This window comes from Uloborus diversus, chromosome 5 (assembly GCF_026930045.1).
Source record: "Uloborus diversus isolate 005 chromosome 5, Udiv.v.3.1, whole genome shotgun sequence".
Lineage (NCBI taxonomy): Eukaryota > Metazoa > Arthropoda > Arachnida > Araneae > Uloboridae > Uloborus > Uloborus diversus.
This window is the reverse complement of record NC_072735.1, coordinates 131,961,955-132,106,133: the sequence shown is the minus strand read 5'-3', so window position 1 is coordinate 132,106,133 and position 144,179 is coordinate 131,961,955. Positions and strand designations below refer to the sequence as shown.

At 33.5% G+C, this 144,179-nt stretch overlaps 1 protein-coding gene across 1 annotated transcript; it reads left to right on the top strand.

Moving 5' to 3' along the window:
• The first annotated feature begins 51,483 nt into the window (after positions 1-51,483).
• On the top strand, positions 51,484-133,278 carry LOC129223147 (potassium voltage-gated channel subfamily H member 6-like). The gene is made up of 14 exons (XM_054857715.1): positions 51,484-51,681; positions 70,970-71,392; positions 85,324-85,717; positions 89,957-90,156; positions 95,161-95,413; positions 96,913-97,106; positions 99,242-99,317; positions 103,302-103,583; positions 111,250-111,315; positions 115,217-115,390; positions 116,364-116,703; positions 119,480-119,779; positions 121,112-121,265; positions 130,989-133,278. The coding sequence occupies exons 1-14, from the start codon at positions 51,484-51,486 to the stop codon at positions 131,247-131,249; spliced, it is 3,315 nt and encodes a 1,104-aa protein (XP_054713690.1). The 3' UTR covers positions 131,250-133,278.
• The last annotated feature ends 10,901 nt before the right edge of the window (positions 133,279-144,179 follow it).

Sequence of the window (144,179 nt, the reverse complement as noted above, 5' to 3'; positions counted from 1 at the left end):
GACGAAATTCACGTTGGTTTAAAACACCAGATTTAAAATTTATTAAATGTGCAGTAACAATAAATCCATGTTTTTGAGGTGTGTAGTATATCACTCCATGACTTGTTGACAACTAATTCACTATACCTCCAGATCATAAGTGTCAAAACACAGTGACATGTGGCGCAATCTGCAAAAAATGGCGGTCGATTCAAATTATGGCATTACTTTTGCACCACCCTGTAAGGTTTGAAATTTTGAGAATCAGTAGCACTTGCAATTTGTGCAAGAAAATATACACAGTCAAATCCGTTGCAACAGATTGACCTACTTTTTAAAAATTACATTAATAAAAGCTTGATTTTCATCTATTAGGTCTTGATATTGTTCAACAACGTATCACTGATGCAATTAAAGTGAAACGTACCAGATTCTGATGTGTAGACAATATTCGATCATTTGATTCACTATAATGCAACAGGCAATTATATAAAGTCAAAAAAATGTTTGCCTAACTGTTGAATAGTTTCCAATATCTGCGATTTTATTTGCATGAAACTTCGAGCTAAAGTACCTTATAGCAGAAAAAACTAGTAATCGAAGCAGATCTGATTGATGCAGCTGTCCATTAGCGATCCCCCAGGGCTCTTAACTGTCTTTGAGGTCTGTTCAATGGCAAGAGTAATGCCTTTCCAGAACCGGGCGGGCAAACTTGTTTCTGAATCGCTTTTACGTACATGGAGAGTTGTCGTTACACAGGTAGCGGGGTCGATCAAATAACTGTAGATTAGAGTCGTGATAGTTCTCTAGGAAATGAAGGCAGTAGAGATCTCACTCACCTGCCAGAGGATGATAGCGGTAGAAGATTTTGGTGGTAGCTTCGGAAAGTGTTGTTCTTTTTTTTTTTTTTTTTTTTTAAAGAATGGTAATAATGTGGAGGATTTCTTTTTCTTTTTTCACCAAACTGCAAAAGGAAATAAAGCGTCGTTGTTATGGACTTTTTTTTTCTGCGTGTTTTTTTTTTTTTTTTTTCTTGTTTAGTTCATTTTTAAAATTTGTATGTCCAAAGCAACTTTGTTTTAAAAAATATCAAAAACGATTTACATTAAAATGCCATACCAACAATTTTATTTATTTATTTTTTCTTCATTTAAATGTATATTTAGCATTTTTTTACATTTTTTAAATTTAATTTTGTGTGTGTTTTTTAACTTTATTTATTTATTTTTGTGAAAACCATTTAGTTTCTGGTTCTCTATCTGCAGGATAGTTGGGATTCTAGCTAACTGTTTTCAATGCTCTGCATGCGAATACATTAAGCCGTAAAACATTGAGTAGACAACTTAACTTCTCGCGTATTAAAAGTTTTATTCAATGATTGAATGTATTGTAAATACTGTAGCTTTAACAAAAACTAACAGTTTCAATGTCATACTTATTGTTTGTTTTTGTTTTTCGATAAGAAGTACAAGCTCGATAATAACATTTAACGAAATATTGTAAATGCTTGGTTCGCATTTCTGCACGTTTTTTGACTTGTCAACTTCTATCTCCCGGCACTGACAGCCGAATTGAAAAAAAATGTAACAGATTAAGAAATAAAGCCACAGCAAAAATAAAGTGCACACCTTTAAAAATAACTTCTTTTTTGTACACTGCTTCGATTTAATCGCAATTAGAATTTTCAAAACGATTTACATCGTAAAAAATTCGAACATTACGTAACATTTTTCTGCTGTGTTACCTTTGTTTCAACTTTAAAATCTTTTGATTATCAACTTCTTGTCAACATTAATGCTAAAGAACAAAACGTTTAGGGCCTTGCAATTTTTTTAGTTAATTTAATTTTCCTTGAGCAATCCCAAATAGTCGCAAAGTAATCTGTTACGAGTTTTAATTAATGAATTTAAACATATCGATATGTAAAGACTTGCATCTCAAAATACATTCTAAGTGTCTATGTAGAAAAAACTTACAAAATTGTTAGTGGTAGAAGTTGTAGAAAGTCGTCAAGATCAATACATAGCAGTGCTACCATCGCCTTTTTGTAACATTTAAGGGTTAGATTTAGAGCTTGGTAGACGATTAATTTTGCCTTTTAAGAACTTAAAATGTATCACAACAAAAAACAATTTCGTTTTTAAACTTATATTCTTAATTATTTGTATATGATTACATAATAAATACTTGGTGTGGTCCTATTCACACCTATCAGTTTTTCTGTTACGTAATTTCTATTAGATATATATGGTATATTTGTAACTGTACCATAAACGTAATAACTGAGACACAGGTATAAAAGAATTGCTCTAACGGAATAGTTCTCCTGTTTTAAAAGAGCAATTGTATTGTCGTATAACTTTTTTCAAAAAAGGTATTTTAAAATCAAACTACTTTACTTAGAGTTTAAAAATAATATGTTTTGCTAGGGGATATGAGCTTCATTCTCGAAGTTTATTAAATGAGTTGACAAAAAATTTAACCATTCTGAGAAAAAAATTTCTATGGGAACAAAGTTAACTCCTCATTGTTGCCAGAATCTTTTGCATTCCAATCAGGGATCCAGGGACTAAAGAGGGTTTTTTAACACTCTTAATGTGACCGGACCTTAAATTATTAGCCTTAAATTGTGTTTCGTGGCTTCAATTGCTATAAATTGCGTCGGACCCAAAATTCTGTTCGTGTCTAAATATTGCACTTAACACTTCAATCTCTAACTAGCTTGATCATATGTTAGTAATGACCCTCTCCAAAATCAGAAACAGAATCCTCTATTGTACTCTTGGCATTGACAAACATTGAGTCATCGGAAAATAGCTTTTTCTATTAAGATATTTTATTAACTTAAGATGGGGATTAATTTAAAATTATATGATACATTGGTTACAAAATAGCAACATACAAATAGGCGTACTCTGCCAATTTCGATAACGCACCACCATCAAAAGCTGAGGAGCAGATTGCTCCAGGAACAATGCCCATGAAAAACTAACCCTAAGCATTCCATCCCCCAAAAAATATCAATTACGCAGTTTGCGCCATGTACCCTCCACGCTGTGCGCTCCTCTAATATTAATGATTAAAGCTAAAACCATTTCTTTTCATAATACCGACAATTTCTCAAAAAAAAAAAAAAAAGAAAGAAAGAAAAAGCATTGATAAATATTTCCTCCTTTCTCAAATACGGAAGGCCAATCCAAAATTAGTTTATTTTCTAATATTCTGCTTCACTTGCAATGATTATGCACCTGATTTGTATTTCAGTTTGTTTTCTCTTCGTACTTAGCACAAACGATGAACATATTCACTGTAAAATGTGAATATTATACAGAAACTCATTGATTTTCAGCGGAACTATACATGAGTTTCCTAAAACATAATTTTATTATTTTCAACTGTTCTTCTCGAAATCCTTAAAAATTGAAACAAAGAGGTCAAAGCACTTTAAGCCATATTTCAATTTCCATACGCTTTCGTACTTGAAATTGTTTCTCCAAGTAAAAGATCTTTAAATTCGCCAGAAAATCTTTTGAACTTGAAATATGTTTGATGCGAAATGCTTGAGTCTTTGAGTCTTCTAAGAGAAATGGCCAGTAGAGCTGAGGGCACTTTCCGAGATAGATTGGGTGTGGCCGAGGATGGATTATGGTTAAAAGAAATCTAAAATGGGGTTGCTCTATCTTGATTAAAGTCGTTAAACATGGATGCTGTCCGAAGGATTGGCTGAAATTTTTTATTGCCTTCTTGCCCGATAACTTCGGCACTTCAGCCTTACGAGATCGTTCCCTCTTTTGGAGAAAGGGTAAATTTAGGTTAAGGTTAAGATCAAATCTATAAGTGACGTTTGTGACAGTACGTTTTGTCTTATTGATTAATCCTAATAGCGTAAAAAGGAATGTTGTTTGTAATGCTGTAGTCAGACATATTTTTTAAGTCTCTACAGATGTATTTCGCGTATTAAAAAGCTCGAATACGCTTCAAAAATGTTGTCAAGATTATTTTTACTTTTTGTGTTTTCAATAAAAGCATTGAACTGAAGAAAATGGAAAAAAAAGTTTTTAATATTTTTTTATTTTTTAAATTCAAACTCTTAAAAATTCGAAACGTTGAAAAGAAAATAATGTGCATATCTTTTCCTGCCAGCTGTCATTTCACTCCTAGAAAATCCTTTTTTTAATGGAGTTTATGTGGTTCATGAAAGAATGAAAACAAACAGGACGATGTTTTAAGAAAAAGAATACATACATTATTCGTAATAATAAGTAGGATTTTAGGAACTTTCTTTCAAAAGACCACAATGTTTTTTTAGATTTCTTACATTTGCCAAATAGGTAGAATTTTATACAGTTCGCAATAATACAAGGCCTGTACAACGGCCTAAGTATTTTAAGCAAATAAAAAAAACTCCTGAATACTTTCGAAAGCTGAACTACTGAATAAATTTCCGATGTCCTTATCCGTCTTCCAAATTAATATTTCAACGAATCACAGTATTGTTCCAGATTTATGAATTCTACGTTCAGAAATGGATGATTTTTGTTATTGTAGTTCATTCTTTTTCATTAACATTCATCTAAATATACAGCGATTTCAACAAACATCAGCGACATCCGATTCCAAAATTTCAGTTTCGTTTTATTAAATATGTTTTTCAAGTAATATGATTTTCAGATTTCCCTCATTCCAAAACTTTTGGACTCTGCCCAAAAGAATATTTCGTAGTAATTTGTCTTTTCATGCTGTGTATCATTTATTCAAGAAACATGAAAATATTATGTCACATAGTAACCTCAATTACTAAGAAGAAAAATCACGAAGAATTCTACTCATTGTTTTATTATGCTTGGAAAACTTCCTTAATCTATATTGATAGTTGTAGTTTATGAGTACTTTTTGACTTAAATTGCATTTGTTGAAATAAAGCAATTTTTGACTAAAGCTCATAAAATTGTCCAAATAGTTCGAAATAAGATTTAATTTCCAAAATATTGTCGTGAATTATGCTTAATAACTTTTCACTCTTAGATAAGCCGTCCTTTTTCCGATTCTAATGAATGAGAACTTGGTAGGGAAGAATACTTTCTCCAATTAACGTATGTGGTAGGTCAGTAGTACCCAACCTATGGCCGATACTGATATGTGTGACCCGTTGTTTTGTTTAATGTTACAATCCGAAAATCACGATCAGTGAGAATGTCACAAATTTGGAACCAAATGTTTAGAAGTGGGGTTTCTGAAAACCAGTGATTTAATAAAACAAGCATCAAGTTAAGAAAACAAAATTGCTAGTTGGCAATTTTTATTTCCTTTTCCATATTTTATGGGTGTTCTGGCTCGCGAGAACACTTTAAATATGAGGTGTAGCCCTAGGGCCCTCCTACTAAGTAATTGCACCGTTATCTGCCCGTATAACTTGTATCAAATGTTCTCATGAACTTCGCGTCTGATAGTGCTCATATAAACTGGTAATGGTCAATTTGGATTATCTGACAATACCTAAGCGCCAACTGCACTTTTTCCATTTTAAAATGCTTATCACACAGCCTTTCGCATCCTTTAGTTCTCTTCACAGTTTGTGGGCAAATGATCCGCCTTCTTTCAGAGAAACAGCTATTATACCAGAATCGAAGTATCTCGTAGCCAAGTAGACGATAGCAACACACCTTTTACTTTACGACAAACAACAGTGCCACTGATAATGAAAAACATTTCAAACATATTGCCTTTTATAATTTACTAGTGGTACCCGCACGACTTTGCCCGTAATAGAAAAGTTAAAAGGTCTTTTGGTTCGCCTGTATATTTACAAATAATGTATGGTGAATTTTCTCGCCAATTGGCTTGTACCCACGTTACGGTACCCATGTTACGGTTCCACGTTATGATAATTTCGTAATTTACTCGTCCATCTTATGATAGTTTTGTTCTTAAAATTGGAATAGAAAAAGAACCACATCGAATTTTCGAAAAATCGCTTCGAGGTGCACACCCCCATGATACAAAATAACTTTGTGCCAAATTTCATGAAAATCGGCAGAACGGTCTAGGCGCTATATGCGTCAAAGAGATCCAGACATCCAGGCATCCTCCGGACATCCAGACAGAGAAACTTTCAGCTTTATTATTAGTAAAGATTCCCTTTTATGCTTGTAATAAGCTGAAGAAATAGTAAGGGTACACAAGCTTATCTACTGATAGTTCAAAACATTTCCTTCTTTTTCAATTAATGTAATCAAGATCGAATTCTTATAACTTGAATGTTATTTCCGCAATGTCCTTTCAGATATTTTTAGTTGTTTTCAATGACCATTTTAAGTTTATCCCATTTTCTGTAAGTGTTTGTATTCCATAAACTTCATACACTAGAAAACCGCATAAATGTTAATTTTGGTTTTACTCAAAAACCACTTGATCGTTAATACCAGGTGTCGATGTTCACCGGTTACCTTGGTGTCTCCCTGTTGATTTTATTAATCAAAACCTCCGGTATGACTGATTACATTAAGTGCGATGCTTTATTTTCATGACTTAACCTTAAAAGTAATGAATTGACCTGTAAAATATCAAAAAGAAAATAAGAAAAACTTCCGCAAAAAATTAAACATCTAAGTTTTTTAGAACTTTTGAGAGTCATTTTGTTTTTTAATGAGTTGATTGAAGCAAGAAATAACTTTTCTTAAACTTTTCTTTATGTTCCTAATAGTTTTCTTTTGATTTAAAATGGATATTTACAATTTTCATACCTTATTTATTTCTTAATATGAATTAATAATTGCCGTTGGGTAATGTGCTTCTGTGACTGAATTTATAGCTCATTTCTACTTAAAAGTTTTGCAAAAATTATATGCTGAGACTCTTAGTGTGATTAAACTTCAGTACGTTGGGTAAAGAATTTCAGTAAAAAAGGAAGAAGAAAACGAAACTGTGCAACATAAAGCGCTTAGCCTTAACTAACCTGAACCTTTTAGAGAAAGCAATTATTCACTTACATTGTTTCCAACTATTCTTACAAAATTAAAAGTAACTCTGGAATTTCATGGTTCATATCATACATTATAAATCTCTTTGACGTTTGGCCGTGATATATGATACGCACCGGTTCTTTGAAACGATGAAAGCATTATTTAAATCTTTTTCAGTTTTCAACTGTAAACATTTAATGAAAGTAATGAAATGAATGATAATTTTTTTTCTGTAAAAAGAATGAAAATGTTTTGCTTTTCAGTTTAGTAAATTAAAACTGGTTTCTCTCTTTTTTTCCCTTTTGGAGTAAAACTGGGTTATCATTGTAAAAACATTTACTACTTATAACAAGCAGCATTACTTTATTTTCAGTTACTGTTCGAAGCTTTACTCTTCATAAAGTTTGAATGGGATCACTTTAAAGATATTTTAACATTTGAAGTATTGTAAAACTTGAACTAATTTTTGATTATTTACATTAAATTGATCTTTGACTTTGTATTCACGCTGAACATTTATTTTTACCAAATATTTAGAAGCCCTAAAATTTTTTACGCATTTTACTTCGAGATAGGGAAACGTGAGCTACTCGTCCATAATTTAAAATTTGCCACAATGCGAAAATAATGCTAATGCGATAATTCAATAAATAGTCACTAAATACTCTTCCAAACTATGCAGTTTTTAATTTTTAAGTGGCTGTGCTCACTTTCATTAAACATTAGTTCTTCTAAAGCTCGTAGATTGAATCATTCTTCTCAAAAAATACTATAATATCCGTACCCACGTTTTTAAAGAAATATGTAAAATTCTTCAACTCTTGTTCTCTCTTTCTGCTATAAATACTTAACTTATATTTAATCGTTCAGTTCGCATGATTTTTATATTAGCCTTTTATATATCCTCCATAAGAATTATTTTCCAGGCATTCTTTTTCTCCTTTTTGAGCATCTGTTTGTAATCGCCACAACCTACTAGTTTTTTTTTTTCAACCTAGGAACCGAACATCTCCAGGTATAGATGCCTTCAGAGGTGTGAATTTAAAATGAGACTTGGGGGATTTGGTGACTAAGACACATTTTAACGTGCCCCAGTCCTCATTACCGAACACGTAGGATCCTCGACGGGCTGCCATTTAACTCAGGACCCTCCAGTCACGAGTCTAATGCCCTGCCAATCAGGCCACCACGTCGCTCTGGTCTGATAGCATTTGGTTCAGGATTCCCTTTTTCTAACGAGTTCAAAGTGAAGCTCTCACTATAAAGAAAGAATCCTGTAAATTGGAAAAACAAGACAGTGACATCCCCCTATCTACTTCTTTCTTGAAATGATCAATTCCTATCCGTAAATGCTACTATTTTATTATCGAGCAGAAAACGCATTAAAAAGTTTCGAATGTCAAGAAAAATTCGCTAATAAAGTACTTATAATTTGTTCCCACACGTGTCCTCATTTACTTAAACGTGAGGCTATAAATGTTACGTTGGAATAAATGTTTCATTTTGTATCTCTCTTTCGGAGCGAGCTGTATCAAAATGTTTACCCTCAAAAGAAATTTATCATCATAGCTTTCTCCCGTATAACTATGCATTTAGAGAACGTAAACAATGTTTCTTCTTTCCGCTATAATTACTAACATAAAAAATAAAAGGAAAACTAAAACAATTTATTTTTAGATTGCACTAGATAAGCCACTGCACATAGCTATTTCATATGCTTGGTTTTGTTTATGTTTTAACATTTTCCAGTAGTGTTTTAGTATATTTTAGTTATGATATCTGTGCTATTGATTTTACTCATGACGTGATAGGCTTTTTGCTGAAACGCAAAGTTCGCCAAAGGGTTAAAATATTGGTCACCGCAAATTCATATTGTGTTATAGTCTCTTTTCAAATGTTTGCTGAAACACTGAAGTTTTTGTTATTTGCCAAAAGGTTAAAATAATGGGCATCAAAGTTCATTTTGGGGCATTTTGGAGTAGGCTAGTTTTTTAACTTTCATATGTTTGTTGGTATGATTCCCTTTTTTTTAAGCTATTCTTTAATCTTTCGAGATCTGAATGAAAATATAAAAACTTTTCAAATAAAAATAAACTAGCTGACCCATTCGAAGCATTTGCTACACTTTGATGCAATGCATAATAAATAAAATAATAGTTTAAAAGACTAAAAAAACACGCTTTAGTAGCAAAATGAACTAAAAAGTTAAAAATAATCTTTGGTTGACAAATATAAAAAGTAATTGACCAAACACTTAATTTTACTATAATAGAAAAAAAGCGTAGGGGGGGGGGGGCGGGATTCTTATCAGTTGTCTCAAATTTCTTCCACTTGTTATCCATGCAAAAATGTAAATAGGCAGACCATCACACTGTTTTTTATTACAGTAAAATTAAATGTTTGGTCAATTACTTTATATACTTGTCATCCAAAGATTATTTTTAAAGTTTTTAGTTCATTTTGCTACTGAAGCTTGTTTTTTTTTTTTAGTTTTTTAAACTATTATTTTATTTTCAAATACGATTTAGATACTAAATATTGCTAACACTTGTAACTCTTAAATGAAACCTTTGTGCGTGTGTTCGAATTTTATAATGGAATGTGTCTTAGTATTCTATTGCATTATTTGCATCAAGACATTTTGAATGCTTTCTGGTAAATTCATGCGCGAACATTGTTACACTCCACAGCTCTGATTTGTACGTTGTAAGTAATTCTAATAAGCCACTGGCTATTTGTCCAAAGGAAAGTTGGACCCACAAACATACAAGTTAAGTCAATAAAACCGTGTTAATTAGAATAAACTAATAACTTGTCGTTAATAAATTAATTTGATTATAGAATATTGCATTGTCATCGGGTCTGAGGTTGCATTCCAAATTTTAAAAGATCCGTTTACAAAAAGTGGGAAAAAATTGAGTTGCAAAATTATAAAATTTAATTTCGGTGTAGACGGGATTAGAACACACGCTTAATGATTCCCGGGGGTGGACGTCAGTGAAGACCCGCTCCTTAGACCGCTCGGCCACGAACGCTCAAAGCGGTGGAATGTACTAACAGCAATAAGCCACTAGCTCTTAGTGCAAAGGAGAGTTACTCGCAAACATACAAATGAAGCTAATAAAAGCGTGTTAAAAACAGAATAAATTGTATGTTTTCGGAAAAAAACAACCTAATTGTGAGTTGTCTCTTTATTTTTCACCAAAAGCGGTGAAAAATATTTTTAAAATGATGCATTATTTTTAATGTTTGATAAAGTATCAAGCAAGTTATGGCACTCCCACAAAAGACATCTCTGAGAAATAATACAATAGTCGGAACTCGTACTCAATTTCGTATTTTGCATTTTATGTGTGCATCTATCTAAATACTGTGAGCAGGAAGAATGTTCTGAAGTCGATGTCAATATCAAAAAATAAATTTAAAAAATACAGTTAAACTAGAAAAGAAAAAAATATGAATTTCTAATTATCGATTATGCATTGCTGCATGGGTATATTATTACTACGGTGCTTTGGTTTACTAAAAATAGCTTTAAATACCTTACTTTTCCCTTTATTTTGCAGTATAAACTCATACAAATCACGTATAAGTGCTTGTAAATTTACTCTTAAAATACTCCTTATAAAACTTTTCTGGTACAGTAGAGATGATTGTACAAAACCGTACAAAATACAGGAAACTACTCTCGTTTAAGTGTTGAAATCAGTTAATTTTAATGATTATTTTCTTAAATGTAATGCATCTGAACTCAGTTTAAGGGATGAACACATTAATTTATGTTTTTAAATCTTTTTAGAGTTTCCATAAGTCGTTAGTCATGCAGTATTGCCAATTTTAAAATTTTTTAGAGTTCAAGTCATTAAAAAGTTCTTTGAAATGACGCTCACTTCTTTAATACATTTTTTATAAATTTTATAGTGTTGGTTTTTAGTTTCTTAAGTACGCTATAATATTAAAATCCTTTGTGAAATTCGACATTTTGCTTCATATATTGTGCAAAAAATAGATCAAGCTTTCATTCTTAAAACAAGATTCCTTTGTTAAAATGTCATGTCATACGGAAAAAAAAAACTAAAAATTTTGGGGCAACAGCAACTGTTATTGCATAAATTTATTCTATAGTGCTCGTAACGACGCCATTTCTATAAAAGTCCAGCGAATTTTAAACCTTGTCCCTTTAATGCAGAAACGTAATCCTTCAGAAGATTTATGACCTAAAGCGCTAATCTGTACTGTATCAATTGACTTTAACATGGACTAGCACTTCTACGCGAGGTTGATCAACTGTGATGCAACAATTTATCACGCAATTTATCGATTTGATCTTATTCATTAAATAGTTGCCTCAGCTGAGCAGAGCGTTTCATTAAATCTTAACAGCATTGTAGTAATAAAACAAAAGTTATTCATACCATTAGTTAAGAAATTGTAATACGTATTGTTTAGATGAATGCTTTTTATACAAAGTTGTACTTCATCTTCTATAAAACATTTTATATTTTTTTTTCTTTTAAGTCTTTCAATTTAACTTATTTAAGTTACCGTTAAGTATCCGATTCTTAACCGACGTCTTTGGTATATGGATGATGATTTTCACTGGAAAATGTTGAAATTTTCCGGATTTCGGACTTTTACAACAACATACACATACGTATACACACACTGTTAATATGGGATACCATTTTAATTCCTATAAATAACTAAGTTGGTTTCAGATACAAATCCCCTAATCACTCTGAGCCCATACTATAACTATAAAATCACTTCAGAACAACAGTAAGAACTTCAATCTCAGGAATATCAGTAAGATATTCTATAGTTGCTTTGAGGGGACGATATGAATCTATCCTTCTATCAATGTTGAGTGTTGTGAGCTTTGGCACGCACGAAATCCATTTCCATCGCTTTTACTGGATTTCGCTTTTTTGGAAGATCATAACATTATTCATTGATGAAGAGGTTGCTTTGTGACTACAAAACACATGTGTGCTGTATTTTTGTTAGTTTTATATAGTAACGCTTGACTTTACATTTAATGTTTCCGAACAAAGATGAACAGTTTACTTTTTGAACAAGCGAAATTGCTTATTAATTTCACTTTGTCGATTCTTTGCATTAGTTTTCTTCACTTTATTATTGGTAGATTGGGTCACGCAATCCGTTGTATGTTCGGCAGACCAAAGAATTTCATGAAAGTCAAATTAATGAGAGGAAAAATATCTCTAGTAAGAAATGTTGTCGTGAGCTGGTTTTCTGCATATAAAAATAGTTCATTTTAAGTACATGTTGGGAATAAGTGCTGATAACGCTTAAATACAGCAATCGTAAATCACTATTTTTTTTAAAATCTGACCTACAATTGGAATTTCTTGTGCCAAAAATAGTTAGATGAATTCATGAATCTATATTTCCTTTTGTCTATTTTAGATATATTTTTTTAACATTGCAATTTGTTAAACAGCATCTCTTATTGAATATCATGACTGCGCACATTTCTTACTGAATAGTAAATTTATTTTTGGTGGTAGTTTCATATTTATGTTATATCTTTAGAAATATCGTGATTTATTAGAGTTATTTTCCCACAATATTTGGTTTGAGTAAAAAATCTGGAAAATAAGGAACTGCAGTTCACGCAAAATTCTAATTTTTAGAAATAGGGAGAATTTAATTGCAGAAAAGGAAAAAAATAACGTTTGAAAAGAAAATGTTTAAACCCCAGGCCGTCTTCACTTTAATTTCTCAGGAACAAACTCAACCTAGTTCAACATTTTTTTCCCAGATTTTCTGTTTTATTATTTTTTTTTCAATAATCTTTCTCCCATACCAATCGTATTACCAATACTAAATTTTCTGGCAGATTAGAATTTTGAGCGGTGGTGCTCCATATTGCATCAAGGTCCAATATCTTGTGTTGAAACATTGTTTTTAAACATGCATGAAATATTACCGAGATTATATGAATTATACTTTACGGTCTATTAGCCTCTTAATGATTGTTCATTCATCTGTGAAGCTCTTATCTTTCGCGCACTTTTCGATTAGTTGTAAACTACTGCTCCCCTGAAAGATTTAATAGAAAGTTGTACATTAGTTAAAAGGTGTTTCTTCTTTCATAATCTGCGCACAAAAACCGGCTAAATGATAGGGAAGTGAAATTCATTTTTAGACTTAACTCAGTTCAAATTTGGTGTAACTTTTGGGCTCGTAACTTCGGGGTGCGGGATGAAAAGCACTGCTTACAAATATAAAACTTCTATTCTATGTTTAGATCCAAGCAGACGTTTTAAAAAAGTAATTTCTAGTTTTCTGTGCCTAATGAAAAACCTAAAATTACAAGATCATCAAGACAGATATTTTGGCAGTAAATCTGTTTCGACGCTTTCCAGAAGAATGACTCAACCGAGACCTGTTACACAATGTAAAACTTTTTCTTTCTCTACAAATTTAATGCAATTTTTTTTATTTAACTTCAAATACATTTCGATTTAAAATCACGTTTTGAAATTCATCAGTTTTTTCTGTATTAGTTGACGATAGTAGCAACAACAATTAGTTCTATGAATGAGTAACTTTATGCAAATTTCAAGACTCTACCAGTTGCAATTAAATATTTTGAAGTGCGAACACTTCCTTGAGTTTCAATGCGCTTTTTAATATTGCAAAACAACCCTTTTTTCAATTGAATTGAAAAAGTTATGCATGTTTCGTGACAAGCTCACATAAAAAGCACTTTCGTAACTTCTTAATTGAAAAGCGAGAGTTATAAAGTAGCTGCTGAAAACATAAATATTAAAACAATTTCGTTTTTTTAATAATGTCTTATCTTTGAGAGTACTTAACGTTCTTTGTTAATTAACAGCGCACTTCATTTCGCATTTCGTAATTTTTCTTATCTTTAAAAAATTATTAATATTTTCGTCACTATTTGATAAAATGACTTTGTCTGTCAACAAAATCTATTCGATGCTAATTATTTGATTAACTGCATTTTCAATGAGTTATGCATAAAACCTTTTAAAAATTTTTTTCGAGCTTCCTTACTCACGAACGAAAACGGTTGAAACAAATACCATAAGAACATAACAAATGAAAATAAGGCTAAAAGTAAAATTCATATTCAATTTTCGCATGATTATTGTTTCTAATTTTAAAAGTAATTCGATAGGTTCATCCTTAAATGCTTATGAACAATTATTTTTTAGAACTAATGCTTTAGAAACAGTGAATTTGAAAACTTTAGCACAATTATGAAGTGTAACCCATCAGTAGGTTTATCGACATTGTGCTAACAGTCCCGGCCAATTCATAGACTTTAAATTATTCAATTACATTCGGAATAATCTTTTTAACTTCCAAACCAATGCTTTTCTAAGTGGATTTTCGATTCGCTATACCAAATGCACTCTATTACAAAAATGACGACGCATCGAGAAGGAGTTGTCAAAATGACACCAAACTTTACATACGGGAGGGCAACATTGACATTCAAAAATGATTACAGAAGGAAAGGAAAATGGTCAGTTATTACTGGAAAATTAGTACCCTGTTGAGCCACCTCTAGCGCGAATGTACGAGGCGATACAATCTAGCATTGAGACATAGCAGTCTCGTCAGATGTCGTACTTGTGTAAAGTTGCACATAACTTGTGGAAGGTTACACCATGGTAGTGTAACTATAGCGTAACGTCTCACTAATTTCTGCGTAAGATTATACCAGAATTTTCTATATACTTACAGAGAAATTGCTTGAAAGGTTACACATTAGCAAAAATTTAGCTTTCATTAGACTTTCTTGAACGGGTACTCAAATTTAATGGTAAGTAGACTTATATTTCAAGTTAACTATTGAGTGGTTTATATATATATATATCTATATATATATATTAAATGATCAAGTAATAATTCCTTTCAAAATGTTTTAAATTGAAAGTACAAAAATGAATTAGTGGATTACAATACTTGAAATTGCGTTATAACAGTATTTCCTCCCTCTATCCCCCCAAAAAATCACCTTAGAATGGATTTCTCTTAGGACAACCCCCTTTATAGCTCTTGCTTTTTCTTTTCGTTTATTCAATATTTATCAAGTTCATGGCTTTACACAATCAATATACATCAAATATTTATTTAAGACACGAACAAGACATTTTTATTGCATGAGGGAAGTAACTTGAGTGGAGTCCGAAAACATGACGCCAGTCTTACAAACAAGTCACAAAGCAAGAGCTTTTGCCGCTCTGCCACAAAAGCCGGTTTTCGTTTCGCTAATAAGAGCTTACCTGCTCTGCGCCGACTCTGATCTTTACGCATGCGTTTTGAATTCTATTGAAACCACAGTGCAAGGTTCCTCCAACAATTTGAGTTTTTCAAACAATGATACTATACAATCGAGAATTCTTGTAACGTTACAGCTATTAATACTGGTTACCTTACACATTTTTTACAGTGCAGTAAACACGCCACTAATTTGATCAAACTCATTGACTGTCAAACTTACCGTCTGAAGTGATCCCAGATGTTCTCGATTTGGGACAAATCACTGTGTTGCGCGGGCCAGAAGACGTGATAATGTGAATGAAGAAGTCCCCTGACACAGTTTCCCAGTAATAAATGATAATTTTGCTGTCATTTTCTCACATCAATGCTGCCATCCCGTATGTAAAAGTTCATTTTATTATGGCAATTCTTTTTTTTCTTTTGTGAGTTAATTTTTTTTTGTTATAGAGTGTATTTATATACATTTATCTTAACTGCATCACTCCTTCTTAACTTAAAGAGATGCTCAATGCCAAAATGTTGCGAATTTAATTCAGGGATATAACTCAGTTTTGTACCTTTCACGTTATAGATCCAGGTTTTCTATTTCAGTACTTGTATTACAAGCTGTCATCGAACCGAAAAATCTGAACGTTGTATCTATATAGAGTACATTATTAGAATCAATATTGATTAAATTCGGCACGAAGCTTGTACAAAAAAGAGAGCATAATAGGAGTTAATAAAAAAGACATCTTAAAAGAATTTCGGATTTTCTAAAAAAAGCGGAAAAGGGGAATAAGAAGTAAAAGAAAATAAGACATGGGTACTGACATACTGATTCAGAGAAAAAATTGATACATTACCATTCAGAATCTTCAAATAGTTCTCGCCCACGCTTTGATCACCAGATTCTAGTACTATGCTACTCAATGAAAATGTAGATTACATGTCTTTTTCATAAAAGGACACTTAGAATTCCTTGCTTTAGGAACTCAAGATAATCACTGATTCTAAAGTTAAAATATAGATCGACTTAAGACCTTGGATTTTGCATAAGTTTTAAATGTACCTCATAACAAAAGCAAGGAATTAGTTTTTTTTTTAAATAAATCAGTAAATTATTCTTTAATACAGGATTTTACTAGGGCTAAGACCTTACAAGCAAAAATAAATTGTCAGAAGTAACATGTTATGTACCAGGAATATTACAGTTGATGCCGATTACATTCATTCCTTAAAGTCAAATCATTCGATTTTCTGGATAAGCAATATTTCCTCCCAGACGTCGATGAATTCCCTCCAAAAGCAAAAAAGAACTTTATCGGCGTTGTAAGCAAAAGTGCATTGTGTATCAGGAACATCACAGACGAAGTCAATTGCATTTGTTTATTGAAATTAAACTGTTTGTATGACTCTCTAGACAGTCAATTTTTCCTCCCAGTTGTCAATAAACTTCTTGCATCTAACTGTTTCCCGATATCATTCGCTTTCAATGGTCATTGTCAAAGAATACATTACTCAACTATCTGATCCCTTTCTTCCCCGTACTTGCTCGTCTTTTGCGTGAATGCCCCCGTGAACTTCAATCGTTCGGACAGGACAGATCGCTCGTGTGTATGTCACCTCTGGGAAACCCCCTTTTGCTTCGCTCCATTTCATCGATTTGGCTTGGGAAAGGTGGAGAAGGTTGAAAATGTTGAATTTCTTTGGAAGACATGTTTGTCTTTTCAAACAAAAACTACCGATCATCTTTACGTTTTCTTATGCCACTCTTGTAACGGCGGATGATTTAATTGCATACATTTGAAACATCACATTTTATTTCTAGATCGTTTGCTTCGCCACAAAGTTCTATCCCCATTGATTCGTTTCCCCATTGATTCGGAGATTCGATTCAACCGAACGAATGCCGGCAGGGTTTTGTGACAAAATTTTTATTTACGCAGTTTATTAAATATAAAGAAGAGGGAAGCAAAAATAAAAAATGTACTGACGTAAAACAAGTCCCCGTTCTTAAGCCTTCTGTAACAAGTTTATGCATGTGATGATATAATTTCGGGATAAATAGAAAGAAAAGTTAATGGGGCTAATACACTAAATGGCATGATGGGAAAGCTTTAAGTAAAAAGTAGATGTTTTATTATGTTTTCAAAATTGCTCTTATATTGCTATTTGTTTACAGAAGACAACGGCACAAATTTATTTATTTCTTTCTTAAACCGTATTAGTGATTGGATTTCAAAACTAAGAAGCAAAAGAAAGTATTTCTTTAAAACTTCTTGAAATTTGCAGTTAAGTGATGATAGGAAATTAATTTTACAAAACAATGTATTTTACTTTCCTAAACCTTTTGTATAAATCTTCAACATGAAAAATTAAGAGCGTACTTAAAAATCACTGGAAAAAAAACAGAAAGAGAGAGCAAAAAAAAAAAAAATCACGCCGTATAAAACTCAATTCAGTATGAATACATTCATTCTTGTATAAATTAACCAAAATCAAAATAACTGGACAGCGCAATCTTGAATTGCAAATGATTGCCATGTTTTGATTAAATAGTTAACTAGTAAGTTTGTGGCAGACTTGTGTATGATTCATACGTGTGTACAAAGTGGGAAAAAGGGGCCACATGTAAACAATTTTTTTTAATTTCTTTTTTTTTTTTTGAAAACAATTTTATCAATATTTCTGACAAAAATGTTCCCATGGGTGAATAATCTCTTTTTTTTTTTTTTTTTGAATTTCTTTATTTTAAGGGTTTTTTTTTTAATATGTCTGCAATTGTTCACACTTGCCCTTTTGAACGGGCATGTGAACAAGATTCCTATGAACAGGACTAATGAAACAAGGCAATGGACTGGAATAATACTTATAACACTACAAAGAGTGCAAAAAATTACTATGGTAACATTATACCTATTTTACATTGATTTTAAACTTCATACAGAGTATGTTAATGTATATAAAAGAATTTTGAGCTCGAGTTTTCAATTAAATTAAAATACCTTGTATATTTTTACTCCCCGTAGCTGTTCTATGCCTATAAACTGTTCACCAACTATTTTGTTACGTTAAATAAATAAGGTTTTAAAAATAAAAACATTAATAATAATTTTTTTTGTATTAAATTTGTAAATTGAATATAGTTGTTCCACCATGTTCACATGTGTCCCCTTTGTCCCCTACCTTTTATATTATCCAAACAATGTAGGCGCACCTTATAAATATTTCAGCGTAATTGAAATAACCATGTATGGTTCATTTTTAGCCTACTTTCTTGTAAAAGTCAAAGAAGGAAAGAAAAAATCATGGGAGAAGGTTTAATGCATTCCAAATAAATCGCCCAAAACAAAAAATAAATAAATGAAAAGTCAAAAATAAGTATAATATTCTAACAAATATTGAAAAATTAAAAATTAAAAGGTAGGGTTTGAGATGAGGAAAATGTGTGTCTGTTGGTCTGTCTGTCGTAGTCGGTCTGGCTGTTCCCCCCCCCCTAATTTCTTTTAAGTGAATAGTCCGATTCGAGCAAACTTTTTGAGTTCAAAAGAGCTCTACGAGGACATCTCATTTTCACTTTTCCATTTAAACAATTTTTCGCTCAATTTCAAACATTTCATTAAAAAAAACTTTAACTTTAGTGACTACGGGGAAATTTAATGTCAATATTAATCAAAAACAAAGACTCATTTACTTTCTACAGACTTTGTTGGAAAAAGCTCTTTATGAAGAACATGTATAGAAAAAGACTTTTCGATTTAGCTACGACTTTAAGTGTGTTTTTTGAGCAAGTATTAATCGACAACACGAAAAACGTATTTTTGGCACCGAAAAACTATGCAGATCTTGGTTATAATTTGAATTTTTGGTTTCAAGTAACAGAAATTTTTTTTTTTTAATAAAAGTCAAAATAACATATTTCGTAGACTTAACACCGACGTAAGTCGCTGATAAGCATGACTGAATCAAAATAAAATAAAGTCAATGCGCAAATGTTTTTACAAGGGTGGGAAATCACCCGATTCATCAGGCTCCTGTACAGCAAATTGAATCCGACTCTGCAGAAATGTAGACTCGGAGGGAAATTGACAAACTCCGACTCTTGAAATTTTTACGCCTTTGACTCCCGACTCCGACTCTTTTACCTTAAATCAGTTCAGCTCCGAACCCGCAGCCCTGGTTTTTACTATAAAACAATGATTGTTAAGATGATTTGTTTTTCTTTTCATTCCAAACTTTCAATTAATATATTTTATTTTTTGCAATTGTAAATTAAAAAAAAAATCAAAGTGCGTTTTTTAAGATAAAACGATAAATTTCCAATATTAAAAAAAATTATTTACTTTAGAAAAAAATTTTTCGCTAATTTTCTAAAGTACATTCATTTTTTTCAATTTATTTCAGTTTTTGGCAAAGGAGAAAAAATGTAATCCACTGAGGCGCTTTTTTTTTTGCTCGAAAGAGCTACCAATGTTTTTTTTTTTTTTTTAATGTACTTCGAAGTGCTTTTTTTAACACTAAAGAATCTTTGGTGGAAAAAATATATTAGCTGCATTGTTTAACAGGTGTTGCCACTTTAATTGTTCATTTATTTATTTTTTAAGCATATATGTTTTTAGATAAGATAGACTTATTTTGTTTTAGAAATCAACTTTAAATGCAAAAAAGTATGTTTTACATCATTTGTTGTCTTAACAAATTAAGAGAATATTGATCAGATGCTAGAAAGACTATGTATACGGGCAAGTAGGCTCGTTTTGTTCTGCTTGGTATTTTCTGCATCTTACACGATTATGTTTTTAATTCGCTATGTTTGATATGAAGTTAATACTTTCTTGAATGTATAACGCATAAGGAGATATTATTTTGATGCATTACATTTAACTTAATAGCTATTCATTAACACCATTACGCTGTATATATGTTTTCTTTGCATATGAACATTTTTTGCAAAGAAAACAACATTCTGTCTTTTCGAGCAGGTTTTGGAAAAAAAAATTGGATATGTTTAATAATTTATTTCTATTTTTGACAGGTAAAATTCAAAATTTAAATTTAGAACTGAAAAACGCTACAAAAAATATTAACTTGTTTCAGTAAAACCATTGAAACCTATTAACAGTAATATTTTCGTTCCATAGTTCGTTTGCTTCGAATAACTTACTTAGTTTTAATTTCGCTTAGCATTCATTAAAATGTATATCCGTTGCTATCTAGATAAAGTAAACTGTGAAATGATAAGTTCATACGTGCAATTAAAAATAATTAAAAGATTTCACTCCGAAGTAGTCCGTAACAAGTCAAAGCTTACTTATTGGAAAGAAAAAAATACTTGTTTGTTCTGACATTACTATATCATTATTTGGTGTGGTAAAAATTCAAAAAAATCCTTGTTATACATATACAATACCAATTATTAGACAGTAGGCCATGAAGGTATTGTTTCAGAGCAATTTTTGTATTCTGAAACAGCAAACATAATTTTCAATTAATATGGAAAACAATAAGTCATTTGAATAGCATGATGAACAAAAGATACGGTTAATCTGAAGTTTGCCTCTATAACTGGATTATCTATTATCAGACTAAAACGGGCCATTTACAGATAATCTTTTATAATCTTGAATTTGATCAGTCATCATTTCGAGAAGAATACTTAAATAAACGATGTTGAATGACTTGTTGTGTTAACTGACTTAAAGAAGAAATACATGTAGGTTTATCAATTCGTACTTTTTTTTATATTTAAATTCACTGTTTATACTGATTCTTCATTTTCAATGGTAGTTGATCCCAAATAGGTTCTGTATTTTTAATTAGCAATACTGATCATGCATTGGAATTAAACTTATGGGTGCAAAACTAGTTTTCATTTTGAAGTTTTGTATTTATTCCCTTTGCGATAAAACGGTCACTTGTACTAATTAAAGCTTTGCTTTAATCTCTATATGAGGGTGGAGCAATCGAATATGTCTGAGTAAACATGACTGGTGTGTTGAAAAAAGTAATGCAAGACTTGGAAAAAGCAGATGTAGTCAACACATCACTTCCTTATACGCCTATTAGTTTAAAATATGTTCTTAATACTTAAAGCGAAGTGGGTACGTGTACTCATGTACGACCGTTAGAAGTTATGCCTCTTAACTTTTAATTGTTTTATGAATTGGAAGGCACTTTCTGACACTTATAAAATATGGAAAAAATAGAGAATCTCACTGACAAAAAAAAAGGAGATTCGACGCTTTATTAGAGTCTGAAATCTTTAATTCCAATTCCAAAAACTAAACCTGTCGTGTAAGAGGGGAAAATATGCATTAGGGTTAGGAAAGTAAGCAAAACTGTAAAAATGCCTTAGAGTTACGAAAGAAGATTTTAAATATTTACTCCGCTAATTTGTTTTGAATCAGTTCAGGAAACAGTTTTACCAAGATTCATAATGTTTAACATTGGCCTTGAAGGAATTTTGATAAATGTCGCCAATATTGCTAAATTTATCGAAGAAATTGAACGTTAAAAAAAAACGAAAACATATTTTTATATTCAAATTATAAGCATTTTGTTTTTTTCCCTTGCTTTTGTCCTTTTTGTTTGTATGTGGGTGTGTGGCATAATTCTCATCCCTTTAAAACTTGAGTTATTGAATCACTTGAAGAACTTGTACTTCAAAATCAGCAACTGTACGCAAATGCGCATATTTTTAGACATTGCACTTGCGCTGTCAGGAATATGATCAGTATTATAAACATGTATCCTTCATTTATTTCATAGAAAACCAATTACAACAACAACGGCATTAAAACCGGTAAATAAAGGGTGAATATTCAATTAAACCTAACGACTCCAGTTTAAGCTATTTCAGCTCTTTTTTTCCCGAAGAAAAAATGACGAACTTACAATGCACCCAATTCTTCAGGTACAGGAACCTTTCACTTTTTTCAAACTTTCTACAAAATATATTAACATTGTTAGAAATTTTGTTACATAAATATTCTTAGATTTTTTTACCTAATTGAAAATTAATAGGGGAGGGTGGCCCAAAGCGGGTAGGCCTTCGTATGTCCCCCCGCCCTTGATGTGTAAGCAGCGATGCATACGTATGTCGTGTTTACATGAAAATCCCTGAATTTTTATCAGTCTCAGTGAAGCAGCAGTGAAGCAGCATGGCGCGACCAGGCTTAAAATAAAAATATGATACATTTCTATAAAAAAATGAAGTTTTGTAACTTGTGATTAGTCGAAGACCAGCTTATTCTTTTCATTGTCAATAATATTGCGTTATACTGACACCATCCACCTACAAACTACGATAGTCATTTCGTTTGCTTCTTTTTTAAATTTAAGGTTATAGTTATTGAAAAAAAGACGTGCCTTTGGCCAAAGCGGGTATAGGATTTAATCATATATTTATTTATAATTTCTTGACTCGTGTGCTGACTTTGATTTTCTAATTCAATAGGATAAGTATAACTTTAAAAAGTTTTTTTTAGGATGGCACAATTAATTAGTCTATTAATTAACTCAGTTATTTCTTTATGTTTTATAAACAAAGGTACTGCCTTTAAATTGGATAATTGCAAGTGTTTTATTTTTTTTTAATATACAGTGAAACCTGTGTAAGTTGACCACTTGTGGTGCACTACTTTAGTGATCAACTTAAACAGGTGGTCAACTTACAGAGGTTGAATTGTGTGATATAGATCTAATTCTGTGTCTAAAAATAGTGGTCAACTTAGACAGGTGGTCAACTTACAAGGGTGGTCAACTTGGACAGGTGGTCAACTTACAAGGGTGGTCAACTTTACAGGTTTTACTGTAATGGCAAGTAGCTAGTCAACTATTTTAACCATTTATAACTTCATATTTGATTGGAAAATGTACCAAACCACAATTAGTTAAGCTTACCTGCTTTGGGCTCAATATAGGGCAAAGCGGGTTTTTCACATGTTTGTTAAGTTTGATATTAAATAAATATTGGGTTTGAAACAGTGCAAAAATCACCTTTTTTTTTGAAGTTAAAGAACCTTGCTGGGAAATAAAACCGAAATTGTTGCGATTAAAATCCAAAAACTACAATTTTTGAGCGTTCTTCGGAAACCTACCCACTTTGGGCCACCCTCCCCTATTTGTTTAAGCATCTTTTACTTCTCCATTATATCGAACAAAGGAAACGGCCGCTTAGTTTACATTTAAGTACCATTCGTTTCCAAGCGAAGTTCAAAAAACACAAATCTTCACACCTTCCCTCTCTTTTACAGAAACTATCAAAGTCCATAATCATGAAAATCTGTGGGCAAATTATTGCTCATAGTATATTCCTTTTTTTTCACTTGATTGAAAAACAATATTTGTTTGAACATTTTTAGTTTACAATTATATTGAAAAAAAATTGCAGTTTTATTTAAATTTAAATACCATTCCTTTCCGAGCGAAGTTTAAGACAAAAATCTTCACTTTTCTATCTCTCTCTCCAAGAAACTATCCAAGCCCATTACCGTGAAAACTTATGGACACTTAAGTGCTCATAATATATATTCCTATATTTATTTTTTACTGAAGTAAAAAATAATTGCGTAAACATTTTATTGTTCTATTGTTTTGAAAAGAATATGACAGTTTAATTTACATTTAAATGCCGTTCGTTGACAAGCGAAGCTTAAAAAGCGAAAATATTCGCACCTTCCCTCTCTCTCTCTTCTAGAAAGTACCCAAATCCATAATTATGAAAACCTGTACACACTTTAGTGTCCATAATATGTAAACATGTGTGTCCAAATATGTCCGTCACGTGTATTTTCATAGTAGCGCCTTCAGATGTAGCCGATAAGTAGACGGGAGCGTCACGTGGTCTGAAAGAAAGGGGTAGCGCGCGTGGGGTGCATCGAGGGGATCGATTTGGTGGGGCCGCATTGCAGTCGCCCCATGGAGAACAGGCCTCGCTCTTGGCAGCGGGCCCAAGCCCCCCTCTAAAGCTGCCCCGCGACCATCCCAGTACATTTTGAATGAAATGACGACGTAGAGGCTTTTATTTCTCTTCAGCATTAGTCCGAATTCTGCAATTAATTGCTTTGAGTTATTAAAAGTACGCTATGAATCTTCTGGCGAAATTTATCGACTAGACTCTCTTTTTTTTATTGCGATGGAAAAACATAGATTTTTAAACTGAAGAATATAATGAGTTATTCCGTGTATCAAAGAATTCATTGGGGTGAAAATATGTTTTTTTCTTTCCTTAAAGATGTGCTTTTAAATATCTCGATATGGAACAGACAAAATTAATCAATTTCGTTTTTGTATGTTTCTACTTCTACATTTTACTTACTAATACGATTAAAGGGAATGGTATAAATAAGGGAAAAAAAAAGTCTTCCTTCCCTTTTTATTGTGAATTTATTTCCAGCTCATGCGCCTTTAGCAGTGCTTACGTTTTATGCTTAACATAAATTTTTAAGCTTGGGAATTCGAAATTCAAATATTCAACTTATTTCAAACATCTGAACATTCTGCATTTTTTTCATAGCAAAAATATTTTTACTTGACCCGAATTGGCATCAGCATTGTTTTAAATACATTTTATGCGTACAAATGTGCTAGATCAATTTCTTGTTGTTTAATTTTGTTTACTTCAAATTTTACTTCGTACTATTCCTTTAAAAAACTAAAATTATTAACACTAAATTATCTTACTATACCTACTAGAAACTTAACTGTTTCAGTTTCTAACTTTAAAAAAAAATATTACAGTCTACGTTTGAAGGACAAGTAGTATCAGTTATTTACTGTTCTAAAATATAGCATTTCAATGACGAATTATAGTAGTAATTCGAAAAGGAAATAATTGCAATTCCAAATTTATGCTTGACAATGAATGTCTACTATTTAAAAATTTATTTTATTATATGAAAATTACAACATTGAAGTGTTTAATTCGCTTATTACTCCTTTCCAAAAAAAAAAAAAAACCTACCGTAATCTATCAATACATATAAATGTGGTACTGCAGCCTGTAACATTAGTTTTCAATCTCAGGTTGTTGTGAAACTGATGTTAGTCAAGGCACATGATGTCTGAGATTTACGAATTTGTTTTAAGTCTTTTCAATCACAATTTCACTCATATATAAATACATCCTTGTTTTAAAAATCTCCCGAGAGTATTTCTTAAAGTAATTTTACTATTTAACTTAATATTAGTTACTGTTACTTGTATATGCTTTTGTAATTCGTTATAATATTCACCGTTAGTGATGACATTTTTCAACACATTTAAATATTAAAGGTGTAACAATATATATATTCACAAACAAAAAGTATTAAAAATGTTTCGGTGCTGAAGAAACATGCGAGCTCATTCCAGTTTCTGTGAATTAGCGCAATTTTTAAAGCACTTTATTTGCATCAATCATATTCCTTTTCACTACTTTCCGCGCAAAGTAACCAGGTTTTACTAAATATAGTTTCATTATGAAAAACGTATCACTGAAGCATAGACGATGTATTGTTTGATTCCGTTCATTATTTCTTCAGCAGTCACAATTGACGACAAAAAACGTTCTAAAGCTCAACCCCCGTTTGAGTTATTGACACCAAAATTAAATCAGCACCTGTTTCTGTTATGGGGGACATATGGACCAAATTTTGTTTGATTCCGCCTGCTACTTCTTGGGTAATAGCAGGCATGCATAACTCAAGAAACGTCTCATTGCTCCACCCTCCTTGGAGGAATTCACGCCAAAAACGGGCACAAGTTCACAGAGGGGCACATATGTGTACCAAATTTCGTTCGATTTCATGCGGTAGTTTTTGCTGTAGAGCGGCCACAGAAAACTGGTCACACACATACGTGACACACACACGCACACACACAGACAGACGTTTTCCAAAAATGATCGAAATGAACTCAGCACACCTCAAAGCGTTAAAATCCGTCAAAATTCAAAAATTAGCACGAATCCAATACTTCCTTCTACATATTAGATACAAAAGAAAGTAAAAAGAGAAGGCAAAATAAACTCTGATATAAAGCTACAATTTACCTTCCCATCTAGCTACTAGTGTGAAGATATACTCGAGGCTTATGTGAAGTTATTTGTCGGCAGTTATTTGAATTAAACATCACAGGCTGGAAGCCTAAATCTCACTCTGCATGCTTTCATTCGAATAATTTTTTGTTCAAATTTCAACATTTCAATCAGACTGAATACTAGTCTTAACGGAAAAAGTTTGATTCTTCTTTTTTCTGGGAAAAATTTCTGGTCTAACAATCGGATTTGCTTTGGAGGTTTTACCTTCACCCTTAAGCCTCCGCTCCCTTAACTTCACCTCTTCGTCCTGATAAAAATCATTTAATTTGCTGGAGTTCAATGAAAAATTACAACTAGCAGTTTGAGAAAATAAATACGATGTTATTTTTTCACATATAGGTTTTTTTACATTGAAGACAGGTATTTTTTTACGACGTAAAGTTTCAACTGTTAAAAAGGTTCAGTTGGGAATTATTCGGTGCCTTAGTCAATTTAAAGGTAGATATCATTGAAAATAAACAGGTTTACAGAAAATTAAGCTGGTTTAGTTCTCGTCGACCGTCTTTTCCAATCTCAATTTTGTGCAATAAAATTTATGGTTCCAAAAAGGAATCCTAAATTACGACCTTATACCTTTTTTTTATATTATATAACGAGTACTAAATGAGAAAGAGCTCAATCTTTGCATTACTTCATTACAATTGATTTTTCTAAGTTAATGTCCAGAAATAGTAACGTTCTAATTCAAAAACTTTTGAAAAATACTCGGTACATTTTCTAAAAAAACAATTTCTCCTCCACACCCTATGTGTTCAATCATAATAGACTCATCAAAAAGTCCAAAATCGATACCCTCAACAAAACTTTCCGTTCATATTAAGCTGAAAATCGATGAAGATTGAGGTCTTTCATCTCTCACACATTAAAGAGAGAAAAGATGGATCCAGTAGCAGAAAGAAAAGAAATCTATAAATCTTTAGCGACCGGTGGCAGACTGGTTTTCCTATTTCAGTCGTATTGTCTCCAAAAGCCAACTTCGAGTGTGTTTCTTTTTTCTTCCCCCATCTTTTTTCCATCCAAACAAACTTTACACCCATTGGTTTCATACAGTTCTTTAGAAATGAGCTGGTTTAAAAAGCCTGAATGAATTTATTAAAAGGGTTTATGAAAGATGCATGGTGTCACAAATTAAACGACACTTTTTAGGAGGAAGAATTCAGCAGAAAAAATATGTTCAGTAAAACTTCGGTAACTCGACACGCGGATAACTCGACTAACCTGGTAGCTCGACATTTATTTTTCTTGAGGTTGGCCCGATGCTAATTTCAGTGGGCGAAAATTTCTTAACTTGACGCACATTAGCATGACCCCTATAAGACGACATTTAATTGATATTCTTGTCCAATATTTGCTACCAATATTCTTTAAAGTTGATATTTTCTCAAAATTTTATACTACGGTTTCTCGGTCAGTCAATCCTTTTCTGGAAAGCTCTTTTAGATAAGTCCATCTTTTATCCAGGGGAGTCAGTCACCAGCAGCACACTCTGTGCTGTTAGCGCAATTCTAAAAGGCTATTAAAGGGTAGGTTAAATATACCCAAGAGAGTCCTCTAGACTCTAGAAAAAGAAGGTACCATGGCATGTTTGTAAACAAGTGGGATCAGGACTTTTAATTTTTAACAGAACTGACTGATAAGAAGCTTTTATCTCTTTTTAAAAATTATGGATTTTTTCCGCTCGCGGTATTCAAATAGCGTTAGTGATTTTGCTGTGTAAATTTCAAGCAAAAGAAAACGAAAAGAAAATTCATTCACTGGATTTAATTTTCATAATGTGAATGTGAAGCATTATTAAGTAAGTGAAACAGAAACCCTTCAGAAATTAAAATTATAGAGCCTCAGTAAGTTGATTTCGCTTAGGTCGATTTGTTTTCATGTTCTCTTGGGGCGTCGATTTATCGATATTTCACTGTACTATAAAACTGTAAAATTTGGGAAGTGCCCTAAAAGTGGAAGTTTTCTTTTCTTTCTTGAAAAACAATAAAATTACAAAAATTAGGGCCTTTAATTTCTTTATGTGACATATACGATGTTATACCTGAAAAAGAGGGGATAAAATATTCAATATAATGACCTCCAGTTTCTGTTACCATCTGGAGTTTTAACTTAGCATTTTTAGCGTTCGATTCATACATTAATTTCGAAATGTTACACATTTGGCATGCGTGCTGTTCTTTCGATCAAAAAGGTACTTCATAAGCTTATGGCATTTATGGCATGGCAATAGTGATCCATGTGCTTTAGTAGAGCTATAGATGTCTACTATCTGACCATCGATTACATGCAAAGACTTATAGGCTTTCCGGTTTATAGGCGGAAATGGACGTATCTATTAGTTTATAGGGATGTTAGTTGGTTTGTTACAGATGTGCACTTTAACCTCTATATCATTTAGCCTTAGTTTAGTAAAAATGAAAATTTGCTCTCAGCAACATTTTTTTAATCTAAAGTATATTCGATCTATATTCTCACGGCAAAAATTAATTGATTTATTTATTCACAACAAAGTTTTGAGCTTACCATTTCGCTTTTAGGTTTCTGAACGAAATGAAAATATTTTCTTTTCTTTTTGTTGTTTCCATGGTAACTATTTTTGTTTTCCCTTATTTTATTTTAGAGACTGCAATAAATGAATAAGGCACTAGTGGCATTATAAAACGCGTGCATCAAAATACCATCGTTATTTTCCCTTCTCCTCTGCTAGATTCATTCAGATGGAATACTCTTTACTTGGCAGATTGCCAAATGACATACAATCCGTGATCAAACAGTACAGATGTCAAACGTGGTCAAACATCACATATGCATATGCTTACGTGATTACATTCTTTGACTTTGAAAAATATGATACATACTATAAAGAAAAAATACGATTTCAAAGGCTATAGAAAAGACATCAAAGACTTTTATGGGAAAGTCAAAGCGAAAAAAAAAATTTTTAGTAATCTTTGAGGCAAAATCAAAGCAAAACATCGAATCCAAATCTTGGGTTCGAAAATTTCAGCTACATGTCTGGACTTTAGCTGAGCATCTTCTGACTGGTTTTCGAAAAAAGTAGTGCTTTTATTGATAAGATGAGCCCAATGCTTTCTTAAAACACTTTTTTAAAATTACGATTTTCTGATACAGTTTTTACTGCTGTGCTCTACGAAATATGTAATTTAATTTTGAAAACCTTTTATGGTAATATTTTTTATCTACTTAATGTTGAAACTTTTTAAATTTTTCATGGAAAATAGGCAATGTTTGTGCTGGTTCCCATATGCATTAATTAATTTAAATGGTTCTATTCATTACTGCATTAAAAGAAATTACGTAAAAACTCATGAAATTATTATCTTTAATTTTTTTTTGTTTGTTTGTTTTGTGCTGTTTTTTTAGCATATCCTTACGATACCACCTAAATTTCAAAAATACATAATGAGCATTCTTTACTGTAGTTTTTATTAAATCATGCCGGTTAATTGAGAAAACTTCTTAGCATTAAAAGTTTTAGTCTTAACATTAAAAGTATTTCAGTGTCATACAGCATACAATACTAAATGCAAATAACATAATCATTATTAATTTCGATATATATTACTTGTGGTTCCAATATCCTTATTTTTTACTAAAAAAAAGCGTCTGCATTCATCTTAAAGGTTTTCGGGGCGTTAAATGATAAACATTTGTCAAAATTGATTCAATACATTATTAGCAACTAAAAGACAAAAAAGAATACAAAAACACTATTACTTCGGTTCACAACAAGTTCCCCTGCATTTATATATCAGAAATTTCTTTCCCATTCCTAATCCTTTATAGTTTAGTCTGTTAGTAGAAGACCTCTTTGTTTATCAATTTTAACCAATTATAAACGCATTTCTAATTTTCCACCTGACAAAATTCGAATCACCAGCGTTTAAACTATCAAGAGCTCTAAATTTTAATAGTGTTTAACCACTTTACGGGGTTCATCAGAGTCATTGATCGAAACACATAAAGGCGGTACCTGTTAAATGTTCCGTCTATTAAACGGTAAGCTTCAGTGGGTAACACTTTTGTACATGGCTTTCGGTTTTACGGAATGCGGAATCATCTGCACAGAAGCTGAGAAATAATCGATCCGGGCTTTTTTTATACTTTGCTTTTTTTGTCGCTTGGATAATGCTTTAGGCATGAATGATAAAACTCCTGAACCATTCCTAATGTTTTTGAATTTTTTAATGTTCGATACTGCCGCATCGGAGTTGAAGGAATCTTTATCCTTACTACTAATAAAGCTCAAAGTCTCTCTGTCTGGATGTCTGTGACGCGCATAGCGCCTCCGATTTTCATGAAATTTGGCACAAAGTTAGCATGGGGGTGTGCACCTCGAAGCGATTTTTCGAAAATTCGATTTTGTTATTTTTCTGTTTCAATTTTAAGAACATTTTCCGGAGCAAAATTATCATAAGATGGACGAGTAAATTACGAAATTATCATGACGTGAAATGGGAGAGCAAATGAACAGAGTCAATTGGCAAGAAATTCATCATCCATTATTTGTAAATATACAGGCGAAACAAATGACCTTTTAATTTTCTATTACGGGCAAAACCGTGCGGGTACCACTAGTTTTTAAATAAGGACACAGACACTGAAAAGATAAAATCATTAACAAGCTTCATTTTTAATTATTGAATAATTTTAACGCAAGCTTTCGTTTGTTGTGGGAAGGGGTGTTATACATCTTGGGTAACTAAACACACATTATCCTGAAAACGACAAGTAAGGCTGTGATAAGCAAGTTAACGTTTTGAAGTTTTGAGTAAAGCACGCTTAAAGTTCTAATCCAATATAGACTTTCGTTATTTTTGTTTTATAAATCATGATTTATAGCAGCAACTACCAGGGTAACTAGTAATATCTCTCCCCTAAAAACACGTACGTATTCTTCTACCTTTTTTACTAGTAATCTCCAAATTTGTAGTTTTGGCATTTGCATCCCTTTCCTGCTCATTGCCTCAAACATTTTTGAATTTATTATTTAAAACCCAATTTATATAACAGTCCATCTTACCTAGTTCTCTAGAATTAGCCATCAAAAAAGACTTGATTTCTTAATTGATTTCCACCTTGTGGTATTGAAATGAATAAAAAACTTTATTTAATGCACCAAATAACGCCAAACTAACAACCGCTTATGTCAAACAGGCAAAATTTCTTCTGAATCGCCAGTTTTAATGTAAGGTGAAACCGAGGGATGTGTCACAACTTTTTATTTCCTGTAAAACTGATATTAAACACAATCTTTTTTTTTTTTTTTTGAGCAATCACGATTGCTTATTGCTTTCATTTGACTGTCCTTGGCGTTACGGTTCCTTTTTCAGCTTGGACCAGGGCTGCAGCACCACCGTCCACCGGCGGCGGCGCGGCTGGTCCTGAGCACTGTCCACCGGAATCCACTTTTGCTGGGCGGTGGCGTCCATGTCCTACACACGCATGGTCATATACACTCCCCTACGTGCGCACGCCTTTACACACATACACACGCCTACGTGCACACACGTAAGCCTACACACACAACTATACACACGTAACACCCAGGAGGAGGGACATGCTTGGGGGAGGGGGGAGCCGTTTCTAGAAACAATAACTCTAATCAGTAGGGTCTTGTCGCAACTCATGATTGCGAAAAACATAATTTGAATTCAAAGTTTCGGAATTCAAATTAGAATTAATTGGGGGAAGTAGGTCACAGATTTTTTTCTTTTGCATCTTTTTGAAAGTTTCGCTTATTATTGGCAGACATACAATATACCCCGATTTAACGATTGTCAAGGGACTGGAAAAAGTTATCGTTAAATCAAAGATATCGTTTAATCGAGGAGCATATACATTCAATGCAGTTAAATCCGGACCAATGAAATGTTACATTAAATTGAGGAATTGTCAAATCGGGTATCGTTAAATGGAAATTATACTGTAACTCTAAATATTAGAATAAATCCAGCATACTAAATAATGTAAATTAAAAACCACCCTTGATTAAAACACAAAGCTATATAGTGTATTTGATAGAGCTGAACTTACAACTACAGTGCTGGTCAAATTATTAGACTAAGACTGTTTTAAAAGCAAATTCTTTATTGATTGCACAACTATAGACACATTAACGAACAGTGAAAAAATTATCTAACATTTAGTATGCATGCCCTTGTTCTTGACGAGCATTTTAAGTCTTTTTGGCAGACTTTTCATTTTTCACAAGGTTTACACCATTTCTTAACTTTTTAAAAAAGGAGGTAAAAAATTGTTTACACTCACTATTATATATACTCACATACACATACTCACCAATTACCTAAAACTAACTTTAAATGTAACAGAACACACTAATAAAAAGAACTAGTGAACTGTTTAAGCTGATTGAGGTTATGTTCCTGGTAGGTAGATAAACAAAGAACATAAACAAAGCAGACAGTGCTGCCACCTGCAAACATTAAATGATGCTAAAACAACGCAATAATCAGTGTATGTACAGTTTGTACATACACTGATTATTGCGTGCGTACAGTATGTACGTTACTTTAACAGTAAAATAAGTTGTATTTTAGTTCAAATAATGTACAAAAAACAGAAAAAAAAACACTTTAGTGTAATAATTTGGTCAGCAATGTACGCTGTTATTAATTTGTCAAAAACTCCTTCGTCAATATCAATATGAGGGGAAACCCAAGGACGCTGCAACCCTTTAATGCCTAAACCCTACAGATGTTAAACAACCTATCATAAAGCTCTCATGCGGATGATTAATGCATTACTTCACTTCGCACTCGAAAGATATATTTCCCCAATTCTTGAAGCATAATTTTCCCAAAACTAGGATGATGGGTTACATTTACGTTGCAATTACTATAACAGCTTTTCTATTGAAGAGGGTGGAGACCATGAAGGATTATATTTTCAAATTCTCCGCTGATCAACCAATCTGCAAATTAACTGGGCGATACTGATCGAGTAAATTAGGTAGTGTACGTTCGGGCATCTGTGAGTTTATTTATTGTTTTTGTTTGTTCCACATTTCATCTGCTTAAAGGGAACAGGGTCTAGAAACACTGTTTAGCAGTTTAGCGGGATAATTTTTTAGTTGAGAAATAATTTCAGTTTCTTGCATTCAAAAACAATGATGATCTGTTCAACGTTAAACCCCCTTCTCGCTTCATATGAAATAAATATTTCGCTCACGTTCTGAAGCAAAAATTAATATGCTATAAACAAACCGGTCTCTTATAATGTCTCTGAAATTCTCTTACAAGCAAAACTTTCAGTGCCAAAATTACCTGCAGTCGCTAACAATCTAAAAAAGGTGCCTTTTATAGTGTCTGCGCAAAAATAAATTTATGTCTAGGTTTATAAAAAGCTTTCATTGCCTTTTCCGATATATCGTCGCCTCAGCGTATCAGTAGGATATCTTAGTGTTATTCCTGGAATTAGATGTTTTAGTGTTGATGTTTGGCAACGATATGATTGATTTGCTTAAAAAAGCTCAGCGACCGTAGGTTAAGCAAGGCTGATTTGCTCTCTGAAATTGTATCTACAACTTTGTATTTACATGATAGCTTAATTACGCAGTAAGCTACCGCCCTTAAGCCAGGGCTAAGGTAGAACTACATGCAATGTACCGACAGCCCAGTTATCCCATCCAGAGACAGCAGTTTTGTCTTTGTTAAGGACTCATCAGTCTGAGAGAATAACCGAGCTGGAAGCAGATGTTATCTCATTAAATTTGAGAGTGCCAACAAACTTGAAGATAAATTAAAAGTATCTCACCGGCGAGAGTTTGTTGTTATGGTGCTGTTCAATTAGAAAATGGAAGGCAAAGCCTGGGGTGCGAAATTTACTTTAGCTACCAGATTGTTGATACTCTCAGCTTCAATTGAGATAACATCTGCCTCCATATTAGTTATTCACTATTTCAGACTGATGGATCCACAACATGACGAAACTGCAGTCTCTGGATGTGGTAACTGGGCTTTCGGTATATTGCATACAGCTCAATTGCTTTGTGTCTTTGAATCATGTTGCGAAAAAACGGAGTTCAGGTTCGTGGAGTTTTGCAATCCAAAAGTTACTCGAATTTCGTCCGTTAACTAAACAGTATGACATTAATAATATATAAATATGTTCGCGTCCGTCTGTCTGTCTGAAGATCGATCTTCTCGAGAAACGCTGTGAATCAAGAGTCAAACGAGATACCAATCAATTTGAAATTTTCCAAAGAAAACAATAGGACCAATCTCGTAATTGTGCGACTTTAATTAGCGGAGATATTAATTAAGACGTTAATTAACATAATGTTATTCAGGAATTTTTATTTCTTTCCTGTTGCCATTTTGCATATGGGTGAGCAAGTAAAATTCTAATAATTGCTTGAAAAAAGATTTTTTTGGCTGCTGTCCAAATCTTAAAACTACGTTTCTATATAGAGTTTCATTTTAAATTAGTTTAAAATTGATTGCTTAATTCGGACATAGCCTTTATTTTATCGTCTGTCCTTTTTTTATTTTTTATATTGAACGTTCTTAACTCTTTTCAGCATATGAAAGATGTTTCTTTAGCTATGTTTATTGATTGTAGTATAACTTTATCATACACCGGCCTCATATTTTCGTACATTTAGGATGTGCGACTAATTATGTTTATTTTGTTGGACTTTTTCCCGTCACATGGGTGAGTTTTCGAATTGTAATAACTCTCTTTTTTCTTCCTGTTTCTATTTTTGAAATACAGTTTGTATCGTTTAAAGAACATGTGAAATTAAGATTGTTTGGAATTTCTTTAAGTGAAACAGAGTTGAACAAAAAAAGATAGTTTTTAAGAATTTTAACTAAAGCTAAATTGGAATCTGATGATTTGGTATTAAATTAATGCTTATTGGTATTCATTTAGTCTTGGTGCTTTAGTTTCACGTAAACAACCAAAAAGTGTGTGTCATTTTATGTAAAAAGGGAGACTGCAATTGTACATAAATATTTCAGATATAGTCTATCAGATGTTTAACGTGTCTATGACATTTTAATGTGAGCACAGATTATAGTTGATAATGCATATATTTTCATCTTTTGTGCTAATTGAAAATATTCATAACTTGTATAATTGATAACTATGATTAACGTTAAAGAGATTTTTGCCAAAAATATGCTCTACTGGTGTTTTGCAAACTTTGCATCACGCGTATTTATTTACCCCTTAGCGCTTCAGAAACTGATGTCAGAGTAATACAAAAACATCAATTGGATCTCTTTCATTTTTTAAGTAGCCCGTGCAACGCCGGGCACGCAGCTAGTGGATTATATTAATTTTTGCTTTCATCAGAACAAAAAATAAGTGCCTACGGATCATGTTTGTAGATAGGATGGTAATGAAAGGTTTGAATCTTGAAACGGATGCTTCTCAAAGCAGCAACACAATATCTTTTAAATTTAAGTGAAAAATTCGTGTGTCATTTCGACTGCAGTTTAGTGCAAAACTTGCATTGAATAATATAAGATATTGGTGGTAATATTGGAAAACTTGCATCTTCGTTTCAGTACATTTTGTCTATCAATTTTTTATGCTGATATATTTGTAGAAAAAATTCATCTGTATATGAGCTTTTTTTACTGATGAATTCTTTAAAAATCATCTTGAATTTAAATAGCAGATTTGAATTAAAGTCTCATGTTCTGCTGAATTCATTGAAATTATCATTATCCCTTTACTTTAAAACTGTCACCTAATTAATATTTTCAGTTGAAATGCCGTTCTTATCTTTTTCAAACTATTTGGATGGGAAAGTGGTTTAACTCAATTGCGTATGTCATTTAATGCTGATTTCCGGTCGATTACTTCAGCGACGAAACATTTGTTGCATACTTTATGGCCTCGTGACCGGTTCTACATAATTTATTTAACACGCCCACTTACTTACTCATTTGCTGTTATTTATTCCAGCATAAAAAATTGCTTTCACTCTAAAAAGGCTGATTTCTTTACAACACAAATTAAAACAGGAAAACTGTCGTTCTTAAAGTAAAGTCAAGGCATCGGTGGCTTTAAACTACAATTTCTCCGTTTTTGGTTCCTAGCTTACGTTTTAACTTTGTCACTGCAACTATTGGCACCAAAAGTAAGTAAAGATCCTAAGTTGTCGTAGTATCTAAAACTAAGAAATAATAGTTACAGAGCAATTTTACCCTTTTTTAAATTTATCCTGTGACTCAGGGTAGCTTTAAACTATCGGATAAATGTTTTATTGTTATTATTTTTTTATCAGTAGCTCTTAATTATAGAAAAAATTATTTCAATAATCAAATTCTTACAAAAATAACTTGATAAGAGATGATAAAGAAAAAAGTTTTTATAGAGTTCGCATAGATAGCGCATTCAGAAATCTGACACAAGATCAGAGGTGATTTTGTTGTAAAAAGAAAATGTAACAATGTAAAATATAAAAAGTAAAATGTAAAAATATATAGAGACAAAATGTAAAAAGGTAAAGTTGAAAAATCGTAAACATATAAAATCCAAAAAGCTAAAATGTAAAAGAAAGTAAGAAGCTAATAAGGGCACATATAACAGTAGTCTACAAGCTATAGAGGATTTAGTGTTAACCAGGGGACACCGCAATGATTAATGTAAAAAAAATAGCATCAAGGTGAACCAGAAAATCCATGTTTAGATACTTTTTTTACCCTCAGATCAAAATATTTCTTTGAATTATTATATTGCACAGAGCATTACAACTTTGTACGAGAGGTGGCAATAACTTCTAAACAGCGTTCAAGAGAGCTTCCAATTGGATGATTTAATTAGCTGTGTACAGTGTTGCTAACAATTTTGTAAAATATGAATTTGAAATTTTATATTACGACCTCACTAGCTGACTGCAGCGTTAATTATAATAAATAGTAGGTTGTTGTTGTTTTTTTTTAAGTTCCAATGTGCTAAAAAAGTGTTGCAAGGTTAACCCACATAATTCCAAACATGGCCCCACTTGATTCTTATAGGCCGTGATAATCGCTGAAACTCATGGCAACAAAGAGGGCGCTACAGGCAACTCTTGTTTGTTCTCCTTGTTTTCCATTCTTTCAATTAGAATGTCCATTGGTTGGTTGATATACAATATTGGGCTCTACTCCTCTTGCAGTCAAAATGGACGACACATGAATTTCGTATTTTTCGAGAATTTCGGAAGTTGCATTGTTTCAACTCAAAAAAAAAAAAGCAATAAATTGTCAAGGCCAGTAAGAATTAAGTGGGGCCATGTTCCAAGTTACCATGTATGATCCTAGTATCAACTCTTTCTCCAGATGTCGCTTTCTTCTGCATTACGGTTGGCGACTGGAGTGTACTTGCATTTTTTTTAATCTTAAACACTGAAGCCTAGTCTATTTTTGTTGTTTTCAATTCCATTTTAAATACATTTGTACCATTTTTTTGTTAATAAAAGTTGGTTATGTTTTATGAATATTTAAAATCGTTTTTCTCAACTCGGGGGAGCCCTGACAGAAATACTGCGGCATCCCAAAGCTCCCCCAACATAGTTTTAGACTTGCCTATAGCTACAGGGGCGACACAAAAACAACGTATTTTGTAGCCGGTGTAAAATATGCATCAGGTTACATACAACGGCTATAGAAACAGCTAATGACAGCAACGTGTTTTGTGGCAGTTGCTCCCGGTGTGAGACCAGTATTGCAGAATATTCACAGTTTTGTAGAAGTCACCTTTATTTTTACCTTTTATATTAGTACCGTTTCTTAAATTCAAAGTGATAAATAAATAAATACTGGTTGCAGTACAATTTCAGGTTGTCGCAAACAGTATATGCAGAATAAAATTAGAAAAAATGTTAACATACCGTTTGGCGCGCAGCTTAGCAATTATTTCCTCATACAAAAATGAAGGGATTTTTAAACATTTTTTCAAAAACTAAAAACATTGCAAACATACTGAATTCAGTTTCAAACAATTGAAACACATTGCAACATTATGATATAAATAAGTAATTCATTTTAAACTAGTAAATAAATTTAATTAAGAACGTTAATATTTTAATCGAACCCCGGAATGATTTGGAGAAAATTATATGAGTTATGATAAAATGTTTTAGTTTAGAGTGAAATATTTAAAATATTTCACTTCTAGTTGACTGCCTCGGAAAATCACGTATTTAAGTAATTTGAAAAATTATAATTCACAGAATGTATGAAACATTTCTTAATTGGGAATACCGGAGCTTTTCGTTATTTTTGTCATTTTTGATATTACCGTAAGATTTGAACTGATTTGAAACATTTAGTGCATCATATCACTAAGAGTAAATCTTGAGCAATATAGTAATAAAAAAATTATCAACACTTTAAACGTTTTTCATGATATGAAATGGAATTTGCATAGTCTCTAAGTTTCTCTCAACTTGTCTCGTAGCGGGGCTAGTTGTGACATGCTTGAAGCACATTGTGACACACAAAAAAAACGCGTACAAATACGCTGTAACATGTACAAGTTATGTAATAAATGTAATTAAATGGAATATTTTAAGTTAAGAATAAAATAATTATTCATTTAAAATGCTCTTAACTCAAAAAGAATACCTTTATGTTTGAAATAACACTTTAAATGAAATGAAAATAAAATAGTTAAATTATTTTCTCTTTAGGTGCGATTGCTAGAATGACAAGTTTTCAAACATTTACGAGTGGATTGCTTGCACTTTCTATTTCCAGCTTTGCGTAGCTGTATTTTTCCTATGAAACGTACCGCTGTTTCAATGCTAATGTCATAGACTCATTTAATTCAATGAGATTTCTCACTTCTGAAGACTGCTCTGCATTCTTACTATCATTGACTAAATTTATTGCTAAAGTGCTGGATTTAATAACAGGTTCATATACATTTTTTTCACTATCATTTTTGTGATCATCGCTCTCATCTCTGACGGATAATGGACCGGAGCAAGTAGTGACACTATCACAACGTACCTTCTTGACTTTGTCACAACTAACACCGTGTTAAGCCATTTTGAACTTTACTCAATCGTTGCCGAAATATCATCAGGATCAAAAAACAAAATATACATAGAATAACAACGCGAAATATAGGAATTTAAATAATGTTGGGAACGTTTTCACACCTCAGTATCCTTAGTGGCAATGACAATTCCAACGCAGGTCACAAAATTTACTTTTGCTGTAGAAAACATGATAAGTATTTTTATCTTGAAAGCAGTCAAACGCTGTACTTCCAATTTTACACAAGCCACTGAGACCATCAACCTGCTAACTAACATGACGCGACAGGTGTTGAAACTATTGGCTTAGTCAGGAGGCTGGATGGTACAATTTTCCCCTGGCACAACTAATCCCGGTCTCCCCTACCTATGCAGTACATAACTACTGTTATCAGTTGATATTCAACTAGTATTCCATTAAAATAAGGTGAAAATTATTTAAAATTATATGAAAATGAGAAACGCAAAGCACTTCATTAGCCATATAGAAATTAATGTCTTGATTGATATTTGTCAAGTGTTTTTCATACGAATCTCAAGTTTCTTTATTGATTTTAAAAAATATTTTAATTATGACAATTTACAATTTTTGTGCATCAAAACGTTGGTTTCTGCATTTAATTTTAAGCACAAAGGTATTTATTCGTTATTCGTTACAATGACTATCATATTACATTGTTTCTGATTTTTCATGGAAGATAATTGAAAAGCAAAAAACTGTCATACAAAATGATACACATTTTAATTCAAACTTTAGCAAAACAGTTTTTGCTTCCACCTCCAGAATAAGCACTATAATCGTATTTTTCTAGCTAAGTAATTCGTATAAAGAAAAGAAAAACTTTTCAACTGATTTTAAAACTTTTGCGAGTTTTTATGCAGAATTGAACACTATTATAACCAGTAAAACTTGTACTCAAATTTGACAAATAGGAGGTAATGGTACAAAAAAAAGGAATTAAAAATTCAAAAGTAAAGAAAAAAAGGGTGCCTGGATTTTTTTTTAAATTATTTCCAAAATCTTTAGCAGTGTGTAATACATATGTTTCATAATAAGTATTTTTAAGCAGTGTAAATTGAGTTAAATTACAACGAAATTTCAATGAGTTAACTTTAGACCCTTCCCTTCTCTCCTTTTGGATGAATTGAGAGATAATATTTTGTACATCGCATCGTTCGGCATCGATCCATCGATCCACATTTCAAAAGCAATTAGCTACGAAAACTAAAATTGTCTTGCCTATGAAATATATTCAACTCCCCAAAAGTTATAAAATATGAGAAAATCTTTTATAATAAAATACCAAAAACTGCATTTATTTGTCCCTTTATAAAACTTCCTCCCTTCTCTTTTGTTAGCCATGAAACTTTCAGACGAATATTGCTCTTTAAACTGCTCGAAACCTACAACCTCACTTATACAAATTAATGAGAGGAGTTGATTCCGGGGACATTTTAATGCAATTACTATTAAATTTATTTCGAAAAATAAAGCGATACTCATCTTACGAAATTACGCACAACGTGCAAAATGCTCAATTGAAAGTGTTGATGGTGTTGTTCTTAATCGCGACCGAAACTGAAACGAGGGGTCGTTAGCGGTTGCATAATTGATCTTTCGTGCGCAGAGCAAGGCTATAAATATTCATTTGTTTGGCAGAAAGAAACAAGTAAACAAAGCAAAGATCAAGTTTAGCATGAATAAAAATTCAGCAATTGCGGGGCAAATTTTGCGAGGCAATAGGCAACAAATCCATTATTCCTGACGCAAAAATAAAGATAATGAACTTATATTCATTATTTATATTGTTACAACGGTCAAAAATAGTGATGAATTTTGTTAGAATAGTGACTCAAAAAAAGCACTTTTGGTTTAAAAGATGTAAATATTACTAGCACAAAGATGAAGCTAAGAAAAGTAGAAAGATATCTTTAATGTGCTACTAAATATTTAGGAATCAGTAATGAAAAAGAAAATATCTGTGATACATTATTGTAGAAAATACCCAATAAAAACAGGTAACATCCATTATTCGTGATGCAAAAATAAAAATCATGGAGTTTTATTCATCATTTCTATTTTTACGACGGTGAGAATTGCGATTATTTATTTTTTTTTTAGAATAGTGACTCGAAACAAGCAATGTTGGTTTAACGGAGGTATATATTACAAGCCGAAAGATAAAGCAAGGAAAAGTAGCAAGATATCTTTCATCTAAATATTAAGAAATCAGTATTAAAAAAGAAAAGGTCTACAATGTATTGCTGTAAAAAATTACTAATAAAAGTAGGTAACAAATCCATTATTAATGATGCAAAAATGAAGATAATGAAGTTTTATTCATTATTGCTATTGTTACAACTGTCAAAAATAGTGTATATGATGAATTTTGTTGGAATAGTTACTCAAAAAAGCACTTTTAGTTTAACGGAGGTATATATTACAAACAAAAAAGATAAAGCTAAAAAAAAGTAGAAAGATATCTTTAATATGCTACTAAAAGTTAAGAAATCAGTAATGAAAAAGAAAAGGTCTGTGATGCATTGTTGTAAAAAATAGTTTCAGTCAATACATTACGAAAAGCGTTTAAATATTGTTTCATTTCAATGTGTGATTTTACAGTATTTACAAGTATTTAAAAAATTATTTTTTAAATGTATTTTAGAAAAATATTTTAGTATCGCTAAAAATTCCAAAGATTCAATAAAATGAAATTAAATATAATTTTACTGTTAAGAGATACCCGGGAGGAACGGAGCGGCTGCAGGAAGGTGACAGTTACATTTATGCTGAAATAAAATGTGAAAAATTATTCCTAGCTTGTCCAGTAAGAATGGCAGATTGGAAACAATTAAAAATCTAATGCTATTACATCTACTGAAAAGGCTAAAAAAAAAATCCAGATTTTATTTTTTTGCCTTTTTTATTTCTCTCGGTTCTTCCATAGTACATCTCAAAAAGAGTCTGTTGTTTCTAACAACAGTCGAGGATTGTTGAAATATATTAATGCTTAAAACATTGCCGTTGCAGTTGACAGAATTTCTTCTTCTGCTCCTTGTTTTACTCTTTTGTAAAAGACAAAATTACACACTGTACTTGCACACAATTTTCAGGAAGTATGTTTTTAAATTGTTGATTTTGGCTTTTTACAAAAATGCTTTTCCCGTTGGTACTTCATCAGGGGGAAGACCAGATCCGACTTAACAAGACTCTTTCTGTCCTGCATGTGGAAAGTGTGTTGCATGATTTTGCGATCTTAATAAAAATACATAATAGTGGTGAACCTAACAAATGTTGCTATTTAACGTGGATTAAGAAAAAAACATATACTACGGCACCGATATTTTTCGAATTTTGCACTCGTTTTACTCAAAATTTTTCTTTTCCCACTTACGTTAGTTTTTACGTTACCGCATCACATCGTTACGGGAAGTTATCTATTTACTGCATTCAAGTGAAACAAGAACAATGACAATGATCGATGGAAGTTGTCATTGGATTGTAGTTTCTAGTTGTAATTAATAGCGGGTTTAGTCCTCAAAAGAGTTGAAAGTCGAATTGAGTTCCTAAAAATAGAGGATGTAAGAGGTTGATTTTTTAAAAAGAATGTACTATAAATAATAACTTCAACTTTACCTTTGTAACGAGGAGATAACGATGCTTCAGTCATAAAAAGCTCGGTAGTAAGCAGCATGCTAAATTAAGAGAAAAAAATGGAGAGGGGAGTTAGGTTCCGTAGGAATTTTAAGAACTTGTTCAAATTTTAGATTTTAGTACTTGTAACTTTGAGGCTTCAGGAAAAGTAACGAAAATAGTAAAAACCAAATGTATATTGTAGTTTTACACGCAGTTTAAAATAAGCGCCAAGCATTTAAACAGATTTAAACACTTGGTTGTTTCAAAACAAATATGATACGAAAACAAAGGAAAAAACAAATTTTACTTTGAGGAAGCAACAAGCAGAAAGAAAGGGTTTAAAATACTTGTTTGCTTAAGACAAAGATAATGGCTAAAGCAAAGGAGAAGCCATTTTGACTTTTTTTAACTACTAAAGTAAAAATTATAAAGAATTCAAAATTAGAACAACCTTTTTATTTCCATTTTTGTTTGTTTTTTTATTTACGTATGAAAGGACTTTTCTATTAAGCTTATTTGGTACTGTTTTCCTTTTCGGTTTTATTCCTTAATTTTTTCCAAGAATTGAAAAGTTCGAAAGTGCATTCAGCAAATAAACAACCAGAAAACGAATTCCCACTGTTGATGAGTGTCGCCATAGTGACGATCCCGAGAAATACGAAGCAAAATATCAAGCACTGTTCACCGCCATCTTTGAACCAGCTTACGTTTTTATATTTTTGCGCCTATGTTATCTGCTCTTTATTTCATTTTGTGATCATGGAAAACAACAAATACTTGGCAACAGATTTTAATATCTACTTTATCATTGTTAACTTTACAGCACATTTAATTAAATATAGATTCTTTATGGCATGCTATGGCATGAAAGCACTAAACCAATTTATGCTAAAACTCCTCATTTTGAACAATCTATGAAATCTCCGATAGTCACCTTTACGACACCAATTTAATTAACTTATTGATTTATTACTTTTCCAAAAATCTAGTTTACTTATTCTCTACTGCTTCAGCTTCAAAGTTAAGCGTTTGAAGACTCGGCTGAAAAAAAAACTTAAGTCCATTTTTGGACGAAAGCTTTGTTTTATGTTTTCTTCATTCATCTTATAACATAAATGTTAGTTCAGTAAATTACCGCCACTAGCCAGGACTAAAGCAGAAATACATGAAATACACCGCCAACTCAGTCATTTCCAGCCGAGGACTGCAGTTTCGTGCTTATTAGCTCTCATCAGCCCGGCATAGGAAAGTGACTGAGCTGGAGATGGAAAAACCTCTTAAGGAAGTCAAGAGGGCCAAACAAACTGGTAGCTAATGTAGAATTAGCACAGACCAGCCGAGTGACCGAAGCAATGGTTCGGTCCTGGCCCTGGCTAATGGGCGGTAATTTACTGAATTACCATGCCTTGCCATCAATTTTCGAGTTGAACCGAACCATTGCTTCGGTCACTCGGCTGTTCTGTGCTAATTCTACATTAGCTACCAGTTTGTTTGGCCCTCTTGGCTTCCTTAAGAGGTTTTCCATCTCCAGCTCAGTCACTTTCCTATGCCGGGCTGATGAGTGCTAATAAGCACGAAACTGCAGTCCTCGGCTGGAAATGACTGAGTTGGCGGTGTATTTCATGTATAAATGTTAGTGTTACGTAACCTAATTCTGTAATTTAGCACTATTTTATCAAACATTCCTGTTAAGGGGACACTGGACGTTCAAAAAGAAGAATTTTTTGGGCATTTTTGAAATTTTTATTTTTTGAATTTATTTGAATATGAGGACAATTTTGTGAGTTTTGTTTTATTTATTATAGTATAGAGAATGACTTAAAATAAGTTTCAGTGTTGTAAAATCAAATTAATTACTCAAGGGACTTTTCAAAGTTTTGTTAATTATCGTTAAGGTTATTTACATTTATTTAAATAACTGGTCTTCCAATTAAAATTTTTTAATGAAATTTCATAATTAAGCTTATACCAGTGTTTAAAGTATATGGTTAAAATTTCATGCAAATCCATCAATAATTAAAAAAGTTTGTTTTCAAGGTCCAATGTCCCCTTAAAAGCTTATTTTCCTTTGATATATTATTTTCCTACATAAACTTCCATTTTGGATTGTTCTAAGAATGGACTTTGGCCAGTGTTCCTTTCTTACAGTGAAATATTTGAGTAACTGAGTCAATGACTCTGTGGTTATTTTCTATTGTCGGTATAAATTATCACTAGAGCTCCAAATTAAAAGACGTAATTCTTTTGGTGTTTTTCCTCTATTTTCATTTCGACTCACTTGGAAGGCATTGCTTTCTGACATAATTCGACTTGTTAAATTTAAATAGACTACGAGATAGTTAAGATGACTCTAATATCATAAGTACGCGATTTATTATACAAGAAAAAAATATTCTCACATTCTGATATATAACAAACGATAACGGTTACCTCAACAGCAACAATCTCTAACCAACGTCCTGCTTGCAGTAGTCCCGGAGATTTACCATAGAAATAAGATGAACCAAAACTTTGGACAAACACCTAGGAACAATAATAAATGGTAACTCGAAAATGTCATTTCAGCTAATCAACGGCATGGTTAGTAGAAGAAAATCACCGAAAGAAAGAAAATAGTTTTCTTCGTATTCCAACCGGATTACAAGACGGGAATTCAGGTTTTTATCCTTTTATCTTCTGCGACCAACGGAAGGGGATTATGGGATATCCAAAATGGTCATAATTTCCACAGTTCTCCTTTTCTGTCACTCTTCTAAAAACTGTATAAGGAGTATCCAATTCCGTGAAAGGATATTTCATGACATGGTGATGCCTTTATGAATATCTTTCACTGGTTTAAAATCGCACACCTCACCTTTCTGTGATCCGAAAAATGACAGTCACACACACTATTAAAAAGTGTCCTGAAATTTTACAGTAAAAGCTACTGGCATCCATGTTGACAATAACTTTTACCGTAAAATCCTATTCTATTGTACAATTTTACAGTAGAATAAACGAGAGTTAAAAAACGCAAAATGCGAGCAGCAGGTTCGACCTCGGGACCTTCGGATAACCAGGCGGCTTTGCTGTGCTTCATACGAGGTCAGACACGTCGAGTGAGGGGAAATACGATGTTAGGTGCTTCGGACTGTAAATCACGTGGTGTATCAATTGGCGCCGCAATGTTTATTTTCTTTGGTACAAATTGCTGTAATTTTTCTGTGCTGTAAACACTCCATTTTACGGTAATATTTACCATAAAAGTTTCCTGAATTTGTAACAGAGTATACACCACATCCACCACCACACGTACCACACCATACTGCAATCCGCAAAAAATAACAATTACATACCGCACCTTATTGTGATCCGAAAAAATAACTATATCACCTTCCGCAACTTATTGTGATCCGAAAAGGCGCAATCAAAATGATAGACACAAGGGAAATATTTTTGTCTGTGTAGTATGGGGAAAACCTACAGTGCTGGCCAAATTATTAGACTAAGACTGTTTTAAAAGCAAATTCTTTATTGATTACATAACTATAGACACATTAACGGACAGTGAAATGATTATCTAATATTTGGCATGCATTCCCTTGTTATTGATGAGCATTTTAAGTCTTTTTGGCATACTTTTCACAAGGTTTACACCATTTCTTAACTTTTTAAAAAAGGAGGTAAAAATTGTTTATACTCACTATTATATATACTCACATACACATACTCACTAATTACCTAAAACTAACTTTAAATATAACAGAACACACTAATAAAAAGAACTAGTGAACTGTTTAAGCTGATTGAGGTTATGTTCCTGGTAGGTAGCTAAACAAAAAACATAAACAAAGCAGACAGTGCTGCCACCTGCAAACATTAAATTTAGTATTTTAGTACAAATAGTGTACAAAAAACAAAACAAAAAACTCTTTAGTCTAATAATTTGACCAACACTGTAAACTGCCAGTGTCGTAATGCTATGATTAGGATCTGCGAAGCCTTCACAATACTGCCATGTTAGATTTGCTCCAACTAGAAAGTAAATTGAATAATTTAATAATGGTCAGAAATCCACCACTTTGCTTCTTCAGTTTCAAATTTGTTTCTTAAGCTTCGCACTGAAAATTGTTTTAAAAAGACATCATTTTTACCATTAATTGTTGTAATGTTTGTGATGGATGATAGAAAACGAGATTTAAGAGGAGAAATGGATCAAAATAAAATGCATTTTTTATTTCTTTATTTATTTATAGCTTTATCTATGTATTTATTTATTCATTTATCTATCGGTCTATTTATTTATTTATTTATTCATTTACTTACTTATGTTTACTGATCGATTTATTTATTTATTTACTTATCTATATACTGGTCTATCTATCTATCTATTTATCTATCTACTTATTTATATATCTATCTACCTGTTCAGCAATTTATTTATTTATGCACTGTTTGGAATAAGCACTGAATTAATCTCTTGGGAATAATATTTTATCTGTTGTGGTTCTGCTTCTTAAAGAAGGAAAAAAAAAATGATTTTACAAATATTTCATGTCATCTAAAGTTGATGATTTATTTTTCTCATATTGGGCTCAAAAGAAAATGGGTCTCTCTGCCTTTGTTTAGTAGCATTAATGAAGCTGCTCTTGTTATTCAAAAATACAAACTAATTGAAATTTTTTTCCCTTTATTTTTAGCGACTGCAATATTTTTTGCGATTTTGATGTTTTTTTAGAAGCTAAATGATTATTATAAGTTTCTTTGATATAGATAGGTATAGTGCGAAACTATTGCTATTTAACGCTGAAATAAGTTAATGGCAGTAAAATAATTATAATTTTTTTTTTTAGACTTCTAATTCTTCATAAGTCAATTTGATTAATCCTTTTTCTAAAAAAGCTTTATTCCAAATGAGAATTTTCAATTTTTTATAAAGCGTAAACTTATTAAGCTAATAAAAGAAAGGGAGGCGGGTAAACGAGGTTCTATTGTAGATGATTTGGAAGTGCGATGCTAAACCGAACAAGTTGGTTAAAAAGGGAAAATTTCTCGTTTTCAAATCTTATGTACAACTCGAGATCTTTGCTTATTGCATTAATATAATTTTTTTTAATTATTTCATGAACATTATTGTCCTACATGAATGTAGCGGATAAAGATAATAGTGGTTTACTTCACGTATTTTGGGGGAGTTCACTTAATTTCCAAAAAGTAAATTTCAATATAAACTCCTGCAAAAAAAAAAGAGAGAGAGAGAGAGAATTTTTTTATTTTGATTTTAGTTACAGTGGTAAAAACAAAGAATTTTAAAGCTTAATAGATCTTTTGGTACACATATTAGGCTACTGAGTTCTTTAAAAATATAATTTTGACATTCCTTTAAAATACGCTTCTTTTAGAGGCAGTCAGTCATAAACCTCACGCCTGTTTAACAATTTAAAAAATCAATAACATGAAACATGCAACTATATTTGTCCTTAGCTTTTGTTGTAAGTCGATTCTATTTTAAAATTTATAATGAATATACTGTTCTCAAAAAATATTAATTTAATTAATACTTCAGATATTAAAGCATTCAGTAGAAGTTTTATAGAGTAAAAAAAAAAGAAACAAAACAATGTATGCCTTTTGTTACATTCTCTGCACCTTTAAAAATTAGCTGTTATTTCACTTTCTTTTATCGTTGTATTAATAATTTCAAATGTTTAGTGCTATACTTTTAACTAACCAAAAGTTCATTAAGCAGTATACCGACAGACAGATTATACCATCCAGAGTTTGCAGTTTCTTCCTTGTTATGGATTCATCTATCTGGAATGGACTGAACTGGAGACAGATATCTCATTGAAGTTGTGAGCGCCTATAAACAGGTAGCTACAATAGCTACTGGTGTGCTAAATTGTCTTTAGCTAAAAGTTTGTTGGCGCTCTGAGCTTCAATGAGAGGACATCTGTCTCCAGCTCGGTTATTTTCTATTCTAGATTGATAAGTCCATAGCCAGGAAGAAACCGTAGTTTGTGGATAGTATAACCTGGTTGTTGGTCTCTTGCGTCTAATTTTGCCTTAGATAAGGCTTAAGAGCTAAGGCTTAAAAGCCTTAGGAAAACGGCACCAGTAACAGACTTGCTTAAGACATCGCTTTAAGGGAAATTCAATTTTCTGAGACTTTTAATGTTATTTAGACATTTTAAGCAATTTTTCTCTCTGGCAACTACATCTCATCTAACTCTGCTTCTGGATCGACTAAATTAGTTAATTATATTTTTATTTGCTCAATTTCAAGAAAAGGTCCGACCCCCAGTAACAGACATCGAAAACTCTGATGATACCCAGTAACAGATAAGAGAGGAGAGGGTGAGTAACGGCAAAAATTAACTTTTTCTCTTCAAAATGTGCACAAGTTCTTAATTGTTAGAACTAAAGCCTTAATAAAATCAAACGAACATGAAGCACCAGCTGAGCTCGTGGTTGTTGTTCATAACATTCCACCCCTGCCTTGCAAGCACAAACTGGCTCCTAAAATTCACTCTGATAACACTAGATGGTTGCACCATATTCATGGGACACAGTAAAATCAGTTTTACTCGCCTAAAATGCTAACTTTTTAAATCTAAACTTATGACTGTCTGTTACTGGACCCTTGTCTGTTACTGGTGCTGTTACTCTACTGCTCAAAATGTTCACGTCACTCTCGCACAAGATTTTGCAAAACTTTATCTCCATTACATTTTTCTTGCTTTTTGGATGAATAGGATGATCACACTCTCAGGAATGCATTGCTCACTATTGAGGATTCTTCAATCTTTAGACAAATTTCATAGTTTACGACGATTCGTTCCTCACTGAGTCAAAAACTTTTGCTCAAGTCTAAGGAAATGTTTGTCAATTCGACAAAAATTTTATTCGGTGCGTTTTATACGAAGCCGTTTAGTAAATTACAACGTAAATTTTGCAAATGCATTTCTGAAAGTGCATTTATATCTCCCTTTATTTCTAATCATTATGTAAGTTTACAGTTCTCTCTTACATTTTAACTGATTATGAGATCTTAATTTATATCTCTCTTTTTTTCTAATTAATATATTAGTTTGAAATTATCTTTTTCCTTTTAACTGATTACGTGACATTTTAAATTAAGTCTCTCACTTGCACAGCGTAATTTTTTACTACATATTATACTCATTTATCGTCTCGTAAGAGTAGAAAAAAACCTGAGACAATTTTTCCATTATTCCCTCTCCGTGCTCTTAAATTTGTATTGTTATCCTTGCATACCATTGTTTTTAAAGTTATATTCTTGAGTTATGTGAAATGGCATTAATTATATAGTAAATAATATGTCTCATTTCCTGATCTGAGAAGGAGAGAAATTTTAAAACATAATCTTTTTATCTTCTTTTCTTAGTGATAATCGGATGCCTCACTTGATGCCAAATTGAATAACTCCATAAATCAAATAGTAGAGAAAAGTTATGAAGAAGATGGTGTTATCCATAGCAGTAAATAGGATCTCGTGTTTCATTTTCTGCCATTACGTGGTCAGAAATGTAATAAACCAAAACTTTAATATAGTTTCAAGTGCTAAGCATTGATTAAGCACTATTAAAGCAGAAATGGTGATTTAAAAAAAATGGAGTTAATTGATTTGACAGCTGAGGCATCCTATTATTTCTAGAAGAAAGAAAGATTGGATAGCGAAAATCGTAAACAGAATATACAACAAAAGATCTTAACTTTAAAATATCTGCGATATTTCAGGAAGTTTTTTCTCCGAATTTATATTGGAAAAATAATTAAGAAGCATTAATGTATTAGAAATAGATTTGAAGAATAGTGAACTGTTTTTCTTTGTCACTTATTTAATATGTATTCAGCTTCTGCATGTGGCTTAAACTTGTAAGTTTCTAATATGTTTTATGTAACTGATTTCATTAGTCAGTTACTAATGCCATTTGCTTATGTTTTAAATTTATTTTGTCAATATAATTTGCGAAAAACGAAATTAAAAAAAAAAAAAAAACTCGTAGATGTCTAAAAAAAATTAGATCCCTTGTTCTAGCTGAAGATACTATTCAAAACAATTTTTGAAAAAAAAAATCAAAATGCTAATCCATAAGTACTGATAGACACCGATTTTAAATAGTACGAGTTTCTTTCTTTTCTCCTCCATTCAGAAATAAAAGAGAAAGACTTTGAAGACAATCAGTTGCATTGCGAATCGTCATTGCAATTTTTATCCCATCAGTCAACCTTCAAGTACGATAAAACGTACTAAAATGGACATTTAAACCACATCAGCATGGGCAGTTAAGCGAAATATGCGATCATTTCTTATCTCATGTAGAACTATTTTTCTCTCCGAAATGCGTGCTATTGATTACCAGACCAAACATGTCTGCCAGCTAGCTCCTCCTCATCCGCTTGGGAATCCCTGATCCCATCACCCTTTGCGCGCCTTCAGACTGCGGCGCCGCTTCAGTCTGGAGGAGTAAAAAGGGAGGAGCAAGGTTCGCGCGGGACAAGCTCTCTGACGTCACCCTGTTGCGGCACGGTAACAGCAATGTGCCAGGCCCACCAGCCGGATTACCGTCCGTCCGTCCCCATGTTCCGTGCCGTCCACCAACGCATCAAGGACTGGCACCTGAAGGTCCGGCGGGCGAGTAGTCGCTCGTCCAGTGCCATCAATGGGGGAACAGTGGAAGGATATTACTTACCGGGACCCACCACGACACTGCCTAACAATACGCCAGCGGGAACGGTACGCTCTTTCCCAAAAATTTGAGCTCAGTTTAGCTTTGCCGGAGCTTTGTCTGCTTTTCTTGCCCTTCTACAAACAATATTCTCTTATGAAGCATTGCTTTTCTCTTCTCTAGCTCATAACGAAGACGAATATTACCGTATTTTAAGAAAATTGGTGCATATACCTGCATATGCTGCATGCATTTTACCATTGTTTGAGTTGCATTTTATCATTTTACCATTGTTTACCATTGTTGCATTGAGCTCGTCATGCTCATTTAACAACTAGCTCAGTTTAGCTTTGCCTGAGCTTTGTTTGCTTTTTCTACCCTTTCACACACAATATCCTTTTATAAGTCGTTGCTTCTTTTTCTTCCTTTACTCATTACGAGGAGACTTCAGTATTTTAAGGAAATTTTTGCAACTTAGTTAGTGCATGCATTTTATCTTTGTTCAAAGATTTTCATGTTTACTTGGTTTTAAATAAGTTCATTTAGTAACTATTTAAAGTTCACGCAGGATCTTTCCCAAAAGTTCAAGCTAATTATTGCTTTGCCAGAGCTATTTGCTCTTCTTGTCCATTGCTTCCACACACGATAATCTATAACAGACCTTATTTCTTCGCCCTTCTCTAATTCATAACAAAAAAAGCAAATCATTTCGTATTTTAAGAAACGTGGTGCGTCCTTATTTGCAGGAAGCGTTTCGCCTTTGTTTATGGCATTTTAAGCTTATTTATTTATTGGTACACTCTATCAAAAAATTTCAAATTCAATTTAGCTTACCAAGAGCAATTTGCTTTTCTTTTCTTTTACTTTCACACACAGTATCCATAATATTTATAGCAGCCTCAATGCTTTCATCTTTATTTACTTATAGCGAAAAAACAAATACTTTACGTTTTAAGAAACTTAGTTTGTCTTACTTGTTGCAGCGTTTTGTGTAGATAATTACTATTTTCGCTTATTTATTCATTAAAGCAATTAATTTAGTACGTGCTTTCACTTAAAATAATAGGGTATTCGTTTTCTAAAAAGCAAAGCTCATTTTTGCTTTGCCAAAGTCGATTGAGTTTTTTTCTTTTTTCACGCACAGTATTTATTATTAGCCGCATTGTTTTTTTTACTCACAAGGAAGATGCTAATGCCTCCATATTTAAAAAAAAAGTTGCGCGTAGTATTTGTTGCATGCATGTTGCCCTTATTTATGGCTTTTTTTTTTTGCATATTTGTCTTTTAAATAAATTCATTCAGCAAATACTTTTAGTTCAGCAAAATAATAGCACGCTCTCTCCCCAAAAGTTCATGCTCATTTTAGCTTTGCAAGAGTCAATTGCTTTTTATTACATTTGCTTCCACATACAACGTGTATTACAAATTTTATTGCTTTCCTTGGCTTACACATTATTGCAAAGCAAATACTGTCATATTTCATGCAAATTTATACGTCTTTTGTTGTTTCATGCATTTAATTGTGCTTATTTATTTTTTAAACCAATTAAGCACGTGTTTTCTATTTCTTCCTTGTTCAAGCAATGACTGAAAGAAATATTAGTATTATGGACGTTAACTTTTTTTATCTTCGTAATTTCGTCAGTCTTTGATACAATTTATTTAGTCGAAACTTACTCTGCATCCCCTCATTTTGTCACATTTTGTCCTCAACAGAAATAGTTTCTGATAAAAGCAGATTAGATGGCAAAACGCTGAAACGGGAAGAGTTATTTATGAAGTAGCAGATTTTTTTAAATTTAATTATTAAGTTGCGGTTGGCATACTATAATGAACTTTCTAGTCAAGTTCTGCCCTTAATTGCTATTAAATATTTTTTTTTCTTTACTGACATTTCTTTACTAATAATAAAGTGGAAAATCTCTCTGTCTGGATGTCTGTAGGATGTCTGTGACGCGCATAGCGCCTAGACCGTTGTGCCGATTTTCATGAAATTTGGCACAAAGTTAGTTTGTAGCATGGGGGTGTACACCTCGAAGCGATTTTTCGGAAATTCTATTTTATTCTTTGTCTATTTCAATTTTAAGAACATTTTCCGGAGCAAAATTATCATAAGATGGACGCTTAAATTACGAAATTATCATGACATGGAATGGGAGAGCGAATGAACATAGCCAATTGGCGAGAAATTCGTCATCCATAATTTGTAAATATACAGGCGAACCGAATGACCTTTTAATTTCATTTGCGGGCAAAGCCGTGCGGATACCACTAGTAATTAATAAATCAAATTATAAAAGCCATTTGTGTTCAAAAAAACACTGACATTCATTTAACCCTTTCTAGCTAGAAAAAAATATAAATAAATGAATAATTTTGCTTTCGGAGCTCATATTTATTTTTGAACAGATCACTTGCTTCTAAGCTCATTATTTAAACAATTACCTTTAAAAAAATTTAAAAAAAACAAAACAAAATGACATGAATCTTTAAACTGATGGACAAAACATTGCCATCTAAAACACGATGACAGTAAAACAAACTATGGCTCCTTTGGAGATCATATTAATTAAAATCGATGTTCAAATCACATGTGTAAGATTAAACTGTTTGAAAATTTGTTTGCTGAAATTCTTGAAAACCATAAAACGCTGATTACCATTCCTATTGTTATGAGGTTCTTCATAATCTATACTGGCTTTAAAGTTCTTTGAAAAGCCAAATAAGATACACAATCTATAACTTTAAACGCTTGGTTAATTTTATAGAATTATTGTCCCTGTACAAATAATACCGGAAATTTGCTCAAAAGTATGGTTTTATTTCTTTCAAATTGTTATCTGTAAAACAAATTTTATGTTACATGTGAGCTTACTGCAAAAAAAAAAGTGCAATTTAGGAGTCGAAAATCTTTCCTTGCTCGCACTATTCGACTTACTGCATCCGGCACTATTATAAATTTCTTTCGATATGTTTCAACTGGTGCGCTTTAATGCCAGTCACAGGTAAATGGAGGAAATATATTTATAACAGTTAAATAGCATTTATTACTTCCTTTTACAAAAAAGGAAGTATTGTATTCGCGAAAAAAATTTCACTTATTCACATACCAAATTTAACTTTTCATATGGGCCCTAGGTCTCCTAAGTTATATCCAGGGAAATAATCTTCATTGAAAAATAATTCTAACACAAAAAGGTTGACATTACTACGACTAATATTCACCGATATATGAAACGCAACGTTTTGAGACTAACACCACTTTACACTCGCCGTTAATAACACCTTTTGGGGGAAATATAGCAGTTAACAAGGGTTTAAAATTATATGTCTGCATAGACTGCGGTTTTTTTCAAATTGATTGAGGTTTTGTAGTGTATCTTTGCGTATAATAGCATAAGGTTTGCATTTATTTTTGAATAGCAATGAAAAATATAAATACTTTGTTTGTTTACTTCAACAACCTATCATTCTTCTGAAAGGGCGATAAGTTCCAATTTCATCTTCTACATGGTTCCTTAAAACTTTGAACTCGAATATCTCCTTGAGTTTTGGTTGCAGAAATGTCAAATGTTTTGTGTTAGTAATATCTTTCAATGGAGATTATTTCCCTAAACATAAGTTAGGGGACCTAGGGTCCATATAAAGAAAGTTAAATTTTGTATTTTTTGACTCATTTTTATTTTTGCTTCACACTTGCAATGTCTTAACTCTGCATCTGATGCATCATTTTTGCAATTGAAAGTATGCATCTAGGACTAACGGTTGCGAAAATAGAGGTTTTTTTGCAGGTTAAAACGGAACATCCTGTAGATTGACAGGTTTTGTATAATTTATATTTCTTAAAATGTTAATATCCTTGAAGGGGAAAATATGTAAACTTTTCATTAACCGATAACAATAATCAACTTATTCAAAAAAATATAGATATGTTAAAAATATGGAGACAAGATATTATAATCTATGACGTAATAACTTTGAGCTTCTGGTTAATGTTACTGAAATTCCAAGAAACAGAAACTGGTTCAAAACAAATTCATTTTTTGTATTCCTGATTTATTCTGCAAAACGATTTTCACATCACATGTGGTCCTACTATAAGAAAAGCGCAATTAAGACGTTAGGTAGCTTTCCTATTTTGAGATACAACACATTCTTTGCTTTCTGCATTGTAATTCATTCATTCTGATATATTTTGATTGATTGCTTTACTGCTTGTCAGTCATCGTGTTGTAAATGGCATGAATATAACATTTACATTTCCCGAATGCTTCTTACTTTATGAATTGGCAGGTTTTGTGTAATTTATATTTTATAAAACGTCAAGATACTTGACAGGAAAAATAACTTAATTTATCACTTCCCGATAACAGCAATAGGCTTAGGTTAAATAAATACCTTTGTGCTAAAGAGTGGAATAAGAAATAACACCGTCAAAAAGCACAACTTGCAGATTACTGCATAAATACTGTAATCTGCAATTTAAGCTTTTTGACGATATTATTTCTTATTTTAACAATCCGCTTGTTTTCAAAAAAAAGAAAAGAACCGGAATCTTTCTATTTTACTCAGTTACGTTAAGACGAAAGATTATAATATGGTGTGGGAAATTTAAACTTTTGATCAGTTTTATAGAACTTTAAATCTCTGCCCGAACCAGAAACTGGTTTTAAAATGCGATTTTATTTCTTCTAATAGACCATCGTTTTACGCGGGTTTATTGTATGCGGTTTCGATTATACGCGGTTTGAGATTTGACACTTTTATTTTTTTTTTTACGCGGATGAGTTTCTGTTTTACACGGATGCGGCAATGCAAACAGATAGAATTTTCTTCTCTTTCAAAATCCTAACTCTTAAAGATTGCAAATTAAGCGTAATCAACTGCATTTTGACGTGCTAATAATCGAGCTTGGGCCACTGGAGACATTTTATGCGATTGGTTCCATAGCTCTTTCCAGAAGTAAAGTTATTAATTTCACACAGAACTCACTGGAAGAAGAGCTTTTAGGAGTGACAAAGGAGGTCAAAACCAAAGAGGATACCGACGTCGGCGACACACAACCAAAAACGTTGACATTGAAAATTTTGAGCCATTCCTAGACAATGAAAAATGATTTTTCTGATTTGTTAGTGAAGGAAGATTTCATGGAAATGATCCAAGTGATCATGGATACGTTAATGCACTACAAAGAATTACAGAGAAAAATTCATAATGACTGCCAAAAGACTATCATAGCCAGCTCCTCTTTATAAACAGGACACGAAATTAATTTATGTTTTCTTTATACATGTTGTGCATAAAAATTGGTATAAGTACAAATTAAACTTATTATCCAATTAGTCATCACTAGAATGAAGTATTTTGTTATCTACGGAACCAAACCCCTATTTTAACACTAGTAATAGGTCTTAATTTACGCGGCATTTCCGTGATACGTAACCCCCGCGTAAAACGAAGATCTACTGTATTGATTCCGTAAAACGACTTTCCCATTACATGTAGTTTTACTGCAGAAAAAGTAAGATTAAGGAGCAGGTAATCGTTTCTTGTTCTCATTATCTCATTTATTTGCATCCAACGTATTAATAAATTTATTTGGTTGCTTGCTTCACTTCTAGTCGAAGTTCACCTGGCGTAAATGACGAATACATAATTATAACTGTTTTTAAATTGTTCTTACTAATGATTCGGCTGGTTTTCAATAATTTATATTTCATTAAAAGTTTAGATACTGGACTAGGAAAAGAGGTTAATTATCGCATAAGCTGGCTACAGTCGGTTTATCCGATTTAAAAAAAAAGGAACATTCTATTTTGTTTTCCTTAATTATATGTAGAACGAATTGACAACTTTTGTACGCGGGACATTTTGATAGGTAACCCGTCAAAACCATGTTATTCTAAAGAGTGTCTTAAAATTAACACAAGATTTCGATTTGTCACAGTTTTGCATTAATATCACCTGCTTCAGTGACTTTTAAGTACGGCAGAAACACATCATGACCCCATTTCGCCCACTTGCATTTCTTGTATGTATGCCCTTCCATTTTTTAAAGCTTAAGAAAAGGCACATAGATATAAGTTTTAATATCATTTTTTTCAATCCGATCTCCTTTTGGGCCCGGGTTCCAATGCCGTGATATACCTTGCACCCCCCGTACCACAATCATGTATAATTACTTTTCACTCATCAATAACTCATCAATGCAATTATATTTTATAAACGGGATATGAACAGATTAGCGTGTAGGAAAACTGACCTCAAGTATACAAATACTGACATATTTTATAAAAATGCACAAATAAAAGAAAATTTTAATCACTTCGAGTTCTTCGCAACATATTTCTGCCAGCTAGAGAATTATTAACCGAACATGATCTACATCATAACGTTGCGTTTGAGTTTTTCAGTGAAATGAAAAAAAAAAGTCTTTTACTTCTGATCTAAATCAGTATAAATTATCATAACTGTAAGTTGTTATTTCAATTTATTTGATTTTTTCCTCTGAATCCTCTAAAGCTATAATGTACTCTCGATCTGTGATAAACGAGAGAAAATAAATCATTATCTGTATAATTTGTAGGTTATTTAGATATCTACAGAAGAGTTACGTATGAAATAATCTTATGAGTGATGGCTATTTGGCATGATTTATGATTACATCATTTTATTCAGAAATTGGAACATTTTACAGTCACTGCCACGAAGTTCAAATTATAGGACGATTAAATATACGTTAAAAGCTACAACCTCCTACTGCGGGTTAAGACATAATTTATTTTAGAGATCTCGTGGTTTTTTTTTTTATTATTATTATTTCTTTTTTGTTTGTTTTTTATTTCTGCTGCTCTTTAGATCTTCAAAATGTGTTATATCTTCCCAAAAGCTAAAACTTATGTTGAAAAATAATATTGTTTGAAACTATAAATAGCTGTTCAGGTGAAAATAGTCTTGAACTTTGAAACTATGAAATCATCTCATAGTAAACATACAATTGACAGAAATGGATTTCTTATGTTTTTAAAAATAAAAATGAAGGTAACAAATAGGAGTGAAAATATACAATAAAAAATAAGAGTAAGAAAATTTTGGAGAAAAAGTAAACTCGTGTCAAGCCCTTCATCCAAATCCTCTACGTTACAATATGGGTTTTTAACATTGTTATAATTTGAATGGGCACTTCAGTGGTTTTTGGGAGTACGTAAGAAAATGAGGCAATGAATTCCTGTAATAATTTTCTAAAACATTAAAAAAATACCGAAATTAAAAATTACAAAAATCATTTATTATTACTACTGTCTTTGAGTAAATTATTGATGTTTTATTTGGCATTCCATAGTTACCTTTTTCGATTCGTATGTTTCTTCTTTCTTATTCAGAAATTTTAAGGGTTTCGATTTTAACGAAAAACCTTAGGCTCAACTTAATTCAAGCCCCGAGCTAAAGAGCAAAATGTATTACTAGAGATCACGGATACGAAAGCGACTTTTCAAACGTACATAACTGCAAGTCTGCTATGCTCAGGAACCTCTTAGTACTTATCTCTCTGCAAGTTGGTGCAAATTATTTTGAAACCCGGGGAAGGGGTGGTTTTTGTTCCAAAAGGAGCTCATAATGCGTTTTCAATCTGTTTCTTTTTATTTGACAATTTAAATCTTTGCGATTCAAATAAGATTTTGAAGCCATTTTCGGGGGTTGGTGAGCGTTAGCGAGCAGCGAGCAGGGGGCAGAGCTCCCTAGTGAACTATATAAAGCTCACGTACTTAACTTTTGCAGAAAAATAATTTAAGGCTTGAGTTTGCGATTCGCATTGTTAGTTTAAAAGTTTCAGAAGCTGTTATTTCGACAGCTTCTTTTTCTGGCATAGATTGTAAGACAAAAATCCGTGGAATGAAAAAAATAATAATAAAATTATCCAATTATTTTCCCAAACTTCTATCTTTAAAATTTGTTTATCTCAAAGTTTTTACTTTGTTTTAAATTATTTGTATTCTATTGGCTGTAATAGAATACATTGTAATCTTTGGAGACATATATATTCTATGGTGCTTATAGAGTCAAAGAGGGGGAACATAACCGACATGATGCACCCTTCGTTACATGATAGGATTTAGAAAGATAAACATCAATAAAATTTCGAATTTTTTTTTCTATTAAATGAATCAATTAACCATCGTTTTGAAGCAGAAAAATTGCAAATAACTGCAGACACGTGTTTCGGTGTTACAAGGAAAATCTTTTTCAATGCAAAGAAGCGTGTGAAGATGAAGAGTCATTTGAGGAAAGACTTTTCATCCATAAGCTCACACTTCTTTGCATTGAAAAAGGTGTTCCTTGTAACACCAAAACACGTGTCTGCAGTAATTTGCAATTTTTCTGCTTCAAAACATTGGTTAATTGATTCCTATAACTTTTAGCCCAAAGTTATTTATTCGGTATCTCCTTTTTATGTAAAACTTTTGACGGACTGCTGTAGAAAAACGTACGTCTAGATTTCGTTGCAAATCCAATCTGTTCCTCATGTTTCAGTCCTCTATACCAAAAAAGCAAACTGCCAGCATACATCCTCATCCATTTCCATGTCGCTTATTGAATTAGAAATCCGGTACTTAGAGCATGCATACCTTTCACTTCTTGCATGACAGATCACTGAAGAGAAGCTTAATCTCTTTGCCGAGTGATGTTTGCCGCCTTGAGCTGGAAACCTTAGATGTGCAGCTCTGATCTTGCCAAAATGGCGTAGAGGCACCCTGGGCCGTAATCTCCTAACGCAGACGGCTTAACACTCAGTGAGTGATGAACTTTAGTTAAGATAACTGGCTAGCTGCAGATTTAGAGCATTAGATATTTACAAACGAAAGACAAGATGGATTTTGGACTTCATTTCAGAAAATTAAATACTTATCAAACGAAATTATTTTGGATTTTTTTATGACTAGAGCGCGTATTATATGTAAATGTATATTAGCATATGCAGGTGGATATTTTTTTTCTTTTGATGTTTATAAATATGAACGGAAAATTTGATTTAACACGTATTATATGCAAATGTATATCAACATATGCTGGTGGATATTTTTCCTTCTTTTGATACTAATACACATAAACGAAAATTTTGTTTTAATTAAATGCATATTAATGCGTTTTGCAATTGCTTTTAGATTTTTTGTTCTTTTAAGTAATTTTGTTTCTTTATCTGAAACAAATAGTATTATATTTTTCAAAGACCAAAAAATTTAGCAACGCATGAAACGATATTTATATTGCCCCATCCGGTACCCAATAAGATCAGAAAAGAATTTCTTGAGGGTGAAGAGCGACCCGGAATAAAACTCGTGTCTATGATACATTTAACAGGCTTGAGCGATTTACAGTTTTGAGTTCAAATCTCACACGCCTTTAGAATAGATAACTTCAGTTTCCGATTATGGAAAAAGTTTACTAGAGCATGCAAATGTAATTGATTTGGGAAAAAATAAGAAAAATAATGCAACAATAAGAAATGATATCAAATGACAAAAGACGATGTGTAACTGGTGAAAACCATGAAGAGCACAATATTATTTACTCGAAATAAATAAATAAATAAATAAATAAATAAATAACATGCCATTCACTGTGTGAGTTATTCTTCTTTTTTACGTTTTCAGCCAAGTTACAAATTTAAAAATTGAAAGCATAGATGTAGTATAACTAGATACACAGTAGTTGCTACAACTGTTTGACATTGAACGCGCGAATCTTCAAGTAAACGGGCCAAAGCATAGCCTTCGAGGATCAATGATGAGGATTGGCAATGCTTTTGCATCCTCGTAGGCTACGGCAAAAGTTGCTAGCGCGCATGAGTTTTTCGGACGCTTTTTCGTCTACTATATGGTCTAGGTTGTCCATGGAACTGGTTTCTTATTAAATATCGATCTAGTACTACGTGTATGTTAAAAAACAGTCTATTTGGCTGACATTTGCCAACCTAACAACATTGCAAAAAGTCATTGAAATTACATCTGATTTGCAACCCAGTAAAAAGAAAAAATAGTATGGATAGCCCACCGAGTAATTTCATTACACATTTCTCACAGCAGTCGGAAATATATTGTTGCCCTTCCCAGAAAAAAAGGTGCATGTTTAAAACGTACTTCCATTCGAATTTGTAAAATCAAATAGGGAGAGGGAAAAAAATATAAAAAAATGTTTTCCAGGCTTTGCAGAAAAAATGTATTGAATAAAAAATAACTCCAGCTAATTTAAATATTCGGATGACTAGCGGAAATTTAAAGAATAAAATATGAGCGCAAAAAGGAAATTTAGCTATGCAAAACCTCAAGATTGAATCCGAGCAAAATGAAGTAATTTGCTAAATTATTCCTTTTTTTTATGTACATTTTTTGTTTTTTCCCCCCCAGTTTGAAAGTCTTTTTTTTTTTAGGAGAACCTGCAAAAGAGATAAAATCTGCATATATTGCGATAGCAATTTAGTGCAAATATTTTGACAATGTTTGATTGTAAAACGATGTGAAAAGTGACTTACTCGTGTTTTACGAATTTATACCATCCCTTATTTTGCATTTGGATGTTAAAATAGCGATCTTCATTTTATGTTAAGGACGAAAACTTAAATACCACTAAATTATTTTCCTGTTGCTATCGATTTGTGTGTCTTTACTCTGCTACATCTTAGTCTTACTGTGATTCCATAGTGCATCAAAGGCTGAGAAGCTCTCAGGCACCGATATCTCAAATCATTAGAACGTGTTTGAGAGAGTTTAACAACTTCAAACTAGAACACAAGAGAAGTTTTTAAAATGTAACTTTAGAGTAATGAGATTATGCAATAAGCTGTGTTCAGTGTTGCCGATGTATTTTGAGAAATAAGAAAATGAAGGGCAAACACCAGTTGATTTGCTAACAGATCCATTTTCCAACAGATCTGCCAAAAGCTGGATTTGCCAACAAAGTGCAGCATTGGAGCATTGGATCTCCAACAGTTTCTTCTAAAGTCAAGTGTATTAAAATTTACAAAGTAGTGTTAAGTGTATTCATGCTTCAAACGTAGCCTAAACGTCTATGCATCAGAGGTACATTTCACGTTGAAACCTTGTGTAGTGATGATTTGCATATTGAAATAGTTCTATGTCAATCAAAGCAATTTTTAATACTCTAAGCTCAAGTTTAATTCAAGTTATGGATGTAACAACTAAATAACATATATACACTGCAAATTGCTAACGAATTACTGCGAATAGTTGTTTTAAGATGACAATTTAGCTTTTTTATGAGTGTGAAAACGTTCAACACACAACAGCAAGGTTGCTGCATGATTGCAACCTTGCTGTGGGATGAACGGCGTTTTTGTAACAGTGGAACGCAAAGCTAAGTCTGCTGGTGATCTCTTTTATTCTGTTTTCGTCTATTTATGCTTTTATAAGTCTATTTTTTATTGTATTTGTATTTCAGCACAAAGTACGAAAACTTAAAAAATAATAAGTTACCTTTCTTTAATCTCACAATTATTTCCAAAACGGTTTAAATTTTTGTATCGATTTAATTATTTAAACAGACTCTTACTAGTTACTCTTTCCATTCATTCCACTTGGATGTGTTTTCATCCATAAGCTCATTACTTTTTGCATTGAAAGAAGCGTTCCTTGTAACGTCGAAACACGTGTTTACTGTAATCTGCAATTTCAGCTTTTTGACGTTGTTATATTTCGTACTCTACTTTTTAGCCGAAAGGTATTTATCTAATAACTATGTTGGTATTTTTTAAACTTTGATTATCAGGTAACTAGAATTTTCACAACGTTTTGATACGCAACCCAAACTGTTCAAAATTTATTCCAACGTACACCGGTCTTGGTTTCCGTATACATAAAATGTTTCGATTAATTTCCCTCCTTCGACTTTTCATTGCAACTCAATAATGTGTCTTTAACTACTGATTCCTTTATCTCTTTCCAAAATGCTTACGTTTCCTCTCACTAAATCGATATCAACTTCAACAAACGGCATTTTCGCATGGCCGTCTGTGTCCCCAGTAGAGGTAGAGGAACCTCCCTGACCTTCCACCAAGGTCACGATTTATTATGTAGATGAGAAAAGGCGTTTTGAGAAATCGATTCCAAGAGCAAACGTCTTATAAATTATAATTTTATATCTAGTATTTATTGCTAGGTTGGAATTTCAATTTTGCAGCCATCAAATGGTTGTGGATGCTTGCCAGAGATGAATAAATTCGAAGTGGGTGTTTCCATCCGATGAGTAATAAATATAAACTCATAAATAGAAATGATAAGAAAAATGTGTTTCCATGCCGTGTTCAAATGTCACCCCTTTTTAAGAATTGCTATGATTCACAACTTAGAGAATATTTTTCACTGATGGCAATCTTTTATATGCGATGGGGCTCCTTGGACTAGATCCAAGTTTATCTTGGCATTTTGATTTCATGGAAAATTTTGCGCCAATGCTATGTCAAAATTTTTCAAGCATGGGAAGAAAAATTATTTCAAGTGGTTTTCAAGTGAGAAATGAACTTCGACCTCATTTGGAAAACAATTAGCAATTATGCTGCTTCAAATGGATATTTTGGTTGATCTTCGAAGCTCAAAATATTTGAGACATTATCACTAATGAAGCACAAATCTTAAATATTATGAATTTGGTTTTCTTGTAACGTCGTAAAGTTTCTTAAGTGAAGCACAATAGACCTGAATAATAAATTTCTTTTTGTGGCTTTGCTTTTATTTAGTTGTATTCTACATTAAAAACGTTTTCTCCGCTGTCCCTGTTTTAGTTCCAGTTGCACGGGACTAAAACAGATATTCCTAAAACTTCATTTAGAAAAAGTGTCAAAAAACAATTTCCATTATATTTTCAGTATTTTCAGTAAGTTACTGCCCTATAGCAGAGCTAAGGCAGAAATACATAAAATACACCGCCAGCTCAGTCATTCCGTTATGGCTGTGTCTCCTTTTAAAAATGGGGAGAATATTTAGTGTTTCCTAGGACAAAAATCAAACGCATGCAGTTATAACGAAATCTATCAGAGCTGAAGTTACCGAATTTGACCTGGAGTAAGTACTAATTAAGGCATTCTTGAAAGTACATTTTAGATGTTCTCACACTATGTACAAGGTGGGCTAATACTCTGGTTTTTCCCCGAAAAATTTTTGAACAAAATTGCAAAGAAAAAAAAAACAGAGAAAAGATCTTTTTTGATTATTTCAAAAATATTTTTGGGGAAATACTCACGAAGTCTACCTTTTCTGCTAATTTTATGTTTTTGAACTTTTCACCTCTCTAGCCCTTCAAAGAAATGTTAACGATTAATATAATGCTCCCTTTCCCTCCATACAAAAATATTGGCTATGAAGCTGTTCAAATCTGAAATAAAATGGAGGGACGTCAAAAAGTGGGACGTGGTTGGGGAAACGGTGGTCATTTTACCTAAGAATCTGCAAGAATTAGTTCAGAAGCATTTTGAATGTTTTTTTTTTTTTTTTTTTTGCCGTTCAGTTTAATCGAACTACCGCGTTGAAAGACGGTATTGAAAGTGTCAAATACTCGTTTAAACACGAAAATAGTTGGATTTAAAGTTAGTTTCTTCCCATCATTCCGCAATCTTTTTATTTCGTGATGTAATATAATTATATGTTGCATCATGTACGTAGGAAAAGAAACCTTTCAGTGAAGCCATAGCATTCCAGCTGCTGATTTCAGTTAGGCTTGTGGAAAAGTTTCCGTCCGTCTAGCAATACGCTGAACAGCTTTCTTTTTTTGAGGGAAATAGAAAAAAATAGCTTTGTTGCCTCTATTGGATACATTAGAGCTGCTAGATGTATAATGAAAGTACTTTTGCTTTTAGAAATTATTTTCCGTGGACGTAAAATCCTTAATACTGATCACCGTTCATGTAATACATATTAGAATTTATTTTAATAAATCGCATCTCAGACATATTGAGATGTTTACTGATATTGGGCAGTTCTACCTAACGGAAATGCTGTTTGCAATGGCTGCTACTGTGTTCTCGATACGTCTTCAAAACTCATTCAAAGTAAACGACAAACCACTTACTGACAAAACTGAAAAAAACCATCAAGATTTGTCTCACAAAGTCAATAAAAAGCAATCTGAATCGCTTCCTCAGTGGAAGAAGAAGAAAAGAAAGTCTTCAGCTGAACTTATTATTGGTATTGACGAAGAAAATGCAAAAAGAAGAGAAGTAACAGTAACAGTACGTTTTTATTTACTTGTCATTTATTTTCTCTACATTTGTTGCAAAAATGCTTCTCATTGCTTTTACTGTAGTATTTATGATTTTAAAAGTTAACTTCTGATGTGTCTAACTAGAAATACATTTCATGGTAAAAATTTACGTTTTGATTATAAATATATATATGATGTGCGAATGTAATGTTATGAGTATAGATTAGTAGCAAAAAAGGCTTTTTATGCAATCAAACAGGAGTTGAAAAAAAATAGTTTTAGAATCGTTAACCATGTAATTTTTAATTGACTAATGTGATCATAAAAGTACAATAAGCATGTTTAAAACCTGAGGGTGGGGGAGGGCTCTAAAAAAAAGCAGGTAATTTACGAGATGACAAAGAGCATTTGTTGCGAGTGACAGTACCTTTAAACTTTTAGGGCCGATATCTTTTGGAAAAAGGAAATATAAGAAATTTATGTCGATATCATGTTGGATTTTTTTGAATGATGTTTATAGTTGATATTAGATATTTTGTACAATGCTATGTTAGATATACTTTAACAGTTGTAAAGCAATGTGTGCACAACACTAGTACAACATTATAATACTATTACACAGGCAAGCAGTTTACGGTAATGCAAAAAAGAACGTGTTATAAAAAAAATATTGAATGCTTAAAATTGTAAAAATTACCGTGTTTCTAGCATAAGCCAGCCTACACACGAGGCGGTTAGTTGATACAACTTTTCGAAGAAATGCCTGTCAACTAGTTGATTGGCGCTATTCGTTGTGTTCACATGAGGCAACTTAAATGAACCAACTTTTCTGCGCGAAAAAAAGGGTACATAAAAATTAATTTCAATCCCCTCAGCACTGGATTAAGCCGAATTTATTCGAGAAGCTAGTTTACAACTCTGTTGAAACTGAACCGAGTTGACTAAACTAGTTCACTCGTGGGATGAACGAACGCTTGTCAATGTGATTTTAGATGATTCAACTTGTAGGGATGAATTTGCCTGGAATGGCCTGACTAGTTGACTGCCATGTGAAGGATGCCGGGTGCTGGTTACACTTATTAACCACCGCCCGTTAGAATTTGATTCAAATAATTTGCCTTGTATGAAGGAGGCCTGAAGGTTTGTAAAATATAATTTACTAGTGCTATCCGCACGGCTTTGCCCGTAGTAAAAAATTAAAAGGTCATTTGGTTCGCCTGTATATTTAAAAATAGCGTATGATGAATTTATCTCCAATTTGCTATGTTCATTTGTTACGGTTCCACGTTATGATAACTTGGTAATTTACTCGTCCATCTTATAATAATTTTAATCGGGAAAATGTTCTTAAAATTGGAATTGAAAAAGAACAAAATCTAATTTTGGAAAAATCGCTTCAAAGTGCTCAACTCTATGCTACGAACTAATTCTGTGCCAAATTTCATGAAAATCGGCAGAACGGTCTAGGCGCGTAACTGACATACAGAGATCCAGAAACACAGACATCCAGACATCCAGAGACAGACTTTCAGTTTTATTATTAGTAAAGATAAAATTTAACATCAAAAAGTATTGTTGGGTGTTGTCATTTTTTTTATTTTGTGTTCCCTCCAAATATGTGTCTGGAACAGTTTTAAAAAACTACTATGAATTTGTTGCTTTTCTCTGTTTACATAGTAAAGAGAATAGAATTAGTCTTTTATTTTAATGTTAAAAATACATTAAAAAAAACAAATATGCAGGAAATGTTTTTACAAAAAAATCAGTTATACAGACATTCTGAATACATTCTCAGCTTTCGTTCTGTGAAATAGAGAAAACGTTTTGAGGGGAAAAGAATTCAAGTTCACCATACGCTAAACATTGACAGACTAATTCCCAAATTCAATTCATGAAAGTTCTTCCCTATAATTGAAGCGGTTTGAATTTTGTGCAGAAAAATAGATGCAAATTGTTTGATTTTCTTACTCTTACTATTTAATTAATTTTTGTTTTGTGTCGTAGTGTTTAAATTGATTAAAAGTGGAACTGTTTTGTTTTTATGCGAAGAATGAATGCAGCAAAAGTACTAATCATAATTGCAAAATTTTCTGTGAAAAAAGATCGTATTAAACTATTCTTTCTTTGCTTTTCTTTTTATATATTTCAGCATAAAACTTCTTTTTGTAAGAACTTTTGTCGTAATTTAGTTTTATGCATTTTTCAAATTTTGCAAAGTCATTCATTATTTTTTTTTAATGCAATGAAACACATCTTGAACTGTACAAGTTTTCTTGTTGCAAAAACTTGGTTGCTAATATTTCACGGAGCATGACGCATAGAAATTGTGAAAAAAAGAACATTTTCTATGTAACATATATTCCAAAGATAATGTTGGTACACGGGAAAATAACTCTATTTATAAACAAGCTCTTTGTTTAGGCCTAAAATGTTTCTTCTGGATTTTTGAACCTTTAACTTACATAGAATTTGGACCTCATTTAAATGATGGAGCTTTACCGTAATTGAGGCAGTGATAAGCAAAGGGATGTAAGTGGGCTTCATAAAGTGTCGAGTAAAACACGTTTAAAGTTCAGACCATAGGCAGACTTTCATTGAAATTTTTTCTAAATCATGCTGCACAGCAGCTCGTACCAGGGCTACTAGTACCATCTCCTGCCCCAAAACAGAGATGTTCCCCAACCATTTGTACAAATACATGAAATACACCGTTAGCTCAGTCATTGCAGCCGAGGACTGCAGTTTCGTGCTTATTAGCACTCATCAGCCGGCATAGGAAGTGACTGAGCTGGAGGTGGAAAACCCTTAAGAAAGCCAAAAGTGCCAAACACTGGTAGCTAATATAGAATTAGCACTGACCAGACCAGTTTTCCACCTCTAGCTCAGTCACTTCCTATGCCGGGCTGATGTGTGCTAATAAGCACGAAACTGCAGTCCTCGGCTGGAATGACTGAGTTGGCGGTGTATTTCATGTATTTCTGCCTTAGCCCGGATAAAGGGCGGTAACTTACTGAAAAAAAAATGTACTGATAATCGCCATTTTTTTTTATTTTGCCACTTACATCCTTTTGCTTCTCACTGCCTCAATTGTCATTCTCCTTTAAATTATCTTACTTACCATATTTGTTTTCATCTCATTTCTTTAAAATGTAAACAAATCTAACATTTTAAATAATTTCACTAAGCGTTCCAAATGAATTTTAACAGTTAACTTGCAGTTAAAAACGTTCGATAAATATTCTGGGACTCTAGTTTAAATGTTCCTCTAATCCGTGCGTATTATTTGGTACAAGTTTCCTTGCTCGGATAATTGTTCTCTGATGTATACTTTACGGTACTTTTTTTTCTTCATTTCTATTGGGTTTCCAAGTGTGTTAGGATTTCCTGCTATATTGTTCTATACATACGAGCTTGTTATATTACCCTATACGTAATAACAACTTCATTGTTTGAAAAAAATTAGTAAAAGTAGGAATATTTTCTGTAAGCACCTAGCTCGGTTTCACTGTCTCTCTTGGTTGGGATGTTTAATTAAACCTGTCACTATTTAACTAACCTAACAGTGTTCATCAGAATCAATAACGTTTTTTATGCCGATCCCAGTATTCTCTGTTTTTTAACAGATGTTCATAGATTAATTATTATTTAAAAATTTGTAAAGAGAGTTGTGGTGCTTATTTCTGTATCGCACAAGAAACAGCCTTCAACTGTCATTTTTAAATTGGGTAATCTTGTCTATGAAACGGTTATTATTGTAGAGTCTCGGAAACATGAATACGTATCATAATATTAATCAAACAAAATTTTTTAATATTTTCATTTTCAATATATCATGAAAAAAAATATTTATGTATAGCGTAGTAAAGACTACTTGTAACTTTTTTTTCTGAAAATCGTTGAATCATTCTCGGTCGCTTTTTTTTCCGAGGAGGTTTATATTTAACTAGATGTACTTGATGAATTTTTCTGAGCATGATAACATACTTTATAAGAACATTTAATTCACAATCACATTTTATGTTCTCCAATTTTATCATACATGTTTATGACAACTTGTTGGATAGAAGGGAAATTTAGGTAACAGAAGTTTTCTTTTGCACTGAAACCTTTTGTGAGGTTTGAAAATATAGCCTCATTTGAAATGAAAGAGCCTTCTTAATGAATAAGCTTTTGGTGTAGAAATTAAAGCATGCTTTCAGTGAAACACAAACAAAATTGCTGTTAACAACAGATCAGATATTAATAAATGTTTACAACACTTTTTTTTTACATCTGCTGCTGTGAATGCATTTTGTGTTGAGTGAATACTTATGGAACAACTATTCTAAGTATTTATACATTTTCAGCAAAAAAGGTATAAGGTATCGTTAATTTTTTAGTGGGAGTTGTAAAAAATGAGTTTTAAAATACCCTCTTTATTAATGAAATAATCTCTCAATGAGTGAGGTTTTGGTGAAGAAATTGCGATGTGCTTGCAATGAAACACGGACAACATTGCTATTAATAATGAACCGGAAATTAAAAATTGTTTACAGCATACGTTTTACATATACTGCTGTGCACTCAATTTGTGTAGTGCCCCATGCTATGAGCACAAAAGAATAACTCTGCCGTGGTTAGGTAGACGGCAAAAATGAGTTTTCGAGACATTTGAAGAAACGCATTTTAGATTAAACACTAACAATAGGGAATTGTTGGAATTAGACCTTTTTTCACACTTTTTTTTCAGCGGAAACTAAATAAACAAGCTTGCACGATAAAGTTAATGTGCAATAGATGAGAAAAATGCAAAAAAAAAGGGGGGGGGAATGCAGTTACTGTCTGACCATGGGTTGTATGGAAAAGCAAGCATCCGGTTTGCGAAAATGGACGCATCTATTAGCTTTTAGGAATGTCATCTAAATTAAGTCTCATTCAAATGAGCGGAATACGTGCATCAAGTTTTTACTTTCCGTCCACATTCAGATGGACTTGTCTTAACTGGACGTTTGCCAATTCCATGCAATCAGTGGATGGACTGTATTGTACTTTACATGCTCACGGCAGAACTGACCTAAGATTTAAAACTTATTTTCATTTAAAGTGAAAAGAGTGTCATTCATATATATTTTTACAAAGACGCATCATTACATCATTTTCTTCTAGGTGCTGTCGTTGGGCGCAGACGTGCTACCCGAGTACAAGCTGCAGAAACCGCGCGTGCACAAGTGGACCATCCTCCACTATTCCCCCTTCAAAGCCGTCTGGGACTGGATCATCCTTCTTCTGGTCATGTACACGGCCATCTTCACCCCCTACGTGGCTGCTTTCCTGCTGAGCGAGGAGAAGGCCGACAAGCGCAACAAGAAGTACGGCGACGACCCGATCGTGGTCATCGACCTTCTGGTCGACGTCATGTTCATCATCGACATCCTCATCAACTTCCGGACCACGTACGTCAACTCCAACGACGAGGTGGTCAGCCACCCCGGCAAGATTGCCGTCCATTACCTCCGGGGATGGTTCATCATCGACGTCGTAGCGGCCATTCCCTTCGACTTGCTCTTCCTAGGATCTGAGACAGATGAGGTAAGAAATTACTCTGCGGTTGTTCGTTATGCTGCTGTTCGTTAACGTGCGTCTTATTTCCATATCACAAACACAGGCATGAGTTTTCTAACCACTTTCCTAAGAGGAATGAATAGTTTTCTTTTTAGTCTCAGGACATAGAGAAAATTGGCATTGTTCGAGCTAAAGTACGAGTTTTCATCCGTCCCAAATATCTGACACAAGTAACTTTCAATGTCATTTTTGCTGTTATAAAATCGCAGCTTACATACCCTTTGACTATCTCTTCCAAAGAGCAGAGAGAGATAAAGTAAAAAATACTTTTGGAGGTTGTAGGATAGCGTTCTTTACCATGCTTGTTACTTTCTGTGTTTTACCACAAATAGAGGATAGTGTTCTCTAAAAAGTTTCCGAAGAGGAAGTAGAGTCAGTTTAATCTCGTGATCCAAACTGGACTCTGAACAATCTAAAATATTTCTATCCGCTCTAAATATTTCACACGAGCAACTTGCCTTTGTCATTTCTGTAGTGTCCATATCGTTCGACTTGCTCATTCTAGGACCAGAGACAGATGAGGTAAAAAAGCTACTCTGCGGTAGCAGGATGCTAGTCGTTAACATCCATCTTATTTCTGTATCACAAACGTAGGGATGTGTTTTTTTTTTTTTTTTGACAGTTTTTCAAAGAGAAATAGTAGTATCTTTAATCTCAGGACTTAGCCTTACACAAAATTGACATTGTGCGAGGTAGAATATTTTTATCCGTTCCAAATAATTGACACAAGCAAGTTTTCAATGTCATTTCTGTGGCATAGAACCACAGTGGCAATACCCTTCGACTCGCTCTTCGTAGGAGCAAAGACAAATGAGGCAAAAAATTACTCTGCGGTTGCGGGATGCTGTTCATTAACATCCGTCTTATTCCCATACCACAAACGCAGGAATGAGTTTTCTGACAATTTTTCTAAGAGATTTATTAGTCCTTTTAATCTCAGGACATAGCCATAGATAAAACTGACATTGTGAGAGTTCGAATTATTTTATCCGTTCCAAATAACTGACAAAAGCAACTTTTTTATGTCAATCTGTGGCACAGAATCATAGCTACCATACCCTTCGATTTGATCTTCCTATGATCAGAGAGAGAGGAGGCACAAATTACTCTGCAGGAGTGCAATTACAGGATGCTATTCATTAACATCCAATTTATTCTCCGATCATAAACATAGGAGTGAGTTTCCTGACAAATTTCCTGTGAGGAATAGTAATCTTTTTAATTTCAAGGGGGTACAGCCATAGACAAGATTGATATTGTGCGAGTTGCACAAGCAATCTTTCCATGCCATTTTTGTGGCATAGGATCATAGTGGCTATTCCCTTCGACTTGCTCTTTCTAGGATCAGAGACAGATGAGGTAAAAAAAATATTCTGCGATTGCACGATGCTATTCGTTAACATTCATCTTATTCCCATATCACAAACATAGGAATGAGTTTTCCGGCACTTTTCCTAAGAGGAATAGTAGTCCTTTCAATCTCAGGGCATAGCCATAGACAAAATTGATATTGTGCGAGTTAGAATATTTTTATCCGTTCTAAATAACTCACATAAACAACTTTACAATATCATTTCTGTGACATAGAGTCATATCGGAAGTACCCTTCGACTTGCTCTTCCTTTGATAAGTGACACATGAGGTACAAATTGCTCTGCAGGAGCGCAATTACAAGATTCTATTCTTTAACATTCATTCTATGTGAAACATCACGTTGGTTCAGTATTGAAGAGCTGTTTTCTCATTTAAGCTCTTAATCAGAAGTAAGCAGCAGTAGAAGGAAAAAAAAACGATGAACGAACTGAAGCGATTCCAATTCCAAGTGGTATTTTCTCCTATTAATAAACTTTCTTTCTCTTCTCTTAAAGATTCTATTCATCCTCTTAATTGTTGTGGGATCTATAAAATTGTTTGCAATTGCGGACTCGGATACATCGGACAGACCCGCCGTTCTTTGAAATTTCGGTTAAAAGAACATCAAAGATACGTCAGAAAACAACAGTTGAATAAATCCAGTATTGCTCAACACTGTTGGGAATCGAATCACTCTTTTGATTTTAACTCTTATCAAATTATACAAAAATGCACCATTTCGTTGGATCTTGATTTTTGGGAATCTTTCTACATCCTGAGGAACCGTTCTAATTTAGTTAACGATCTTACTGCAATTCCATATTTTTCTTCTGTGTGGACTCCTTTGTTAAAATTGGTTTAGTATCTCTATTATTTTTATGTATACGTCGTACATTTCTTACTTTTATTTTTTTCATTTTTTTGCTTTCTTATTTCGTTTTGTGATTAACTAATTCCAATATGTTTATCCTTCACTTTGTTTTTTCCTGCATTTCTCCATTTGATACATTGCTTCCATACATAGTTTTTCCCGCTGGTAAATTTATTGCTAATTTATGCAGAGTGGTTTCATTTTTGGACTTTTTGCATTGTTTATGGGTTTTCTTGGAAAATTTATTACTTAGCGGTTTTTTCCTGATGGAATTATATAATAAATTATGCCTCCAGGTGTCATTTTATCTTTTTTTGTTTTTGTTTAATTTCTATTTTTTGATATTTATACTGTCTCCTGTTCCACCATGTTGCTTTTCCCGGATGACTTTTCATCCAGAAGCTCACATTTCTTAGCATTGAAAAAGGTGTTCCTTGTAACACCGAAACACGTGTCTGCAATAATTTTGCATTTTTTGTGCTTCACAACGTTGGATTACTAACTGTTCTAATTTTCAGCACAAAGGTATTTATTCATTAATTTTCCCTCTGTTCACAATTGAGTATTGCAAACTTTGGTAAATGATTTCCCTTAAATTTTTATTTTCAAACATATCCTTACATTCAGAAACACAAAAACTCGGATAAAATAGATTAACTGCGTATAAACCGTTCAAAAAATATGTTCTTCTTTTTCAGCAGAAAATTATCTACGATTTCTCTAAAAAGCTAACATTCAATTTCCCAACATTATATTTTTGTCTATTGAAACCAATAAGCATGTAAAGATAGACAATTTTTTAAAAAACTCTCATAAGTATTACTTCTCTTAAAAATATTTCGGTATGGCATAAAATCGTTAAAAAATATTTTTTCTATAATTTTTGAATGATGATTTCCTTTTTCACCTACTTTAGTTGTGATACTATTTTTCTAAATCTTGAAAAGAAAAGTTATGAGTGTATCTTTTGCCCGTAAATTTTAGTGCTTTCTAGTAGTTTCCAAAGTAATTTCTAGCACAGTGAGTCGGACCAACATTCCAAAATTCTTTAATATGCCCTCCAGATATTAAAAATAAAGTTAACTCTCCGAAACTTGATGAAAGTTAATTTTTAACAGAAGCTGGATTCATTATGGTAAGGAATGAAACCAACATTGCCTAGATAATTTTGCATGGTAATAAATACTCAGCATTTTATTTTTAGTTTTTCCTTTTCATTTAAGTGCTTCCTAAAGTAACGAGTCAATTATATTTAAGTAATTATATCTCAATTTTTTCGAGCTACTTGCTTATTTTTGTGTATATATAAATATTCTGAACATTCTAAAACATGTAGTTAATTCACAGAATGCAATAAAAAAGTTTAAATAATTAACTTTTCCAAAGTAGCCTAGTTTAATGCTGTTATCAAACAAAAACTTTGGATTTCGCAGACATTTTTACGAATTGAACAATAGCTCCGTTCATTATTATTTTTGTTTCCATTCGTTTTATTTCTAACTTAAGGGTAAAATCAGTTGAAAATTAACTTCATTTAGCCTGTCTTATAAGATGGATGGATGACAAATGCCATTCCTTGTGGCTATGTTTCCTGTCAATTGTAAAGGATGATCGTAATATATTTCTGTGCGCAGTATACTACTGATATTTTGGTATTAATGGTATTAATTCGTAAATTAATACATATTTTAAAAATTATTCGTATTAGGTGGTGTTAGCAACAGTGTTTATCAATTTTGCGTGCATGTTTACTCAGTATTTATTTGAGTGAATTAAATTTTTAGAGAAACACAGTGATTTGATATTTTTATTTTATTTATTTATTTGAGAAATAAATGTATCTTTTTAAATTTCTGATTCTATCAACCAAAATCGATTGATTAAAAATTCTTACTCCAAAATAGGCATTTAAAAAGTTGTTCATCCCTTTTCTTTTATAGATGTTGAGTCTTTTTTTAAAAATACTAAATTTCAGAAAGTCTTGCAAATCATTTGGTAATGTAGTCAAATACTTAATTATTATATTAATGATTAAGTTTACAAACTTTACTATCTTGACCAAATTGCAATGATAACATTAACAAACTTCAGATTTCTGAATTCTCTTAACTTATTTCGTGATTTAGAAAAAAAAGTCATCATTCTAAAAAAACTTTTGCTTTATCATTATTATTGTATTAACTGCATTTGACTGCATAAAAAACATCACCAAATGTTAGAGTGGAAATGTAATGACTTCCATACTGAATATATTTCTTGTGCTATATGTGATTATCTTTATCTATTTAAATGTATTTAAATGCATTTTTCATATGTATTAATCATATTTGTATGTGTATTTTTAAATATTTTGTACTTTTTTGCTGTTAGTTTTATGAGAGCTGTGTGCTTAATATTCATATGGTAAAGTTCATTGTTTAAACTGTCCTAAGTGATGTTTTAGAAACTGTTAGAAATTTCGCCTATTGCCACGTTTGTAAAATAAGATGAGTTATTTTACGAGCTTTTTTTTTCGATTGCTACAAATGTTGTTGCTTTCATAAAAATTGATTCTTTAAGATATTGACCTTTTATCAGTCACTTTTTTTATTAAATTTTACAAAAAGCAAGAAATATATATACGCTCTGTTTTCATTGGCTATTAAAGCAAATAATTGTATCTTTAAGTTAATTGTTTTCAATAATATGAGCATTTGATTTTTTTTGTAAGAATGGATACTTAAATTGATGAAACTGAAAGTTTCTTGAAATCGCTACAAACAATGCATCACTGATCGAGTGAAGTTTTTGTGAATCTTTATGATTTCCAAAGTATTTTGATGGCTTTTCTAGTTTTTAATAGCTGACTTTCATTATTTTTTAAAATGTACTAATTATTTGTATGCAAACACTTTTCATAATTTTCTTTAATTATCTGCTATAAATTTCAAAAGTTGTTTCGGTTTTTGCTCATGTTGCATTTTTACAAAATTAACTTTTCATATTTTTCATAGAAATTCATCTCTTTCTGAAGCAGCAAATTTTAACATATTTACTCATGAAAAAATAGCCATATGAATCTTTAACCACACTGCTCTTGTGTTTTTGTTTTGTGCATATATATACATGTCCATTTTTATGCTATACTAATATTATTTGATCATAATTGAGCACTTGCAAAATACACCAAGTTTTTGCCGGAGGATAGCAAAAGCCTCAAATGCTTTCGAATCTCTCCCCTAAGTGGTAGGCGGGGGTGTGATTTGAAAGATATGGAGACAATTGCTTACCGAAGGCAACTTGCATGGACCCTTTTTTTCAATACCCCTTTGACCCGTAGAAGCTTCATTCTTTTATTTAGACATAAAACTTAAAGGCAAAATCAAAACAATGATAATTTGCCCAATTCGCGAACTAAGGTTGATCTTGAATTTCTATGATTTATTATCAACTCCTCGTTTCTGCTTCCGCAGCTGCCTACACCACGTGTTTGCCTCTTTAGTTGTTGTTTGCTTCATACATGTTGCATAAAAACGCTTTGCATGCTTTTTGCTTAAAATTTCCTGCATGATTGCATGTTTAATATGTTGACTTAAGAGATACCAGTTGCTTTATTGATGTATGGAATAGGATGTTGTCAGCTTTCGATGTGAGTACTATATCCATGTATCGCTGTTTATTATTAAGTCTTAACGTAAAAGCAGACATATTTTCACTTTTATTAGGAATTTAACGAGCCGAAATTATTCTGATTTAATCAGTTTTGCATGAAATACTAGTGAATATAAGTTGCGAAGAACAAAGAGAGTCAAATTATTACAGAACATTATTGTTGAAAATTTTCATTTTAAGTACCATATATATTTTACTTTTTAAGAATTTTAGTGAAAACGAAAAAGGTAGTTGAATTAAGTGGTTATATTTTTTACATTCCACTATAATGCGAAAAAAATATTAATATTTGCAATAGTAATTCGAAGATACATAGAGTTTAGTCCTTTTCGAGAACCACGCAGAAAAAGAGTTGATGTGACGTGAGAAACTGAAACACATGTATACGTTCTTTGCTTTATATTATAGTTACACACTCACTTTTGATTTTCTTTATTCAACTCTAAGTTAATTGGCTTTTTTTGAAAATTAATTTATTCAATACGGAACAAAAAATGAGAGTTTTACTCTACATTAAATATAACTTCATGACTCTACATATTTCCTTGAAACTGAAATGAAACATGCATGTTGAAAAAAGTACTTTCTTCAGGGAAAAAAAAAACAAGAAATGAGCATTCTAATTTACATTTTTGGAGACTTTCAATAAGTTTACGCATGACCCTCAAAATAAAATTACATTTCCATTTTATAAAGGATTATTTCTACAGGGGAAAACAAGAAATGCGTAATAAAATGTATGTTTAAGAATACTTTATATATTCAAGAGTACTTTATTCATATACAAACTTGAAAGTACAATAAAATTTTAATTTTTCAAAAGACTATTTCTACCGAAAAAAATAACAAGAAATGGGGTATTCAATTTACAATTAGAGGTACTTAAACAACTTTAATAAAACCTTCAATCAGAAATTTAAGTTTGCAATTTCAAAATATTCATTTCTTTGAGAAGAAAACAAGAAAGGAGGAAGTAAACTTACACTTTTGGGCTCTAATAAGACGTTTTATATAGCCTTGAAACTATAATTAATTTCAAATATTAATTTAATTTGCACTTTTCAGAAAATTATCTTTTTACGATAAAAGCAGAAAAGAGATTTTTCATATTTAGAGATTCTTTTAAGTAACCGTTAGTTTATTACCGCTCTAAATTTATTTATCCGTATCAGGGAGGTGAAAAAGTAGGACATAACAACTTCCTTTAAGTACTCTTTGTACTTTTATTAGCACAGGAAAAAAATATTTTTGAATTCTGGATTAAAATATACCTTTTCCGAGGAAATTTTAATACAGCTTTAAGGTTTTTCAAAAAAATTCATATTCTTCAGTAAATAAATTATTACTCGTAATAAAACTAATCTATTATTTATTAATGATTTTGTTTTAAGGGTTTAATATATACAGAACATTTTAATACCAGAAAATTGATTATATCACGTTACAAGAAAATTTTGACAGTCTTTTAACTATAAGTATTTCGCGTCGTATTTCCAGGATTAATTCTGCCTTTATTGTCCCTAAAACATCATTGCGTATTTTTTGTGAACATATCAAACAACTCTCAACTTCAACTAGAATAGTTTACATTTCTTCTGCATAACGCGGGTAAGATAAAGGAACCCCTATTTAAACGGTTCGCCATGTCTACTACTGCCAAAAATTGTAATACTGAAGGTGAAGTGCAGTCTCACAGACCGCTTCCAAAGAATGCAATGAAATTTAAACCAGATGCACTCGCCAAAAGATGCTGATAAGCAAAAGGGGTGTTCAAGGTCATAAAACAAAAAGCTATTGGAAAAACCATTCAATCGGACTGAAAATAAAATAGGGCTGATCGGATGAACTTTTGAGCGGTCTGTGAGACCGCACCTCCCCTGTTACGGGTTAAGTACAAAAATTTCTTTTGAAACACGCTGACGAAGCTCTTTTCCTGAAATCTTAGTTTTATAAGATCAAATTTATTAAAACATAAAGCAATTGAATCCTTTAAATTTCAGAAGTGTAATTTGTAATAGGATATAAACACATTTACATGTGATAATAGAGCCCGTATGGTATCACGTTAACGATATTGTTGAGGATGAGCAAAGTATGAAAGTTGTAGTTTTTCCTTCTCGAAATTAAATTGAAGTCTAATTTTCAATTGATATCGTTCATTGATTCTCATGCATGAAAATGTAAACCATAATATTATAGGAAATTGCTAAATCCGTTCGTAAAAGATTTTTTTTTTTGGGGGGGAGAGACAGATTAAAGAAACCTATCCGTCAAAAGTACTTTGACCATGGTCACGGTAGTGTGAGTAATTTGATTGCTAATCTAATTTTCTTAGTGTTATTTTATTCCTAAAATATTATGCTGATCACAGTTGGAAGAAATTTGGATTCATGGATTACGAACTCAACGTCAATTGAAATTTTGCGTAAGCAATAAGCTTTTAATCACGATCGTCAACGGAAGTTCCACCACCAAGATATGGATTGAGAACTATACAACGTATGAAAATCAGTGTAATCAATATACGTGTGGTTATTACCATTATCCAAAGCACCATCATGAGAATTTTCGGCCATTTTCCACGAATTGAGAGTTTTGCGTCAAATGAAATTCAGCATATAACCTAACGAGTTCTAACTATATAAGAGGTAGACAGACCTAGACTTCTTGAGGTTTATTAAAAAATTAGTACCTTTAGTTACCATTCTAAGGAAAAATTGATTTTTCCCAGCTGCTCCTTGTGTTAACAAAACAACCCATACCCACGTAACAATCAGCTGTAGAGTAGGAAAATTGAAGTAAGCAAAAATAAGCTACCTTATAGCATTTAAACAGTAGCATAAAACTAAATCCTAGATTAAAACTCACACTCCAGTTAACATTTTTTCTTTAATTTTCTTCTAAAAATAAATGCGAGTGATAATCGAGATAATACGTTTTGCTCGCTTTAAATATAAAACACAAATAACTGGATTAGTCTATACTAGCTTTAGAGGGGAAGGAACAAATAAGTTTGTTTGTTCACTTAAAATGTCTCCAGTAAATAAATATAAATAATCATATCCGGTGAGACACAATTTAAAAAATAAAAAATAAAAATAATTACCGTTATTAACGCTAAATAGGCTAACGGCAAACTGAAAATTTACCACTCTTTAAAAAGACATTTTTTTAAATTTGTTCTATTGTCTAAGAATTAAAAAAAAACCCTCAAAAACTGAGTCTTGTGACCCTAAATTTAAATATTCCACATACGCATAATTTAACTCTTACACTATATGTTATATGTCTGCAGCTAGGAATGCTGATATACCCTGATTATGCTTTTTGACTTAATAAATCCCATAATTATTGCAATTACTGTTTAAAAACTCATATTAGCCACGTAGCCCTTATTGTTGCTAACTGTTGTGATTTTATGTATGTTTGAGGCATTCCTTAATTGTGTTATGCAGAGTATCAAAAACACTGATATGGAGTATATTTGTTGCATGTTTGTCAGTCTGTAAAAATAACATTATTCAAAAGAATTTTCAGTTTTGCGTCAGAAAAACATCCCTTCATTAAATATCCTTAGGGAAATTGCAAAAAAAAAAAAAAAAGAACTTCTTAATGTATACATCATGTACTGATAAAATACATGCAATTTTTTTTAAGCAGATGATTTTGAAAATCTTCAGTAAGAAGAAATTGTAAATGAGTGCAATAATGAAATAATTTGTTTTCTTTTCCAAAGTTATTTTGTGTGTGCTCATTACTCACATAAAACTAATAAAAAAATAGTTTGGTTTGAAATAAAATAAATTCCCAAAGTATATGCTGTTGACATTTCAGTAGTTTAGTTTTAAATCAAAAATTGTTTATATAACTTATTACATTCATCATTTTGGTCACAATAACAAAAGTTCATCGAAAGAGTATGATGGAGTAAAATAATTAGGCTATCTACAAGTAAATAACATAAATTAAATCGTATTATTTTCATTGAAATGTACTAATTTCTTTCCACTAAATTTTATTAAACCATGTTGGATTAAATGTCAGTTCAATAATTATTTCTTCCTAAAGTTTCAAATTAAACTAGTTCTCTTTTTAATATGCTCAAACACGCGGCAAAATTCGTCTATCATAAATTGTTTTTCGCGGTATAAAAATGATTCAGAAACACTCACACATCACATAGAATTCATTTGTTGAAAACTGTTTCTTTAAATAATTGCTTCTATACAATTACTAGTTTTAAAATCTTAATATTCCTAAACAGATTATTCAAACATAGTTATTGCTGTTGCAAATATCAAGAGCTTAAAACGCAAAATTGTCCTTTAAACTTTCTCATACTCCACGAAACAGCAGTAGATTAAAGGAAAAGAAATGTCTTCCAAATTGGGCTCAAAATCAATGAATCCCTGCAGTCTACTTAAAAAAAGTATCCACAGCGAATTTTTAGTTATAAAAGTCCCGTATCAACTCCGTTACCATTTTTCATAAGAAAAATCAGTACCCAATCGGTAATAGTTCTTTCGCGATTAATATTTTACTCATTCACATTTTACAGAATAATTTACATGTGTAAAAATCACATATATTAGTTTTCATTCAGTTGAACTGATTATAGATGTTGCTATCTTTACAGCGAAAGTTCATTAGACAATAAAAGTGAATCAACAATTTTGCATGTTTTCAGATAAACAAACATTTGTTGTTTTCTGCCTATTCTGCATGACTATTTATTCTCATTCGCTTCAATAGTGTGACCCTGCATGGCCGATACAATCCCTTTTCTTAATTATACTTGTAAGTTCCGATGTTGTACCAAAAGAGGCCCGTGGCCAAGGGGCGTGTGGAGGCTGGCACGAAGAGCAAGCGCATTGAAGTCTTGTACCCTAGAGTCAGTGGATCCTACCTAGAACCGGGGCACCTACACCACTGGCAAAACTTGAATCTTGCCCATTTCAGTATTGACACGCTGTTCTGATTCTTGAAAATATAGATTCATTATGTGTTAGTGGTATTTTTAAAGACATCATAAATTTGGTCAGGGGGTATTTTTCAATTAGAGATCTTTTATGTCCATTCCGTTTTTTTTTTATACCTCAAATCCCTGTCATTTCCTGGAATAATCTCGATTTAGATTCCATACTAGTTTATTTAGAGATGTTTGTTATGCATCTGAAAGACATTTTTTGTTTCATTTTTTCGACGTTGCCAGGGAAAAATTAAGTATGCAAGGGTAGATTTGGTTTACTCGATGTCAAACAGTTCTGCACAGCTTAGATTGAAATTGGAAATGGGATTGTGCTGGAAATTCCATCGCTTCTGCATATTCATTCTTCATCATTGGTCATTTGATTTTTCAAATGCATATTTAAAAATTCCCTTACTGTAATTAGCGTCAAAAAAAACTCAAAAATAGATTGAAATAAATGTTAGCAAGTGAAGGAAAATAAGACTTACTTCATAACGTTTAAAAAGTAATTTTATATTTTAAGGAGGGGTATTTAGCTATTTTTCCGAGATTCGACAATACACTTTGTCTATAATAGTAACTATTGTAACGAAACAATTGCTAAGATACGAATTATACTATTTTTTGCATAATGCAGATTTTTAAGCTTAAACATTATAAGAAAATATTGTCTATGGTCATTTAGAAAATAATGACAATTTTGAGGCCAAGCATTTACATTTTGTAAAAAATACAAAAGAGTGTAAATAAAAAAGAGTGTTTAGCTAATAAATGAATGTGTAATATTTTCAGAACAGATAAATGATCGGATGAGTTTAGCTTTTCAAAAATGCAGAATATGTTAAATGTAATGTATATATACCTCCATGTATATTTATTTATAGCTTCCTCCACAACAAGTTAGAACTGAGAGTTTTTTGCTTGCTTTTTTAATTTAAACATCATCTCTTGCCAAGAAACAAAAGCTATTTGTCTTATAATTCCATCTTTCCAGTAAGTTGATCAAATTTATCTAAAATAAGGTAATGACAGTTTGTTATGAAGATCTAAAGCTGATTAAGGTAGGTGTTCAAGAAACTTAAGTCTCGCTGAATCATGAGACTCTTTGACATAAGTAGCTTAAGCAAGGTCCTTCCGTAATGAAAAGAAAATTCCTATAATTCTAAAAATCTCGGCACTTACAGACTATGATAGAAATTCGGGGGGGGGGGGAATACTATGATTTCACAATTAGGATAGTTTTAGCTTGGACGTTTAGGAGATCACATGTATCAGTTTTCCAAAGAAAATAGAGGACATTTGCTTTACAAAATGCCAACATTTAACAAAATTTTAACTTGCATCGTAAATTGAATGTTTTCTTTAATAGGAACACATTTTTCAAAAAATTATTTAAAAAAAATATTTTTATGCATGTTTAAATTTTTGTAAAAGAATAAAATACATTTAGATTCCGATTTTTTGACGGACTGATTTGACAAACATTTTTTCGTAGCAATATAAATATCTTAACTTACGTAGTTTGCTACCGAATTTCAAAATGAATAAAACTATTTTTTACCTCTTTCAATAATGTATTTTTTTAAACATCATCATTTAAATTTTTTCCATAACGAGGTACACAAGTTTGATTTTTTTTCAGAAAGTTTTAATTTTTACTACCTTAATATTTAATAATCATCAAAAAATTATATGCTTTTTCCTGAAAAAAAGCTGGCTATGAAGTACTATATTTGAAGTACTGAAATTTAACTACAAAGTGCCATACTCCTGTGAATCAATAAAATTATTTAAATTCATTTCATAACATTTAAAATCCTTTTGTAAATACTTATTTATAAGATATAACTAAACATTAATATGAAAAACCCTCTAGAGTATTAGAAGTTCAGAGAATAAAACTCCAACACAAAAAATATTGTATAAATTTTTTTTAATGGTGTTTGTCATACTAATAAACTTTGTGTTAGATCTCAATGCTCCCATCTCCGTTCAATCTAAGCTGTCTTAAATTCAACACTAAACGTCTAGTGATACAATTTTGACTAATCCATTGCCCCCCCCCCTTTTTTAATGTGCTCTAAAAGAATTTCCAATTTGTCACCATTAAACACTTTTTAGGCACATATCGGCGTTCCGTTTGGAAACGACAAGTTCCCTTAAACTTTGACTATTTGATACAAATAAATAGTTGGTAGTAGAAACGTCGATTTGATAAATTTCTTACACATACTTTTATCCTTCCCTTGTCGAACCTAAAGATCCCTATTACCTAACTCCATTCTAAAATTAATTATTTTATTAGTCGTAAATAAGCAGTCCATTTAAAAGTGACAAGCGTCCGAAAAGTTTAATTATCCGATATAAATTGTTAGTTAAACATTAAAACATTTACTTGGGAAATTTCATACTCAGACTTTTCTCCTTCCCTTGTCGAACTTAAAGCTCCCTATTATCCAACTCCAACCTAACCCCAATGATTTTTTTTTCTTAAATTAGTAGTCCATTTAAAAGAGGCAAATGTCCACAAACTATAATTATCCGATATGAATTGATAGTTAAACATAGAATTACCCGTTTGGGCAACTTCATACACGAACTTTTCTCCTTCCCTTGATGAATTGAAAGCTCCGTATTATCTAAATACAACCTAGCCTTAATTTTTTTTGTCCTAAATCAGCTGTCGGTTTAAAAGTGACAAACTACAGTTATTCGATATGAATTGATGGTTGAACATAGAAATACCCGTTTGGGCAACTTCATACGCAGACTTTTCTCCTTCCCTTGTCGAACCTAACCCTAACAATTTTTTTAGCCTTAAGTCAGTAGTCCGTTTAAAAGTGAGAAATGTCCACAAACTATAATTATCCGTCATGAATTGTTAATTGGGCAATTTCATACTCAGACTGTTCCTCCCCTTGTCGAACTCATAAAACTCCCTCCCGTCCAACTCCCCCTGGTGATATTTTTTGCAATTGATACATGTGGTCTGATCGCAAAAGCTCATATAATCGAGTCCCGGGTCGTGATCTTTAATGCTGATCTCGCACGCAGACGACAACCCTGATCGGTCTGCTGAAGACGGCCCGCCTGCTGCGCCTGGTGCGGGTGGCCCGCAAAATCGACCGCTACTCGGAGTACGGGGCCGCGGTGCTCTTGCTCCTCGTGGCAGCTTTTGCGCTCATCGCCCACTGGCTGGCCTGCATCTGGTACGCAATCGGCAACGCCGAGCGACCTTTCCTAGCCCACAAGATCGGCTGGCTGGATGCTCTGGCCCGCGATACGGAGCAGCACTACAACAATAGCCACGGAGGACCCTCCATCAAGTCCAAGTACGTGACGGCGCTCTACTTCACGTTCACCAGCCTCACGAGCGTCGGCTTCGGCAACGTGGCGCCCAACACCAACATGGAGAAGGTCTTCGCCATCATCGTTATGCTCGTAGGATGTGAGTATTGGTTGTGGAGAGATAGTCTGACCACTAAACGGCACGACCTTGGGTAGTGTAAAGCCCTGGATCGTAGCTTAAGTAGCGACACGTCCGCCATCTCGAGGCCAAACGATGATTTCTTCTATGTCCACTACGGTGAAGTAGCGTGTTTTGCTTCTTGAACGTGGTGTTTCTTGATTGTGAATTAACATGGAGTTAATAGGAAACCACAGTTATGAAGCAAAATACGCTACTTCTCCATTCAGACATAGAAGAAAACATCGTTTAGCCCCAAGATGGCGGACGTGACGCTGCTTAATCTACTATTCAGGGCTTTAGGGTAGTGCACTCTCATCTTCAATAAGATGACATCTGCCTTCAGCTCGATTATTGCATTTTCCAGACTGATAAGTCCCCAACGAGGACGAAAATGCTATTTCTGGATGACATACCAGGCCGTCGGTATATTGCATGCAGTTCTGCTTAAGCTCCTGGCTTAAGGGTGGTAACTTACTGCTTAACGACTTTCAGTGCCACAGACATCTAGACAAAATTTTGGATTTAGGTCAATTCTCAATAGATATGAGCCCTGGTAAAGCGGTTTGGCTGCATGGATCCTAGTTCAACTGAAATGAACGTCCAAAGCTGCCAGTTTTGCTACAGAAAAGTAATAGTGTTTTCACTTCATTTTGAAGCTTCGATTGAAAGAACTGAAACTTGAAGCTTTGATTCGAAGCTTGAAACATCACAATATTTGTTTTTCCAACACATTTAGCGTCTTTTGTCAGTCTACCATAGGAGAAGAGGCATTGATTCTATATTGTAAATGTACTCAAGCAGTACATATTCCAGTGCATTAGCAAGAAAAGAGTAAAAACCGGAAATTCCAAAGGAAAGCCATTGCATTTCTGGAGCCAAGCTAGCAGCTTTGGATCCTCGTTGCAGCCAAAATAGTACCTATGCAGTCGAATTGCTTTATCTGGGCTCATATCTACTGAAAATTAACCTTAATTCAGAATTTCGTAAAGATCCGAGCCGCCTCAAGATCGTGCCGTTTGGTAGTGAACATAAGCTTTCCAGCAGGCGAGGCCTCTATACCAACATGATAGGTCACGCGTATCTCTTAGATACGCTATTACATACATATAAGCTTTTGGCATATGATCTTCGGGAATCATGTAAGCTTGTCGTTTTGGATTATTAGTAGAAGTATTTTTTATTTTTAATTAAGTTTAGGGTTAAATAAGAAGCTTTGTGTCTGTGAGATACGTGCAAATCTTTAGGTTACATTCGATGTTGGTTACTTTTATAGAAAGTTTTTATTAGAGTGGAGCACCATTTACCATTTAAACGTATTTAGAGCAGCCATTCTTAAAGAATACATAATATTTAAGCCTAAAGTAGTAAAAATAAATGGAAAACCGAATGTCAAAAATTAAAAAAATATATACTTAAACAGTTGCTGCTTATGTCCCAGATATAAACGTATACAGAGTGTTACTGACGCTAGAAAAAAAAAAGTGATGATTGAATGTAGGTGTAAAGGAGGAGGAAGAATAGCTTAAGTCAGACAATCGAAGCGCTTTCTCGCATAAAGCTTTAAAATGAAATTACCTCTCAGTGTATCGCTCAGATACACGCGCTCTCTAGAATTATAGTAAGGAGTATGGTATGGTTCTGATAGCAAGACGCTTAATCTTGGGCAAACTGAGGCAATGAGAAGAAAAAGGAGGTGGGTGGAATTTTTTACGTTTAGTGTAAAACGTGTGCAAATTTCAAACCCTGAGCAGGCATTCATTGAAAAGTTTTTCTAGATTCTGCTGTAAAGCAACATCTACCATGGCTGCTAGTTCCATATCTTTCCCCTAAGCAGATGAGTGTATCTTCTACCATTCGTACTAGTTATATAAAATTTTAAAAAATGTCCCTTACACCCTTTGCTTTTATGTGTTTCAGTATATTTATAAGCGAGTTGAAAGAGGAAATACCCTTACATTGACTCTAAGATAATAAATCTTATCAGCAAGGCTAATAGGCTTTCGTCATTTTTATTTTGCGCAGTTAGAACCGTTCCATCCTCCCCAGTAGAAATTCATCATAGCAGAGCCAGACCGTATTATTTCGTCCCGCTCTCGTGGAGTCTAGTTTTTAAAACAAAATGAATATTTCTAGCAAATCTTTAATATTTTTTGCGAAAGTTTCAAATTTCTTTTCAATACTTTTGTACAGGATTTCGCAAACAATAACGTGAAAAAAACCCCTTTCAGTATTCCAAGTTTAAAATATAAAAACCTCTAAATCAAAAAAAAAATCTCAAAGTATTCTTTCTTCAGCCTATGTAAATGCAACGAAAGTTCGCAAATGAATTCGTGTAACGGATTTTAAGTATTCAAGCATCATTGTTGGGACTTCAACTTCTTTTTATGTCTCTTTCCTTAATGTCATTAATTTATAAAAATCATTTTTAGTTTGCAGTGTGTGAGCATTTTTATTCATCAGATTTGCACTCCACCTGTGACATTAAAAAAACATTCAAAACACTCTTTTTATGTCTGTTGTGATGCCTTGTCACCCAGATACATTTCCGTTCAATGTGCAAGGAGTTCGTCATAATTGCAAGCAGTCATGCTTCTTCCAGCCAATAATTTCATTCAAATATGTCTCTAATGTGGAATAATATGTTTCCAGCAATCGTAAAAATTCTATTGGGAATGAGTATATGTATGAAGGATTAAATAAGCACATAATGGGTAGAAAGTTGTCTGCTTACCCGTATGTGACCGTCTCAGCTATACAATGGAATTGTTTCCTTCAGTCAAAAGTAGTACTTTTTATCACTGAAATTCATAGAATAAACAAAAAAAAAAAAAAAACATGGACTCAAAAAATACTTTCATTTTCCCAACAGTTATTTTTTAATTAATTTTTTTAAATGTCCGATTCTTCAAACAGAGCGTGATCTTTATGACGTCACAAATGATGCACTATGGCGCATCTTTCTGCCGCATTTCCACGTTATGATAATCAAGAAGCGAATTACAATTGCGCTCTACGCTTGCTATCAACCATATCGTTGCCAATACACGTGAGTAAAGATGCGAATTAAATATTTTGGACCATGAATGGCAACATTGAATGGCATTTCATCATTTGTGATGTCATCGGACAAAAACGTAAACAATGAAAGCGCACCGATTTTAGTAATTTTTTTTAAATATTACACTTAAAGAAATTATTTAAAAAATGGTCAGATTCTATGTTTTTAAGCATGCTGTTTCAGAAAAAAATACTTTTAAAATTTTGGAAACGACCCCATTCTGACGAATATTGACATCCACACGTAATTTCCAGAAAAATCTTGGATTCAATGAAGCTTCAAGAAACAAGTCTCTTAAGAAAGCTAGGTTTTTGGTTACTGACAGGGATTCTTTAACGCGGTTTCTCCTGGTGTGGAATGTTCCTGCTTTACTTTGCTTTCTTTTCCCATTATTACACAAACTGAAATATATATGTATGTTAATCTCGCATATTATCGCATTATGTGGTTACTTTTATGTTTTAACTTCTGCTTTTCTGTGTTTCATTATATATGCAAGCATTTGTGAAAGCTTAGAAAGCGCCTAACTTTTTACATGACGTTGAGAAAAGTGCAATTATCCTCTAATTGCTAAAATATAAGAGCAAGAAACCAGTTTCCCATATTCTTTACAGACGGATTAAACACAAAGTAGCACGTTAAATGGAATGAGGTTTTACGTGGAGTTAGTATTTCTTCAACCTTGTTATTCTGATAGAATAAACGTCGTAGTATAATTCAAACTTTTCTTCCTGCTTTGAAGGTAAATAAGGCATCGCATTTTATTCATAACTTAAGATAGACCAGAACTCATACTGCTATGACTTGCGAGCTCAGCTCTGATGGGACTTGCAGCACAAAAGTACGGAAATTTTAAGCAAAAATATTTAACCTGTGACCTACAAACTACTACTTATTTTGAAACACAAAGTTTGTTGAAATATAATCCCGGTTCGTTATTCTTTAATTTTATTTGTTTTTTGTTTTGTCCATGGTGCTTAAGGTATAAACTAGCTAATTGAATAACAAGTAACCTGCTTCTTACAATTAATAAGCAGACATTATTATGCAATTTGGACTGAATAAACCATCTGCTCTTGAACACAAAGCATTACATTTTTAAATATTTAATGCAAGATGTTTTTAATACCGAACATTTACTCCAATATGTTGTTTTACAGCTCTCATGTATGCAAGTATCTTCGGTAACGTATCCGCCATCATCCAGAGGTTATACTCAGGCACCGCTCGGTATCACACTCAGTTGCTTAGAGTGAAGGAATTTATCCGCTTCCATCAGATTCCGAATCCTTTGAGGCAAAGGCTGGAAGAATATTTTCAGCACGCCTGGACTTATACGAACGGAATTGACATGAATATGGTAAGAAATCATTACAACTTTTGTATGATGAGCTACTAATTGTATCTGAAATTGGTAGCAATCTACAATCTAAGAACTTTTGCATATTTATGCGAATGTTCAATTGTTTAATTATCAACTGCAACTTTCTTTAAGTTTTAATTTTTAAGGTCAATGGTATTAAGCTTTTTATTACATTTCACAGGTTTATCATTATTATTATTATTATTATTATATGCTGTTATTCTTATTATTATTATTATCTGTCATTACCATTACAGTTAGCAGTGTTATTAATTATCATTTTACTCTGTTTTAATGCAATGTATTGTTTTATTTTTAAATCTTCATCATGTATTTACTCAAAACTGTTCAAGCTATTGTGTTTTTAATGCAATCATTTTAAACTAATACATGTAACTTTGTTTAAAACATCATAGTTACTTCATGCGAATATATTTAAACGTATTGCCATGGATATTACATCAGAAAAAGTTCGCACATATTTCACGATTTTAGTAACTTCAAGAAACATTCTTGCCGAATTCGAGTAAGAACATAGCGATTGATTGTGACTGTGTAGCATTGTAATTTAACAACAGACAATGGAGTAAGAAAGTGAATGGTCTCCAGTCCAAACTTCTCCCCCCACTTGAAGCTCAGTAGGTTAGATTTTAGGTAAAATTTGCTTCAGACGTACACTCAACCTCTCCCAGGAACATAGTGCAATACTTTAGTTAAAATTTGTAAGATGAAATTCAAGATTTAGGGGGATATTATTGGGGAAATTTTTCAGAATTAAAGTATTTCAGTTTTTATAAACTCTGAGATTAAGTTGAGGTGGTACCCACCAGATGGGTGTCACCCGGGAGGTGAGAGGACCGCCCCTGTCAAGAAAAGTTTTTTTGATTAAGCAAAAAAACCCCCCTCAAGTTACAGCTTTCAAAAATTGAAAGCACAGGATTTGACCAACAATCTGTTAGATAAACATTAAAGGGGAGCAAATTAATCCTATTCAATGTCTTTTAAAATGGGATTTTTAAGTAATCTCACTTTAGAAATCACAACTATTGAATAATTTGATTTTCAAATTGAATTTCTAACGTTGTCTACATCTTAGGTTTACAATAAAAAACAACGCGAAAATTTCATAAAAAGGAATCCATATTTCAATCTCTGTTTAGGGGTTTTCCCGCCCTCCCATGAGGAAGAGGGATTTGGAAAGAAATAATAAATAATAAAAAATCTGGAGTTGGAGTTGGACGTTTCAAAGTACAGAAATCGGAGTCGGTGTCGGCCATTTTTCTTCCGACTCCACTGCCCTATGTAAAACTAGAATCAAACTATCTCTGCTTCAGTTGGCATTTCCAAGCATCAAAGTTGGTTGACCTTAGGCAGGACATCCCCTTGAGGAATTTCTAACTACGCCACTGCTAACAGACGAATTTAAAAATGGTTGTACTTCAACATGAGTTTCGCTTTGCTCACCTAATGTAATACTATGCAATTATCACCGATTTTAAACACCTAAGATTACTCTTAAGCGTTTAAAATCGAATGAGAAGTATTTTGGAGGCGTCTTAATTGGCAATTTACAGATTGAACAAGGCAAGTTAAAATTTACTATGAAATGCAGCTAAGATCCAAGTAGTAAAAGATTAATTTTAAAAATATCTATAATTATAAAGTACATTGATTGTGATCATGTAATACCATTCTTCGATTCTACTCAATAATATTCGCAAATAGTATTTCTTTCGTCGAATCTTTAGTTTTTGAAGCACATTGTTCAATACAGTAGCTCTCAAAAGTTTTGAGACGATGTGCTTTTTTTTCTCCTATTTTTCCCTGTGAACGAAATTTTTTTATTGATGTAAACTAGTAATTTGTAGCGTTGGTCATCCTTCCTGACACACATTAAACAGTTTGTGTGAAAATTGTTAATTTAAAATTGTTATTTTTAATAACCAGGCGCAAGTTTGATCCATATATTTAATGAAAGCAATGATTATATACAGTGTGATGAGTATATTTGCATATGAAAAACATTATGAACTAAAATATATAATACATAATCGCCTACCTTTGGTAGTGCGTAGAAAGAAACATGTTGTATAGATAATGGCTGACTGGAGAGTACTGCGCAGTTCGCTTCGCTATTGTTACAATTTAAAAATGATATGAGTGCGTTTATTAAAGACGCTTAAGGCGACATCTGGTGATCTGAAAAATAGTTAAAGGAATTAAATTACTTTAAGTTTCTGTAAGCAAAATGTTCTATCAAAAATATACCAAACGTTAACTTAAAAAGTTAAAAGCATAAGTTTTGAGACGATGTGGAAAAATTATTTCTTTCGTCGAATCTTTAGTTTTTAAAACACAATGTTCAATACAGTAGCTCTCGAAAGTTTTGAGACGATGTGTTTTTTTTTTCTCATATTTTTTCCTGTGAGGTAAATTTCTTACTGATGTCAGCTAAATTTCTGCTTTAGCTCACATCAGCTAATGTGAGCTAAATTTATTATTGATGATACTTAAAAATTCATTATTTGACAAAGGAATTTTTAAATTCGTTTGTCAAATAATGCTATGCTGTCACTTACACAAAGGCTCCGCTTTCTCAGGAAATGAAGTAAAAAAATTCATGTAGAAAATGTGGATTCATACATCCATTCATTGGTTTTTAGATTTCAATTTCGTTATTTTCTTTCCATACATGCTGTGTGCAAATGACTTTCGAGTTTCAATAACTGTCCGCATGTAATGCAAAATAATATTACGTAGTCATGCTCGTTATAGAACATACGATGATTCCGACGGAATCGTAGCTGACCCAAGAAATAACGCTGTTTGACGAAGCAAGCAAATGATCACTGTATATAGACTCATAATGTCCACATTCGGTGCGAAGACATCGTAATACGCAAGATGTCGCTGGATTGTCTGCAAGGTCTACTCACAAATTTCTCCTCCAGGCTAAGAGTATTAAGATCCAATCAAAATTCGTTATGGATCGAGAAACGTATTATAGTCAGTGGTTGGAGGAAGATCTTTTGAAGCAATGAATCCAAATTAATGTGTTTGAGAAGTGATATTTGTCGCTATATTTGTGAGGGAAAAGGCACCAGAATGGATCCTTAGTACCAACGTTCAACTGTGAAGCATGGAAACGTACCAGTGATGATAAATAAAATGCAGCAACGTTTAATTGCGCAAAAACACATGTTTCTGAGTTTCTAGGAACCTCTTTCTCCTTACGAAATAGTGAACTTCGAATTTAAAGACATCCGGTTGAGGAGCCTTTCATCATGATGGTATCATCGCTCTCTCTATCCCATTGATGGGATTATATATCAAAATGCTTATTATAACATATTAGAAGATCATCAGCGGCATTATTCTCGCAAAAAGATGCCTCGTGAATGAGTGTTTCAGAGGGATAATGATTCCAAACATTCTTTTAAATTGAGTGCATACTGGTTTTCAGCTCGGAAATCTAGTTATTGGATTGACCGGGTGAGCCACCTGGACTCCTTCTAAATCAACACCTTTTGAGAATGTCTCGGGAAAACATTCGGGAGAAGGGCATTATTTAAATCAAACCTCTTTCAAGATCTTCAATCTAAGTGAACAAAAATTTATATATTTCCATCTTTTCACAGATTTATTTAATCGATGTCCAGATGATGTGTTGCATCACTCAAAGCAAAAGGATATGCTACTAAACATCAAATATTGAAGTACTAGCTGCGTCGCCCGGCTTTGCACAGTCCACCTCGAAAATAAAAGTTATGTCAAGTGATGCGAGTTCAACACTCAGGCTTGAACCAAAAAAAAGAAAGTCAGTGAAATTTTGCGGCAGATTGCGGAAAAAACCCCAAAAAGAAAATATTTCAAATCCTCTGATTACAGGCAAAGCCTCAAAACAAAAACAAGAATTTTACCTGTTCATATTCGAGAAAAAAAATGGCAACAGATCTTTTATCTCAATTATTTTCTTCACGCTATACATTTTAATAAAAATAAAAGCATTGTTGCGGAAAGTTGAGATGAAGCACTGAATAATAATTTGAATGGAGGAAAGCCTTCGAAAATTAGGTATTTTATGTCGAAATCTAAGTGTCATAATTAATAGTTTTTAATTGATATCTCCGCTAATTATTGTCGGAGGATTATGTTAAATAGCCAAACATGAAGACGGAAAGATTACGAATCCATCGAGACCTGATTCGATGGTCAGTTCTCTATCGTTCGGGAGAAGAAGCTTGGACATACATAGTTAGATACATAGGTACATACGCTCAGTTTTTAATTATATAAGATAACGCGCACATAAAGACGATTATTTTCAGTAACAGTTGTGAAAAATTGAAGCGTCCCAAAACTTGTTTTAAAATTTTACAAGTTTCCGAGCAATTTTTGTGTAAATGTCACAGCTATTCTAACAGTCAAATGTTCGTCGCTGTCGAGCTTCAAAAAAAAATACAAATTAGTCCCCAAAAAGAGAAGAGAGAAAGTTTGCTAATAGAAAAAGGTACCGAAAAAGATATCGTCTGACAACTTTTGAGAGCAACTGTATATCGTCGCCTCAGAGCAACAGTAGGACATCTTACTATTATTTCTGCGATTAGATGTCTTAGTGTAGCTCTGAGGTGATGACATATTAGTGTGAGTGTTTTTTCTCCTTAAATCTATTTGGTTAAAAACTCTAATGGGTCAAAAATAGGGATGCACTCCTGCTTTCTCCTTAAAACCAGTATATTTTAATAATGAAAAGTAAAAGTACATTTTATCACTTTGAAGTTTGTGCTGTGAGTTGCAAGCTTAAGCTCGTTTCTCTAGCTATAATTCAAGTTATTTGCGTAAATATTTAATTTAAATTCCGTAGCTTCTTTATTCTTTAACCAAAGTTAATATTATGCTTGTCACCTTTATGTATTGCAAATTAGCTTCGTAGAACCAATTTCACCCATTATGAAAATAACAGTTATTCGTAATGAAGCCCAAATGCAAAATATTTTACAGGTCTTGAAAGGTTTTCCAGACTGCTTGCAAGCGGACATATGCCTCCACCTGAATCGCAATCTGCTCAACAACTGCTCGGCCTTCAAAGGGGCTAGTCCCGGATGCCTTCGAGCCCTAAGCCTAAAGTTCAAGACGACGCACGCGCCCCCTGGTGACACTCTAGTGCATCGGGGTGACGTGCTCACAGCCCTCTACTTCCTCTCCAGGGGAACGATAGAGATCCTCAAAGATGATGTCGTCATGGCCATACTTGGTACAAGGATTGTTTTTGCCCTTTCAATCTTTATGCTGCATTGATTTCCATTATTTGCTGCATTTCAAATCGATAAAGAAGTCTTTTCTAAAAACATGTTTTTCTGTATGATATAAAGAGCATACGCATGCTTAGTTCTTTGTTTTAAAAATACTTTTCAACAATGGAAACGTAAGCTTCAAAAAACTTAGTTAATTGAAATTTACCACAATCCACATTTGTTGTCAATTGTCTGTGGAAAAAAGTTAGAATGGTGACAAATATTTGATTGATGCAATTTTTTTTTTAACAAAACCAGCTTATTTATGTTATAATTTTTAGGAAAACTGATCTTGGCAAGATAAACCATTTTTTTGAAGCACTTCAGCTTTAATAACAAAACAGTAGTCATTTCTTTAAAAAATGAGCAATAGTGTACGCAAGAACTTTTTTTTAAGTATTGCAACAATTTTTGATTTTGAGTGAACGTGATTCATTTCGAGACACAGAACTATTTTTTGAAGATCTAATATTTGACTTAAAAGATTCTTTCAAAATACATATTTTAGTAAGTTGACGTTGATTCCAGATTTACATGATAAAAGGAATCTTGTCTTTAAAAAAATCTTTAAGAAGATTCTTTTCCTTTTTTTTTCTTTTTCTTCAGGGAACCTTATCTAGATGTTTTTTGATGGAGTGTTGAAATTCACATTTACCGACATGAAATTTTTGTATTTCAACTGAGAAATCTTTTGCCTGATTGTTTCACATTTTTTGTGCGAAGCTGTGTTTTCAGCTTAATCTGAGAAAGATTAAATATCAAATAAAATTAATTTGAAGAAGAAAATGATAGTATCAGTGTCCAGTTTAATGGCACGTTGAAATAAAATGTTCAATAATTTGTTAGTTCATCATCCGATTAATCATTACGATCCCTTGCGGATCATGGACCTCTTTATAGGCTTTTCTTAGAGCAACTTCTCTTCAAATATGGAATTCAAAAACATGGACTTTTTTTCATATTTTCTAATGAATAATTATGCTTCTGCATAGGGTAAGATGGCATGTAAAAATCTCAATTTAATAACATCTGGGACCCTCTGGTATAAGGGGTTTTTGAGAAGTGAAGTTTTAAATATACCTTCGTATTACACACAATATTGGATAGTTTCATAAGTAATGTTCTTTTTGACAAGTGAGGAAGGTTTTTGCTCTACATATTAAAATTTAATCTTGATACCAATTGAGCATGTGCACTACGTAAGAATTTTTTTTTTTTCAATAACTGATTTTGAATGAATTGGATTCTGAGCAATGACTAAATAGCTATATGATAACAAATTGGCAGGTTTTTTTTTTATTACTTTTGCATTAATTTCAATAATTGTCATTTCAAGTTTATGTTTCCACTCTGATTTTAAAAACAATTTTTTAATATAATAAAGACTCCTTTCTTTTCTTGAGCAATAAGATTCAAAAATAACAATGAAGAAACATAAAAATATTGTTTTTTAAAACAGGTAAAGATGACATTTTCGGAGAGAATCCTTGCAGCTACAATACCGTCGGCAAGTCGAGCTGCAACGTCCGTGCCTTGACGTACTGTGATTTGCACAAGATAAACCGCGAAGATCTACTGGACGTGCTTGACATGTATCCAGAATTTTGGGAGTCCTTCTCCACTAACTTAGAAATCACATTCAATCTTAGAGATGTAAGCATTACAGTTTATATGCGTCTCTATTTTTAGAACTCTTCCGTTTATTGTCTGTTGTGGCAAACCTAAAATAGACTTGGGTTCAAAGCTAAAGGAATTTTCAGATTTGGCCGATTATCTGCAGAACTGTTCGGCAGGTTTTAGGGAAGTTTGGTTTGAGTATAGATTAAAATGATAGGAAAAAACAGCCGTTCAACAGTTATAATGTACATGCGTGATCACTTATAACACACATCGAAGTTGGATAGAATGAAACAATGATCACAGAATCGACCCAGAGAGTGGATTAATAGAGAGTTCACAATATGGTGAACGCACCAATACTTTTTTGGATAAAAAGGATGTGAATAAAAATGCCCCTTAGTCCCCAAAGAACTGTTCTGGATCACTTACGCGTCTAGACGCCGTGGATTCAGATATAAGATTTGGTTTGGTGGTGTCCATTGCCTGCTTAATCTACCACCCCACAGCCGCTAAACAGATTAAAATCTGATCAAACATCGCGTAAGGGGAGAAATGTGGAGATTCGGCATTACCCAGGTCGCACCACATGGAGGCCTTATCATTACTGCCCGAATTAATAGGCGATATGGTCTCCTGTAATAGATGTGCATCAATAATGCTTTCCAGAAAAATATATGACCAGATGATTGCAATGTAACCTCGCGTTATCGTGCCTTAAAATTAAATGAGTGCAACCGCACTCCTGAAAAGGTGTACATAGGGTGCGAATATCGCATTCCTGTGCCTCAAAGTAGCCGCAGTGCGTCTTTCGAAGACATAGAGGAATCTGTGTCAGTCCAACATGATGATTGTCCAACCACCAAACCTCCGCTGCTTTAACGGTTGCCTTTTCAGACACTGGATGACAGACAACGAGTTTCTGGTTCTCTCAGGAGAAGTTAGCTCAAAGCAGATACGTTAGGTAGACTGTAAAAAGAAGCTATTAATTTTTACATTTCTTGCTTAAGTTAGTATTTTTAACTTTAAACATAGCAATCATTGACTACTTGCAATAAAGCAAACTGAAACGAGTAAATCAATAAAAAAGTTAATTTTTTCGAAACCACCTTTGCCCATGATGCAGAGCTGAAGCAGCGACTTTGGGGCAAAGCGGGTGGGATTAAATATATAAAACGAAATCAACTATAGTTGAGACAAACCTATCCTGGCAGCGTCGTAATGCTGAGATTAGGATATGAGTAGTCTTCCCGATGCTGCCTGGTTATATTTGCCTCAACTATAGGACTGTTAAAAGTTCACAGCCTTGACGACTTTTGCTTTGACCGTTATCACAACTTTAAAATTTGCCTTGCTGAACAATTTGTTTCGTACAAATTTTGGTAACGCTTCTAAATTCCATGATAGTTGTCACAGTTATAGGACCCGATGCCACTGTAAGAGGTGCAAGTCTTTTAAGTCCACCCTTTATAGCCATCACATCTAATCCAATCTTTGGATGGTGAACCAATGTACAACTCGTCGCATACTAAACACCTTCATACGGGTGGCTCATTTTTCTAATTGTTTTGTCCTGGGCTTGAGTTCTAACGAAAGAAATGCAGGAACTCTGTGGTCCCTGAACTTATTTTAATGGGAAACAGACTGAATTCCATCGTAAATGTAAAAATCTCATAAGATTCAATTGAAATGATGTAACTGAACTCTCGTGAGCTCCTATTCAAGTTTAGCTCTAATTTTGTCCATACTTCTCGTCTTTTTTGTCACTCATTCCTGTCTTTTAATTCTTGCAGAAGTTTTACATTCCTTTAAATGCTTTTTAACTGCGTTAACCATTTCTTCTTAGTCTTCCAGTTTCATTTTCCTTCAACTGGTCTTTCATTATAGTGCTCGTGAGAACTTTTTCTTACTGTGTTGTTGTGGTTTTGTGGGACCGAATTTTGAATTAAATTTCATTTAGAATCACATAGGGTTATGCAACTGTTATATCTTAATTTGCAGCATTCCCGTCGCTATAAACTTTATTAAGAGTCAGGGGGCCGATTGCAGATATTTATATTGGTTTATTACATCAAACAATGATGTTTTTAACATATAACTGGTTAAAATTCGGAAATATAATTAATTAAAGCTTTTCTGACTGTTACAATGATGTTATTTTTAATTTTCAGACTGATCAAGCAGGTGTAGATCCTGAACTTTTTAGGCACAAACAAATGTACAAAGAACCAGATTCCATAGACGAAGGTGAGCTATTTATTTCTGTATTTTTCAATAAGTTACACAATCTAACGAAATTTAGGTGTGATATACCTAAAATGAATTTTAACAATGTTCTAGATATTTCGAGTCTAAGTGAATAAAGTTTGGGGCTATTAATTTTTTATTAAAAAAACACACTACACGCATATACAATATACATATTTATTACCCCCTCCTCCTTCCAATACACTAAAATTGCAAATTTTAGGGTCGATAATAGAAGATTAGTTGCTGCATTTGAGTCATTGTTCGTAATACTTTGATCATAGTTAGATAATCGGTTTTTTTAATGGATCAACAAATGTCATATCAACTAGAAAATTATTCTCAGCCTAACCATCTTAGATTTTAATGAAAGTTCCAGAAATCTTACTCTTTCTTGGGGGTTTTTTTCAACTCTATTATTCCTAATTGATGGGTTACTAATTTTGAAAATTCGTAATCACTTTTTTTTTAATTTAAACATTACGGTGCTTTAAAATGTTAAAATCAAATTACATGGGAGTATACAGAGTTGCATAATAAATCATTTTAAAGACAGTTGCATGCGCTTTAATTTGAACTAGAACTTAAAGAGTATTGGAAAAGCGGCATTTCTTACAAATTTTCATATTTCAAAAGCTTTTAAGTAATTTTCCTTTAATTTGTTTTTAAAAAGATATCACTCCTTATTTATTTTGATGAATACATTCAGAAACTTACACATTTCTGTAGTTCCAATAGAACTTGTATTCTGTAAAACGACTTTCACATTAGATGTGGACTTACTGTAAAAAAAACACAATTAAGGCGTCAGGAAGATATCCGCGCGTTCGCAGTATTCCGTTTTTAACTCTCTACTCTACACAGTAAGACATTTATTGTGATATTTTTTGATTGGTTGTTTTACTGCTGGTCAGTCAACGTGGTGTAAATTGCCATTTGCCTGCCGCTTACATGCCCATAGCAGCATTGCCTTTAGCAGGTCTAGTACAATCCCCAGAAATGGCTTCAATGTGGGCCCCCAGTTAAGCCCGATGTCAATTCCACTCAAGAATGTTGGCGCATAATTAAACTATCAATCAAAGTACCTGTGCTGTCATGATGTGAAATTGCACGAAGAATTTAATTCAACCGAGAATCCATGAGTCAAATACATTAGAGAAGTTATACTTAAAGAAAATATGTGCAAAAGAGTGAAACAGACAAAACATTAAGCAAAAGTAATAATAGTTAGTTAATTAATAGACCAAATTTTAAAATTCAGCTTTAATATTGTATTGAACCACATGAGGTCTACAGTTATGCATAATTTCATTATAGTGTGTGACAGCTTAGTTAGAAAATCCCGCACGTACAGACAGACTGACACTGATTTTTTTAATAAATAGAAATTGACCCATCTTTCAGCATGAAAATAATTTTCAAATTATCTTTATGTGGATTATTTACTTTTTCGCAAAAAGGCTAATTTAAAAAAGCAATACTGTCCGCCTCTGGCAAGTTGATCTCCGTTGGCCGGCAGATTAAATGATTCTATTTGCTGAAATAGGGGTGAGGAAAAACGGCTGAAAATCAAAAGGTTTGATGGTAGCCCAACTCTACTCTAACAATTCCTCTTCTTACTGTTTGCTCTCCCTTGAAAGAAATGGGCTTGCACAAAGCCAAAGCTCAACTTCTCAGAGGCGGACAGTATATACCTTTTGATAGCAAGGGAGGGAAAAGTAATTTTAATTAGCTACAGTTTTAAAAAAATACGTACTTCAAATGTTAAAATTACAATAACACGCAGCTCTGTTTAGAATCATGTAGAATTGATTTTTTTTTCTGCACTCAAGATTGCTTATTGATTTTATTTTGCAGTGGGTTGGCGTTTCTTCATCTATTTTTCTTGTGATTGGTAGATAGTGAGTCACTTGCTCCTTTGCTTTATGTAACGAGTGAACCTTAAAAGAGGGATGTTGTGTTGGTATATAGCGATTTAAGTGACTCTTTACCTTTCTCTTTCTTTTTTTCATTTTAAAAGTTTCTATTTTAATTTTGATTGCAAAAAATGTGATTTGAATTGCTTGAAAGAATTCAAGTACAGGCGTCCCACGTATAACACGGTATTTCCACAACACGGTTTCGATATTACACTGTACCAAATTTTCGATTATTATAACACGGTTTCGTTATTACACGGTACGAAACTTGAATTTAATACTTCATGGATTTGCTATAACTCGAATGTAAATTTAAAAAAGATGGAATTTCATTTTTGTTCAATACATCCTGTTAATGGTTGATAACTCTTAAGTTTTTACTTTGTTTTTATGAAACTTGGTTTCGATATAACACGATACATCTTATATATATATATATATATATATATATATATATATATATATATATATATATATATATATATATATATATATATACTCACGAGCCAAAACATTATGACCAGCTGTCAATAACGAGTTGGCCCACCTTTGGCACGCAACACAGCTTCAACCCGCCTTGGCATGGATGCCATAAGGCCTTGGTAGATGGCCGGAGACAGATTGTACCAGATGTTTAAGCAATTGTTACGCAAATCTGAGATATTGCGAATTGGTGGTCTTTGAACTCTGAGCTGTCGTTCCATTACATCCCAAATGTGTTCTATCGGATTGAGATACGGTGAGTTAGGCGACCAGGACATTAACTGGAATTCAGCATCATGTTCTTCGAACCTCTCCAACACAATTTTAGCCTTGTGACACGGGGCGTTGTCCTGTTGGAACATTTAATTTCCAGCTGGAAAAACAGAGGCCATGTAAGGGTGCAACTGGTCTGCAATGATGTTCAGATACCCTATGGCATTCAGGGTCTGCTATATCACAACCATGGGTCCCAGAGATGTCCAAGAGAACGTCCTCTAAAGCATAATACCACCACCACCGGCCTGTGTATGATCTACTGTACATTGAGGAAGCAACTGTTCGCCCGGAAGACGGCGTATCCGGACACAGCCATAGCCGTGATGCATGACAGAACGTGATTCATCTGACCAGACAACTCTCTCCTACTGATCCAAGGACCAGTCGCGATGTTCCCGGGCCCAGCGCAGGCGCAGTTGGCGCTGTCGCTTGGTCGGCAAAGGCACACGAGTGGGACGTTGGCTGCGTAGCCCCATATCCAACAGTGTCCACTGAACAGTGTGCATCGATACTATTCTACTTGGCCCTGCATTGTATTGGGCTGTCAACTTTCACCTGATCACGTGCCTTCCACGTCATCCAGGGGAGTTCATTGCAAAATGTAGGGGTGGTCATAATGTTTTGGCTCTTGAGTGTATATATATATATTATAATTTCTCTCATGCACATGCATAATTAGAATTAAAAATAAGTAAAAATGTTATTTTTAAAAAAGTCTCGTATTACACGGATTCGATACTTCGCGGAACGCATTAACCGTGTCATACGAGGAACACCTGTACTTTTTGAGAATCAAGAATTGTTTATTATTTTCATTTGACCTTTGAATGACGTTCCTATGATTTTATTTTCCCCCCGCCTTCCTCTGCAGCATCACCGTCGACCGGCCCCTCCCGATGCTGCTCCTTTAGCAAAAACCATCTCCAAGTTGCTTCGATATTCTACACGCACACATACATGCACACAACTACACTCATACACACACATATACAAATACCCACACATTCATGCCTGCACACAGACACAAACACACACGCATACATACACACACGCATACATACACACACGCATACATACACACACGCATACATACACACACGCATACATACACACACGCATACATATACACACGCATACATACACACACCTATACACACACACACACTCATGCCTGCACACAGACACAAACACACACGCATACATACACATACACACACACTCATGATTGCGAAAAACGTAATTTGATTTGAAGATGTCAAAATTGAAATTAATTATTTTTTTTTAAATTATTTATTTAATTTTCCAGACGGTGATGGGGGCAGTCGCACGAACTCCCTCCTGACGCCGATCCTTCCGCCTGAGGAGGCGCGGACGACGGCGTACGCCTACCCTCGCGCGCGTCGGCGCCGGCGCCGCCCCAAACCGCCTTCAAGTGACGAGGACGCCAGTGACGAAGAAGAACACCGGCGCCGCTACAGCGGCATGGGTATTCTCGAATTTTCGCCAACCAAGGCGGGACAAGACGTGACACCCGCCAACCTCAACTTCGGACAAAACCAGAGGTCGGGGACGTTACATTCCATAGCAGGTGAGTGTCGAGCCAGAAAATTCCATTCTATGAAATCCCGTTACAACGAATACCTATGCAACGAAATATCCAATACAACGAAAAAAATGTGTGGTCACTTTAAGTTCGTCGTGATGCTGTTCATTCCACTATATTTGTTTAAACGTTCAGAACACGACATATGCATATAATCCAACTCTCCAACTGTTTTTAAAAAGTAGTCCTGTTTTTCCTGTCCATCTTCCAATTTTCCATTTTTACAGTTTCCACCCGTTTTTATAAGTTCTTTTAAACTTGTGCACAAAGAGCAAAAACGTAAGAATTTTTTAATCAATCATCAAAATGTTTCACTTCTATCTCAATAGATGGCGCCTGTAGTTTCTGCTCAACCACCAATGCTATAGGAGATTAGGACTCCAAATAGTGCATAAGCGTTGGGTTTGAAGAACCGGTTTTACTTCTCAGGCGCATTAATTCTACGCCAGAGAGATATACCAAAATTGGTTTTCTGCTCCAACTTGATACAAAGTTGCATTTTTGTGAAGTCTGCGCCTTTTTATTTTCCTAAACATAATCAGTACACCAAAAAAGCCCATGCCGTAGCAGCAAAAGTGCTCCGTTTCCTCCAATCAGATTTGTGTGAGGTGACGTTTCTCCTAAAAAATCCGGTTATTTCTGAAACAATCCCCCCCCCCCCTCTTTCCTCCCCTTTTTTTTCGTTTTTGAACAAATATTTTTACATATATTTTTTATTTTATAACTATAACTGATTTAGTACAAAAATCTACTTTTTAGAAATTTTCCACTCGCTTATGTTCAGCGAAGTGTATGCCTCATCAAAAACTGCATGCAGTGTTTAAGATTTCAATCCTTTAGCATCTTGTAAATATTTTAATTATTTAGAAGTTATTTTAACATATGCTACCATATATCTACTTATTTTATTTTTATTTTAACAATATACATGAATTAAATTTTTAATATTTTGTTTTAATTATTAAGTTGCTGCAGTTCCTTTGGGTGGCTAATGGACTAAATTTTATGCGAATGTGCTCTAATCATTTAATTTTTCATTTCCAGCATTTTTTATTTTGCTAGATGCTGCCAATTAGATTACCCCCCCCCCCCCTCCAAAAAAAAAATCCGTATTTCACTTTGCGTTTTATGTTCATGCCATTAAAAAGCATGTTACTTAAAATCTTAAAGTGAAGTCGCTGACGAATCATCTATACTGTTTGCAGTAGAATCTACTGTTTTTTTTTCTCTCTAAAATGTTGGCAAATACGCACATGTAAAATTGAAGGAAATATAGCTCTATGGACGATTTGCGCAATACATCAGGGGCGTATATAAGGGAGAGGCTGAGTGGACCCGGGCCCCCTCCAAAATCTCGGGGGGAAAAAGGGTAGTTATTTTTGATTTTATTTGCTCACAAATAATTTTCGAACTTTTAGCAGCAAAAATAAATAAATAAAATAAATAAATATGATAGTGATGATAATAATTATAACGGTTAGAGCAAAGATTTTTGAACTGGGTGCCGCAAGCAGAAATGAGGGGTGCCGCGAAGTGTCCATGGTAACAATAATTTGTTTGTAAAACTATAGACTAGCATGCCGTGAGAAAATTCTGTTTTTTGAAGGGTGCAGCGAATCGTTAAAGTTTGGGAACCCTGCGTTAGAAGGCCCAGGCAATGGTATTCAGAAGGGGTCAAGAAAAATGTACCCTTTACTCAAGAAAAGAACGTGTCTTGGGAAAGCGAAATGATTTTAACAAAAAGAAAAGCAAATAAGATATTGGGGGGAAATCTCAATTCTTTCAAAAAGAAATCTTTATGTTAAAATATTTTTAACAGATGCAATTTATTGCTTAGAAAATTAAGTTCACCTCTCTTTCTTTGACCCGCTTCCCCATCCCGTTTTTTTTCTTTCTTCCTTTCTTTCTTTCTAGTCAGTTTGAAAAGAAGGGTCTTCAAAATGTTTCTCTCCTCAACTCTCGTTCCCAGAAAGGAATTCTAAATAAGTTACAGTTGTTCGGTTGAAACAATATTGGAAATTGATTTCCTAAAAACGCATTTATTTAGGCTATTTTCGGACATCAATTTCAAAACATTTCTGGAGGAGGGTCCCTGAACCAACAACCTTTCACTAAGGTTACCACCAAAAATAGTCTGAAATTGTTTCTTTAGGACTCCAGTTTTGAAATGTTTCAGAGGAAGATCCCTAAAACCGCTCCTTACCTCTAAACGTCTCCAAAGACAACCTGAAATTGCGTTTTACCTTTTAGGGGAGGATTCTCGAACTCTTCCTTTTTCCAAAGATTGCCTAATGTTTGGAAACACTCTGAATTGCTTTTGAAAACAATCATCAAATAAAAATTTTCAAAAGTTGCTGACTATTGATCAAGTAATTTACCAACACCTTCCATTTCTTTTACCCTCCCTCCCTCCCTCGCCGCATTTTTCTTTTTCCTTTTTTCCTAGCCGTTCTTAAAATATGAAAGTCTTCAAAAGGCTACACTTCGCAAGCCCCCTCCACCCACTAAAACCATTCAAGAGCTTCTCAAACATCGTTTTCAGGGCTTCAATGGTGAAAAATTACCAGGGAACAATTACCAAACGCCTTGCTGTATGAAAGCATCGAAAATCGTTTAAGATTGCTCTTATGGAGCTCCAATTCTGAAAAATGGCCCGAACCCCTAACGTTACCAAATACGCACAGTCGCGCTTTTAAGACTTCAATTACGAAATAATTTCGGACGAGGGTCCGACTGCTCCCGTATGAAATCTGATAATGAAAAAACTAGTTTCGAAAAATTTAAGGTGGAGAGCGTTTTAATCCTTCCACCTAGTATCGCTCAATATCTCCTTAAAACTTCGTTTTTCATTACTTAAAATTTCAAAATAGAAGAACCGCCCTGCCCGTAACATCATCGAATTTAGTCTGAAACTGCGTTTTTAGATCTTCAATTTCGAAACATCAGGCGAAGGGGTGATGGATTTCGCTGTATTTTTTTTAATCAATCGAGTACACTTTCAAAAAGTCTATTTCTTTTCAATACACTAACGTCAACAAATATAGCCTATAATGGCGTTTTTAAAATTTCAATTTCTAAAAATTTCTGCTGAAGGCCCACCCCCCGAATTTTTCTTTCCCGTAACATACCCAGAGACCGTCTAAAACTACGTTCTTAGGACTAGAATTCCAAAAAAATTCCGGGGGAGACCCCCCTTTCACCAAAAGCGAGAATTTTTTTAACAGTGCTCTCCTAAAACTATTTTTTGGTTGCGCCATTGGGTGACAATATGAAGTTCTTGCCCCACCTCAAAAAAAAATGAGAAGATCAGGGCACTGTTGCTCTCCCCCCCCCCCAGAAAAAAAAAGTTGAAGTTAAAAAAAAAGTTTGCGGGGGGGGGGAGCTAATCTGGGTTATATGGGCCCCCTCCAAACTAAAATGATATATACGCCACTGCAATACATATATTTTATGCTAGGACCGAGAATTAAGGTACAACTCAATTCAGCTCAGTTCCCACTCTACTACTCTAATACCCTACTTAAAATAGAGGTTATTAATTTCTTTTAATGAATAAATAATAAACATGTCACACTAATGAATGCTTATCTTGTATCCTTCCTCTTCACCCAGGATCAAGCCAATTTGAATAAAGAAGATTTGATCCTTTTTCCAAATTTTTGTTTCTTTAAAATATTTCAAAATATTTTAAAGTAATTTTAAATTGTCTTGAATTATTTTAAATAAATTTTATAACTGAAGCATTTTGATAATAAAAAGACTTCTAAATATGTACCGTGAGATTGCTTATTTCCATTGATTCAACAAAAGTTATGAACTCGAACAAAAAACGGGATCAACTGTCCCCTGTCTCCCCTAACCCGTTGCATTCCTTATCCAATGTTTTCTTCTAAAATAATAGACATTTTTAAAGCTTTGAAACGGGAACTAATGTCATTTGATACCAAGCGTCTTTTGCTTCTCTCTGAAAAGCTCGAAACCCAAGAAAAGAATTTTTTTTTTTTTTAAATCTTTTAATTCAATTTTAAGTTGGAGTTGTCGTCTGTTATTATTTCTGCTTCATGACCAAAATTCCATCACTTGAAAATTATTTAAGACACTCATGTATAAACATAAAAACAAATGTAACACAGACAATATACAGTGGCTCCCAAAAGTGTTCGTACACTTTGAAATTTTTTAGTAAAACCAAAATAACTCGAAACTGAATTCGAATATGAAGTTCAATATTTTTTCACATCATTTCTATGTCATTCTAACTACAACCCATTGGTTTTTTCAAAATATTGACGGATTTTTTTTTTCGAAATGGGTCAGAAAACGAAGAGACAGAGAAATAACACGCCACAAAAGTCATCGTACACTCAAATATTTTCGAATAGATTCATGATTAAAATTATCATATGTCGTTTTATTAATATTTTTGCATTGTGTTGACCCTTATAAGTCATTTGGCTTTAATTTTTTGTTTATTTATTCCTTAATATTGTGCTTATTACTGTAAAAAGGCTGGTATTCGTAAAAAACAGCAAACACCATTCAAAGTTTGAATTTTTTTCCCACAGTAGTGGTAAATTGGTTTGAAATGTCTCTAAATTAGTTAATTTATTTGGTTGTATAGTAAAGTGCTCGATAAAATGCTTTAAAGAAAGGAATCGGACCGAAAACAAGGTAAGAAAAGGTCAACCGGCAAAGTTGACAAAACGTGGTCGGAGATTTAAAGTTAAAAAAATTATGAAAAATACACATTTGAGTGTTGTAAAAGTTTCTGCAGAGTTAAATGAAACATTTTACATTTAATTTTCACCTAAAATTGTTCGCCAAGTTCTCTGATTAGCTGGAATAAATGGGACCTCTTCCCGCAGAAATTTTCTTGGTCGTGCGTAAAACAGAAAGCTTACGCTTTTCGTCGCAAAATCAATGATAAATAAGCTAAAATCATTTTAGAATCATGTCTTACTTACGGATAAACATTAATTTAACATTTTTGGTTAAATTGTTGTATAATTGTAAGTAGAAGAAAAAATTAGGAACTTAATCTTAAGAACTTATTTGGATCAGTTTATCAGGACGTTGGAGGTGTCCTAGCGTGAGGGTGCATATCAGCATCAGGATTTGGTAGTTTGTAATTTTTTGATGAAATAATGAATCATGCTGTTCCTTTAAATATTTTAAAAACCAATTTTGAACTCTTAGCCAAAAATTTGGTTATTGGAAACAACTTCGTTTTTTATCAAGATAACGATAAGAAGCACACGGTTTTCAACGTTTGCGTCTAGTGCCTCGAAAATTGTCCTTAAGTTTAGAAAATACTCTCTTAATCTCCAGATTTTAACTTAATGTAACGTATTTAGAGATATCTGGAGGCTAGATTACGAAAATAGGGCTTTAAGACAAAAATAGAGTTAGAAACAGTGAGACTCGAAGTGTGGTTGAACACTTACTCAGAAATTACGCAAAAAAAAGAAAGAAAAAGAATGAAATCCGTTCCCAGACGTTTAAAAGGTGTTATGAATACTGCATGATATTCTACTAATTAATAACTTAATCAAAAGTTAGATTATTCAATAATATATAGACATTTTATAAAGTGTACAAAGACTTCTGTGAGATAAAATTTCCGGCACTTTTTGGTTTTTGATTTTAAAAAAATTAAGTTTTAATATTTTTTAAAAACTTTTCATGTAGTTTTGTTAAAAACTGATCATAGATTTTATAATTAAATACCTATTCCGAAATATTAATTCTAACCAATGGATTGGGGCCTATTTCGTTGAAAGTCGTAGGTGTACGAAGACTTTTGGGAGCCACTGTATCTTCCGCTTAAATCTGCTTTAAAATTTTCAAATTAATGCTTTGAACATATTTATTAGGTTTAAACTGCCACTGAATAGATTTTCTACGTCAAACTACCATGCGTTTTTAATTTTGCTCTTACATGTTCACTGTGTAAAATTGTTTGCTGGTAACACTGTTTTTACAGAGTGATTGTCTTGTATGGGTAGAGAAAGAGAGTTATAAGGAGAAAACGTTTGGGAATTCTTGATCCCCTTAAATCCCTTCAGATAAACTGTTGGTCATGTAATAGTTTTCTACTATTATTGTTATTATTAGTAGTGGTATATAACAGTATTATTATAATTATTATTATCATTATTTTATCTGAGACCAAAAAGTAACAAACAACATTTAAAGTATGACTTTAATAATAGAAAAAGAAGTAAATTTCTTTAATTCTTTTTATTGTATTATGTATGTGTATATTCTTTATTTAGCTGTGTGCATTAAACTGTTTTACAAGATTTTTAGTGAGCTCAAAAAAAAAGAGACTAAGCAACTAATACTCATCTGAATTTTTTCTTCTTAAATGGAATACATTGTATAGTTTTTATAAAATTCTAAATGATAGAACATTGTACAAATCGTCAATTAGTATTAAATGACAAAGAATGCAAAATAGAAACTACATACACTGTTAAAAAAATTTCCGGAAAATTTACGGTAATTGTTACTGGCATCCATGTTGCCAGTAACTATTACCGTAAAAATCTGCGATGCGTTAGCCCGCCATTTTACAGTAACAATTACCAGAAAATCTTCCTGAATTTTTAACAGTGTACGTAAAAATGTTGCAGTGTTAAATGCAAGAAGCTGGCTAAGTTGAACCCTCAGTATTTTTTAACAAAAGATTTTGATGATAGATACGATTTTTTCCTTCATATTAAGCTAGTTTTTACGAAGAAAGAAAGTCGTTATTAATAAGATAAACAAGAATTTTTTATTATCATTGCTATTGATCGACATTATTGTACTTTATTTCAAACAAGTAGTATACAAATTATCGTTATTTGGCTACAATTCTTCAGAAAAAAGAATGGAAAGATTACTTTTTAAAAAATTTTAGAGCTTGTTCGACGTTTCTAAAATCCACCTCATTGCCGGAGTTTAGTATTTCTAAGTATTAACCTAACTTATTTTATAAAAAATAGGTGCAAATTTAATATTTGTATAAAAACTATTTTCTGATCGAATTCCTATATTAAGGGATGTATGTATTAAACAAAACTTCATTTTTTGCTGCAACAGAAACATTTCCTAATTTTAAACAAGAATAAGTAAGTTTCCATTTATCTAATTTATTCTTAAAAAATTGTGTTTTTTTGCTGACTTTTTCTTCTTTTTCTTTATGATTAGTAATTAATAAAACTTAATGATTACCCAGCATTTCCTTAAGACTAAGAAAAAAGATTATGTACAATGAAAAGTTTGTATTATTTAACCGTGGAATAAGTTTGCAATCCTTAGCAATTTATTTACCATTATCAATGTTCTAGTTGTTCACTTAGAAACTGCGAAAATAGTTAGTACGATTTTTTTCCTGCACATTAAAAAGTCTTGATTTCTTAAAAATTGCATTTTATCGCTGATTTTTTTTTCTTCTATTCGTCATATTTAGCAATCACCCAAACTTAATGATTGCTCAACCTCAATCCTTAATGAACTTATTTAAGTCCATTTCCTTAAGACCACTCTGTACATAAATGATAAGAATTACATGCATGTAAAAGAGTCGCTGATAAGTCTCCCATCGAATGGCTGGTAATGCACTTATCTTTAGCGTCATCCGTTTTCATCATTCGTTGTTCTCCAGGGCTGTTCCGAGAGTTGCGCCGCAGTCTCACGGACACCAGAATCCCGAAGCCCGAGGCTCTACACGGTAGGTTGTGTGAACAGTCTTCGTGTGTGCTGGGATGCGCTGCTGCTAGTCGCATGTCTTCGCTGTTCGTGTGTCGCATGTCTTCTCTTTGTGTCTTTAGTGGGGCTGCTCTGTTTAAAGCTTTCAGTGGTATTCCGTGGGAGCTATGCATGAGGATGTGGAGCTGAGGAAATAGTCACGTAGCATGCTAGTACTGAAAGTAGAGGGTGGAAAAAATATAGATATAATTGACAATTTATCTGATTTAAAGACGATTTAGACCCCAGGATTATGCCTTAACCCCCTCTTATGCAGTGGTAAAACACCCTTCTTAGAGTTATTTGTAATTTGTTTTATAAATATAATGATTACTATTATTTTTTTTATATTACTCTACAACGCTAGAAACTGTATTTAAAGTCATGATTTATTATACACCTGATTTTGCAACTGCTTCTTCTTCTCTGATAATAGCCCTTTATACAGGTCAATTCAAAAGTATTTTCATATTCTTACCCACGAAAAATACACATCTGTGGCAGAATAGTAAATATATTTCGAATAAGTAGATTTCGACGCGAAATATTTTCTCCTTACTATCTTTGTGTCAGGAACTCAATTCCAGTCTGGTATCATTCAAATAAGCGAAAAACAAAGGAATCGATAAACCTGTTCTTGACAGCATTCTTATTATTAAAGCTCCGTCCGCACATAATGTAAGACAATGACTAAAAAAGTGCCAACTGCCTTGTCTAGTGGTTAGAAACGTCCGACTGTGAATGGAGAAGTCCTGGATCGGATCTCGGATCGGGCATGGATGTACTTTCTCTCTCCTGTCCTTGTAATTCTTCGTATGAATGTGTTGTTGGCTTGTGAATGGTCGCCTACCCTATCAACGGGTCTTTATGGCATGTGTGCAATGTGTAAGACGGACTTTACACCAAATAACGGTACTGTTAGGAAAGTGAAACAACGCACCCCAAATTTCCAGCCTAGCTGGCACAAGAAAACAACAGCACCGACAACATGACTAAAAAAGATAAAAATTGAGCAGAGCGTTGTCGGGTACTATGCTCAGGCCTTTAAAGTCTACCGTTCAGTTTTCAGTTGGACAATATATACTTCCAGGCATCGATATAGTTCAGTTCATTAAATTTTGCCTTAATCTACCAGACTGAGTTTGCTGGTGTGTTCTAGTGCTTCAAAAATTATAACTATCTGTTCATTTATGCTGGATAGCAGGACATCTGTGCGACGTAACATTCGTTACAGTTGACTATAGAGATATCGAGCAACAATGGTTTACAAAGTGACCATATGGAACATACTCTAACTTTAACTCTCAAAAATCCACAAAACGCGCAACTGACTGCGTGTCAACGTGTATTGCGGTATTATTAGAACTCTTGCACTACTTTTCCATTTCTGAATTTTGGAAAATGATCCGTTTTTCAATCCAATTTGAAATTTTGCGTGGAGAAAGAACTCCTGGGTAAACTTCTGCTTTTTATTCTTGCAGAGGTGAGGTAAATTTGTTATGAATGTCTCTGTTGTGCTTATTTACGAGTTGAAATTGATGGAAGAATAGTTGGTTGGTACTTTGGGGGACTGCAGATGCTGCATGGATGCTGGAACTTTAACTTCACTGATCGCAGCTGTCTTAACCGAGTTGTTCAGAATTAGAGCTTTTGCACAGACATACGTAAGAAATATGAAAATACTTTTGATTCAGCCAGGTGCATAGTAACTTGAATGATTTTTCAATCTGATACGCACAGTGATTTAAAGTTGAACAAAATGATTGGTTCTTTATTAAGATATCTGTAAATATATTATGCTGTCTGAGCACTTACTTATGATCAAAATAAAGAACTGAAAGGTAAATTAAAAGATATCTTACTCTTCAAGTTCTAACGTTCATCTTGTAATAACCAGATTAATTAATTTCAACTACAAATTGAAGTGAGCTTGTATTATCTGATTTAACTCATGCGCTTCTAATGAACGGAAGTAAACAAATAAGTAAATACATGCAGTGATTACACTTAATATTTCTTTTATTTAGTTAAACAGATACATATCTCATGCAACATCCTGCTCCCAACATTTTGCATGATTTTTTAGGCGCCCTTTGTTCCTTTCATATTTTAAACCCTACTCTAGTAAGGTCGTACCATGTGGCTTATCAATTTTTATCACATAAGAAAACGCATTGTGATACCTACCAGGAATATTATAGATGAACATTACACAAGTTTGAACAAAAGGTTAATGAAACATTTAATTAGTAAGATCATTTGTTTATAAGTAGGGAGGTTTTGGATGATAATTTATGTGCAAAAGAGTTAGCATAAAGAGACGGTACCACAATATCAAAACTAATCCAAAATAGAGTGGGTAGTTCATATTTCTTTTTAATTACCCCGCGTATAAATACTTTTGAGATGATTATTAAAATTAAAAGTCTGATTTTTTGGAGGGGAGGGAAGTTTGAATTATAATATTATTTAAGGACATAAAATAATAATTATAACCTAAAGTAGCTTTCAAAAGTTATTTCAATGAAAAATACATCATTTTAAAAACATTTGTCATAGAACTGCATATGTATTGAATATGTGAAAGTCATTCTGTCAAGTTTTGTTATGTTCTTGTTCGTCATCCTGTCAATTTTAAACTTTTTGACTGTAATATGTTAATTTAACACCTAACATTGAAAAAGCCTTCCTATTAGTTAATTAACTTTCATTTTTCTCAATTTTCACCAGACTGGAAAGAATTTTCCACAGTTGATTTTTTTTCTTTTTATCATTTGCTCTGAAGAAAGAATAAATATATTTTCGGTAGAACACAAACTTTCATTTTTTTATTTATTAAAACTGAGCTTTGTTTGCAAAGAACATTTTTTAAGGTAATACATAATTGCGGTACAAAGTTTTTATTCTCAAACATTACAACTATTTATTGATTTTATCTGAACTGTTTCACAAAGGCATTTAATTTCAAAATTGAGTTTAACATGATCAGTTTAAATTTTGAGTTGATGTATCCGTTAAATTAATTTATCAATGTGCCCAAAGAGTAAAAATAATGCATGTTAATAATTGCTATAAGTGTTATTGCTGTACAGTGTACACAATGCGCTTTTACTGTTTTGACGCATTTTGTTGTAAACATTGTTGTTTATACTCTTGTAGATTTTGTAGCTTTGTGATAAAGAAAACTTTTTATGTTGAAAATAAATATTATATTTCAGTTAATATTTTAACTAATGGTTTCCTTTTCGTAATTACTGCTATTTAATTATTAATTAAACATCATAGTATTACTTAAAGAGCCCTGCTTTAGTCTTATTCCATCATGATGAAATCCGCAAGGAAAATAGTAGACTTAGAAACAAATTTGGAAAAACGATTGAATGCGTTACATTTTGTCAAGAAAACATATGAAAATGTAAGTAAAAGTCGGACTAAACTTGGTACTTAAAAAATAAATTAATGTATCGCATAAACTATAATCAATTATGTCTCATTTTTTAAGTGAGATGTTGTTTTATCTTTCATATTGCAGCTGGGTTTAATGAAACAAGTTTTAAAGGAACGGAAAATGTATTCTATAATTTCAAAATATTTATTGTTAGGCTTAAGATATTTCGACACAATAACTACATTTTACACATTTATTTTTGTCAGTAATAAACAAAACTAGTAGTACTCATTCGTACTATTCGAGACGTTTATCCGAAACAGACATGTTTTTCAATTTACACCAAAAATCAACCCACATTTTTTAATAATTTCCTTAATTTCCCAGAGCAGTCTTGAAGCACTCTGAGTTTTCATTAACTGCATAGTATATCAGTGCAATTAAGCTTGTTTCATTAATTAAATTCCGATGCCCGTGTTTGACTGTCTGTCTTCAGGAGCCATCACAGCAGTGACCAATCTGACTGCGGGGCCTGTGCTGTCTACGCAAGGGCCAGAGCAGTTACAACACGCATCTCGTCCCCCCAGCCTCATCATGGGCCGACCTGCCACACAAACCGAACCACAGGAAGCAAAAGAAAGGACGCCGCTCCTGGACGCTGCAGAACCAAGTAAGTATACGCAAGTAAAAGGTACAAAATTTGCTATAGTCTGGAACAGTGATCTCTTTGAATTAGAGTTTTCGCAATAATTAGCTGAAATTTTTTTTTTGTTTCTAATGGTGGGTACATCCACAAAAAAATGTACAATAAAATAGAACACTGACACAATAACTGAAACCAAAAAAAAAAAGCAAATCCAATGAGAAGATTGGTCACTGTCCCATTCGCAGTCTAGTTCTCCAGTCTCAAATGTTACTGTTATTTCGTACATCGTTGTAAAAACTAAAGTCAGTCACTCTTTTTACTTATTCAACCATGCTATATTTAACAACTTACTTGATGGCGAATTCCAATATTTTTTTATGAGGTGATCTCGATCCATAATACTATCATCGCAAAGCGTATAGGTAGAGCTTGAGAGGAACATCAATATGGACTAATTGTGCGGCCAAGCAATCATAACCCATTTCAAGGTTTGTTTTTGTGATTGCTATTGGTCGTTTCAGATCAGAAATATTTGCAGTTTGACCACCGATTAGATAGAAAAGCAAACATCCTGTTTACAGGCGGAAATGGAAGCATCTATTAGTTTTAAGGGATGTCTGCTTTTGCAGATGTATGTTAGAATCTGAATTAAGCAGATTCACATTCAAATGAGCGAAACACGCGCATCAGACTTTTACTTTTCCCCTTCATTCAGATAGACTCGTTTTAACTGGACGTTTGCCAGTTCCATGTAATCCATGGGCAAACTGCACAGGCACACATTCACACTACTTCTTTGTAGAATTCTACCAACTATGAAATAATAAATTATATTAGTACATTAGACAAAGCCCACAAAGCGTTTTTGGAAAATTTGAATTATGAATCTTTAATTCTAAGCAACTAAAGACGAAATAGATAGATAAATGACTTGCTTTTACTGGTAACACATTGTTCCATTACCAGCGGCATTGTTAATCACGTTGCCTCGTTTTAGCTTCCCAATTGGCCTCCATGGACTCGACTCCTGGATCCATCGGACATGTGTCCAGTCCTCAGACCATGTTCCCCTCTGCCCAACCGCCTTTCATTCCTTGCCAGAGGGTAGAGCACGAAACCCGGAGACCTTGCTCGGGCCCGGGGCGCCTGGGAGCCCTAGGCACTTCCAGTAGCGGGGCCCGGTCTAGTTCCAGTGTAACCATCCCTCTGACTGGCAGTTCTGTCAACGGGAACAGTCCCGGAGATGATCTGACGTCACCTCACCATCAAGCCTTTCCCCCAGCGAGCTCCAGACCTAACACGCAGATGTTGGAAGCCAAATTAGACAACCTGAGCAAGTAAGAGAGGCTGTTATCTAAAGTTTTGCTACTGAATCTTTATAAATCATCTCGTTATATGAAATCGTAGCACACGTCATAATTTATTTTGTTCAATGCCAAACTACAAACTTATTGTAAGAACACAACTGCTTTTATTGATTGTTTTCGTTAATACCTCTAAAACTGATGAATGAATATGATTGAAATACTGCCTCCAACCTCCACTATTTGGAGGTTGGACATTAAATTGTACAGAAGAACCTCGTTCATACGGCCCCGTTTATCCGTATCTCCTATTTATATGAATCAAATTTCTAGATTTAAACGAATATGCACTTAAATAATAATTTTAAGTTATGATCGCAAGAACGGAACTATGAGTACTACAAATATCTGCTTTTTATTCCGATTCAATGTACAACTTCCACATAGGCCATAAATCAAATTATAATAATTTAACAAAACAACATGACGTACTAGTAACGTCAGTCCAACACCACTGCAGCTGAACTGTAAATTATAAAGTGCTAGTGCGAAACGATCCTCTGTAATCTTTACTAATAATGAAGCTGAAATTCTTTCTCTGGATGTCTGGATGTCTGTTACGCGAATAGCGCCTAGACTGTTCGACCAATTTTCATGAAATTCGGCACAGAATTAGTTCGTAGCATAGGGGTGAGCACCTCAAAGCGATTTTCCTTAATTCGATTTTGCTCTTTTTCTATTCTAATTTTAAGAACATTTTACCGAGCAAATTACCATAACGTGGTCGAGTAAATTACCTAATTATTATAACGTGGAACCGTATCATAGGCGAGCAAATTAACATAGCGAATTGGCGAGAAATTCATATCCATTATTTGTAAATATACAGGCGAACCAAATGACCTTTTAATTTTCTGCAACAGGCAAAGCCGAGCGGGTACCGCTAGTTTTATTAAAAAGCATTGTTTTTTCTGCAATAAAAGACACGCCTTTATTTAATAATGTATTTTGCGTGGTACTCATACTATCCGCATTGCCTTTGGTCCTAGTTAGTTCAGATAAACAAGGTGTTACTAGACTTCAATTTTAGAAGTTTTGTGAATAATCATTATGATTTTGCGTTGAAGCCCCAAATGATGTGGGATCAATACTATCAGATTAATGCTTTTATAAGGGTGACGTGAGCAAAAAATATTATATTCTCACCACACATTAACTTCACTCCAAAAGACTCATTAAATGTAAAACATATACTTGCAATTAAAGATCTGAGTACCTGGAGTGACCTTTTTAATACGCATAAACAATATTATTGAACTGTTTAAAGATGTGAATCTGCTATTCATGCAGTATTATACTATATACGATTTCTTGGGACAAGTGTGAATGCCTAGCACAATAAATTGTCGCTAAAAGTTTCTCAGCAAAATGCCCTAATTTTCTAATGGCCTTAGATGCTAATAGTAGGTTTGAATGACCCTATATAGCATTGAACAAGTTTTTTTTTTTTTTTTTTAAATAATAAATACTCATGTTTTTGTCCACGAAGTAATGCTCCTGAATAATATTCAGAAGGCATTAAAAGCTTTTTGAGGTGAATGTACAGCTTTTCCAGCCACATACCATCCAACGCCAAAAATCATGTCTGAATTAAAAAGTTTCAAGTTATTAAATCAATTTTCCTTCGTTTATTGGGAAAAATTATTCAAAGAAAGAACAACGAAACGAAGGTGGCTGCACTTGTACTCTGAACCAAGGCAACAAATATGGATGGCTTTGGGTACAAAATAAAATACTTTCAAGCAAACATCTTCAACTGAAAGGCCTTCGTGGAGAATCGGAGATAATATTGATATCAGGGTCTGATTATCCAAAAGGCTCGGGAAACTTGAGCTTCCCCTCAGAATTTTTAGGAAGTACAAATATCACTGTAAAACTGCTTAAAAATTCCAGTTTCTACTTTTAACTTTGTTTTCAAAAGAGATTATAAACATTGTAACTTGCTTGACAAAAATGTTTGAAAGAATTAAATTATTGGAAGTGAGCACACATTTGATAATATGTAGCTACACGCTAGATTTTTAAATGCGGAATTTGATTCAACTCTGGTACAATGCACTTTAATGACATTTAATTTCCTTCGTGAAGTGTCAAATATGATTCAAAATGTTACTACCTAAACTTACTGAGAATTCAAGTGCAACATATGTAATAACCAAAATTTCTGTCAGTCGGTAAGGTGTTATAAACTTAAGTCTGAATTCAGGTGGGTCACTTAGCATTAGTCAATGTGCATAGAATGTTTAGAAAAAATTCCATAAACAAAAGGGGTGGGGCAAAATGAGGCCGAGCTTCCCCTAATTTCATAGATTAATTGGGCCCTGATTGATATCGTTGAGTACTAAATGTTACTTTAAAAATACCCACTTGAATTCAAAGAAACATGTTTGACCTTCTTTTGTATATCATTTTAAAAAAGATGAGATTGAAGCATTTACGTCAGTACATAAATAAAAACAATTTTCGACCATCACTTCTTCCAACTTTCTCCTCCAAGATTTCAATGAAAAGAGCCAAGAAGAAAATTGCCAAATACCAATTAGTGTTCACTAACTAAGTTGCACAACTGAGTGTTAAAACTTAAAACCACTATATTTGAACTAATTATCCTTAAAGTCAAGTGAGTTTTCCTAAGGTACCCAATTCCTCCCCCACATAATAGTCACAACACAATAAATTCTTTACAGATATGTTTAACGGTTCAAATTATTTCCAAATGAAACTTACAATTTTTCTTCTCTTATTCCAGGCAAGTGCGGACCATCGAAACCCGCCTCAGCACAGACATTCAGACCATCATGCAACTCTTATCTCACATCGTGTCACACTCAGGTGGATCCTTGATTGGCAATACGACCGTTTCCAAGGATCTGGTGACTCTGTCCTCAGACCTAACTCCTGCTGAAGAGTTGTCCACGGCGCAACAGTTCAGAGGGAAACCTAGGTATAGACAATACAGGAGGGCGGTCAGCTTACAAGGGAGCCTTTCGCCACTCACTCCTGATGGCGTCTCGCTTAGGTACCTGTGTAGAAGTCTCGACTTGCCTAGGTGAAGAAATACGTTTTATTATCTCCAAGCTTTATTTTACTGCGATTGCGATGGCAACAAAATGCGTCTGTTGGTATGTTACAACAGTTGCATTTTGTTTCCATTACTATTAGTGATGATGGCCTGGTTCTTAAATCTCGTTTTTGGTGGTTTATGATCTCAAAAAATGTCTTATGATGACAAAAATTTATCTAAATCGTATTACGTCACAGGGATTTTATCAAACTATGCTCTTCTGGTGAAAACAAATTTCTAAAACTATAATAAGAAACAACAAAGGATTGGCCAATACTGTCCTATTTGATTGCATTATATTATATATTATAGTATTGGCAATAGGATAATACTATCCTATCCATAGGATAATCCTTTCAATCCAATTCATAACCAATGACTCGAGCCAAAAGTTTACGCTAGAGTTTCTCTTGCTGCTGCTGTCTATGTTTACTCAGCATTTGTCTAGAAACGCATAATCAATTCTGTTCTGAATCATGAATGCTGATAACGCAAAGAAGAAAGATAAAAAAAATATTGAAAACATTAACTTTTATCTTCAGTATCCATACGACTGATACCATATAATCCAATAGTGTAATGCAATCAAATCGGATGTGTTCTAGACTAGATTTTTCAATGTTATTCTCTTTTACTAAATTCGGCAATGTTATTACACAAGTAGAACAAATCACGTGGAAAGTATATCTCGAAATTATTTTATTATTGCACACTAAAACGTTTGCAGTAGTGTAGGAGAGTTTTACATCAAAACTATTTTTAGATGAGATTTTAATGAGAAAGGAACAATTGAAAAAGCAGCTAATAAATAATTGAAGTAAATGTTCGTCTCATATTTTGAATTTAAATGGTAACTTTGTTTTTAAAGTTGAGTGAGTGCAGAAATATTTATGGCTGTTCTAACGAAAGCATACAAAGCAACAAACGAATAAAATAAGGATGAAAAAAATCCCCAGCTACTGATCATTCCACTACCTAATGTATTCGAAATAGCACCATTCAACAATGCAAATCGTTCGATTACACTTGAAGTGTGACGGTACAGACATGCGTGGGGAACGGACTTTAGGTAACTAATTTCGTGTCTCGGGTTAGTTGGACTCCAAGCATTGATGTCACAGTTCGTATAGCCCGGTGCTTTAACCACTACCTCAAAATTTACCTGAAGGTGCGGAGGTCAAAACCGAATTTTTCGTACTCCACATGCTCATCACTATCAATAAAGCGCTGCCTCATTTGATACCAATAGACTGATGTATTACATCGCATTATCTGGGAAATAAAAACTTATTAACTGTTTCCTGTTATCCTTATCAGAAGTCAAGAACAAGAGCAGCATCTGCAAACTGTTCAAGACTCAGAGCTTGACGAACCAACGGAACAAGTTCAAAAACCTAAGACAGTGCCTGCGACACCTGCCGGCGAAAGGTTGCAAGAGCAGCCTGCTAGATGTGCCTCACAACCATTGGAGGTAAATATAAATTTGTCTCTACTAAAAGATATCTTACTTTTTGTTGGCCTATTACTACTTTTTGCTCAGTGGCGGATCCACAGGCCCCCCAAAAATGCTTGTAAATTTTTAAAAAAATCCTGGAAAAGGTCACCAAACTCTCTCCTCCCCCCCCACGCAACACATCACAAAACATCGCCTACAACTGTATTTTTACGAGGGGACAGTTCCTCAACCCTCTCTCTCCAATGTCATTGAAGATTGTCAGAACTTTTGAAGATTTGGAGCTTCAATTTCGAAAATATCGCCGGAATCGAAAAGTTTTTTCGAAAATGTCTTTAATGAGGGCTTTTAATTACGTTTTTAGAACTTCAATTCCGAAAAAATTCCGGGAGAGAGCCCTCGATCCCGAGTCCTTCCCCTAACGTCAATAAAGACCCGCTAACATTACATTTTTGAAGTTTCAATATTAAAAAGTTGAGGTATAACTCCTGACTCTATACTTCATCCCTTCCCTTAATACTACCAAAGATGGCTAACCATCGTATTTCAAAGTTCCAATTTCGAACCATTTCTGATGGAAAGTTCCAAACCCCGTTCCTTCCCCCTACGCCATAAAAGATGGCTTACAACTGCGTTTTTGAGACTTCAATTTTGAAAATTTTCAGGAGAGTAGCCCCCATGTCCTTCTTTCCTCATCTTTCAAATCATTCAAAGATCGTCTAAAACAGCGTTTTTGAAACTTCTACATCGAAAAGTTTCTGGGGAAAAGTTCTGAACCTCATGTTCTCTACTGCGACATCAAAGATGGAATGCAATTGCGGACTTCAATTACAAAAATGATTCCAGGGAAAACCCCCGAACCCCCTGATTTTTGCATTATTAACAGAGCCGATCCTAGCAGGTGCGCAGAGTGGGCGCCGCACAAGGGCGGCCAAAGCAAGGGGCGGCCACAGGCCGCATCATATAGTTCTTATAATCAACTAAAATTCCTCAAGAATTCCTCACAAGATAACTTATAATAAGTAGAATAAATATGCTGATTTTTAGATGTTCAATTGTCAAAGTATGTGTCGATTTCCCGACAGCATAGCATTGTTTAAGAAAAATAGAATGTTTAGAATAGGGAACATTGTGTTGGTTCATTGTCCATTAATATCTTTTCTTAATACACATGCTTCATTTTGTTGCCAAGTTTGTGACAGAACCGGTAATCAGGCATGGATACAGGGGAGGGGAAAGGCCCCCATCTGAAGCATGAAATGGTGCCATCTAAAAGGAGCACTGAGGGCGGCCACTAATGTTTACCCCCCAAAGCTTTTATAAACCTAAACAATGAAGACATATTTTATTTATTAAAAAAAAAGCTATACTGATTAGATACTTTCGCAAGCATTTCAAGCGACAACTATGTAACAAACTCTGTGTTTAACAATTGTGGATACGTGGGGCGAAAGTGGAAAATTGCGACTCCCTTGAGAGTAACATATATAAATGACGAACTATAATGTTGTACTTTCCCCCCTTTACAACAATTTTTCTGATTAAAATCTTGAATGAACTGCCCGGTTTCAGATCAGGTAGGAGGACAGGACCCTTGCCCCGGGAAGCAAATTTAAATGTAACTCCTAAACGAAGATCCAAAAGGATGCCATGACCTCCTTGACGAAACTAAAGAAGACTTGAAATTGCGTTTCTAGGACTTTACTTTCGGAAAATTTTGCTGGTTGAACCATCGATCTTAAGGACCCAATTAAGTCTCTGATTCACCTTTTCCATCTTAACTTAACCAAACATTGTTGCCTAAAAAAGTTGGCTCCAAAATTCAAAACGTGTTTTCAGACGACAGCCCTTCCTTTCATTCTTCCACAACATTGCGTTGGCATTTTTCGAAATTTTTGCAGTGGAGGACCCCGAAATCCATTCGTAAACATTACTACCAAAAACAGTCTCAATTATCGTCTTTAGAGAAGGTCCTAATTCCATCCCCTCTCACTTAACGTATTGAAAAACAAACTAAAATTGCGTTTTTCAAACATCAGTTTCAAGAACTTTTGGGGAAAGACTCCGGATCCCCCTTTTCTCCTACGCAGTCACTATACAGTCGACTCCCGCTACAACGCGATTCGACTTGCGCGAAATGGCTATAACGCGAATTTTTCGAATTTATAGCTAACGCGAATTCCTCGTCCACAACACGAATTATTTTTGAAAGAAGTAACGGCTTTGTTATTGGCTACTAAATACTGATTTCGTGAATATTATTACATACCTTTAGCATCACTGACATCGAAAGTTCCAACGCCAAACTAGTCTCTACATCGTGCTGTTAGTGCATCAAATAACTACTCAGTGTATCTTTCATTTATCTTTCTTTTATTCTAAATATTAAAGTTGATGAAATATAATGGCATCTTAGTGCGCTGTCATATCTAAAGTTTGTGAAGATGGGAGGAAAAACAAAGTTTTTCTGTCAAAAGAAGGGTTAAGATTCCCGATATACTTGAACAACTACCAAACGTCAACTGTAGCTCGACACAAATATGCGTGATTCTACCATTCATACATAAAAATGTCGAAACAAAAAGATATAAAGTTCAGAACTTAGTTTCAATATTGAAGCTTGCAGATTAATGTCTAAGCAAAGTAAATATTAAAATAATGGAAGGTGCTCTTGTATTGTGGTGTAAAAATATTAGGAAGATGGGCAGTTGCCATAACATTCTGATCATGGAGCATAAATCATCATCATCTTCATTTTTTACTCATATATATATTATTACTAATCCACTGTACTGTAATTAGTCTGAAGTGTAGCATTTTATTATTACTACACACTGTGCGTATACTGTATTGCCCTATTTAGTCTTTGATCATTCATTTTGTGCACCTTAAAGTATTTCATGTTGAATAAAACAGCTTTTTTTTATTTTGCAAATGCAGTAAAAGTTTAGCTCTTTAAGTAAGAAACTGTAATTTACAGTTGAGGAATGCTTTAAAGCAGTTTAAGCTGTGTTTATACGTGTTTAAAAGAATTTGGTGTGCTTCTAAAAACATTATACCTAAATTTTTCTACAACGCGAAATTTCGACTTACGCGAGGAGTTTTGGAACGCATTCCTCGCGTAAGTCGGGACTCGACTGTACCTGAAAATTTCGTTTTTAGACGGTTCCGTGGAGCAACAGCTTCCTGCCTAAACTAGCCTGAAATTGACTTCAGTTTCAAAAACACAGTTCGTGAGGGCACACTGAACCCCCGTCCGCCCTTAGTCCCATCGTTATCAAACAATGCTTAAAATACGATTTTGGGACTTATATTTCTAAAGAATTCCGGAGGAGAACTGCCAGGCTTATGCGCTAGGGCATATCCATGAATCGTCGAGGTGAGGTGGACAAAAGTAAATAGTTATAATTTTCAGATATTAATGTTGAAAAATATCCGAAAGATCCGTAGAAGCTTCCCAGTTTTGTTTAACGTCGCCAAAGATAATATAAAATAGCGATTTTAGAAATATCCGTTATCCCCAATCCGTTAAAGCCCCAGAACCTTTCCTTCCCAAAAATAGCCTATAATGGATTTCAATTCCAAAAAATATTTTGGTTCGGAATATTTTCAGGTTTCCCCTATTGTTTTCAAATCTAGCCAAAAACAGATTTTTGAAAAAATAGTGCCGTGAAATTACTCGCAGGATAGCCGCCAGATCCCCTACAGTCACCAAAAACGGCCTAAATTTGCGTTTTTAACTTATATTTCGAAATCTTTCGATGGGAGACGATTGAATCTCCCTCCCTCTTGCAACGTTAACAAAGGTAACCCAAAATTGCGGGTTTAAAATTTCATTTTCGGAGATTTTTCAGGAAGAACGCCGATCCTTCCTAAGCTACAGTCTTTAAAAAAAACTTCAAATTGATTTCAATTTTGAAAGAATTTTAGGAAAGAACTACAACGTTACTTTCACCTAAAGTCTCGAAAAAGTTCCTAAAATTGCGATATTTGACGTCAATTTCGAAAATTTCTCCATCACCTTGAATATACTTGACTCTTTTGTCCTTGCAACCAAACACAACTAATGATTAACTAAAAATATTTTTCATACGTCAATTTCGATAACTTTCTTGGAGCAATCTTCCTCCCCTGAACCCCTGACACCCCCCCCCCCCCCACGCTTCCCCTTCCTCCGTCCCTTCTCTGATGTCACCGAAGAAAGACCATAAAATGCGTTTTCACGAGTAGATTTTGGTATCTATTACTTTCTTCAAAGATATAAATTGTACCTAAGGAGTTTCTTACTATAAAAAATTTCTTCCTTTTTATAAGATCATTCTTCTGCCCCCCCCCTTTTTTAAATTCGAACTTGGCATAGAAATTTAAAGAAAGATTTATGTAGACGTTAAAGATTAGTCAAAATATACAAATTACTCTTGAGGGGCGGCACATTAGGTCCTTGCACAGGGGCGGCCGACACCCTAGGATCGGCCCTGATTATTAAAGATATCTGAAACTGCGATTCTGAAGCTCTAATATCATAAAAGAGGAATGGGGAGAATTCCTGAATCTCGTCCTTTCCCTTAAAGAACACAAAGATATCAAAAAATTGTGTTTTCGAAAATATACCCTTAAATTTCCGGAAAGGGGCCTCCAAACCAGGGCTGAGAAATCGGAAGAAAAATTGCCGACTCCGTCTCCTGGACCTTGAAACTTCCGACTCCGGATTTTTTATTATTTATTTTTTTCCCAAATTCCCCTTCCTCATAGGGAGGGGGGGGGAACCACTAAACTGAGATTGAAATATGAATTCCTTTTTATGAAATTTTCACGTTGTATTTTATTCTAAACCTTAGATGTTATACAATGTTAGAAATTCCATTTGAAAATCAAACTATCCAATAGTTGCGATTTCTAAAGTGAAATTACTTAAAAATCTCATTTAAAGAGAATGAATAGGATTAATTTGCTCCCCTTTAATGTTTATCTAACGGATGTTGATTAAATCCCTTGCTTTCAATTTTTGAAAGCTGTAACTTGAGTTTAGTTCAGTTTATTTTATTTTTTTGCTTAGTCAAAAAAAACTTTTCTTGATAGGGGGCGATCCTCCCCCCTTTCGGGTGACACCCATCTGGTGGGTACCACCTCAACTTAATCTCAGAGTTAATAAAATTTGAAGCACTTTAATTCTGAAAAATTTCCCCAATAATATCTCCTAGAATCTTAGGTTTCATCTTAAAAATTTCAACGAAAATATTGCACTATATTGCGGGGAGAGGTTGAGTACATGTACGTCTGGAGCAAATTTTACCTAAAATCTGGCGGTATACAGCTTTGTACGAATAGCTTTTACTATAGCTACATTTCTTGACTCAATTTTTAATTTTATTTTTATTGGCAGCTTTAGAATTAACCTTAATAAGAAGATTTTAGGATTAACTACAATTATTGAGTGTTGTTACCAAGAAATCATGTACTGATTTTATTTTGAACTTTTTAGTGATAGCCAAGCTTTCTTAGATAAAGTCTTTAGATTTAAAAAAAAAAAAACATTTATATTTTATCTGATCTTTTGGATTTGCGCTTTTGGGCCACGCCAACGCTTATTTGAATTTACCAAGCACTCTCAGAAGTTTCCCGACTTGCTCAAGCGATTCATACATTCCTTTTACTATTTTATGACTGAGATCGAGGTAAAAAAAAATATATTATTATTTTTATTTGCAAGGGATTGCTTGGAAAATGTTAGGCAACGAAATTGTTTGCTGACAGTTGCTATCATTTAAAAAAAGTTAAAAAATAAGCAAACTAGGCGGCGGCGTAGGTAGCTGTTACAGAAAGGTTGATAAACAATAATGCCAGCTGGTTGGCACAACGATAAGCATTTTCTTATTAGTAGCATGTAATCAAATTAATAGGTAGTCAGTTTTTTTAAAAAATGCAAGGAGAGTCGGTACAATTTAAAGAAAAAAAAAGAAACTGGAGTCGGAGTCGGCATGTTTTCGAACGACTCAGACTACTTTACCCAAAAATCAGTTCGACTCCGACTCTTCGACTCCGACTCCACAGCCTTGCTCCAAACCTCCCTTCCTCTTATTAACCACGAAGTAATCTAAAATGCATTCCTAACAAAAAAATTCGGGCTAGAGCCTGCAAACACTCCTACTTATGCGCGAATATTAAACAACTGAATCAATAAACAAATCCATAACTACCTTCAAATTTTATTTACAAATGCAATTTTAGTATTTTATTATGATTGGTACGGAAACTGGTAAAAAGAGATGCCATCTTAACTGCAACCTTTCTTTTATAAGGAAAAAAAGTACAATTGAGGACCTGCTTAGCTGCTGAAAAAACTTCTCGAGTCCTCAAACGAATCAAAATTTGAAGGGTTTAATTTAGAGAATAGATCCAGAATATTAGTAGAAACTCTCTAATATTAGTAGAAACTCTCTCTCTCTCTTTTTATTTTCAATTTTTTATTCTTGTGTGTGTGGTACTCGAAGCACTTATAACTTTCAGGCAAACTCTTTGTCCCCTCCCCCTTAATGCATTACTCAATTGCCCCTCCCAACAGGATCGTTTGGATCCGCCACTGTTTTTGCTACTATTTTTGAATAGCATTGGATAAACTGTTTTAAATTACTTAGAAGAGTGTATCCAGAATTCATTTTAATGCATTTATTCATCTCAGAAGGGGGGAAAAACATCCATCAATTGAAAAATCTTTCCTTCCTTTTTTTTTCTCCGCTACACGAGGAAAGTTTTCTAATGTTTGAAGATGTATCTTCTACGTTTGATTCTGTTTCACAAGTGAAATTTTTCGTTATTTAAGAAACGTCTGACAATTAAAAATATACAAACCCCAATCAACTGCAATTTGAGGAAATTGAAGTCTTCGGGAAACAGGTTTTGTAGAGGGAACGACGCCAGAACTTTTGAGGGAACAATTCGATTCGAATTAATTATTTTTCTCTGACAGCTCTTAGCCTTTTCTAATTTCATATATCATCAACATTCCTAATTTCATATCATCAACATTCCTAATTTCATATTTTGATTTTAGTAGTTGTTCTTTTAATTTTGAAAAAAAAATTGTTCTAAAAAAAAAATCATTAGTTCCTGCGGGAAAATACGTAAATCTCAAATTGAAAAGTGGATGGTGGATTTGCTTTGAAAAATCTTGTTAGAAAATCCTTTTATCCCATAACATTTGTAAAGAAAATGATTTAGCTATTTCAGAGACATCTTTTAAAAAATTCAGAAATGTAATATTAGCCTCAGTAGGAAAAAGGAATGTAAATAAATGATGTCACATTTGTGAAACAAATTTGACCCTCTGTGTCAAAAAGTGTCACACTTCATCTTTATTCTTTGTCATATGCCACACTGTTGTTCATATAGGGGATGTCCATAAACGATGTCACACTTTTTTCAATTTTTTATCGTCTCCCCTCTTTGTCAAAGTGTCCCACGTCAATAAGACCCCCCCCCCTTAGTTACATGTCACGCTATCTTTTACTAACCTATTCTTAAAAAAAATACGTGATGCCACATATATTGTTATCCCTTTTTTCACAAACTGCCACAAATTCATGAACCCCCTCAAAGTATTACATCATTTGTAGACAGCCCCTAAGCATATTGTTACAAAAAAATAAATGCGTGGCGTCACACTTCTTGTTACCTTCTCCCTCCTTCTTGTCACACTTTTATGAACTTTTTTGATCCCCCTCGCCCCCTTTTTACAAAATGCCATACTTCACTTTACTCCTCTTCTCTTTGTCACGAGTCAAGCTATTTTTTACTAAACTATTCTAAAAAACGCGTGATGTCACATTTATTTTTATCCCCACACTCCCCCTTGTCACAAACTGTCACAAATTCATGAACCCTCTCTCAAAGCGTGACATATTTGTAGACAGCCTCTAAACATATTGTTACAAAAAAAAAATGCGTTCTTGTTATAACCTCCCTCCTACTTGTCACAATTTTACAACCCTCCCCTGCTCCTCAAAGAGTAATTCAAGCCATTTTAATCTAAGAAGACCAACAACACAAAGAATTATTTTTGGTTCAGAAAATTTGAGGAAATTGCGCAGATTTCTCGAAAATGTTCTTAAATTTTATTTATTTTTTTTTTCCCCACAAGATGTTTTCGTTGTAGTTTTATTTTTTTTCTTTTGTATAATTTGTTTCTTTTAATTACGTCAACTAATGGATTGAAAAAAGAAATTTTTGATTTTAAAATACATTAATCGCCAAATGGTGATGGGACTTTGATGCAGGCGAACCTGGCGGTGTTATAATGCTGTGATTAGGATCTGTGTGGCCTTCACAATGCTGCCAGGTTAGATTTACCCCATGTATAACACCTACTTAATTTATAGCATTCTCTAATATAAAATGAGGGGAAACAAAAAGAGTTTCCATGGAAACAACAAAAGAAAAGAAAATGCTTTCCATTTGTCCAGAAACGTAAAAGCGAAATGATAAGATCAAAACTATTTTTTGAATTATTAGTCAATTAGTTTTTGTTGTGAGAATGTATGTCGAATAAAGTTTAGATTGAAAAAATATTGCCGTGAACAAAAAGTCATTTTTACAAAACTGCGTCTGAATAATTAAGAGGCAAAAGCGCACATCTGTTACGAGCAAACTAGTACCTCTCTAAATTAATATCTGTGTCCATTTCTCCTCATAAACCGTATGCTAACCTTTCCAAATTACCGTTTGTCATAAAAGGATTGCTGCTAGAAACTCTATGTTTACGTAAGGAAAAGAAGGCTCGTTAAGTTGTGGACGAGCTTTTGGTTAAAAACTGATTCAAACTGTTAATTTTTATCTATAGGTCGGGCAAGCCCAACCTAGCAGAGTCGTAATGTTGAGATTAGGATTTGCTTAGCTTTCATAATTCTACCAGATTTCGTTTGTGTCAAGTTCATTTTTTTTATACATACCACTAAAGAGTAAAACTTCCTCATTTGCCAAGACAGTGGGACACCATGTTTCTGTACATAAACTATAATTTTTTCGATCTTGAATAATAAATAACATATTTGTATGCATGAAAATATCATATGGCTCTGTGCGGCATCTAGATACATCATTGTTACGGTTATTAGCGATCATCAGCCTGCAATATATATAACACAACTGGTGTCAATGAACCTCTCAGCTGAGAATATTTTCATATTGGTAACTTTAATAAAATTAGCACACCATCGAGGATTCACAAACTAACTACTGGCTCATAATTTTAATTTAATTATAATAATGTGGCGGTAATCTCAGAATTATAACGACAGATATGCTACCCTGGTAGCATAACAAGATTCGGTAAATTCGAAGAGAAGTCACTGCAAGTCACAATGATCGCAGTCACAAACGGACAAAATCGTGGTTTCCAACAGGGGCAATGCGATCACATATTTCTGACAAATTTTGTGTAACTCCACTGCAGTGTTTTATTTATGACCGGTTGCTTTCTGACACAGTGAATCTGTCACTGAAATGTCACTTCAGTGACTTCGTTACGGGCAGACAAGTTCCTGAAATCTATTGTTGACTCTACCAGTGACGTTATGAGTGTCTCATTCTAGTCCTTCATCAATGTATTAAGGCTAATTCCAGACTGAAGATCGCTAATGCACATGAAACTGCATCTTTCGATGGCCTAACGAGCTGCATGATATTTGTCAGTAGTTCTGCATTGCTCTAACTTTGCTTATGACATATTGTTGTGTTCTCTTCCAGCGTCCAAGGCTCCGGATGGTCTGCCTCAACAGGCACCTTTCGGCAGAGCACCAGCAACAGGGCGACCCCTTCTCCCACGAGTGGGAACCCCCTGGGGATGTCGTGGGGGGCACAGCGGGGGCCGCCGTGCAGAAAGGGACAGTCCTTCCAACGTCCTCGGGGGCCCACGCCTCCACCCCGGCCCTGTGCCCCCACAAAGGAGAGCGGAAGACCGCCTCCTGGGACGACGTCACCAAGAGACCCCAGTCGTCAGACGTGTAAATATTGTGTAAAGATGTCGTGAATTTTTTTGTCGGGTTTGTTTCAGGTTTTTTATTTTTCTACCGCCAGAGCCTTGTGTGTCTATTGTAGACAGTGCCTGAGACTCCTTGGTTGCCAGACTGACTATGCAAAATGAGGACTACTCGAAGAGCCGGTGGCGTAGTTTATGTAGGAGTGGGATCTACGTCGTATTCTTTTTTTCTCAGTCTCTTTCCTTATCAATCGATCTCTAGGTGCTGAAGACGATGTACTGTGCACGATCTTGTTCTCTTGAAAGGGATATCACTCGGAAAGCAAATCGCACAGCCTGCACCAATCATAACTATGCCACCGCCGGAAAAACAAACCAGCAACAACAAAGACACAAGAGTCAATTTTCAGTTCCTCAAACATAAAGCCCCAGCCTAAACTACCCTTCGTTCAGTTCCAGGTTGCCTTCTCATGCAAATTTAAAACACGAAAATGAAATTCAATCGATTTGTATTAAAAAATCAAAAAATTCTTCATCTCTACGAGAGCTGGACAGCGTGAACCGTCGACCGAAAGTTGCGAGACATCTGGTGGGCCATCTACCACGTGTCTGTCTTGGGAAAGAACCCGGAAGAAGTTCAGATGATTGAAGATTTTGCTTGTTTAATATTATTTTCTATTACATGTACGACTGACGACGACCAACAGTATAGGTGACAGTGGGTTTCAACACTCAGGGAGTCAGAAGAACAAACCCCATATCAGGACGAGTCAATTATTCCCTCTCTCTAGTCCATGGTCTGTGATAAGTTATGTGTGGTCCTTATAAGGGGGTGCTGTTGAAATAACAAACATAAAAGGCTGGATTGCGTTTTAGCTGTGATTATTATACCTGAAGCTCTTGCTAAGCAAGAGTGGATGGATCGATTGACTGGACTGCTCTCGAATTGTGTATATATTATATATATATACCAAAGATATATCTATAAATATATATATATGTATATGTATATGTATACACATACATAGTCCACTGTTAGGTGCTGGCCGCAGCGTGGGTGCAATACTTTTAGCTGAAACAGAAGCTATAGATGAGTAGGCACACGTAGAGCACAGGTCTTGCCCCATGCTTCATTCATAAACATTTTCCATGGCTGCAAACTACCCGGTGCATAAAGCAGAAATTTAACGATATATGTATACATATATATATATAAAAATATATTTATTTCCTTGTTGCTATATTACCATAATGAGGTGGCGTCTCTGGGCGCTGCTGTACAATTTTAATTACTGCTAAGCAATCTATCATAGTGATGAGAAATCAGATCAAATATAATCGGAGGAAATAAATCGTATAATTGCATCTATATATAGAGCTAAAACTACAAATCACCCATTACTCGAAACCTTTCTATTAAACAGCCATGTTTTTTACCTGCACAACTCTAAGGAAAAAAATACAAAAAAAAATACATATATACATATATAAATAAAATTATCCTACTAATGAGCGAGAAATTACTAAAAGTACAGTCTTCATAACTTAGTCTCTACTTAGATGAACTTTAATCTCAAAATTCCCCGAGAGAAGCTTTTTTCAATCCCGGGGACCAACTCAACTCGCCTTGACTGGGCCACTGCACAGGTCACAACTTAGGGGCCTTCCAGTCCAATGCGCTGCAACTCGACGCAAACCTTTAACTTTGCACTCCTGCCTGCTTCCTTACTTACAACTACTATATAATCTCACCCATCTTGTACATACGTTCGTTGAGTATTATGAGAAATAATGAAAAAAAAAGCTCCATTTTTATATAAATTGTTACATATTTTACAACAGAGGGTTAGACTAATGGTGCATAGAGAAGAGTTTGAGTCAAGCGAGCCTTTTTGCTATGCAAATACCGAGGCTGTCGCTACTATGCTAAAGCCGTGGCCTTCCTTTCAATGTTAGCGGACTGTTTCTGTTGCAGACCCTACATCTATTTTGTTAACGAATCATAAAAGCTTCATCCCACTTGGTTCTCAAAAAAATTCTGTATAATAAAGAGACCTATGCAACTATTATTCTTTGTCTCGTTCTTTCTCCAATGTTTCTGTCTCGTGTTTTTTATTTTAAAACGATTACTAACAAGGAAAAACGCAAATATGTAACACTGTAAAAACATTCCGAAACGCTACTGATTATTTCCGTGGAACGTTATGGGATTTCACAGGTTTGTATCCACAGGTTTTTGCCCATATTGGTAAGACCACATTTGGAGTATGCTGTTCAGTTTGGGTCTCCTTATCTTAAGAAAGACATTAATGTATTGGAAAGGGTTCAAAGGCGAGCTACAAGGCTAATAAATGGACTTTCTCACTTAGACTATGATTCCAGGCTTAGAAGGTTAAAAATGTAGTCTTGAGCAAAGAAGAGACCGAGGGGACATGATTCAGTTCTTTAAATTTATTAAAATGAAAGATGTTACGGGGCTGAAGTTTAGCACTGAAAACAGGACAAGGGGTCATTGTTTTAAGCTACTTAAATCTCAGGCTAACATGGATATTAGGAAAAATTATTATTTTAGCAGGGTAGTGGAACCTTGGAACAGCTTACCGGAAGAGGTGGTAATGAGCAAGGGAGTAGATAGTTTTAAGAGGGCCATTGATCTTCACTGGGGATTGTAAATTAACTAGGACCAGTCTAGCTGGGCCCAGAGCCTGTTGCTGGTCATCACTTTTGTATTTGTATTTGTAAAATTAAGTATATTTGTCAAAAAATTTCTTAAATTAATACAGGTTGCACAAGTGCAGGCTCCACACTGATGTGGAAAACATTTTTAGCTACCAGCATAAAGATTAACTGAGAGTATTTAATTAGTGTGTCGGCTTCAACTAGGTCACAGCCTATCCAGATTGACTATGCTCCCAATGAGAGTGAATGAGGTTCTGGATTCCGTAGCTTTGCAAGAATTGCAGGCGAGTTATATTCATGGTACCTTCTAGTAATTCTATCTTATATTTGGTCATGTTTGCAATAATGCTTTAGGAGCGTTCTTGGCAAAGCATTAAGATGTCGAGTTATTATATTAAACCTGCTTGCTTTTTCTTTGAATAGACACAACTGACTTTCCGGAGAGATTACTGAATTCTTCAGAAAGATTCCAGGGGAAGTTCAGGAAGGTTACTGAATTTTAGCGGAAAACATTTATGGTTTTTGCAAGATATGTTACTAGCAAAAATTGAGCGCATCAGCTGCCCATTATTTTCCATGAACGTTTCTGAATTGTTTTTACGGTGAAGTTTAATAAAATGAAAAAGAAAACTTTCGTACGTTTTGGCCTACTAATGGGTGCCGTTGTCAAAGGATTAAAAAATAATAATATTTCAAGAGATTTAAAAAGGCAAATGACGCATTGACCCCCGGGATTCCCGGAGAACCAATTTTGAAAACTCTTCTATATTATCACGATCAAATCTAAAACGATAAATGCATCAGCATTTCAAGGAAGTAACACTTATTATGGGGGTCTCCTTCTGCTTTTTTTTTTTTTCGAGCTTAGAAATAGGCATTAACAAGTTTTACCCTTTCTCTTTTTTTTCATTAAGAAATTTTTACTGGTTTACCTCTTGGTGTGACAGTCCTTAGCCCTTATATAGGGGTCATGCTGTCAGCTTTATCGGAAAACTAGGCAACAGTTTCTCTGATTTTTATCTGCAACGAAGAGTAAGTAAAATTGAGTCTTGTGCATTTTTTACGTTTATAAAGATTATTTAAAAAATGAATCGAGTCATTTTATCACGTCTTGCCTAAAAACAACTATCCGCTTCTTTTTCCCTTAGTTCTCTTCCTTGCTTAATCCCCCCCCCCCCATTACAAGATAACCACTAAATCTCTCTAAAAAAATTATGAAGTGCCATTTTTATTTTCTTTTGTTTTTCTTATCAAGCTAATTTCATAAATTGTATACTCTTTTATGAATTGCAAAGTGGAATTTCTGTATAATGCGATACCATGTAAATTAAAAGGCTATCGTGATTTTCAAACTTGGAACAAAACTGCAGATATTTTTTGACAAATGTTAATGAGCAGCTGAATCTGGTAAAATGCATTTTTTTCTACCGCTCAATCCTACAATAATGAGTATGGCATGCGCTTGTAAAGGGTGTTTTTTTTAGAAGTTGAGAACTTTACATTCAAATAAAACACAGTTAAATGTTGTTAATTGCCATGAATGTTGCTTTATTCGAAAGTTGATTCTTTGCCTTTTTTATTTAAATATGGTTTCTGGCATATAGCCACCTCGTCTGGCTCGGAGAAAGTCCAACTCGAAAGTCCAATTTCCTCACTTTTTGCAGCCGTATGTCAATAATAAGGTGGCGAATGTTCTATTCCAAGGCGTCAATCGTCTGTGGCTTATCGGTGCAGACCAGAGACTTTACATAGCCCCACAAAAAGTAGTCCAGCGGTGTTAAATCGCATGATGTTGCAGGCCAATTCACGGGTCCATTACGCGAAATTGTTCGTTCACCGAACGTTTCTTTCAATAAATCAATTGTGACAAGCGATGTGTAGCATGTTGCACCGCCTTGTTGTCTATTCATGATGAAATGGCAAACTAAACAGAACACAAAACAAGTGACAGCTATCAAAATGACACACATATCAAACAGTGTTGCCAACTTAAAGTTCTATACTTCTAAAAAGAACAATCTTTAGAATGCTTTCACTCGCATAAAAATCCAGTAGAGTTTTTTTTTTTTTTTTAATTAAATGTAAGCAGCAACATTTGATGTGAAAACCTTGGAGTAGGTTCCGAAGATAGCGCTGGAGAGTGATGTTGGCATCTGATATTGACTGTAACAGGGAATAACCAAAATTGTGTAGCACAAATATACAGATTACTGCAGACACGCGTTTCGGGTTTCAAGAAACCCCCGTTTCAATGCAAAATAATGAGCTTTTGGATGTAAAGATGTCCAGTAAAAGCCAATTGGCTAAGTTGGCTTTTACTGGATATCTTTACATCCAAAAGCTCACTATTTCGCGTTGAAAAGGGGGTTCCTTCTAACCCCGAAACACGTGTCTGCAGTAATCCGTATATTAGCGCTACAAAACGTTAGTTATTCCCTTTTACTTCTCGGAACAAATGTATTTATTTATGATTCTCTATGATTACTTTCAAGGACCACGAAAAATCGTCCTTAAATAGAATGCGCCCAGAAATAGAATGCTTGGAACCGTGGAAAGTCGGTTTAAACAGAAAAAGTCGTTAAATAGAGCGTCGTTAAAAAGCAGAGAACCGACTGCATTTCTTAGATATTGAATGAATTCAATGAAACAGTTGATTGCAGTTGGTAGTAGATAAAATTTTACTTCTGTCAAAAGTTGTTGTAAATATTTGTCGTCAAGAAGGAAATTTTGCAGCACATCTTCAAAAAAATTTAAAAAAGACAAATTTTGTCCTGCAAATGCTACTGCTATAACAAATACACTACTTGAGTTCGTTGACTTATGCACAAAACTCTCTATACTCGTTTTCGTGACAGTGCAGCTGAACAAAATAAATTTAACTATGTTTGACTGCTTCTTAAGGTTTGATAACCATGTGTAGTTTCGTTTCAAGTTTAAAAAGCTAGTTATCTCTTAAATTTTCATAGTTCTGGAAAATAAAGTAATTTTCTTTTGCATTTGATGAAGAAGAAAGTATATAAGCTCTGCAACTGTTGTGTCGCAGTTACATTGTCCTCTGAAGGCAGAGATGTTGTGTGGAAACATGGTCGATGTGTGTGTTGAAAGATCACTACATGTCCAGGTAATAGAACTGATGTTTTCTGATTAGGAAACAAACGAGAATAATAATTCCTGACCAGATATTAGCATAACCATACAAATTTTACCAGTACATATTTTTAGAGGTCGGCGATGCTACTGAAAAACTCAACTAAAAGCAATTTTACAAGACATGAATAAAAAAAAAAAAGAAAATTAGATATTTTGAAATCTTGAATTCAAATTATACTTTTTGCAATTACGAGTGTATGTACAGGCGTGTGTGTTCGTGTGCTGGCGTGTGTGTTCGTATGCAGACGTGTGTAACCGTGTGCAGGCAGGTGTGTTCGTGTGCAGATGTGTGTGTGTTCGTGTGCAGATGTGTGTGTTCGTGTGCAGGCGTGTATGTTCGTGTGCAGGCGTGTGCGTGTGTATGTAGGTGCGTGTGTGAGTGTGTATATATAGACCTGTGATTCTGCACGTAGGATGTTTGTGTAGTCTTGTACATGTATAATGCCACTCAAAAGTCACACGTGACCCAAATTAAATAATTTAAAAGAATTCATTGTCTTTTAAATAGCTCGCCCCTCCTATTGATGAGAGACGCAAAATAAATGTACAGTGCACTGTACTTGTATTTACTTTATAGTACAGTAAAAGGTCAAAAATCCGAGCAGACTGCCATGAAGTTTTGATAAACTGCTCGAAGAACTTCGAAGTTCTATCAGCCGAAAATCAGTGATTTTTTTTTTCCCTAAGTCCATTTTTTCGAAAAGAAGTTAATTCAAAATCATTTGTGTTAAGTCGGTGATTTTTCAGAAGTTAATTCCATTTTCTTTGTTTAATTGCTCGTATAATAGTTTCCTAGAGAATACATACAGCACGAGAAATATATTTTATTTTCTTATGTTCATTAAATAATAAAAGCCATTTTTTTTAGGAATTTAATTACACATTGCCGCGCGTTATTACTGCATGCAGTGGCCGTTCATGGCTGGGGAAAGAGGAGATTTCGGCCCCTCACTTTTTGTGGTTAAATTTTATATCATTCACTAGTTATGTTATCAGAAATAAAACCTATCCTGTAATAAAAATTATCTGGCTAGATTAAAAATAGCAAACTTGGCAAAGAAAATTTCAGTTACATTGCGGTTATTGTTTCCGCATCAACCTCTTTCATTTTACATTATTTTATTGTTCTTAGTAATAGTGTTGTTGTAAAACTTGGTTTTTTTTCATCTTGAGGCAAAGGTTAAAAATCATTTATATTTTATTTGATACATATTTTCTTCATGATGTGGCCATTAGAGAGCCGGGCCCTACAGAACAAGCTCGGAAATTGCACATATTCTAAGTAAAATTTATGAGCATGAGCACATAAAAAAAAACATTTATTGTAAATATTAAGTTTTCTATTAGCTCCAAAGCCGCTAGAAATCGAAGTTGAGGTTTGGGGGGGGGGGAGGTTCAAAAAGGGTGCCCCCAGTTTCCTCTTAGTAACGTAAAAAAAGTCATTGCTGTGGTATTTGTAAAAATAAGCAAATGAATAAAAATGAGCATGAGAATTATTTTCTATAAAATTAAAAAGAAAATGCAATCTTAAATATTATTTAGGAATGTTCGGCAATCAGAGTTTTTAAGGTTACCTAACTCTACGTTTTTCGAAAAAGAACCAGTCAATTTCATTTTAGTGAATGAAAAAACTTTTCGAATTGTTAAAAACTATTTTGAAGGATAAAAGGGATAAAGAGAATTTGCCTGTTAAGTTTAAAAGAAAGAAATCTTAAAATATTATTTATAGAAATGTTCGAGAATCTGTGTTATTTAAGATTACCGAAATGTACGTTTAAGCTTCCGAAAATTTCAAACAATTTATTAAAGAACAAAAAATATTCAGTACATTTTAAAAAACCTATAGCAAGCATATGTTTAAAAAATAAACTGATAAATAAACACGATTTTTTTTTTCTTTTTTGTGAAGTAAAATATTATTATGGAAATCAGCGCAAATCGGAGAGAAATATATTGTGTCGTGGGGGTTCAGCGCTTTGTACTTGAATCAAATAAAAATATTAGAGTGAAAATTGGAAATTTCATAATTGAAAGTTGGGAGAGAGTTTCCTCACAACGTTTTTGTTTTAATTAGGTACGAATAGGGATGCATGATGTAGCTAGCGAGGGTTTTGATTTCACGGCTTCAATTTTGAAACTTTTCCAGAGGAGAACCTCTTCGCCCTAACATCATCGACGATCGTTTGAAATGACGTGTTCAGAAATTCCATATCGAAACAATTACCTGGGGAATGTTGACTAATCCCGTCACTTTCTGAGTGTTATCAAGGATAATGTGCAGTAGCGGATTTTAGGGGGAGCACAGGAATGCCCCCCCCCTCCAAAAAAAAAAAGGATTAATTAATTCCACTATTTTATTTATTACTTTTTAACTGACCTTTCCTTTGCACTTTTTTTACGTAGCTAATTAAAAAGAACACAAAACACACACACACAGCATATTTTGAATAAAAGTATTTTTCTTTGCTAAAGAAGCATTACTGGAATCAGAGACTCAAAGTTGCAGAATACATTTAACTCATTGGCTTCAAATTCAAGAGACTGCATTATCGCGATTCGTTCATTAATTCTTCTTTGATGGAATCAATAATTAACATTTTTTTTAATGTGTAGGCGCACCTAAATGAGTCATTTTAATCTATTAACCTATTTGCGAAGTAAGAGATTTCTTTTTCAGCTAATAAAAGATGCAAAATGAAAGAAATCATGTGGTAGTTTCTTAGAAAAACCATGATTTTTAACAGAAATGGCATGTAGCATCAATATGTTATCTCAACTGTATCATGGCTTTAAGAACAAAACAGCAATTGTTTTGAAATTCACACAGAAATAGTTTCTGAATTCTTCAGTGAAACTTATATATGTTATGAGGTTATGATTAAATTAATTTTAAAAAACTCAAGAGAGGTATGGGTTTATTTAATAACCTTGCCCTCGTGTTATAATCATTATGACAATGTTCCTAGGTAAAGCCGCTCATTGTCTAGCTTCTTGGTGACATTATATTGGGTTTAGTATTTAAATGGTTTGAAACGTTAAAGTTGTATCGTTCACATTCAAAGTATATTAGTGCATAATATTCATGTACTTAGTAGATTCATTGACTTTAAGGAATCCTAAAAAAATAAATAAATAAAAAACACGCACATTTAAAAATAAAGTCGTCAAAACTTTGTTATGAAACATCGAAGGCGGGGGGGGGGGAGGGATATTCAATTTCCCGTGCCCCCTCCAAAAGATTTTTCTGTATCCGCCCCTGATAATGTGCACCAATGACGAACAACCTACATCCCGTAGACCGAACAAGGCCTGCGAAGCTGACCAATGTGTCCCGTAACTGTATTTACATTACGAACATTACAAACCGAAAACTCTTTTGTAACTAGGCGAACTATGCATCGGCGTAGTTGACTTGGCCTGGTGTTGCAATCCACCAGTCCAAATCATGTAGTAAAATAGTGTCGCCATCTATGTTTCGATGAAAGAAACAAAAATGTTATTCACTGGCAAATTTGAAATTTTAATTAAACTTCCTTCAAAAATAATAATAATAATAATAATAATAATTGAACAAAATAATCTAAATAAAAAAAATTGATGCATTCATTTTTTTTCTGTGAGGAAGAAAATATTTTAAAAAGCTGTTTAAAGATACTTGAAACTCGACTGTGTAATATATATTTCATCGCAGCAAAGAATACAATTTCGTTCTTCGCATTTTGGAGGAAATAAAATTATTTTTTTTACAAGTGATGGCATCCAATGAGTGGTTTAGTAAATATTAAAATATATGGTGGAAAGAGCAACAGATTATGATTAATTAATCTGTTATCGAAGGACAGATAGCGTGGTCAAATGGAAGAATTTAAGCGTTTATTCTCTGCTGGAAAAAATGGAAACGAAATAAATAAGTTGAATCATACTTTTATTTATGTAATTTAAAATTTAATGGGCATGATCCTGTAGTTAATTCCACTCTGAATAAATGTTTGGAGATTCTAATCCAAAATTTCTTTTGATGTTTTTCGTAGCTCAAGAAAAAATTTCCTTTAGAAAATTATAAGTTGTATATAAAAAAATGACTTCTAGGTCAGTGGTTCTCAACTTCGGGGCGATCACTCCCAAAGTGGCAATTTGGCTCCTGAAGAAGGGACGATTTCGTGAGGAGCGATGATTATTTGAAAGGCAAAATAACAATAAAAAGTTAAAAAAAAAATAGGTGAACGTAGAATTTAAAAACGTATACTTATCTCTTTTTAAGAGTTCAGAGAAGGTATATCACTAGTTGTAAAATAAGCAAATGAAAGTTCAGAAACCTCCTCGTCACACTTCAGTTGCATTTTAAGGACATTCATCGCTAAGTTTATGAATTTTCAAATTTTCATTTTTTTTTTTTTTTTAACTTTTAAGTGTCAGTGATTTTAATTACCAGATTAAAACTTTAAAAAGTAAATAATTTAATTAAAAAATGTACTTATGTTTTTAAAACTGCTTTATTGAAATTAGTTAATTAGTATTTCCCTTCAAATACCAATCAATCTGTTTTGAAAATGAAAAACTGAAAAAATGGTACTTTTACTTCTTTATCTTTTATTATTTTTTTTTAGTTTGAGAGTGATTCAGTTATGTTGCTTTATTTTATGTTCTTTACTTCGTATTAATATTAGGCAATTACCATATGTTCAATAATATCGATGTTCACTTTGCCAACTTATGATTTTTTTTTTTCTTTTTTTTAAGAAAAGGGGGACGGGGAGACAGCGATACACTATTTTAGAGTATGAAACTGCGAGTCCGATTCTTAATGAACAAGAATTAATTGATGAAAATACGAATTTAATCGATGAGTCCGAAACTCAGTCAGCAAACCTGTCAACCCCTTTTACAAAGGGGATGACAGGTTTTCGGGCTCATCGATTCAATTATATTTAATGAAATATCCTTGCCCATGATTTATTGGGGAGGGGGCGGGGAGGGTTGCGGCTATAGAAGAAAAGCAAGCTTTACTTTCTCTCTTTCTCCAAAACTATCTGATACGTGAGCGCACGGATGTTCATTTGTTTAATTTCTAAAATGTCAATTTTTTTAGCAAATAATACGTAAAAAATTTAATTCCACATTATACATAAGTAACAGTTGAACAAATTTTTAACAGGATAGAGTTAAACCATCAGATGAAAAAGTTTTCACTAAAAGTAGCTTTGTATGCCATCAAATACTTAGGGAAAATTGAAGTGAAGATTTGAAATATAATTTAGAAAATATTCTTCCTACCTGCATTTTACTTTTTTTAAAGCAGTAGTTCATTTTATGTGTGCTAATGCTGCTACTGGAAAAAAAATGATAACTTCCAGTTAGTAATTATTAACTGAAAAATGTTTAATCACTGAAAATCAGATGCAAGGTGTTTTTTTACGTAACTTCGTACCGTATTACCCCGCATTATCCGGCATGCGCAAAATTCGGGGGGCACCAGATTTTTAATAACACTCGCCTGGTCCTTTCCGTCATGCCGAAAAAAACGAGGTGTGGAAAAAAAATTAATACGATAGAAAATATATGCTCAGGTTAAAAATGACTATGACGTTCTATACACAGTATAGAACTATTAATATTAATGAACAGTTTAATTTTGTAAAAATATTTACTAACAATGTCATTTGTTATTTTAACAAGAAAAATATTATTAAATAACGGATAATTTTTTAGAAATTAAATTAAAACTAAGTAAGCAAACATTCAACAGAAAGTTACCGCCCCTAAACCAGTGCTAAAATATTAATCATAGCTATTCAGTGCATAAAAATTAAACTTACCTCTCTAAAAAATACCAAAAATGATATTTTTAAAAAATTATGAACGAATCGCAGTAACGATGATTGCTTCTGAATTGATTACTTTATTGGCGTATAATTAAATTCTTTAATAATGACCTACCGTAAATTACAAGCACATGTTATATGCAACACAATTTTTTTTTTTTTTTTCAAGAAGGTTACTTTCGGGATTTATTTTTTTTTCCTTACAGTGTTCTGCTTTTTAATTAAAACTGAAAGGGGAAATGTACTTTTGTTTTGTTGCAAAATAAACCTCAAATTATCCGGCATGCCGGAAAATTCGAATTTCCCGACATGCTGGTTAACCTCGCTTTTTTCCGGCAGGCCGGATAATATGATAACTGAATCAATACATAAATGTGTGAGAATTTAGAGCTAAAAATATATAAAAAATTTGCATGTTACTTTTTTCAGCCTGTATAAATGAACTATGACTGACAAATTTAAAGCAGAGTTCTGTTGCGCCATGAAAAAGTATCACCACATTTCCATACCGAATTTGCGCTCTAGTGAATCTTCGCGAAATAGATACACTCCTGACCAACGATGAGATGAAAAGGCTAACATCCGATTCACAGGTGGAAATGTACGCATTTATTAGTTTTCAGAGATGCCAGCCTTAGCAGATGTGTGTCAGCAAAGTCCAATTAAGATATCTTGCAACTCTAGGCCATATGGTTTTTTGGGACCCCTCTCTAGTCAATCCTTACAATTTCAACCATTGGCTAAAACAGTTTAGGTCATTTGGGGGCCACATTAAAAAGCGGGTGCCCTAGACCAGGGCCTAGTTTGCCTATTCAGTAATCAGACCCTGTGAGTCAGCCTCTGTATTAATCTGAGTCACATTAAAGTGAGCGAACCACGCTCACATCAAATTTTTACTTTCCCCCCTCATTCAGTCAGATAGACTCGTCCTAACTGGACGCTTGTCGATTCCATATCAACCGTGGGCAGACCGTACGTGCTCTCAAAGATAATTGTTTACATCTTAGCCAAATTTGACTCTTCATGCTTATTTAATAAGAGACTACAAATAAAAGGCTGAGCTCCGCTACGACTACTACAGTAATATCCACTTTGACAACTCCCGGATAATAAAATCAGCCGCTTTTAAAAATCAAATCTAGAGTAATATATTTATTACAATATCAATGCTTGTTAAAACCATCCTTTAAAAAAATCCTGAAACCGCTCTACAAAATGAAGCTTTTGGAGAGTACATGTTAAGAATTAAAAAAGACAGCTGGAGTTGAAAAATTGCAACACACAAAATAAATTCCAAAGTTATGTCCC

Coding starts and splice junctions, on each gene's coding strand:
- LOC129223147 (XM_054857715.1), top strand. CDS start 51,484: ATGTGCCAGGCCCACCAGCCGGATTACCGTCCGTCCGTCCCCATGTTC. Junction 71,393..85,323: donor TAGGATCTGAGACAGATGAG/GTAAGAAATTAC, acceptor TCTCGCACGCAG/ACGACAACCCTGATCGGTCT. Junction 116,704..119,479: donor AAATTAGACAACCTGAGCAA/GTAAGAGAGGCT, acceptor CTCTTATTCCAG/GCAAGTGCGGACCATCGAAA.